General features: G+C 43.9%; 3 protein-coding genes across 7 annotated transcripts; 1 reads left to right on the forward strand and 2 right to left on the reverse strand.

Annotated features, from left to right (window-relative positions):
- Positions 1 to 28,317: 28,317 nt before the first annotated feature.
- Positions 28,318 to 62,748, reverse strand: LOC143282483 (cytosolic carboxypeptidase 1-like). 2 transcript variants are annotated; one of them, XM_076588142.1, is made up of 25 exons: positions 62,621 to 62,748; positions 60,838 to 61,194; positions 58,064 to 58,194; positions 55,857 to 55,924; positions 54,821 to 54,887; positions 54,217 to 54,366; positions 53,408 to 53,539; positions 52,671 to 52,802; positions 51,588 to 51,734; positions 50,148 to 50,384; positions 48,223 to 48,335; positions 46,615 to 46,716; positions 43,825 to 44,540; positions 42,329 to 42,475; positions 40,773 to 40,854; positions 39,854 to 40,010; positions 38,621 to 38,853; positions 36,651 to 36,804; positions 35,902 to 35,973; positions 34,627 to 34,735; positions 33,972 to 34,101; positions 31,070 to 31,207; positions 30,590 to 30,766; positions 29,377 to 29,510; positions 28,318 to 28,521 (listed from the first exon to the last, which is right to left on the reverse strand). In XM_076588142.1, the coding sequence occupies exons 2-25, from the start codon at positions 60,873 to 60,875 to the stop codon at positions 28,362 to 28,364; spliced, it is 3,726 nt and encodes a 1,241-aa protein (XP_076444257.1). In that variant the 5' UTR covers positions 60,876 to 61,194; positions 62,621 to 62,748; the 3' UTR covers positions 28,318 to 28,361. The 2 variants fall into 2 exon arrangements, with proteins under 2 accessions (XP_076444257.1, XP_076444258.1); XM_076588143.1 differs by having other exon boundaries at positions 62,626 to 62,737.
- Positions 62,749 to 66,274: 3,526 nt separating this feature from the next.
- Positions 66,275 to 77,498, reverse strand: LOC143282484 (uncharacterized). The gene is made up of 7 exons (XM_076588145.1): positions 77,405 to 77,498; positions 75,336 to 75,424; positions 73,746 to 73,818; positions 72,797 to 72,868; positions 69,668 to 70,851; positions 67,937 to 68,169; positions 66,275 to 66,962 (listed from the first exon to the last, which is right to left on the reverse strand). Exons 1-7 carry the CDS (start codon positions 77,495 to 77,497, stop codon positions 66,814 to 66,816), a joined length of 1,893 nt encoding a protein of 630 aa, XP_076444260.1. The 5' UTR covers position 77,498; the 3' UTR covers positions 66,275 to 66,813.
- Positions 77,499 to 85,894: 8,396 nt separating this feature from the next.
- On the forward strand, positions 85,895 to 118,762 carry LOC143282082 (tyrosine-protein kinase CSK-like). Of its 4 annotated transcripts, none has more exons than XM_076587546.1 (12): positions 85,895 to 86,004; positions 89,696 to 89,971; positions 91,906 to 92,025; positions 93,873 to 93,973; positions 94,806 to 95,028; positions 105,308 to 105,476; positions 108,789 to 108,891; positions 109,337 to 109,495; positions 110,968 to 111,067; positions 111,603 to 111,698; positions 112,477 to 112,563; positions 114,600 to 118,762. In XM_076587546.1, the coding sequence occupies exons 2-12, from the start codon at positions 89,951 to 89,953 to the stop codon at positions 114,774 to 114,776; spliced, it is 1,356 nt and encodes a 451-aa protein (XP_076443661.1). In that variant the 5' UTR covers positions 85,895 to 86,004; positions 89,696 to 89,950; the 3' UTR covers positions 114,777 to 118,762. The 4 variants fall into 4 exon arrangements, with proteins under 4 accessions (XP_076443661.1, XP_076443660.1, XP_076443663.1 ...); XM_076587545.1 differs by having other exon boundaries at positions 85,976 to 86,108; XM_076587548.1 differs by lacking the exon at positions 94,806 to 95,028 and adding an exon at positions 98,986 to 99,205 and having other exon boundaries at positions 85,976 to 86,108.
- Positions 118,763 to 135,000: the final 16,238 nt, after the last annotated feature.

Here is a 135,000-nt window from a genome sequence, read left to right on the forward strand (position 1 = left end):
TTACAAATAGGACACATTAAATCTGAATCATTGTCTCCTGGTAAAATGTGTCATGATCAGGTTTTCGTTGGACTGGTGTTTCTTAAAGGTGCACGTTTTTGTGCGTGCGTGCGTGCGTGCGTGCGTGCGTGCGTGTGTGTGTGTGTGTGTGTGTGTGTGTGTGTGTGTGTGTGTGCATGCGTGTATGTGTGTATGTATGTGTGTGTGTGTGCGTGTGTGTGTGTGTGTGTGTGTGTGTGTGTGTGTGTGTGTGTGTGTGTGCCCGCACAATCTTCCGTTCATTTGTTTTATACATCTATTTTTTTCTTTTCTTCTTCTCTCGTTTCGTGTGGGAATAATGTCCTCGTGGGTCTGGCTGTGGAATGATAGTGCCTGATATCATGCACAGCCCAGCAGTCAGTCAGGCAGTGCGACCACTCGTGCATCAGCACTTTGTCTGCGCGCAGAGAATGATGAGGACTTCTTGTTGTTGTTGTTGCTTTTGTTGTTGTTGCTGCTGTTGTTAACCCCACCACCATCACCATCACCATCACCATACACTCTCTCTCTCTCTCTCTCTCTCTCTCTCTCTCTCTTTCTGTGTGCAGAGAATGATTCACTTTCAGTTTACGGTTCAAAGACGTGTCGAAGGGTACAGACTGATCCTTATACGCTACAACACATTTGCTGCAAAAATAAAATCTTATAAAGGGCTGGGGGAGGGGGGAGGGAGCAGATGCCAGAACGTCGCCTAAACCCAACGCACTGGTCAGGCCATGGAAACCTACCCAAAGCTTGTGTAAAACGATTAGACGATGGGTGGTTGTTGTTGGTGGCGGTGTAGGTGGTGTGGGAGGGGTGGGGGTTGGAGTGTGGATGGGTGTGTGCGTTTTGATTATTAATTCCTTTCTTTTTTCTTTTTTTTCCTTTTTTTTAGCAGTCATTCAGCTGCTGTTTGACACCGAGAGGCTGGGTACACAGCGACCAGCACGGAACTTCTTCTTCACCTTTAATGAGGTACGGAAGAGTCAGGTGAGAACGACCTGTGTCTGTTATCATCCTCGCTGGTTTTTAGCAGAGGGACTTGGAGGGTAGTTAGAGGCTTTTACACCTGTATGTGTGTTGCCTGCAGAAAACGGTCTTCTCTGCCCAGTCTTCAGGAATGGAAGGAAGTGCTTGAGATCATGACGAATCGGAAATATTTATTTGTTGTCATCTGCTCCTGTGAATTATGTATCTCCGTTTGTTAGCTGAGCAGTAATTACAGGAAAAGGTTTGTGTGGACGGACACACACACACACACACACACACACACACACACACACACACACACACACACTTTTCAGAAAATAGACTTTTACATAACTGACTCAATCTGGCTCGAACGCGAGACTTTGACACAAAGAAACTGCTGAACATGACAACGACGCCGGTCGACAGAACGTGATCACAGCGAACATGTTGGCACGTTTTGTTCCATCCCAAGTGACAAAGGATTGGGTTTTCACATCAGCGGTAAGTTATGAGGTCACCACAGATAACACTGACAGATGTTCTTCACAAGTGCATTCAACCTTCTGTTTACGGTACTTTCTTCCCAAAGCATTCGGACGAAGCTGACAAATTAAACTTTTCACTTCCTGCGTTCACACATTACATTATTCTTATATCCCTTTAAAACAACAAAAAGATGGTCTGTTAATACTTTCCACGTGGGATCTGCATTGTCTGCTTGCAGACTAAAGATACGTTAAACAGGTATCTCTTGTCTAGGGGCATTGTTATTGTCCAAAACGTACTGCTTGAAAATTGGACAGCTATTTATTGCATTGTCCACAGGCCATTTTTCATACTCATTTTATTGATTTCTGCCCGCATTGTCTGGTCATCTATCTGCCTCTAATCATCTCTCTCTCTCTGGGGGTGAGCTGTTGTTACCTGTGCGAATCGGACGCGTTTCTCAATGCTCTGCAAATAATTAATGTTTTTTTGGTTAATTACGCTGTATTGCTTCAAGTACGATCGTTGATGATTGAAACGAAGCAACCCTGCCTTCAGCAACGCTTCGTTTCCGTGTTTGATGCGGTGGATTCGTCTCCGTGTTCATCAGTGTCATGGTGAAACGAGCAGAACAGAAAGCGGCCATGCAACTTCCTGCCCATACAGTGCGCACACGCCTGACGGTGTATTGCTTGGACTGGCCCTCACTGTGTTTTTTCTTCAGTCACCTCCTTTCACGGTGTGGCGATGTAGAGCTGAACCCTGGACCCAAGTCTGGCAGTACCATGAGGCAGGCACGGCTGACCAGTGAGGGTGCCGGACGTCGAGCCAGCACTGACTAGTCAACGGTTCCTGACCGTGACATGTCTTCCACAGTGGCTTCAGGTGAGAGATCGAACGCTGATCCTACAATGAGAGACATGATGGAGGTGTTGACACGCATGAAGTCTAAATTTGATGGAACGTCTGACGATCTAAAGAATGCGAAAGACTGTCAATAATCTTGAAAAAGAAGTGCATAATGTCAGAGAAACTATGAACGAACTGACCAAGGAGAATGAATGTCTGAAGGCAGAGAATGAAAGATTAAAAGAGAGACTTGACAAAGTAGAAAGAAAAACTGATGACTCGAAGGTCGCTCGAAAAGAAATAATCTGATTTTCTATGGCTTTTCAAGAAGAGACAGTGAAACAAAGAAAGACTGTGAAGATATGCTGCAGGACCTCATGACTGACAAATTAGAACTGTCAGGTGATGTAGAGTTTGGTCGTGTCCACCGTCTGAACAATAAACATGATTCCCCTGTTATTGCTAAGTGCACATTTTACAAAGACGAGGAACGAATTTTGAAAGCAAAAAACAAACTGAAACGGAGCACTATCTTTGTGTGGGAGAAGATTTCACTCAAAGAGTGCGTGATATCAGAAAGCCACTTAATCGCCATTTGAAACATGCCAGGGAAAGTGGAAAGCGAGCTACAATTGCATTTGATCATCTTCTGATCGATGGCAAGACATTTGTCCTCGATGAAAATGATCAACTGGAGGAAAGAAGCTAGGGATTTGGCCGGACCAGACACAAAGGTAATGTCACTATAAAAACCACCCTGACAGAGAATGCACGGGTATCGAAATTTAAAGTGACACCGCTTTCTAATTCGAGCCTTCAGAACACATGCACCACAAACGTTCAACCGGTTTCAGTGAGTCCTAAATCTCACGCTGATCTTGCAAGTAACAACATAGCCAATGCAGTGCAAGAAAATAAGATTGTGTGTGAAATTCCCATACAGTCAAACTGTAAATATGTACATAGAGAGAGTGAAGTTGGGAAATCAAACGATATCGCAGGTGAAAGCGTGAACGAGTGTGGGGCTGAGAATGTTGGATGTACTGACTCAGTTAATTCGGCTACAGGTAATAATCAATCTTTCTCCTTTCTGCATTGGAATGTCGGTGGTCTGTTAAACAAACATGGCGATAGACTGTTTATAAATTATATAGCTACATTTGATTTTTGTTTACCTTGTTGAAACATTTATGGATAACCTGGATTCCTCTTTGTTCCCCGACCACACGATATTTTGTAAAGCAGCAGTGAAGCTGTCTCATCATGGCAGGAGGTGTGGGGGAGTGGTTTGTTTGATGAAGAATGAGTTTGTACCATATGTTACTGAACTGAAATGTGATGAAGATAATATTTTATGCTTCTTGCTTGATAAAACATTGTTTAATTTTGAAAATAACGTAATTTATGTATGTACTTACGTACCACCTGTCAGTTCACCTTATTACTCAGTTACCGGTATTGACAACGGAATATCTTGTTTGGAATATGTATTAGCTGACAATCTCCTAATAAAAGATAATGTAGATACTTTGTTATGTGGTGACTTAAATGGCAGAACGTCAAATATTTTGCCAAATATTCAGGATCATTTGTACTCCTTCGTTTTTCATAAAACGAATTGTGAAATGCATTATGTCAGACAATCAGAAGACTCAGTTCTCAATTTTTATGGTAAAATGTTATTGAATTTACGTGTTGCTTTTGAATTGTATATATTAAACGGCGTATGTAATGATGACCTTCAGGGAAACCACATACGTTTCAGATTCAGGCAACAGCGTAAATGATTACTTTTTGCCTTCTGAATGTCTGTTCACCACAATGCAGGATTGTTGTCGATTGTATGTAGCAGAAAGGTTTGAATCTGACCATCAACTTCTTGAATTGCACTTTTATTCGAAAAATGTGGTTTCTTGTGATCATTCATTACAAAATGATCTTTCGTTTTTTGAAAAAATTATTTGGAATCCTGAACATGCACAACAATACTGTAACAATATGCAGTCTGTAGATACAAAGGAAACCCTGAACTATGCAGGTAGTTTGATAGATGTTGGTATTGACCAAGCACTACATGTATTTAATAGTTGTATAACACAACAAGCTGACTGTATGAAAAAGAGAATCAATATCGACAAGAAAAGGTTGAATGAATGGTATGATGTACAATGTGAAATGTTTAGACAAAATGTCAGAAGATTATTCAGAGTGTCTAAAAAAAATCAGCAAAGGAGGAAGATAATATAAACTTTTGTAAAGCTAGAAGAGAATGTAAACATCTATTGCAGAGAAAAAGAAAAGAATACAACCAAGTTATTTTGGATAAGCTGATTTTATCTGTTGATGACCAAAGAGATTTCTGGCGAAACATGCGCAACATTTCAAACAAAAAAGTTTATCAGTCGAATAATATTAACGTCCATGATTGGTTTGTTCACTTCAAGAATGTTCTTGAAAACGAATCTGGTGAATGTGAAACTTCGTGTCTAAATAATGATACAACCGATGACAATAATTATGACAATGAAGATGAAAATGACTATATTTTGAATAGACCTATTTCAAAAGAAGAAGTGTTAATTTCAGTTAAGAAATTAAATTATGGTAAGGCAGCAGGTCCTGATGGCATTATTGGCGAACTGTTTGTTAATGCTAAAGATGATGTAATTGACTTTCTTGTTAGATATTTCAACAAATTATTTGACACAGGTAAGTATCCTGAAAACTGGAAAGAATTTATCATTCTCCCCTTGTTTAAGAAAGGTAACATAAAAGAACCTAATAATTATAGAGGTATTTCCTTGTCAGACATTAGTAGTAACGCAAGACTGCAAGAATGGGTTAATATGAACAACATCACAGGGGAATACCAGGATGGCTTTAAACAGAATTATTCGACAGTTGATCACATGTTCACCTTACTTGCATTCATTCAAAAACAGTTTGCTTTTGGTAGAAAATTATATGTAGCATTCATTGATTTTGAAAAAGCATTTGACTCCATATCAAGAAAATTTCTGTGGCCTGTTTTGTTAAAAAATGGTATCAAAGGTAAACTATTTCGATGTGTTAAAAGTATGTATGACACTGTGAAAGCTAAAGTTCGATGCGGCACCCAGTTTACTGGATATATTAGTTGTACGAATGGTGTAAAACAGGGAGATGTTTGTAGTCCCATTCTCTTTACATTATTTATAAATGAACTTGCTTTAGAGATAATTGATAATGGCAGACATGGTGCAAATTTTAGTCTAGAGATGATTGAATTGTTTATTCTTTTGTTTGCAGATGATATAATTTTGTTATCAGAAACTGCAATTGGCTTGCAGACGCAGTTAAATAACCTTTGTAAAGCTGCAACCCAGTTACAGCTAAAAGTTAACATGGATAAAAGTAGTATTATAGTGTTTAGAAAAGGTGGATTTCTAGCTGCTTCGGAGAAATGGTTCTATGATAAATCTGAGATGTCTGTTGTTAATTCTTACCGATGTCTGGGGATATTATTTTCTACGAAATTAAGTTTTAGTCATGCATGTAATGATTTAGCAAGTACAGGAAAACGGGTTGCATTCAGCATTTTGTGTAAATTGTACAAACTTAACAATAACACAATTAAATTACTTTTGAAGCTATTTGATGCGCAGATCCAACCTATCCTAATGCATGGCGCAGAAATATGGGGTTTGGAAAATGCCGCATCAGTGGTAGTGTTCACTTGTTTGTATTTAAAAAAAGTATCTCGGTGTGGGTGTGAGAACACCAAATGATTTAGTTTATGGTGATCTATATAGATTCCCTTTGACTGTGAATTCTTCTGTTTGTTGCATTAGATACTGGTTAACGTTGACAAGAATGGACGAACAGAGATTACCTTTTAAGGCATATAACATGTTGTTGAGTTTAGCAAACAAAGGAAGAAACAATTGGGTTTCAAAGATTCGTGATACATTGTATACTTATGGTTTCATGTATGTATGGGAGAACCAAGGTGTGGGCTGTATAAGTTCTTTTTTGAAAATATTGAAACAAATACTTATCGATTGTAGATGGCAGAACTGGAATTTCCATGTTAACAACAGTGACAGGTTTTTCGAATATAGAAAATTTAAGTCATCTCACGAGTTAGAGCCTTACTTGATAATGGATATAAATAGATTTATTAGATACGCTCTCACAATATTTCGTTTTGGTACTTCTGCCCTAGCTGTGCATCATCTTCGTTATAAGAAGTATACTGTAAATACAATGAAATGTCCAATGTGCATGAATGCTACTGATGATGAAGTCCATTTCGTATTTGGTTGTCCTGCTTTTGAGGACTTGAGACACCAGTTCATACATCCTAAATATTATAGAAATCCTTCTGATTTTCGACTTAATAATCTTTTGGCTGCTAGAAGTGAACACACAATTCGAAATCTTGCTAATTACATATACAAAGCATTTAAGATAAGAGAAATTGCTGTATCTTGAATACATGCATGTTTGTTTATGTGTGCATGTGCATGCATTTGTGTACCAATGGTTGTGATTATTTCAGTGTATATGGGTTCCTGTATACGGGTATGCGAGTTTAGGTGTATACTTATATGTATGTGCAGATATATATATGTGTGTATGTATATGTATGTATGTATGTATAGTGTGTGTGTGTGTGTGTGTGTGTGTGTGTGTGTGTGTGTGTGTGTGTGTGTCTCGGTTGTTGTTGTTATTGTTGTTTTTTGTTTGTTGTTGTTGTTGTTTGCAGTTTCCCCATAACTCGAGTGTGTGTGCATATGGGAGATAAGATTTGCATATATTTATATTTTGCGATTTCTTTTTGTTGGAAAATATGGTGTACTTATTATAGTTCACAACCCCTTCAAATGGGTCTTTGGCCTTACTGAAGAAAATCCTGATTCTGATTCTGATTCTCTCTCTCTCTCTCTCTCTCTCTCTCTCTCTGTGTGTGTGTGTGTGTGTGTGTGTGTGTGTGTGGTAAAAAAAAGTGGTAAAAAGTATACCAATGGGAAGACTGGGAGTATTTGATATAAAAAATTAAAAAATTAAAAACAAAGGAAATGTGGAAGCCCTCAAGTTGGCTACGAAAGACCAGTTCATCAAATCATAATCAAAATTATCATGCAGTCCATATATAAAATAGATAAATTTTTTAAAAAACCCACAGATTCTTGACATATATGGCCCATGTCTACCAATCCATGATAATTTGAAATATTCTGGAACCATGTGTTCCTGTTGAAATTATTCTGGATTCGAGTGTTCCATGCAAGCTTTGTCACCACCTTGTTCTGTCAGATAGTAAAGAAGTAAAACGCCGAACCAATTTTTAAAGCAAAAGAAAATAGGAAATACAGTTTTCTATTAGAAAGAGTGGTTGTAAAGCAAATTATTGTTTTAAAAAAATATTTGGAAACTAATGTGTGCAAAAAATGAATGAATAGATAATTAGATAGATAAATGAATAAATAATAGTGAATGAATAAATGAATAAATAAATAAATATATGTATATAATATATATAGATATGTAAGAATACAAGAACATGAATTTATAAATATATAAAATCTGCGACGTAAACTTAATAAAGGTTCCAGATGAGAATGATATTCTACATACAATTATAGGGGAGAGGAGAAGGGGTTCATAATTGAAATAAAAGAAAAGGGATATAGACAATCCGCTCCTAGAAAGGTTACGATACATCTGCACTTCGTCAACAGACACCCGATTCTGTGTCAGGTTATGCTGACACTGGGAACACGATCTCCCAGGTCAACATATGTGCAGACCTGCTAGTGCCTGAACCCCCTTCCTGTGCACTACGCACGCAGAATATTAAATACGTACGTTAAAGATCCTGTAATCCATGTCAGCGTTCGGTGGGTTATGGAAACCAGAACATACCCAGCATGCACACCCCCGAAAACGGAGTATGTCTGCCTACATGGTGGGGTAAATAATAATAATAATAATAATAAACCGGTCAGACACGTAAAATGTTACATGTCTGTCTGACTGTGTATGTGTGCGTGCGTGAAATCTGATTGAATGACACAGGAAACGAATGATGAGTGCCCAATGGCAGCAGTCAGTCGGCTCTACCCAGGTAGGCAGCCTGTTGTGTAAATGACCCCGTGTTTGTAAAGAGCTTAGAGCTTGGTCTCCGACCGAGAATATGCGCTATATAAGTATCCATATCAATCAGTCAAGCACGAGACGAGGATTACAGGCAGACAGGTAGGGCTGGAAATGAGGAAAGGCAGGTGGGGCCGACCCACCTGGACACACGATAGGGACCACCTGGCTGGGTCCTACCGCCCACGTTGGTAGTCTGTCAGGTGGCGAATGATAACACTTACCCCGGCGGGGAGTGGGGAGGATTTTTTTTTTTAAATTAAGGATATTTCTGTTTATTAACATATACAAAAGAAAAACAAACAAACAGACCAACAAAAAGCAAATAAGTGAATAGAAAAAAAGACACATATCCATACAGACAATGAATGTTCCTCAAAGACTGTGGAACCGTTCAAAAGGATCTGCACTAATAGGTAAATTAATGAATAATTGATGAATAATCAATCCCTCCGTCTCGCGCCCCGGTCAACAAACTTAACACAGGCTGAACTTCACCCCATCAAGTCATGTCTATATAAAAGAAACCAGCACACTTTTTTCCTGAACTATTCAAATAGACAGCCAGAAACGAAGTATCTTCAATCATTCTATCATAAGTAAAGCTTGTATCGGCCAATAAAACCTTCGACGAAATAACAGAAAATGCTCTGGTTTTATCATTTTGTCACTTGAGAGTTGCACTGCTCGAGTTACTTCCCCTACCCCTCAATGCAGTTTTCCAGGAGTCGCCTTTGAGTCGCCGCAGAATCGTGTGGTTTCTCTAGCTGTTATTTACATGTGTCATGTTTACCCGCTTCAGAATACAATAAATACTCATTTGAAGAATCTTCGTTCAAAATACATTTTGGAATGTTCTCTAATGACTGCGCGATTGTCTTCTATCAAAATCGCTGATTATGGGATTTATAGTAATGATAAAATGATTTTATGATGATACCCAGCGACAGGAACAACACAGGAGCAGTTACGAGCTATAAGCTAGGACCGATTGGCGTAGGTCCAGGCGCTACGGGATGCCTTCGACAGTGGGAGGGACCATCGTAGTACCATTGGTCAGCTTCCACCCGCTCGAAGCTGGGCAGCCCCCAGCCAATAAGGTGCTGACCCGCCACAGTCTGCCTGCTTCAATGGGTGCTTGGAGCCAGGGAAAAGACAGACAAGCAGACTGAAACCCTGCACAAGGCAAAATCAGAAACAAAAAATTACCCATCTTGCGTCTAGCAAGCTGGAATGTCAGGACAATATGTCCTGGCCTTTCAAATGATCTACAACAAGTCGATGATTCCAGGAAAACAGCCATCATCGACCGTGAGCTCACAAGGCTCAACACTGACATTGCCGCACTACAGGAAACAAGACTTCCCTTAAGCGGCAGCCTCAGGGAACAGAACTACACGTTCTTCTGGCAGGGCAAGGAACTTGAAGAGTCAAGACTGCATGGCGTTGGATTCGCGGTGAGGAACTCTCTACTGTCCTCTGTGGAACCGCCATACAGTGGCACAACCCGCATCCTCACCCTCCGCCTGTCAACCTTCTCAGGCTCAGTGCACTTTCTGAGTGTCTATGTTCCCACACTCTGTTCTTCTGCGGAGACAAAGGACCAGTTCTATGAGGATCTTGATACCACCATCCGGGACATCCCTGCCACAGAACACCTGTACCTTCTTGGCGACTTCAGTGCATCGAGTTGGTTCTAACCACGACTCCTGACCCAGCTGCATTGGCCAGTTCGGTATTGACAAGCTGAACAAGAACGGGCAGAGAGCCTCCTAGAGTTTTGCTCCTACCACACCTCTGCATAACAAACACGTTCTTCTCCACCAAGCCACACCACCGAACTTCCTGGCGACACCCCAGATCCCGCCACTGGCACCAGCTGGACCTCATCATCACTCGAAGGCCCTCGCTGAACTGCGTACTCATCACATGTAGTTTTCACAGTGCTGGCTGCGACACCGACTACTCCTTGACTGGCTGCAAAGTGCGCCTCCAACCAAAACGGATTCACCACTCAATGCAGAAGGGTCGGCCTCGCATCAACTCTGCCAGAACAGCAATCCCAGACATGTGCACCCGCTTCGCCAACTCCATGGAGGATGCCCTCAAAGACTGCCCTGCCGGCAGTGCTGAAGAGAGATGGAACCACATCCGTGACGCTATCTGCAACCACGGATACCTTCGGCAAAAGAGGGAGGCAGAATCCAGATTGGTTCGAAGCCAGCATTGCCGTTCTGGAACCAGCAATAGAGACCAAAAGAGTGGCGCTCATCAACCACAAAGGAGAGCATTCTAAGAAGACACTCGCCACACTCAAGAAGGCCAGAAACGACACTAAACGGATCGCCAGACGCTGCGCCAGCGACTACTGGCCGAACCTCTGTCAGAAAATCCAACTTTCCGCTGACTGCGGCAACATCCATGGCATGTACAACGGCATGGAAAATGCCTTCGGCCCATGCGTAAAGAAGATCGCACCACTGAAATCAGCTTCCGGCACCATTATAACAGACCGGAGCAAGTAGGCAGAAGGTTCGATGTCCCTCCAAGCTCCTGAGAATGATCATGTCTTTTCATGAAGACATGCAGGGCACCATTCAGCACGATGGATCATCCTCTGACCCATTCCCAATCAAGAGCGGGGTGAAGCAAGGCTGTGTGCTGGCCCCAACCCTCTTCGGCGTCTTCTTCTCACTGCTGCTGTCCTGTGTCTTCAGTCAGTCGGAGGACGGAGTGTATCTCCACACTAAAAGCGATGGCAGTCTCTTCAACCTGGCCTGCCTTCGCGCTAAAACCAAAGTGCGACAGGCTCTCATACGCGAGATGCCTGCAAGTGTGTTTGTTTTCCTGTCGTGAACATTTCTATAGAATTTTGCCAGGGACAACCCTTAAGTTGCCGTCGGTTCTTTTACGTGCACTTGGTACATGCTGCACACGGTGACCTCGGTTTATCGTATCATCCGAATGACTAGCGTCCAGGCTACCACTTAAGGTCTAGCGGAGGGGGAGAGAATAGTGGCATTTGTGAGAATCGAACCAGTGGTCTAAGATTCTCTCGCTTCAAGACCACTAGGCCAATACACGTACTCTACTTATTCTGAAACAGACCATTGCTAAGTCTGTGGTGTCTTAGTTCATTCATTAATGCATGGTTCGGGTCCATGGGACTGCCACAAGGGTCTCCGCTCTCTCCTGTCCTCTACAATGTCTACACGAAGGGCCTTGCAGACTTAAACAACAATGGAATAGCTCGGGTGCTTACTCTTGCGGATGATGGCCTGATCTTCAAAACTTCGAAAGATGCTCAGGAAAGAACTAAAGCTGTCCAGAAACAACTAAACAATATTGCTCAATGGTGCAAAGACACAGGATCTTCCATCAATCCAGCGAAAGCCCAAACGTTGCTGTGCACCCTCAACAACAAAACCGCGAGCAAATCACCACCTTCTGTGTCATTCGATGGGATTCAAATCAAGAAAACTGAATGCCTACGCTACCTAGGAATACACTTCGACAGGATGCTGACCTTCAGAAAACATACGGAAAATACTGTTCTCAAATGCAAAAAGGGCCTTTCAGTCTTAAAAGCAATGGCAACCAAAGGTATTGAACAACGCCACCTCTTCCTGCTAAACCAATCACTCGTCCTCAGTGTGATCGACTACGGACTTGGGCTAACAACACCGTCTCAAAGCAACCTCCTAAAATTAGAAAGAGTACAAAATGAAGCTATGAGGCTGATCCTTGGAACAACAAAAGACACGCCCACAGAAACCATGCGATACCTGCTTGACCTTCCTTCAGTGCAGGCCAGAAACAAGTTAGAACAGGTCAAGACCTACTTCAAAGCATTAGAAAACCCTCAAAACCCACTGCATGACGCAGTCAAAAAACCAAAAGGCAGCCGTCTAGGACGAGGAAGATCATGGATGGGGCAAGCAGAAGACACAATCCAGCTAGTATGCCGACTACAAGACCTGAAAGAAACAAAAGAATGGGAGAAAAACCCCGAAAACCTCAACCATCTATTCAACACAGCCATTTCACCCACTCTAGAAAGATATTGTCGGGAATAGCCAGAGGGCAAAACTGATGCGGAAGTGAAGCTACTCATAGAAGAAAACAGTAAAGAAGAGGACATCATCATATACACAGATGGCTCAGTCACCAAAGACCAGTCTGGTTGGGGATTCACTGCGAAACAAAATGGAAAAACAATTTGGGAAGAGAATGCTGCCTACAAAGTCACAACTTCCAGCCTAACGATGGAAGTTGAAGCTGCGACACATGCCCTCCAGTGGCTATCGTCCATCCATACGCCCGGAAACCAACATGCCATGATTCTGACCGACTCAATGAACCTCATACAGAAAATTGAAAACGGAATGGGAAGCCCAGAGTGGCATAAGGCAATGCGCAACTTTCAGATTAAAAAACTCACATGGTCATACTGCCCGGGACATGCAGGTGTTAAGGGAAATGAGCGAGCTGACAGACTTGCTGGTAACGCAACACCAACGAGCGGCCTACATCTAGGAAAATCGGAAATCCTCAGAAAAGTCAAAGAATATCAAAAAGAACAGGTACAAGGCCATCACACCATCGATCGCCTCAAAGAAATAAAAGCAGAGAGAGGGAGCGGCCGCAAGTCTAACATGAAAGGTAGAGCACGATGCTTTGCAAATCAAACAAATATCGGCATCATTTCCAAACCAACATTGCGCAAATTTCTTCAAAACGGAACAGAGTCTCTGTGGGCCTTTCAAAATACAATAGACTGCGCAGCACACTAGACGCCACGTTCTTGGCATCAGAGATCTTTTCCCATCCCTCTTGCGGCCAATCAGTGGCAGCCTCTGTGCGTGTGTGTATGTGTGTGTATGTGTGGGTCTGTGCTTTTGAGTGCGTTTATGCATGCGAGAGAGTATAAGTGTACACAAGTGTCAGGAGAGTTCTGTGCATGTGCGTGCGTGCGTGTGTGTGTGTGTGAGTGAGTGGAGGTGGGGGTGCGGGGGGGGGGAGGGGGGGTAGAGGATGAGGTATGTGAGTGTATGCATGCCTACACTGGGAGCAACAGGATATTGGAACATATATATATATGTGTGTTGGGGGGGGGTTGGGGGGGGGGGAGATATGGGCGTATGTGTGTGTGCTTGTACAAGTAAGTGTTCATCTCTGTGAGTGTGTGTGTGTGTGTGTGTGTGTGTGTGTGCCGTGGAAGCTGCGATACGTAGACTAGAAATGAGTGTGTGGAGGAGGGGGATAGAGGAGGTGCAGGGTAATGTGTGTGGTGTGTGTGTGTGTTGGAGCTCATGTACGTTTATATGTATTTGACTGTGCTTTCATATCTGTGAAACTGCATGTTTGGTGCATATCTGTTATGCATGTGTGGGTGTATGTGTGAATGTGTCTTCATGTTTTACATTTATTTGCTTATTTATCATCATTGCTGTCTTTGTTTTTCTTGTCTTTTTTTTAATTATTATTATTATTATTACTACTACTACCTTTTTCTATATTATAATTATTATTTATTCATTCATTTATTTATTTATTTATTTAAGCTTATCTATTATTTATTCCCCCCTTTTTTTTTCTTCTTCTTTTTTTTTTCTTTTTTTTTTTCTCTCTCAAGGCCTGACTAAGCGCGTTGGGTTACGCTGCTGGTCAGGCATCTGCTTGGCAGATGTGGTGTAGCGTATATGGTTTTGACCGAACGCAGTGACGCCTCCTTGAGCTACTGAAACTGAAACTGAAACTGGGGTATGGAAAATGTAGCTGCACATCCCCGAATATATTCTTTCTACAAATAAATACACCCTTCCCTCACAAAGTGAAAACGCGTCATAATCACCCCCAAACAGATGTATTCGTCGTATGTAGAGGTGGAGAATAATATCAACATTTCCCTTCTGAAAATAGATAAAGACACGAATTTTTTTTCTTCCGAGTGACAGGAATGTCCATCCTGTGAAAGTTCACGAAGAGATTTCTTTTCCAGGAATAATCAGGGCCACAACACACATCGTGTATTCATTGGTGGAAAAGCGACTTTTTTTTCGCGTGATAAAATAGATCAGTGTAGTTTTCATGTCACAATCCTATCGTCTTTTTTTTTTTTTTCTTTTTTTTATGAAACTAATGTATTTTTACGTCATGAAAACTATCTGTTGCCTTGGTAGTGCAAGAGAATGTTGGTTCTTTGCTTGCGAGACAGAGCTTGTTAATAGAGGTTTCTAAAAATAATAATAATAAATAAATTTAAAAAAACTACTGACGGCAATAGCATTACTATCATAATTGTGTTTTGTTAACTGTTACTGCTGCAATTGATGTTGTATATGAGAAAAATCACACAAACACACAATCTCACATGAACACACAAGCACACACACACACACACACACACACACACAGACGCGCGCTCGCACTGAGAGAGAGAGAGTCAATGGAGTTCTGTTTTCCACCACGTGCGTTCAGACCCGTATTCACATAGCTGAAGTTCACAATAATAACACTCTCTGCACCAATCCTCTAAGACCCCAGAACCAAATGATTTAAGGACGGATACCAACATGACCCTTCACCAGCAACTTGAGGACAGATACAAACATGGCCCAGCATTGAACAACTTGAGGACCAAAAACAGGACCCAGAATTGAGAACTTAAGGACCGATACCCAGCACTGAACAACTTAAGAATCAATACCAACAGTACCCAGCACTGAACAGCTTAAGGACCAATACCAACAGGACCCAGCACTGAACAAATAAAGAACCAATACCAACAGACCCAGCACTGAACAACTTAAGGACCAATACCAACAGGACCCAGCACTGAACAACTTAAACACCAATACCAACAGGACCCAGCACTGAACAACTTAAGAACCAATACCAACAGGACCCAGCACTGAACAAGTTAAGGACCACCGATACCCAGCACTGAAAAACTTAAGGACCACCAATACCCAGCACCGAATGACTTAAGGACCATTGATACCCAGTACTGAACAACTTAAGGACCATTGATACCCAGCACTGAACAACTTAAGGACCAATACCAACAGGACCCAGCACTGAACAACTTAAGAACCAATACCAACAGGACCCAGCACTGAACAAGTTAAGGACCACCAATACCCAGCACCGAATGACTTAAGGACCATTGATACCCAGTACTGAACAACTTAAGGACCATTGATACCCAGCACTGAACAACTTAAGGACCAATACCAACAGGACCCAGCAGTGAACAACTTAAAGACCAATACCAACAGGACCCAGCAGTGAACAACTTAAAGACCAATACCAACAGGACCCAGCACTGAACAACTTAAAGACCAATACCAACAGGACCCAGCAGTGAACAACTTAAAGACCAATACCAACAGGACCCAGCAGTGAACAACTTAAAGACCAATACCAACAGGACGCAGCAGTGAACAACTTAAAGACCAATACCAACAGGACCCAACAGTGAACAACTTAAGAACCAATACCAACAGGACCCAGCAGTGAACAACTTAAAGACCAATACCAACAGGACCAAGCACTGAACAACTTAAAGACCAATACCAACAGGATCCAGCACTGAACAACTTAAAGACCAATACCTACAGGACCCAGCACTGAACAACTAAAGAACCAATACAACAGGACCCAGCACTGAACAACTTAAGAACCAATACCTACAGGACCCAGCACTGAACAACTTAAGAACCAATACCTACAGGACCCAGCACTGAACAAGTTAAGGACCAATACCAACAGGACCCAGCACTGAACAACCCAGCATCAAACACAAAAGATCCGATACCAACATCATCAAACAGCTCAAGGACCGATACCAGTCAACATTGTGTGACACAGGGTCAGCAGTCAGCATTGTGTAACACAGCTGTACGTAACATTGTGTCATATTTCGAATTACAGTTTTGACTCACTTGTGTAAACAAAGTGAGTCTTATGTTATGATTTGGCTTAAAAATATTTTTCCTACTATTTCTAAACCAAATTTGGTAGTCACGGACAAAGTATTTCAAGAGAAAATGGCAATGTTAAAGTTCAACACACACACACACACACACACACACACAACCGAACACCATGTTATAACATGGACTCACATTGTTTACACAAGTGAGTAAAAAATTAAAAAAAAACCAACTTCACAGCCACACCAATAATAGGTTGTAAGTCTCCCGAATTAAGCCGTGTTTCCCGTATCATTAACGGTTTATTTCGTTGAGGCTATTTCCGGGATTCCGAAAACAACATATATAACCTCATCTCAGTTGCAATAGCGTAGGCGATGCTTGATAAGTAGACGGCGCGACATCGTTTTACTTGTTCGCAAGTCAAAGAAAAGAATACAAATTCTGGACAGAACACATACAGTGACACAGACTACATCATCGACGTGTTTACTGTATTCGAATATGTTAAAGTGGATACTCAGTTTACAAGAGTGAACATGAAAAAGAAATTGAATCAACCGTGTCTTACTTTCCCAGCGAGTGTAACTTCTCCTTTCGTACCAGCCCGCCTTCATCAAGTTGACATCAAGTTGAAGATTCTGGCATAATACAAAGGTTCCGGTTTGCTGTTGGGTTTGTTTGTGTAGTCAGTGCCTACCTAAAGGGACTGGACAAGGGGGCTGGGGCCACCCACCCCTATTTCAGTCCTCCAAACAGTGTTGGTAGGCCGTACTTTGTTGTGGGTGGGAAGGAATTTGGGAGTTGTGGGAGGGGGGCGGCGGGGGAGGGGGTGCTGGGGTGGGGAGGGGAAGGGGGGGGGGGTAGAAGTAGGATTGGAGGCTCTCCACCGAGGCTGATATTGCCTCAGGCAGGAGCTTGTTGTACTCCCTGGTAGTGCGGGGAAAGACGGAAAATTTCCTGCTGTAGTCCCTGTACCAGGTTTCCGTGGTGTACTGTTGATCGTAGGAACGCCAGGTGTTGCGTTTGGGCTTTTGAAAAGTTGGTGCTCGCGTGGTGTCGATGATCATGTCTCCATGGTGGAACTTGTGCATCGTTATCAGGCGGGATCTCTTTCGCTGTTCTTCTAATGGTGCCCAACTTAGCTGGTGTAGCATTTCTTCCACGCTAGACGTTTGACGGTAACGATTTACCACCCAGCGGGCGGCCCTTCTTTGGACTTTCTCTAAGGTCTGTGTGTTGTTTATTCGGTACGGATCCCAGATCTGGCAGGCATATTCAAGCTGCGGTCGTACTAGGACCTTAAAAGCGCAGTCATTGATCGAGATGGCAATGGTCTTCAGATTTCGGGGAAGAAAGCCTAAGGTCTTGCTGGCTTTGTTTGCTACATTGTTGGTGTGTTTTTTTCCAGCTAAGGTCGGTGTAGATCGTGACACCGAGGTACTTGACTTCACTGGAGGATTTTAGTGGGTGATCACGCAGATGGTATGTTGTTTTCCATTTCTTGCCAAAGTGCAGGACTTCACATTTGTGTGGGTGAAATGACATCTTCCATTTCTCTTCCCATTTCGCATATTTGTCCAAATCACTGTGCAGAACCTGCTGATCGGCGGCGTTGTTGATTTCCTTGTGGCATGCTGTGTAATCTGCAAATAGCCGTGCGGTGGATGACAAGCCCTCTGGTAGGTCGTTGACATACAGCAGGAAGAGGCAGGGGCCTATCACGGAGCCCTGAGGTACTCCCGACCCTACAGGCGCAAACTTGGATGTAGCACCGTCGACGACAATTGCCTGCCTTCTATTAGATAGGAAGCTTTGGATCCAGTTGTTAAAGTGGTCGGTGATTCCGTAGTGCTGTAGTTTGTACGTCAGGAGTGAGTGGGACACCTTGTCGAAGGCTTTTGCAAAATCCATGACTAACATGTCAACCTGCTTTCCTTTTTCCCTGCTGAATGTGATTTCGTCCATAAGACCTATGAGCTGGCTGACACAGGATCGTTTCTTTCTGAATTCGTGCTGTTCTCTGCAGAAGATGTTGTTTTTCTCCACAAACGCCATGATAGTGTGCACGATGATGTGCTCCAGGAGTTTCCCAGGTATGCTTGTCAGCGAAATGAGTCTGTAGTTCTCTGGCCTGTAGCGTTCACCTTTTTTAAATATAAGTGAGACATGGGCTGTTCTCCAGTCTTTCAGGGCTACCCCTGAGTTCAGAGAGGACTGGAAGAGTAGCGTGAGGGACGGAGCGAGTTCGTCGGCCAGTTCCTTGAGGTTTCTGGGGATGATGCTCCTTTAGGAGCTTCTTGACGCCCTTCTCCGTGACGGTTAGATCGGTGCAGGTATGTCCATCAGGGTTTAGGCCGAGCCCGGTCCGCGTCTCGAATTCTTCCGGCGAGCAGGGCGAACTCTTACTCAATGCCGACTGAAACTGGTGTTCAGAGCTTCTGCCTATCCCTGGGCGTCCGTGATGAGCTGACCATCTACCTTCAAGGGAGAGATGTTGGTCGATTCCGTCCGTTTTGCTTTCACGTAGGCCTAGAAGTTCTAACTAAACTTGTATATCTATCTAGATCCAGAGAATGCTAAATGTTACAGTGTAATTGAGGCAACATCTCCTTTACCGCGGACTTTAAAGAATTCTGAAATGCCCAAGCTTCACCAAAATAACATGATTTTAACATCCTTATCACTTCGAATACCGCAATCGATTTAAAAAAGCATGCTTATAGATTAATTTTTGAACGTCATTGATAGATCCACAATCGTGCAGTGACTATGACAATTTCTTCCCACACGAACATGCTGGGTTCGAATCTAAGCCCAAGCCTTTTTTTCTTTCTTTCTTTTTAACCTGAAGCTAATACTGAACAGTTTGTTTGTTTTTTGTCTTTCTCTTGCATTTTTCCTTGCTTTTTTCAAGGAAACAAAATATCAGCAAAAGCTCCATGTTATGCTGACACAGATTATACCATGCCCTGTGAAAAACAAGCCTTCTAAATTACCAAATCCACACACCTCTTATTAGATTCTGTGTTGTTGTTTTTTAGTGTAATGAAAAAAAATAAACAACTTATTCCATCAACAGACGACATCAGATGCTCTGCTAGAAAGGGCAATGTATGGAGCAGCTGATGAAAGCCATGTGTTACTGGCTGTTTTTCTTCTTTACATACAGGTGGTTACACACACACACACACACACACACACGCACACACACACATGCACACACACATATGCACACACACACACATTACACAGAATCCAAGAACACCCATTTCAAATAATGTTATCTTTTCATAGTAAACCATTTCCATATGTGAAAAAAACAGCTATATTTCATAACATTTCACCCTTTCCCCTCTCCGTGTAAATATCAAAACCAGACATTGGTCAAACCCAGCTGTAATGCCACATGAGTAATAAACAGAAATATCATCAAGTGTTACACTTTGTTCTGGGATTAGTGACAAAGTCAACAATACAGTTATAAATATGATAGTTTCAACTGTTACCTTTATACAGTAATGTACAGCCCACACAATGTGTGTGTGTGTGTGTGGTGTGAAAGAGTATGTGTATGTGTTGTTAAGATGGACACACAATCCACCTTGAACATGATTATCCACACAGCAGTTGTATCAAATGAGCAGTATAAGCATCATAAACCACACAGCTTCTTTGTGTCTCTTCATACATTCTTCTACAAACTTAAAGAACAATATTTCTTTACCTTACAAAGCTCGTTGGGATATACTGGTCAGGCATCTGCCTGGCAGATGTGGTGTAGCGTACATGGATTTGTCCGAACGCAGTGACGCCTCCTTGAGAAACTGAAACTGAACGTCTTTACATTTCCTCTGTGTTATTAATACAACCGCCATATCTGGCTTCACAACACATTCTGTGGCTTCTAGACACATCTTAAAACTTGCTGCAATATGTTTTGTATAGCTTCTACACATCTGGTAAAACCTGCAGCAATAATAATTATGTTCTATCATTCTGCAAATCTCATAAAACCTGGAACCCCACATTTTGTATCTCCCATATGCTTCCTAAAATTTGCACTGACATATCCTTTGGTGTTCACATATCTCTTAAAACCTGCAGCAACATGTTCTATGTCTCTCAGAATCTGAAGACACATTCTGTGTCTTTTACAAATCTCTTCAAACCTGTAACTGTACATTCTATGGCCTTTACACACCTTAAAACCTGCTACAACATATTCTGTGGTTTTTTACACTTACTTAAAACCTGCCACTGCAAATTCTATGGCTTTCATATATTTCCTTTAAAGCTGCCATAACACATTATATGGCTTTTATACACCCTTAAAACCTACCACAACACATTCTATGGTTTTTATACACCCTTTAAAACCTGTCACAACACATATGACTTTTATACACCTCTTAAAACCTGTCACAACATATTCTATGCACGCTTAAAACCCACCACAACACAATCTTTGGATTTTGTACATCCTCAAAAACCTACCACAACACACTCTATGGCTTTGGTACACCCCTTCAAACATTTCACAACACATTCTATGGCTTTTATACACACCTAAAACCTGTCACAACATATTCTATGGCTTCTATACACACCTAAAACCTGTCGTAACACATTCTACGGCTTTTAAATATCTCATCTCACCTAGCAGCGAAACATTTCATGGTTTCAATAATGTTGAAAATCTGGCACCACATTCTGTGACCTCTCAATCTGTGTCTATCTGGTCAGGGTGGTAACACTGTGACTGACTTATACACAATATCCCTTGCAGAGACGATCCACCAGTGGACAACATTTTACAGCCACATTATAATAATACTGTACTTCCAGAGCAACCATCTGGAAATACATCACCACTAGATATGACCCGCTGTCCCACGATCAAACCTGCCGGGCACAATGACAGCCAATCAAACTGTGCATCGCTTAACAAAGTCACTCGTTCCTCCTCCTCCTACTATTTATCCACAGCATGGTGTTAAGCCAGATGGGCAGCAGGAAGAAAGGAGCTAACTGCTATGTTCTGACTTGTGGTGAATGATTGTTGGTCATGAACGTGTTGACCTGTGATGGACAACAGGAATGTATTGTCCCGTGGTGTGTGATCGTGGAATGTTAAACATGAATCAATTTCTTTTGTTCAACATGAATCAATTTGCACAGTGGTACAATTGTTCCTGATGGTTAATCAATGTGTACAGTGGTACACGCTCCTGACAGTGGATCGATTTGCCAGTGGTATTGTTCCTGACAAAGAATCCTTGTGCACAGTCATATATAGCTCGTGATGATGAATCACCGCCTTTAGTAACAATGATATGCTGTGCCACTTACACACATCTCTTCACAACCAGCAATATGTCACAAAAAAAGTGCAAAATATCCTGGTATCTGGAAACACAGTCTGTGCTTTAACAAATAGACACATCTCCCATCTTAGGTCTGATAACAAACCCTACACTTTATCAAATAACAATATATGTATTTCTACAGTCTGACAATACCTTCGATGCTTTATCAAATATATGTTTCGCTCACATCAGGTCTGAAAATGAACACATTCGATGCTTTTATCAAATATATAAGCATCTCTCATCTTTGGTCTGGAAAGAGATTCTTCGCTTTATTATAAACACATCTCCTTAAATCTGTCCAAGCACTGTGCACTTTTTTTTAGCAAGTCCTCTCACTGCCTCTCAACACACTGATTCCTGTACAGTCTGTGAAGCGCGCTTGGAATGGTTGGATTTTTCCGCCCAGCACTTTTTGATTGTACCTCGCCACACATTGTACAACATTGACAGTTCAGGTGACACACCCAGAGTTTGGCAGTCACTGATAATCACAGCATTTTAAAACAGTCATTTCTGTTATCAGATAAACAAATTATGACAAAAAATGTATTAAAAAAAACCCACTCCCATGAGTAATATTGTACATTCATACACAATGACAAATTACAGAGAAATCAGATCTGTGAGGATGTACAGGAAAACCACAGATATTTTGTACCAATAGTGAATGTATCAAAACAAGCAAAGCAATGGCAGATGTATCAACACAAACAAATTAATGACAAATGTATCAACACAAACAAATTAATGGCAGATGTATCAACACAAGCCAAGCACAAGTCACCCTCAAGGACACTCTGCTGTGTCCACATCATGCACGAAAACTTCCCTCAGGATATTTTTCATCCATTCCAGACAATTCCCATTCTACCAGGTCTTGATTTATTTCAAATCAGCTCTTCCACAAATCTGAATGTATCCATGGATGCATAAGCAGCACTGACTTGAAGTTGTAAGCATTGTGAATGGAAAGAGTTACCACTCTTTACTATTTGTTATCCATGGATGTATGTATCTCAGGACAGTTATACACACTGTCAGTATAACTGCATTCTGCCAAGACAAACATCCAAAATTGTTTTCCGATCAGCTGTTTCACAAAACTGAATTCCATAGTTGCAGGTCATGACTTAACACTCCTGACTCTGCCTGACCTTTGAGCCCATCACCACCACCCCCACACTCTCATCACCCCACACATACACACTCTTCATCACCACCCCCACACTCATCACAACATCCGCACAACAGATAGTTGGTTTGGAGGAGGAGGTTTCACGGAGTTGCTTCACTGACTTTGGAAAAGAAAGTCGACAACCCCAGCAAGATATCTCTTTTGCTGAGCAGTTCTCACCACAAATAAAGCACACCAATTTGTGGGTAGAGGGTATCAAGGATTGAGGATGACACTCATGGACTACTCATCAACAGCAGCAGAAGGGATCTCAATGAAACACCCTTTGTCTACTGATGTCATCTCCCTCCCTCTGCCTACTGATGTTATCTCCGTCATCCTCCCTCCCTCTGCCTACTGATGCCATCTCCCTCCCTCTGCCTACTGATGTCATCTCCCTCTGCCTACTGATGTCATCTCCCTCCCTCTGCCTACAGATGCCATCTCCCTCCCTCTGCCTACTGATGTCATCTCCCTCTGCCTACTGATGCCATCTCCCTCCCTCTGCCTACTGATGCCATCTCCCTCTGCCTACAGATGCCATCTCCCTCCCTCTGCCTACTGATGTCATCTCCCTCTGCCTACTGATGTCATCTCCCTCCCTCTGCCTACAGATGCCATCTCCCTCCCTCTGCCTACTGATGCCATCTCCCTCCCTCTGCCTACTGATGTCATCTCCCTCTGCCTACTGATGTCATCTCCCTCCCTCTGCCTACTGATGTCATCTCCCTCCCTCTGCCTACAGATGCCATCTCCCTCCCTCTGCCTACTGATGTCATCTCCCTCTGACTACTGATGTCATCTCCCTCCCTCTGACTACTGATGTCATCTCCCTCCCTCTGCCTACTGATGTCATCTTCCCTCCCTCTGCCTACTGATGTCATATCCTTCTGCCTACTGATGTCATCTCCCTCTGCCTACTGCCATCTCTCTCCCTCTGCCTACTGATGTCATCTCCCTCTGACTACTGATGTCATCTCCCTCCCTCTGCCTACTGATGTCATATCCCTCTGCCTACTGATGTCATCTCCCTCCCTCTGCCTACTTAGGTCATCTCCCTCTGCCTACTGATGTCATCTCCCTCCCTCTGCCTACTGATGTCATCTCCCTCTGCCTACTGATGCCATCTCTCTCCCTCTGCCTACTGATGTCATCTCCCTCTGACTACTGATGTCATCTCCCTCCCTCTGCCTACTGATGTCATCTCCCTCTGCCTACTGATGTCATCTTCCCTCCCTCTGCCTACTGATGTCATCTCCCTCCCTCTGCCTACTGATGTCATCTCTCTCCCTCTGCCTACTGATGTCATCTCCCTCCCTCTGCCTACTGATGTCATCTCCCTCTGCCTACTGATGTCATATCCCTCTGCCTACTGATGTCATCTCCCTCCCTCATCCTACTAATGTCATCTCCCTCTGCCTACTGATGTCATCTCCCTCTGCCTACTGATGTCATCTTCCCTCCCTCTGCCTACTGATGTCACATCCCTCTGCCTACTGATGTCATCTTCCCTCCCTCTGCCTACTGATGTCATATCCTTCTGCCTACTGATGTCATCTCCCTCCGCCTACTGATGTCATCTTCCCTCCCTCTGCCTACTGATGTCACATCCCTCTGCCTACTGATGTCATCTCCCTCTGACTACTGATGTCATCTCCCTCCCTCTGCCTACTGATGTCATCTCCCTCCCTCTGACTACTGATGTCATCTCCCTCCCTCTGCCTACTGATGTCATCTCCCTCCCTCTGACTACTGATGTCATCTCCCTCCCTCTGCCTACTGATGTCATCTCCCTCCCTCTGCCTACTGATGTCATCTCCCTCCCTCTGCCTACTGATGTCATCTCCCTCCCTCTGACTACTGATGTCATCTCCCTCCCTCTGCCTACTGATGTCATCTCCCTCCCTCTGCCTACTGATGTCATCTCCCTCCCTCTGCCTACTGATGTCATATCCTTCTGCCTACTGATGTCATCTCCCTCCGCCTACTGATGTCATCTTCCCTCCCTCCGCCTACTGATGTCATCTTCCCTCCCTCTGCCTACTGATGTCACATCCCTCTGCCTACTGATGTCATCTCCCTCTGACTACTGATGTCATCTCCCTCCCTCTGCCTACTGATGTCATCTCCCTCCCTCTGACTACTGATGTCATCTCCCTCCCTCTGCCTACTGATGTCATCTCCCTCCCTCTGCCTACTGATGTCATCTCCCTCCCTCTGCCTACTGATGTCATCTCCCTCCCTCTGACTACTGATGTCATCTCCCTCCCTCTGCCTACTGATGTCATCTCCCTCCCTCTGCCTACTGATGTCATCTCCCTCTGCCTACTGATGTCATCTCCCTCCCTCTGCCTACTGATGTCATCTCCCTCTGCCTACTGATGCCATCTCTCTCCCTCTGCCTACTGATGTCATCTCCCTCTGACTACTGATGTCCCTTCCCTCTGCCTACTCATGTCATCTCCCTCCCTCTGTCTACTGATGTCATATTTTTCTTGTCTCAAGCTGTTGTGAGAGTCTGACTGTAAATTATCAGACACATGCATATGACTTTAAAGTGCATGTACACAAACACAGTCTCATCAAATAACTGCATACATAAACATATTCAAATGTAAACGTTTAATATGAACACTTTCAGTACACACATATCTGAATCAAATCTTTAAAAATAAATAAAATAATACATCAATGTGTGACCATTCTGTAAATTAAAAAATACAACAGTATTAGCATTTCAGCTTAAGTATAAAAAAAAAAAATAATACTCTAGTGTAAGTGAACCAGTATCGTACCACAGATGAAGTAATGATGGTTACAAGATGTGTGACACACCTCTGGTGCCACCGCTGTTTCCATCACACCACACACCATGCAGACTGAACACACCCTGTCACCACCACCACCACACACACACATGCATGGAAGCACAGTTTTCTAGTTAAGAGTTTGGTTTTTTTATTCTTTTTTTTTTTTTTCTTTTCTTTGTTTCTTTGCTGCCCAACCATCTGGTGTTACCCCCAACACAGCTCATGAGCGACTGCTTCTTGTGCCCCTCAACAGACACATGCCCTGAGTTGATGTGAATCGTGTTGCTGCATTCAACCCATGAATGGTGCAGAGAATGGTGCTGTGATCCATTCCTCCCTTTGTCAACAACAAGGGCAGTGGAAACTCAGTGTTTTAGGGCCAGCACTGCAGCAGGAAAGGTGGTTGTTTGAATTTTTTTAGGGACTGGCCATGTCAAACTGGTCAAACTGGATCTGTTCGTCCAAAGAACTACGGTGACTGGCCGTGCCAAAATGGATCTGTTCATCCTGACCTTGGTTCTACAGGGACTGCCAAAATGGATCTGTTCATCCTGACCTTGGTTCTACAGGGACTGCCAAAATGGATCTGTTCATCCTGACCTTGGTTCTACAGGGACTGGCCATGCTAAAATGGATCTGTTCATCCTGACCAAAGTACTACGGTGACTGGCCATGCCAAAATGGATCTGTTCATCCTAAGTTCTACAGTGACTGCCAAAATGGATCTGTTCATCCTGACCAAAGTACTACAGTGACTGGCCATGCCAAAATAGCTCTGTTAATCCTGACATCGGTTCCACAGGGATTGGCAATGCCAAAACAGATCTGTTAATCCTGACCTAAGTTCTACCAGCACACCGCTGTTTCACATCATACAGGATGCATCACTCACTTGATGACAAGCTGTGATGATGTATCCATGACATGACATTACATTGACACCAAATGACACCCCTGATGCAACAATTAATTCATGACATCACTGACAAGTTAATAAATACTGACCTCATAGCACACCCCTGTTATGACATACACTGACATGGTTTTACATCACTGACAAGATATCACGTTACACGACTAGCCTGATGTAACGACTGACATCTCATTGCTCCAATGGCATGACATGCACTGACATCTCATTACATGACTGTTATGACAGACTGACATCACATTATACCAGACATGACACATTACACCAGACATGACACATATTTACACCACTGACACAACACATACTGACATGACACACATAAAAATGACATCACCAACCACACAAAACACAACAGTACAATCCTCACTGTCTACTACAATGTTTGTGGAAGTCCATACCCACCCACCACCCACCATCCACCACCACCCATCCCAAAGAAAAACCCTCTCCTCCTCCACCTTCTCTCCTCCTGAACAGTCAATGACAAATTAACATCCACCTGACTACACAACGAGACACATCACCCCCTCCCCTTCACACCATCACCTCCCCCCTTCCCCTCACTGTCGCACCATCACCACCCTCCCCATCACTGTCACACCATCACCACCCTCCCCCTCACACCAACGCTCCCCTCCCCCTCACTGTCACACCATCATCCCCCACCGTCACACCATCATCCCCCTGCCCCTCACTGTCACAACATCACCCCTCATCACACCATCACCCCCCTTCCCCCACCGTCACACCATCATCCCCCTCCCCTTCACTGTCACACCATCACCCCTCATCACACCATCACCCCCCTTCCCCCACCATCACACCATCATCCCCCTCCCCCTCACTGTCGCACCATCACCACCCTCCCCATCACTGTCACACCATCATCCCCCACCGTCACACCATCATCCCCCTGCCCCTCACTGTCACAACATCACCCCTCATCACACCATCACCCCCCTTCCCCCACCGTCACACCATCATCCCCCTCCCCTTCACTGTCACACCATCACCCCTCATCACACCATCACCCCCCTTCCCCCACCATCACACCATCATCCCCCTCCCCCTCACTGTCACACCATCACCCCCATTATACCATCACCCCCCTTCCCCCACCATCACACCATCATCCCCCTCCCCCTCACTGTCACACCATCACCACCCTCCCCATCACTGTCACACCATCACCACCCTCCCCCTCACACCAACGCTCCCCTCCCCCTCACTGTCACACCATCCCCCTCCCCCTCACTGTCACACCATCACCACCCTCCCCCTCACTGTCACACCATCATCCCCCTCCCCCTCACTGTCACACCATCACCACCCTCCCCCTCACTGTCACACCATCACCACCATCCCCCTCACTGTCACACCATCACCACCCTTCCCCTCACACCATCACCACCCTCCCCCTCACTGTCACACCATCACCACCATCCCCCTCACTGTCACACCATCACCACCATCCCCCTCACACCATCACTGCCCTCCCCCTCACCGTCACGCCATCACACCCCCTTCCCTACCTCGCTATCAAATCACACATCATGCCCTCTTCACCACACGGCCTGTTACATCACCTCCCCCCTCCTCCACCTCACTATCACATCACACATGTCCACCCTTCACAACCCCACCCCACCCCCTACCCTGGCCGTCACATCATCACAGGGACAGATCCTCCTCCCCATCATAGTTCTCCTCATCATCACCAGAGCCATCGTCGTCGCTGAGGGAGGCCATGTCCGGGTCGTCAAACATACAGGAGGCACCGGCCACCTTGGGGAACACATCCTGACTGCTGTCCTCCAGGCTGTCCAGGCCTCTGTTACACACATTGACACACATTAACACACACACATTAACACACACATTGACACACACATTCAAACACACATTAACACACATATTGACACACACATATTAACACACACATCAACACGTACATGAACACACACATTGACACACATATCAACACACACACTGACACACATTGAAACACACATTAACACACACATCAACACATACATTAACGCACATTAACACACACACACATATCAACATGCACACACACACACAATAACACACACACACATCAACAGACACACGCACATTAACAGACACACAAAATCAACAGACACACATTAACACACATATTGACACACACACACACATCAACACACACACACACATTGACACATCAACACAAATACATTGACACACACATTAACACACACATTAACACATCAACACATACACATCAGCACAACACACAAACATTAACACACACACACACACGCATTAACACACATTAACACACATACATTAACACATTCACATCAACACACACACATTAACGCACACACACACACACATCATCATCATCATCATCACTCACACACACATTAACACACACACATCAACACACATTAATACACACACAACACAATCAACACACATATTTACGCACACATTAGCACACACACATTCACACACACACATACATAAACACGTCAACACATTCACATACACACATGCACACACAAACATACACACACACACACACACATACAGTCACACACACACACACACACACACACACACACACACACCACCCCATCCCAACCCACCCCTACCCCCATACAAGTACAGACTTGATGGAGACAGGTGCGTGACATACCCAAAGTCAGCAACAGATGCACCGAAGTCTGGCAGTTGCTGGTCCAGACCAGTGCAGGTCTTGGCCAGTCTCAGCAAGCCTTCACACATCTTGTGGCCCATCTCCTCCAACATGCGACTGTTGATGTGCTGGTCCTGTACACAGGCACGGTGTGTAGTGTGAAGTGTGTGTGGTGTGTGTGTGTGTGTGTGTATGTGTGTGTGTGGGTGTGCCAGTCTCAGCAAGCCCTCACACATCTTGTGGCCCATCTCATCCACCATGCGACTGTTGATGCGCTGGTACACAGGCATGGTGTGTAGTGTGTGTGTGCTGTGCGTCTGTGCGTGATCAGAATGTGATGTGTGTGTGCTGTGTGTGTGTTTGCATATAATGTGTGTGTGATGTTGTGTGTGTGTGTGTGATGTGTGATGTATCTGTGTACATGTGTGTATGTGTGTGTAAATCTCTGTGTGTGTGTATGTGTGTGTGTGTGTGTTTGTGTTTGTAAGCCAGTCTCAGCAAGCCTTCACACATCTTGTGGCCCATCTCCTACAACATGTGACTGTTGATGTGCTGGTCCTGTACACAGGAATGGTGTATAGTGTGTAATGTGTAATGAGTAGTGTGTGTGTGTGTGGTGTGTGTGTGTGTGTGTGTGTGTGTGTGTGTGTGTGCGCGCAGGCACACGCGTGATCAGAGCGCCATATGTGCGTGCATGCGTGTGTGTGTGCACACGTGTGTGTGTGCGTGCTCATGTGTGTGTGTGTATGTGTGTGTGTGTGTGTGTGTGTGTGTGTGATGTGTGATGTGGGTGTGGGTGTGTGTGTGGGTGTGTGTGTGTGTGTGTGTGTGATGTATGACGTGTGATGTGTGTGGGTGTGTGTGTGTGTGTGTGTGTGTGTGTATGAGTGTTTATGAATCTCTGAATGTGTGCGTGTGCGTGTGTGTGTATGTATGTGTGTGTGTGTGTGTGTGTGTATGAGTGTTTATGAATCTCTGAATGTGTGAGAGTGTGTGTATGTGTGTGTGTGTAAGAGTGAATTTGTATGCATGTGTGTGTGTGTGAATCTCTGTGTGTGTGTGTGTGTGTGTGTGTGTGTGCATCTGTGTGTGAATCTCTATGTGTGCGCGTGATCAGTATGTAAAGCATGTGTGACCGTCATCAGTATGTGAAATGCGCATGAACACATAAACACACGTGAATGCACACAGACACACACAAGCGCGCCATTACCTTGTACTTGCCCTGGTCACAGCCGCAGTAGCTGCTCTCCATGGTGTAGCTGCGCACCACCCCGATCTGTCTCCACACCACCACACGGGCCGTTGCCTCCTTGGGCCGCTCCACCACAAAGCTGCAGTTCTGCAGGTAGAACAGCGGGCTGCTCAGGTGCAGGATGCGCGGCAGAGTCTGCAACACACACACACACACACACACCACCACCACCGTAGTGTAGGGACCATGGATCAAAGTAGCGGTAAATGACGGGCTGGAGCTGTGCCAGTCAGGGTTTATCCCCAGGGAACGCTTCGCTAGCTGGAGTGGTCTAGCCCAGATACTGCGAAATGAAGGTCCTTTTTATTTCTTATTCTTTTTTTTTTTTTTGGATTTAGTGCTTCTTCCTGCAGATCCCCCCCCATAGTGACAGACTAATCAGCAAATGACTGGTCACTCCATGGAAGGAGGGAAGGAACACTACACACACACACTGACCTTGAACCCGCTGTCCTCCAGCCGGTTGCCAGTGCTGGCAGGGTTCTGTGTGTCGTTGGGCATCCACGACATCTGTGGACTGCAGCCGTACATGAAGATGTTCTTCCTCCGCGAGTGGCCGTGGTAGTCACAGTACACCTGGAACATCACAACACCCTCACCTGTACACACCTCCCACCTGTCAGTGACTGTACACACCTCTCACCTGTCACTGACTGCACACACCACTCACCTGTCAATCACTGTACACACCTCCCACTTGTCAGTCACTATACACACCTCTCACCTGTCACTGACAGTACACACCTCTCATCTGTCACTGAATGTACACACCTCTCACCTGTCACTGAATGTACACACCTCTCACCTGTCACTGACAGTACACACCTCTCACCTGTCACTAACTGTACACACCTCTCACCTGTCACTGACAGTACACACCTCTCACCTGTCACTAACTGTACACACCACTCACCTGTCAATCACTGTACACACCTCCCACTTATCAGTCACTGTACACACCACTCACCTGTCACTGACTGCACACACCTCTCACCTGTCACTAACTGTACACACCTCCCACTTGTCAGTCACTGTACACACCTCTCACCTGTCACTGACCGCACACACCTCTCACCTGTCACTAACTGTACACACCTCCCACTTGTCACTAACTGTACACACCTCCCACTTGTCAGTCACTGTACACACCACTCACCTGTCACTGACTGCACACACCTCTCACCTGTCAATCACTGTACACACCTCCCACTTGTCAGTCACTGTACACACCACTCACCTGTCACTGACTGCACACACCTCTCACCTGTCACTAACTGTACACACCTCCCACTTGTCAGTCACTGTACACACCTCTCACCTGTCACTGACTGCACACACCTCTCACCTGTCACTGACAGTACACACCTCTCACCTGTCACTAACTGTACACACCTCCCACTTGTCAGTCACTGTACACACCTCTCACCTGTCACTAACTGTACACACCTCCCACTTGTCAGTCACTGTACACACCTCTCACCTGTCACTGACTGCACACACCTCTCACCTGTCACTAACTGTACACACCTCCCACTTGTCAGTCACTGTACACACCTCTCACCTGTCACTGACTGCACACACCTCTCACCTGTCACTAACTGTACACACATCCCACTTGTCAGTCACTGTACACACTACTCACCTGTCACTAACTGTACACACCTCCCACTTGTCAGTCACTGTACACACCACTCACCTGTCACTGACTGCACACACTACTCACCTGTCAACCACTGTACACACCTCCCACTTGTCAGTCACTGTACACACCTCTCACCTGTCACTGACTGCACACACCTCTCACCTGTCACTGACAGTACACACCTCTCACCTGTCACTGACTGTGCACACCACTCACCTGTCAATCACTGTTCACACCTCCCACTTGTCAGTCACTGTACACACCTCTCACCTATCACTGACTGTACACACCTCTCACCTGCCACTGACAATACACACCACTCACCTGTCACTGACTGTACACACCTCTCACCTGTCACTGACTGTACACACCTGTCAATCACTGTACACACCTCTCACCTGTCAATCACTGTACACACCTCTCACCTGTCAATGACTGTACACACCTGTCACCTGTCAATGACTGTACACACCTGTCACTGACTGTACACACCTCTCGCCTGTCAACGACTGTACACACCTCTCACCTGTCAGTAACAGTACACAGGTAAGATCAAACCAACTTCACCTGCCACTGACGCTAAAGGCGTGTTCACTGAGCAGTGGAATGGACGCTCTAAAAAATGTCCAGAAAGAACATGTAAAAGAGGGACGCTCTAAAAAAAATGTGCAGAAAGAACACATGAAAAACAGCGAAAATCCTTCAACACAGTTTCAGTATGATGATAGCGGCGTCGGTTACAAAGAAGAGCTTCTCTCCACCACTTCCTGGCCCAGATTATGATCAGAAGGTATGCCTTCCAAAACAAATTTGAAAACCCAACAGGCACTTGGGTGTGAGGAATGAGTGAATGAATGATACTCTTTATTGAGGGAAGTGGAATAAGCAAGGACATGCTTTTTTTTTTTCATCCACCCCTTAAAACAAAGAAATTAAACAAGCACACAAAAGAAAATAAAAATACAATGCTACTACTACTACTACTAATAGTAATACCAATAATGATAATGATAATAATAATAATAAAGAAGAAGAAGAAAATTTTGCCTGGTATTCTAACAGTTCTAGTTTAGGTAGAAAGGCATCATCCTTATGGTCCACTTAGCATATCTATTTGACTGCAGTCTTCCTCCTCCTACCCACTTTACCTTCTACTGAAATCGTCATCTACTATTGTGTGTAAGCCTGTGGATGGGTGTTTACTGTGTGTGTGCACTATGCGTGTATGCGCTTGTGCGTGTGTGTGTGTGTGTGTAGGGCATCTTTTGTTCAGTGTGTGTGTGTGTGTGTATGCGTGTATGTGTGTTTGTGTGTGTAAGTGATTGCTCATATCTGCAATTTATAGATTTGTCTTGGTGGATGTTGATACACATATATCTGTTGTTGTTTCATGTGCAGAGGTATGTTATTATGCACTGTTGTATTTGTACTGTTTCAGGTGAGGCGCTTAGAGCCCAATATATGGTGTGTTTGCATCATATAAGTACTATCTATTATCATTTATTATTTTATTATTACTATTATCAGTAGTAGTATGCCTGCTCTTGTACGTAGGTGTGCAGAGCTGTAGGTTTGATTAAAGTCTGGGACACCCAGGTAAGAGCCTCTTGGATCGCCCCCACCCCCACCCCCTCACCCCCTCATCCCCACCCCCTCCTAAAGGTGTGTCAGCCATCAGAGGGTGTGAGGGGTGTGTACCAGAGGTGACTTGTTGACGGCCGACAGGTACTGCAGCAGACCCTTGGTGTGGTAGATGGTGGGGTGGAGGCGGGGGCAGGGCTTCAGCCATCGACGATTCAGGTCCTCCGCCACCAGGGAACTGCGGTGACTGCAATGCCAAACACACCGCCACTGACTGCACCATTTTTTTTTTTTATCACTGTTGTACTCTTGTATACATTTACCCCGACCCCCTCGCACACACACACACAAAATTGCACCCTTATGCCCAGTTATACCCCCACATGCACACCTGCGCCCTATTACACCACCTACACATAATAAATGCACACTTGTGCCAAATAACGCACACATAACATACATAAACACGCAGCACACTTTTGCCCATAACTATCACAAAAACATGTGCACAGCTACACCCCTACAGTATACACAAACGAATACCCACAACCTTCACACACAATTAAGCACACACATAAACAAGCACAGTTGGAAATGTACTTGGGTACACTTATTCTCTCTTATGCACACACGCACGCACACACACACACTCACAAACACACATTCACACACACACACACACAAACACACATTCACACACACACACACACAAACACAAGCACATTCACACACACACACACACACACACACACACACACACACACACACTGACTTTCCATTGATGACGCCATCAGGGTTGAGCATGGGTACAATCTTGAAGATGTAGCGTTCCCTCAGCTGCTGAGCTGCTGGCTTGTTGCTCATCAGAAAGTCCACTGTGCCTGGTACACACACACACACACACACACTGTTATCTCCACTCTGCTGCTACTGCACTGTTATCTCTTTTGTCAGTTGTAAGGTGTTTTTCCTTTACTAATCAAACTGTCTGTTGGGTTAAATAAACTGTCGCTATGACAGTTTTCAGTAATACTCCTTGTTGGGTTAAACACACTGTTCCCATAATAGTTTTGACAGTTTTCAGGACACTCCATATTGGGTTAAACAGACTGCTCCTTTTACAGTTTTTAGGATACTCCATGTTGGGTCCAACAGACTTCCCATAATAGTTTTCAGGAAACTCCCTGTTGGGCAAAATAGATTTTTCCTATAAGTTTTTTTTATGTTACTTCATGTTGGGTTTAACTCACTTGGGACGAATAGTTTTTTCCTTTGTTTTTCCCTACAGACGACCCATTAGTTAGGGTTAGGAAAAAAATCACAAAAAATACAAAACATAAAGTAACTGAACGAAACTCGCTGTACCTGACACACCGACCCCTCTCCTCACATCATGTGTACGCCCACCACCCTCCCTCTTCACAGCTTTCAGAAGCTGAGTCACTGTCAGTACCTTCTTGCTGGCAGCTTTCTTCACTGCAGATACTTTATTCAAAGTCTTCATCATCCTCGTCAATGTCGAAACCTTCAGTATGAAGCATTTCAATCATTTCAGCAGCAGTAAAAGCCGCTGTCGTGAACTATTTTGCTCCAAAAATTTCCAGTTGTATCGCCTGCGACTCCATTTTTGGTATGTATGTGGATTAGCTTGTCATGTAGGGTGCTGAAGTCAAACTGTCACCGCAGAGTGTGTTGTTACAGAATCTCATGATGAAACTTTCCATTCGACCCTTGACACATTTGCAATGCCCGGTATAGCTGTGTTGTTATGCTACCCCATGAGAATAACATGGAAAAAATTTTAACTGTTCCGTCATCCGTAGTGAGTCGAACAGAAGGTTCCTTTAACAGTTTTTATGAAACTCCCTGTTGGGTAAAAAAACAACAACAAAGTATAGCCTTATCATCCGTGAAATACAGCATACCTTCAAGGTGATACGCATTGACCCTCTTAAATGTATTCTGGCCACAGTGGAACACCAGGAAGAGTTTCTGTGTGAACTATGTGAATGGAAGAGGGTGAAAGGAGGGCTGTACAGGCACTCACCTTTCATGACCCAGCTGGAGTTGCTCTCCCCCGGATGCACTCTCCCACTCAGGAAAATGTACGGCCTGCTCCCTGTTGCACACATGTTCAACACGGTCACCAACATCATCATAATCATCATCACTGCAACATTCACACCTCTATTCTCAACAAGAGTCATGTGAAAGATAACTTTTGGATTCAAATCACACACACACACACAAACACTCACACGTGCATGCACACACACACACACACACACACACACACACACAGAGGCATACCCACACATATCCATGTACATATGCATGTACGTATATGCACACACACACATACACCCCACACACACATGTGTGTGCGTGCTCACACACACACACACACTCAAACTCACGCATATACACACACATAAACACACACACTTACAAACACACCCACCCCTTGACACCTACCCCCACTCACACCCTCATCCATAAACACACACACACACACACACACACACACACACACACACCACACCACCCATCCACCAACCCAGACACACACGCACCCATCGACATCCCCCCACCCTCCCCCCACACACACACCTACCCACAAACACAAACTCACCCCCCCACATCCTCCCCCCACGCACACAAACACACACACCCACACCCATCCACATCCACACCCCTGCACCTGCACCTGCACCTACACCCACCCACACCCACCCCTCTCCCATGCCCCAACACCCACCGCCCCCCTCCACCCCACCCACACACACACAGACATACAGAGCTCCTCCACATGCTGTCGCTGTGACCCGCGGGGCTGTGCAGTGATGGTCAGCAGGGGCACAGCGTTGCTGGACAGCGTCTCACACAGCACCTGGTGCCGGAAAAACACCTGGCTCTGGTCCACCTGACCCTCCCACTGGTACAGGTGAGTCTGTACACATGTACACACATGTATCAATACACACATGTACGTACACACACACACACACAATGTATCAATACATGCATATACACATATAAACACACATACATGTATACTGCACACACATATGCATCACCACACACACACACACCAGCACCAGGCTTTCCCAAATGGCATGAGGCCCGGCTCGCTCAGCTTATATCAGACATTGGCATAAGCTTCAGTTGGGCCAACAGCAAAGCGAGAGCTGTATGATGATTGGGTCTCTATTGCAATAGGAATTCATTTACAGCTTAGTCTTTTGTGAAGGACTATGACTTTGCTACCTCATCATCTGCACCGTTTCAGTGGCATTACTCCCACGCCGCTCATTTAGATTCCCCCATACACGGCCACACCCGAGTTCGTCCGTCACAGTTCCAGCGTCGACAGTCCACAGGGAACCATTGATGTGAGATCGCCAGGAGGCCACACACCAGAGGAGACCCTGCACTGCTGGTGAGTCACTTTGATGGCGTTCAGTGGTGCCTGTTCTGATTTAACGTACTTAGGACACCACCTACTACGCCCCCTACTATGGACAATAATGGCTTAGTCGCGGAGCCAGACTGAGTGAGCGTCCCTCCCAGAGTGGAGACCGCCACCACGTCCCTCAAACAACAGCCCCCAATGAACCCGCCGACACTGATGACATTGACAGGACTCACCCCAAGCTCAGAAGTGGAGGGGTATCGAAACTGAGGTCACCATGAGAGCAGGGCATGAAAGGCCACAGACTTTGAGACTATTTTGTTTATACTGATGACAATGAAGGAGGAGGAGGATGACGATGATGATGACGATGTTGCTATGGAGGTCCACTTTGGTTTGGGACTGCGTGACAAGGCTGTACTCTATGCTTCCTGTCATAATATCCCGGCGTTAACCAGGCCTGAGAGATACAGACACTTGCAGTGTTGGTCAGGCAATTAGAGCAACACACCCAAAGACGCATCCTTAAGTGGATGACACTCGACTGTGTGGTCCCAGTCTCCCCATTTAAGCCCACAGCACACTCAACTCTGGGTAGGAGCCGGCCACGGGCCGAAAAAACCCACCTCCGCTGGGATTCGAACACGCGTCCTCCCAGCCGTCAGTCCGCCATGCTAACCACTTCGCCACGGCGGCTGGTTGAACTGGTTCTCTGTGCTGCAGCCTTTGGGGCAAGTTGGCCTTTGAAGGCCATCCCAAATGCTGACTGTCATAAAACCATCTTGGCAGAGAGAGGGGGGATGTAACTTGGACAAGAAACTCTCCCCTATAATCAAATTCTAGCCCAGATAGTCAAGACATCAACTGTCTCCATTGCTGTTCTGATGGTCATGGGTGGACACGACTGACTATCATATATGTGTTCACTGCAGACATTTTCAGAATGCCCCAGAGACCCACATCATGAGCATGCTGGGTGTCCTTTCCATTCTCAAAGCGACAGGGACGCAAACCCTTGTATAATCAGAAGCATTGGTGGGAACAATGTAACAGACAGAACACAGACATATGTAGGGTTGTAAGCCCATGATTTCTCACAATCCCACAATTTCTCTCACTCTGAGAGAAATCGTGGAATTGTGAGAAAGTGTGGTCGTTTCCTTGCCCACGTTTTCTCTCAGTTGTGAGAAATCGTGGGGGGCCCTTTATTTTCATCAAAAATATTTCATTTAACATCAGAGTTGGTTTCAAGTCTTTTCCCAAAGTGAGAGAAATTGTGGGACTGCGAGAAGGGCTTACAAGGGCTGACCCTGAGGGTGATGGTTAACACACACAATACAGACATAGGGCTGACCCTGAGGGTGGTGTAGGTGTAGGGGTAGTGGTAGGCCAGGTAGCAGACATCACAGTTGTGGGGGAACTGGATGGTGAAGGTGGTGGTGTAGTAGGCCTTGCCCTTCACCCCCCCAGTAGTCTGCGAGGAGCGCAGGAAGTGGTTGCGGTAATAGCAGATGTCCTTCCCCACCCGCATCCACCCCCCACGGCCTGCCATCGCCTCCGTCACCGACAGCATCAGCGGCTGCATGCCTGTGGACATCCGACATTCAGTCATGTTGCTTATAGTCCAGCCTGTGGACATCCCACATTCAGTCATGTTATTTACAGCCCTGTGGACATCCCACATTCAGTCATGTTGCTTATAGTCCTGCCTGTGGACATCTGACATTCAGTCATGTTGCTTATAGCCCTGCCTGTGGACATACCACATTCAGTCATGTTGCTTATAGCCCAGCCTGTGGACATCCCACATTCAGTCATGTTACTTATAGCCCTGTGGACATCCCACATTCAGTCATGTTGCTTATAGCCCAGCCTGTGGACATCCCACATTCAGTCATGTTGCTTATAGCCCTGCCTGTGGACATCCCACATTCAGTCATGTTACTTATAGCCCAGCCTGTGGACATCCCACATTCAGTCATGTTGCTTATAGCCCAGCCTGTGGACATCACACATTCAGTCATATTGCTTATAGCCCTGTGGGCATCCCACATTCAGTCATGTTACTTACAGCCCATCCTGTGGACATCAAACATTCAATCATGTTGCTTATAGCCCATCCTGTGGACATCCAACATTCAATCATGTTGCTTATAGCCCATCCTGTGGACATCCAACATTCAATCATGTTGCTTACTGCCCATCCTGTGGAATTCAGACATTCAATCATGTTGCTTACTGCCCATCCTGTGGACATCTGACAGACTGAATTATATTGCTAAAGGCAAATCAAGATCAAATAAGTATGTTAATGATCCTGTAATCCATGTCAGTGCTCAGCGACATGCAAGCATTTGAGTTTCTATACTTAGTCAATGAGCATAAGAACTGGAGAGCACATGGCAATTCACCTGCTCATTTGTTAAACATTTCTTTTCAAAATTTTCAAAGCTCTGCACAGTTATCTCTTAAATGTTTTATCTCACTGGTAACTGTGCACAATACTAGACTTTCCTCCTGAAGCGCCACATCACCGACGTTCATCACAGAACTACAGAATGAGGACAAGCAAAAGGCAGCCACTGACCAAAGTTGAACTGACTGTTGAGCTTTTCACAGTTGACAATGTTGAAGCGATAGTTCATGTTGGCCGCCATGTTGCTGACCTCAAAGTAGAACCACTGGTGATGATGGTTGGTGTTGATGTCAGGGTTCAGGATCAGGTCGTACTCAAACTCCCTCACCTGCAGTCACAGCACAACAACTACACAGTTACAGTATAACACACATCAACTACACAGTCACAGCACAGCACACATCAACTACACAGTCAAGGCACAACACACATTAACTACACAGTCACAGCACAACACACATTAATAAACGTCATCATATAACATAAAATAGATAACATATAACTCTCTTCAGTCTGCTTCATAAAATACACAACACATCACATACAACTCTCTTCTGTCTGCTTCATAAATTCTTTGACACAGACAATGATACAAAGACAAATCACACAATACAGCACATCACAGTCACATCACAGACTGCAACACATACACTTTGACAAATCACAGACTACAACACTAAGACACATCACAGACTACAACACTAAGACACATCACAGACTACAACACTAAGACACAGACTACAACACTAAGACACAGACAACAAGTACAACACTAAGGTACAGCACAGACTACAACATGGAACAGACTACAACACATCACAAACTATGACACAAGGTCACATCACAGACTGCAACACAAACTAGGACATATCACAGACTATGACACAGACCACAACACATCACAGACTATGACACAGACCACAACACATAACAAACTATGGCACTAGGTCACATCACAGACCGCAACACAAACTAGGACACATCACAGACATCACAGACTATGACACATCACAGACTATAACACAGACCACAACACATCACAGACTACCACCTGTCACAGCCGTGGCAAACTTCCACACAGCATTCTCACCTGAATGACTTTGCGTAGGTTACCACACTCAAACTGAGCGTTGAAGCGGAGAATGCCAAATGCCCCTTCCTGTCGACCCACCCTGTCAGAGACATGACAACACCTGCTGTTCAAGGCTCTGAGAAAACGCCCCCTTTACACTCATTTCATCATCATCATGCTGTTACTACTACTAGCAACAACAACAACAACAACAATAATACTACTAATAATAACAAGATTAAGAAGGAGAAAGAAAAGAAAATAGTACCAGTATCACATACATACACGCATGCTTGCACACACACACACACACACACACACACACACACACACACACACACACACAAACAAACCCACACACAAAGGTATACAAAAGACAGAAACATCAGCCTGTGAGACAGAATTAGAGGGCAACAGAAGAGAATAAAACCAAGTGTTAGGTATTTTCACCAACCGTCTGTGTCTCACACAGCCTACAAAACACTCCCAATGGTCTGTGTCACACACTGCCTATAAAACACTCTCAATAGTACACGTCTCAAACAACCTATAAAACACTCCCAATGTTGTGTGTCTCACATAGCCTATAAAACACTTCCAACAGTATATGTCTCAGACAGCCCACACAGCCTGTAAAACACTCCCAATAGTATACGTCTCACAGTCTATAAAACACTCCCAATGGTGTATCTCCCAGCCTGTAAAACGCTCACAATGGAGTGTCCCCTAAAGCCTTTAAAACACTCCCAGTAGTATATGCCTCCCACTGCCTATAAAACATTCCCAGTGGTATGTGTCTCACACAACCTCCGACAACTACAGTCCAATTCCTAGCCTTCCTGTGTGGCTTAGCTTCCTAACACTGTGGAGCTGTTCTTTGTGACAGGAGAAGGGCGAAGTTGGGTCACTGACACCTCAAAACAAGCTGCTACATCCTGATAACTGTGACTTGCAGCCCAAGAAGGCAGCACATCCTGGGGAAAGAGGACCCTCAAGGCAAATATCCAATTAGGACAGAAGGCGCTCTTCAAATGGCCCAGGAGAAGGTAGCAGGGACAAGAAAACCAGAAGGTTTAAGTCAGGGTTACAGAGCCACTACGTGCCCTCTGACCATCCAAGGTGCAATGCAAAACTTTCCAAATTGTCTGTCACTGTTTCCTCTCCATCCAACTTCTTTCTTTTCACATTTCTTCCTGGGGCTGGGGTTACATGTGGGGGATTCACTCCTCCCCCTCCCTGAGAAATGAGTGATGTACCTGGCGTGTGTGGCTTTTTCTGTTTTTTGTCTTTTGTCGAAAACCAGAATCAACCTTAACTGTCAAATAAATCTCAACAAGGTCCATTAGAAATAAAAAATTATAAATAAAACCAGTGTAAAATCAAATTAACAAAACAAAATATATTGAACTATTCATAGGGTGATGACGTTTCTGACCTTAGTTACCAACACTTGTTTCCAGACATGCTCACTGTTTTGTCTTATAGTATGTTTGTCTGTTTGTTTGTTCTTGTTTTTGTTTCTCTTTTTTTTTCTTTTTTTTTTCTTGGGGGTGGGGGGGTTGTTTTTAAGGTACCTGAGTTCATCGCGATTGCTGAGGTTGGAGTTTTCAAAGGTGTAGGCAGAGCCAGCATTGGCCACGATACTATCCAGGTCATAGACCACATGATCATAGACCGTGTCTGGGTGAATCATGCGGTCAATGTCCTCAAACACCTTGCTCCTGAAACACACATCACGCAAGAAAGATGGATTCTTTTCCTTCCTCTTCCTCCTCCCTTGCATGCATGCATGCACAAATACATGCCCGCACACATACAGATGCATACATACATGCACATGTGCACATGTGCACACACACACACACACACACACACACACACGAGTACCAAAGACAGTCTTGTCCAGACATTCATGTTTGTCACAAAATATGAACCATGAACCCAAACAAGGATACACTGATCCATGTGATAACACTACCGTTTCCAGCAATCTGTTGATAACCCGATGAACCATGTGATACCAACCGCTGCTGTGGCCAAGTGGTCAGCATCGAAGACTGACAGCTGGGAGGACGTGGGTTTGATTCCCAGTGGAGACCGGGTTTTTTGGTCTATGGCCAGCTCCTACCCAGAGTTGAGCGTGCTACTGATGGGTAGACGAGGACCACACAGTTGAGTATCATCCACTTTACGGATGCATCTTTGGGTGTGTTGCTCAAACTTCCTGACCAACACAGTATCTCTCAGGTCTGGTTAACGCCAGGATATCATTATGAAAGGAAGCAATGAGTACAGCCTTGTCATGTAGTCCCAAACCTAAATAGACCTCTGTAGCAATATCATCAGCATCGTCATCATCAGCATCTTCCACCTTCATCATCAATAAGAAAAAATGCCTCAAATTCTGTGGCCTCTCATGCCCTGCTCTAATGGTGATCCCGGTTTCAATCCCCTTCCTCCTCCATAATTAGAGCGAATCCTGTCAAGGTCTTTGTTATCGGTAGGTCCCTGGGGGACTGTTGTTGGAGGGACATGGTGGTGATCTGCACTCCAGAGGGGGCGCTCAGTCTGGCTCCGTGACTGAGCCTGTAGGGGGCTAAAAACAGGCACTACTGAACACCACTGAAGTGATTCAGCAACAGTGTAGGGTCTCCTCTGGTGTGTGGCCTGGCGACCTAAAATCAATGGTTCCCTTTGGACTGCCGACACTGACCCTGACAGACAAATCCGGGTGTGGCTGTGTATGTGGATGAGAAATGAGCAGGGTGGAAGTAATGCCACTAAAATTGGAGCAGATGATGGGACAGCAAAAAAAAAAAAAAAAAGTGATACCCCTACAGTATCCAGCAATCCTTTGAAGAACTGATCTACATTCAGCTCAGAACCACATAATCTGATCTAAACCCTGAAAAACAACAAACACACATGCACGCATGCAAGGACACAAGCATGCGCACACACACGCAAACATGCACACCCCACCTTATCCATCCCCACACACACATACACACACACCCCAACCCCAAACACCTCACACACACACACACACACCCCACCCCCAACTCCTTACCTCTGCACCCCAAACTTCCTGTTGTAGAGGGGCTCCAGGTCAGAGGCCCCACCAACGCCGTTGAGGTCTGGGTAGGCCAGCTTCTCAAAGCGGTAGACGCTGCGGGTCTGGGAAGCCATCTGACTGTACACACGGGGGTCGTGCACAGGCTCCCACCCCTCCTCATCCAGCTCGTCACTGCTTGAGTTGCCTCCCTCAAAGTCCTCCATGTCAGCCCGCGAGGTCACCAGGGGCGTGATGCACAGGGCGTCCGTGATCTCCTCCACCCCCTTCAGCGATGATGTCTTCTTTACCTTCCTGTCCCTCACCCCCCCTCCTCCCCCACCACCACCACCGTTCTTCTTCACCGCTTTGCTCTTCTTCCACACCTTGGAGTATGACGATGATGATGACTTGGACCCTGAGGAAGCAATGCTGGCTTTGCGGGAGGAGGAGGAGGAGGAGCAGGCGGGGATGTCCAGCGACACCACACTGGCGCCTGTCTTCATGTTGACGGCAGTGACGGGCTCCGGGGGCATACTGACACCTCCAGACTGTGCACTGCCCAGCGACAGCTCCTCACAGTCCTGCTGGCGGAGGGAGTAGTCACCCCTCCTGCCACTGCCGTTGCCTGCTCCTCTCAGCTGCTGGTCCAGGCCCAGCATGGAGCGCTCCCGCTCTCGCACATTGAGGCGGTCCCCGCAGTCGTCCTGGTCTGGATCCATGGTCAGGTATTGCTGCACACAGCATCAGGCCAGCTACACATACTGCCAGATATTGCTGCACACAGCATCAGACATTGCTACACACACCGCCAGATATTGCTGCACACACCGCCAGATATTGCTGCACACAGCATCAGATATTGCTGCACTGCACACAGCATCAGATATTGCTGCACTGCACACAGCATCAGATATTGCTGCACACAGCATCAGATATTGCTGCACACACTGGCAGATACTGCTGCACAAAGCATCAGATATTGCTGCACACAGCATCAGACATTGCTACACTCACTGCCAGATATTGCTGTACACACCGCCAGACATTGCTGCACACAGCATCAGATATTGCTGCACACAGCATCAGAAATTGCTGCACACAGCATCAGATATTGCTGCACATGCTGTCAGATATTGATACACACACTGTCAGATATTGCTGCACCAGCATCAGATATTGTTGCACACAGCAAGAGACATTGCTGCACACGCTGTCAGATATTGCTGCACACGCTGCCAGATATTGCTGCACACTGTCAGACATTGCTGCACACAGCATCAGACATTGCTGCACACACTGCCAGACACTGCTGCACACACTACCAGATATTGCTGCACATGCTGTCAGATACTGCTACACACACTGCCAGATATTGCTGCACACAGCATCAGACATTGCTGCACACACTGCCAGACACTGCTGCACATGCTGTCAGGTACTGCTACACACACTGTCAGATATTGCTGCACACTGTCAGATATTGCTGCACACATTGCAGCGCAGAGCATCAGATATTGCTGCACACACTGTCAGCTATTGCTATGCACAGCATCAGATATTGCTGTACACACTGTCAGACATTGCTACACACAGCATCAGATGTCGCTACACACACTGTCAGACACTGCTGCACACACTGTCAGACATTGCTACACACAGCATCAGATGTCGCTACACACACTGTCAGATATTGCTGCACACACTGTCAGACATTGCTACACACAGCATCAGATGTCGCTACACACACTGTCAGACACTGCTGCACACAGCATCAGACATTGCTGCACACACAGTCAGACATTGCTGCACACCAGATACATCTGCTGCAGTAACGATGCCAGAATTCTACAGGAAACTATCAAAGTTAAGTCACCAGGAGGCCACATACCAGAGGAAACCCAGCACTGCTGCTGAGTCACTTCCATTGTGTTCAGTAGTGCCTGTGCTGATTCAATGTAGGACACCACCTACACAGCCCCTTACTGACAAGAACTTCTTAGTCACAGAACCAGACTGAGTAGGCATCCCTACCAGAGTGGAGACCACCACAACCCTCCAATTGACAGTCCCCTGAGAACCTGCCGACACCAAAAGCCTTGACAGGAACTCATGCCAAGCATGGGAGTGGAGAGGGATTGAAATACACTCTTCAAACTTACACTGCACAAACTCTAGAGAAGACAGCAGTGCTGAATCTTTCAAGGTTTATCAGTCACTGTACACGATGACCCAAAGAATATTGGGCAGGCGTTTCACTCAGAAATCAAGGAAACAAGATCCAAAATCCATGATTTATCTCGTGCCTGAAACCCAGTTGGGGTGTGGAGGATTTCAGCATCACCTCATTCAGCTCAACAACAATTATTTGAAGGTAATAAATAACACCATATGATGTGAGCCATTTCATCAGAAAAAGGAACTCACATCTCCAGCACTGTTCCAGTCACACTGGACATACAAGATGTTCTTGAGCTAACTCATTAACAGGACCAGTTTCAACTGGTAAAGTTTATTATTGCTTATAAAGTTGATTCATAACATTCACTTTCCATGGCACAGTATAATGACACTGGAAACTGCACACACACCTAAAAACTAGATATATATGCACACAAATATTTAGATAGATATATAGATATATATATGTATATATATATATATGTACAAGCAAGATTCTGTTAACACTCACAAAAATGTAAGCATTTGTGTGCATGTGTTTTGTTTGTGGCATAAAATGTGTATGTGTGAACATATTATTACAAAACAAGCACACCGACACCTGCTTCAAGAGCAAAACGCACTTACATCAAATTCGAAGACCTCAGGGAAAAATTTATCATACATGCGTAGTTCATCCATGGTCCTGACCTCTGCCGGTTCAAGGCCATCACCTTGATCATCTTCTGACTGCAACATCACAGGTCATTTGACATATCATTAACATACAATACATATAATCATATGTGCATATCATATAATCTACAACAACAGACAGAGTGGGGAAAAACAAGAGTCATTTGACATGTCATTAATGTAGGATATCTACAACACCACAGAGCAGGGGAAAACAAAAGTGTCATTTGACATGTCACTACCATATAACAACATCTACAACAACATGACAGAGTTGGGGAAAACAAGTGTCATTTGACATGTCACTACCATATAACAACATCTACAACATGACAGAGTTGGGGAAAACAAGTGTCATTTGACATGTCACTACCATATAACAACATCTACAACAACATGACAGAGTTGGGGAAAACAAGTGTCATTTGACATGTCACTACCATATAACAACATCTACAACAACATGATAGAGTGAGAGAAAACAAGTGTCATTTGACATGTCACTACCATATAACAACATCTACAACAACATGATAGAGTGAGAGAAAACAAGTGTCATTTGACATGTCACTACCATATAACAACATCTACAACAACATGACAGAGTTGGGGGAAACAAGTGTCATTTGACATGTCACTACCATATAACAACATCTACAACAACATGACAGAGTTGGGGGAAACAAGTGTCATTTGACATGTCACTACCATATAACAACATCTACAACAACATGATAGAGTTGGGGAAAACAAGTGTCATTTGACATGTCACTACCATATAACAACATCTACAACAACATGATAGAGTGAGAGAAAACAAGTGTCATTTGACATGTCACTACCATATAACAACATCTACAACAACATGATAGAGTTGGGGAAAACAAGTGCCATTTGACATGTCACTACCATATAACAACATCTACAACAACATGATAGAGTTGGGGAAAACAAGTGTCATTTGACATGTCACTACCATATAACAACATCTACAACAACATGATAGAGTGAGAGAAAACAAGTGTCATTTGACATGTCACTACCATATAACAACATCTACAACAACATGATAGAGTTGGGGAAAACAAGTGCCATTTGACATGTCACTACCATATAACAACATCTACAACAACATGATAGAGTTGGGGAAAACAAGTGTCATTTGACATGTCACTGCCATTTTACAACATCTACAACATGACAGAGTTGGGGAAAACAAGTGTCATTTGACATGTCACTGCCATTTTACAACATCTACAACATGACAGAGTTGGGGAAAACAAGTGTCATTTGACATGTCACTACCATATAACAACATCTACAACAACATGATAGAGTTGGGGAAAACAAGTGTCATTTGACATGTCACTACCATATAACAACATCTACAACAACATGATAAGAGTTGGGGGAAACAAGTGTCATTTGACATGTCACTGCCATATAACAACATCTACAACAACATGACAGAGTGGGAGAAAACAAGTGCAGGCAAACAAATGTTCCTTAATCATAAAAAGACAACTTTACAAAGAAACTATACGTATACATAAGGGATACCTCATCTGGATGGTCAGAGCGGAAACGTTCATCATCGCTGTCAATGTCGTCATCCTCATCCATGGAGCTGTGGTCACTGTCTTCCTGCTGGTTGGGGGCCATGGACAAGGTGGCTGAAACACACACACATGGTGGCTGAAACACACACACATGGTGGCTGAAACATACACACACATGGTGGCTGAAACATACACACACACACAGGGTGGCTGAAACATACACAGAAACACACACACATGGTGGCTGAAACACACACACATGGTGGCTGAAAAACACACACATGGTGGCTGAAACATACACACACACGGTGGCTGAAACATACACACACACACAGGGTGGCTGAAACACACACACACATGGTGGCTGAAACATACACACACACAGGGTGGCTGAAACACACACAGGGTGGCTGAAACACACACACATAGTGGCTGAAACACACACACATAGTGGCTGAAACACACACACACGGTGGCTGAAACACACACACATGGTGACTGAAACACACACACATGGTGGCTGAAACACACACACATGTTGGCTGAAACTCACACACATGGTGACTGAAACACACACAAATGGTGGCTGAAACACACACACATGGTGGCTGAAACACACACACATGGTGGCTGAAACACACATACATGGTGGCTGAAACACACACACATGGTGGCTGAAACACACATACATGGTGGCTGAAACACACATACATGGTGGCTGAAACACACACACATGGTGGCTGAAACACACATACATGGTGGCTGAAACACACACACATGGTGGCTGAAACACACACACATGGTGGCTGAAACACACACATGGTGGCTGAAACACACAAACATGGTGGCTGAAACACACACTTGGTGGCTGAAACACACAAACATGGTGACTGAAATACACGCACAGGGCTGCTGAAACACACACGCATGGTGGCTGAAACACACACATGGTGGCTGAAACACACATACATGGTGGCTGAAAAAACACACACATGGTGGCTGAAACACACACATGATGGCTGAAACACACACACGCGGTGACTGAAACACACACATGAACACGGTGGCTGAAACACACACATGAACACGGTGGCTGAAACACACACACACATGGTGGCTGAAACTCACACACATGGTGGCTGAAATACACACACACACACACACACACACACATGGTGGCTGAAAAACACAAATGGTAGCTGAAACACACACACATGGTGGCTGAAACACACACACACACACACACACACACACACACACACACACACACACACACACACACACACACTAAGGGTCTAGTGGAGAGGGAGACAATACTGGTGACTGTGGGATTTGAACCAGTGCGCTCAGATTCTCTCGCTTCCTTGGCGGACACATCACCACAAGGCCAACACTCCACATGATGACAGTACCTTGTAATTCAGGCAAAGTGTAGCTCTGATCCAAGTTCTATTGGACAATGAAAAAAATCCAAAATACCTAACACAACAACAGTACCTTGGAACACAGACAGAGTGTAGCACTGGTCCAAAGTTCACAGGACAATGAAAACAATCCTAATACCCAACATGAAAACAGTACCTTGGAACTCGGGCAGAATGTAGAGCTGATCCAAAGTCCAAAAGTACAATGAAAACAATCCTAAATACTCAACAACAAAAAACAGTACATTGGAACACAGGCAGAGTGTAGCACTGGTCCAAAGTTCACAGGACAATGAAAACAATCCTAAATACCCAACATGAAAACAGTACCTTGGAACTCGGGCAGAGTGTAGCACTGGTCCAAATTTCACAGGACAATGAAAACAATCCTAAATACCCAACAAAAAAACAGTACCTTGGAACACAGGCAGAGTGTAGCACTGGTCCAAAGTCCAAAAGACAATGAAAACAATTCTAAATACCCAACAAAAAAAACCAGTACCTTGGAACTCGGGCAGAGTGTAGCACTCGGGCACGTGCTGGTCCGAGTGTGGCAGGGGGAAGGTGACGGCGCTGAGAACATTGTCCAGGGGCAGACGATTGCGGGGGCAGCACTTGCGCATGATGAGGGAGGCCAGCATGATGAGGCTCTCCACCTCCCGCGAGTCACTCACCTCCTGCGCACTGTTGTACAGCAGGCGGATCCCGTCAGACTCCACAAAGGCCTGCCGCCCCGACTCTGCACACACACAAGCACACAACACACACACAACACACACACACACACACACACACACACACACACACACACACACAAATGTACTTCTTTCTTTCTTTCTCTCCTCCTACTCCTTGCTTCTGTTCCTTTTTCTTCTTCTTTGTTCATGGGCTGCGACTTCCATGTTTACTTTTACATAAAAGTGGGCATTATGTTTATGACCATTTTTATCCTGCCATGTAGGCAGTCATGCTCCATGACTGACAAGAGGTGAACAAGGTACTGCACTGTACTGTACTGTACTGTACTGTACTGTACTGTACTGCACTGCCTTGTCTTGTCTTGTCTTGTATAGTATTGCATTGTATTGTATTGTATTGTAGTTTTGTGGAGTGCATTGGAGTGGAGTGGTGTATACTGTAGTGCATTACTTTTTGTCACAACAGATTTCTCTGTGTGAAATTCCAGCTGTTCTCCCTGGGGAGATGCATCATCTCAGTGCTTCATACCTTTATATTTCCCAATCTTTTTTTTTTCAGCCTGCGGGTATTCATTTTACTATTAAAGAGGACTTTTCTAAAGAATTTTGCCATGGGCAACTGTTTTGTTGCTGCGGGTTCTTTTGTGTGTTCAAAGCGCATACTGCACATGGGACCTCAGTTTATCATATCAGTGGAATGACAAAGAACAGTAGCAGGTAGGACATGCTTTGTGAAGGTGCATCAGTGAGGGAGAACTACGCCAACTTTTTGTTTCAAACAAACTTTATTCAAAGAAACACCAATGCAGCTATTCAACAGATAATTAAAGCACAATAAGCTATGCTCACAACTGTGCTCTGTTTTTAAATGAGGTTATAACCGAGTGGTAATGCATCTGCCCAGGATGCAAGAGAATCTGAGTGCACAGGATCGACTCCCACACTTAGCAGCATTTTCTCCCCCTCCACTAGACCTTGAGTGGTGGTTTGGCACTAAGCATTCGAATAAGCCATGTGCACTTGAAAGCAGAAAAAAGAAAGAGGATGGCACTACGCTGTTGTGACGCACCCTCTCTGGGAAGAGCAGCCTGAATTTCACACAGATATCAGTTGTGACAAAGAGTGATATACAATATCATACAATGAAATGCAATGCAATACATCACAGTACAACACAACGCACGGAACACAACACAACACAACATAGCACAACACAGCACAGCACAGCGCAATGAAGTACTCACTGAGGTTGGTGATGTTCTTCAGGGTGTTGAGGATGGCTTTCCGCAGGCTGACATTGCGGTTCTTCCCGTCCGCCTGGTGCCAGTCCCAATGATGCGTCAACAGCAAGGGGACACCACCCATGCCAACCAGGCGGGCCGAGTTGCTCTCTGCCCATCAAGATCACAAAGTGTCAACAAAGCCAGGTCATTGACAATACTGCTGGGGTGTGGGGGAGAGGAGTTAAACCAGGTCAGTGCTGGCAACACTGCTGGGGTGTAGGAGGGAAGGAGTGAAACCAGGTCACTACTGGCAACACTGGTGGGGTGTAGGGGAGAGGAGTTAAACCAGGTCACTGCTGGTAACACTGGTGGGGTGTAGGGGAGAGGAGTTAAACCAGGTCACTACTGGCAACACTGGTGGGGTGTAGGGGAGAGGAGTTAAACCAGGTCACTGCTGGCAACACTGCTGGGGTGTAGGAGGGAAGGAGTGAAACCAGGTCACTACTGGCAACACTGGTGGGGTGTGGGGGAGAGGAGTTAAACCAGGTCACTACTGGCAACACTGCTGGGGTGTAGGGGAGAGGAGTTAAACCAGGTCACTACTGGCAACACTGCTGGGGTGTGGGGGAGAGGAGTTAAACCAGGTCACTACTGGCAACACTGGTGGGGTGTAGGGGAGAGGAGTTAAACCAGGTCACTACTGGCAACACTGCTGGGGTGTAGGGGAGAGGAGTTAAACCAGGTCACTACTGGCAACACTGTTTAACATGTGGGTAAACTATTTTCTCACACTGGTCAACAGAAATGATGATATTTAACACAAATGCCATCAGCCCAGACTGAGGGCAAACAGAGAGCGACGTACAGGTTATGGTATAGTGGGTTGGGGAAAATGTGTTTTCTCACACTCTTCAGCTAAAATCAAATGTGGGTTGGGGAAAACATTTCTTCACAATCTTCAGCAAAAATCAAATCAGAATCAGACTGAGGGCAAGCAGAGAGACACGTACTGGACATAGTATAGTGAGTTGGGGTAATATTTTCTCACACACTTCAGCTAAAATCAAATCATGATCAGACTGGGGTGAGTGGAGTGAGACGTACTGGACTTGGTCATGTTGGTGAGGCTCTCCAGGGCCAACTTGCAACACACCACATGCTTACGGCCGCAGGCAGTGATGACACGAAACATGATGCTGATGGCGTTGTGCTTGCCCAGGTAGGAGGCGTTCACACCTGTCACACATCCACCATCACAGTCATACTGATTAAATGTATTAAAACATGATGGGGATGGCACTGTGCTTGCCCAAGTAGGAGGCATTCACACCTGTGACACTTTCACCAACACAGTCATGCTGTATGAAATTTGTAAACAAAACATACATATATACCTTTCAGTATCACTTTCAAGGTGACACCCAAGCTTGCAGACTGACCCATACGTGCTATGCCATATCAGCGTCATTTCTAAACATTTTCTATACAGGAGCAGACACCTGACCTATACATAAACCCGACATGTTAACAGCCTACCATAAGTATGTATAAAACATTAGCCCAAAATGAAACAAAGATAAATAAACAAAACAAACAGATAATACCAAATATATCAAATAATAATACCAAACTATGACAAAAATACAAACTTCACAGAATGCAAATGATTGAAACAAACTGAAAACAAAAATAATCCACACTCAGTGAACTTTTGCTCACTCACACATGCATGCATATCCACATAAGCATGCATACAATGATATGCATGCATGCACATAATTACATGTGCGCGCATACACACACACACACACACGCACACGCACACGCACACACACACTCACTGTTGGCAGTGTACAGTTTTAACACTTGAAGGAAAGGCTGCAGAAAACGGAAATGACTGATGTTGTTTTTGACTAAGTTCAAGGTCAACAGCAGCGTGCGGTGCAGACGAGCCTTTAAGCCAAACTTGCGATCTGCACACACATGGAGAATGCAAATGGAAATTTAACATCCAACAGTCTTATACAGGATGTACCCATACTGTACATCAAAATTGAAATTACCTTTTTAGTTCAGATGATTTGTGTGGGTCATGAAACTACCCTGATAAAGTTGGTTTATTAATGTGAATGAAATCACCATTCAGTTGGTATGACTGTGTATCATGGTCTGGTTAATGAAATTACCTGGATTTAGATGGGATGAAAAATGGTCATGTTACTTTTCAGACATCTAGTACAAGTGACTGATAGGTATGTCTATTGTCAAAGGCAGTTTTGCTTCAAATTGCATTCTTAAAAAGTTTAACATAATTATATGTTTTGCGGTGCAATGCTTAAATCATATTCTGAAAAAGTATAACATAATCATATGTTGTGCTATGCATGCGTGTATATGTGTGTGTGTGTGTGTGTGTGTACGTTTGTGAGTGTGCCTGTGTGTTTGTAAGAATGCTTGCATGAGTAGCATGTGTGAGTGCATGCATGCATGTGTGCATGCATGCCTGAGTTTCCTTGTGAATCATACGTCAATCAAAAACCACACTCCATGGAGTTCCTTTACTCGTAAGAACGCATGAGAAGCAAGCAAAACTTAAAACAGCACATCCAAGAACCACCAAGAAAAAGAAAGTAATTAAAGCAGGCTTTACCTTTATGTGCCACTTTGGCTAGCACACTGTGGCAGAGATGAAGGATTTCATCAGAGAGGGTGAGGTCCTGGCAGGCCACCTGCTTGAGGAGACCTAGCAACACCACCGTCAGCCCATGGTTCACCAGCAGCAGGCACCGTTTCCCTGACTCTGGGTCACACAGCACAGTGCACACTTCAACGGTGAGTTTGGTTGGGTTTGGTTGGGTTGGGTTGGGTTGGGTTGTGCCCTGCTGTGCTGTGCTTGCTGTGCTGTGCTGTGCTGTTGTATTGTAATGTAATGTAATGTATTGCACTCCGCTGCACTACATTGCGTTGCGTTGCCTTGCGTTGCGTTGCCTTGCCTTGCATTGCCTTGCCTTGCCTTGCGTTGCCTTGCGTTGTGTTGTGTTGTGTTGTGTTGTGTTGCATTGTGTTTTGTTGCCTAGTGATGTATTGCATTGTGATGTACTGTGTTGTGTTGCATTGTATTGTATTGCACTGAATTGAATTGCATTGCACTGTACTGTATTGTAGACAGACAGTGAGAAATACAGAGAACAAAGCTACACACATAGACAACAGAAAAACGGACAGTGAGAAAGACACACTGAGAGAGGACTTACGTGCTCGTCCCACCAGTTCACTGAAGATGCTGACAGTGTTGTTCAGGGCTTGCTCATCCGTCACTTGCTGCAACAGCACAGCACAACACACACATCTTTATTTATTTATGTATTCATCTATTCATTCACTCATTCATTTCTTTATTCATTTTTTATCTATCTATCTATCCATTTATCGACTGATCTATTTAGCGTTGTTGCTTTCAGCCCAGCCAACCACAACAAACCACATCAGGGCTGAAAAAATGTAAATATAAATCCTGCAGAACATCAAAAAACAAATTAAAAAAAAAACAAAAAAGCACCTGGAAAAAAAAAAACAGGCACAAGTACAGTCATATCAATGCACCTAAACCTAAGCCGTGCAATCTGATGTTGACCATTCCTTCAATTTTTCACCAGAGGATCAAAAACAGAACTTTCATTAACCAGACCATGATACACAAAATACTTCCAATGAAAAGTTCATTGTATTTTCTGTTTCATTGTAGGAAATTATTTGATTCCCCTCAATCAATGACTTCACCTAGGAGGCCTTTTCTGGAGTAACCACGGTTACCAGACAACCACAATGGTCACTATCTTCAAGCATTAACTGGAAGTCTTTGAACCAGTTTAAAACTGTTGTTCTGCATGGAGATTGTTTGACAAAGCAATGTGACAAACTTAAAAATCCTTCATTACACAATTTTCTCTGACAGAAGTCGTCATGGATGGAAGCTCAAAAATCACCACGCTTTCTGCAAGAGAGCCACAACTGTTACCCCACATATTGCCTACCTGAGCGGAACAGGTTTTCAGGAATGGAATTATTTTCTAAATTAAAGCTTGGGCGTCGTTGCTCTATTGTGTGATATGTATTGTGATTCTGTTGTTCATGTAGCTTTTCTCTGTTTAATAATATGGACAGATGTAGTTAACAAGCATGTGTATAATTTGCTAACACTACTCACGCTTACACACACACACACACACACACACAAAGGAGTGGAGAGGAGAGGAGGGAAGCAAGAAATTCAGACTGAAGATGACTGACCTGAAGCACACTGATCAGGATGTCCAACAACCCTGGCTGCTTGAAGACCAGGTCTCTGTGCAACTTGTCTGCAATACACAGCACCACACACACGTTTACACAACTTGTCTGCAATACACAGCACCACACACACGTTTACACAACTTGTCTGCAATACACAGCACCACACACACGTTTACACAACTTGTCTGCAATACACAGCACCACAAATGTGTGTACAACTTGTCAGATGTCTGCAATACACAGCAACACGAATGTGTGTACAACCTGTCTGCAATACACAGCGCCACATGTGTATACAACTTGTCAGCAATACACAGCAGTACACATGTATACAACTTGTCTGCAATATACAGCACCACACATGTATACAACTTGTCTGCAATACACAGCAGTATGAATGTACACAACTTGTCTGCAATATACAGCAACACATGTGTATACAACTTGTCTGCAATACGCAGCACCACACATGTAATGTATACAACTTGTCTGCAATACACAGCAGTACATATGTGCACAACTTGTCTGCAATATACAGCACCACACGTGCATGCAACTTGTCTGCAATGCACAGCATGTTTTCAGCCTCTCACCTAAAGAACAGAAGGCCAACCTGCGCATCAATGGACAAACTCTGCTTGCTGAGAACAACCCCATGTACCTGGGAGTCACTTTTAAGCTGAGAACAACCCCATGTACCTGGGAGTCACTTTTGACAAACGCCTGACGTGGAAGAAGCAAGCAGAGAAAGCAGAATCAAGAGCAAAAGTACGACTTGCCCTCATGAAGAAGTTAGCAGGAACAACATGGGGCGCAGACAACACAACCCTCAGGAGGCTGTACACTGGTAGAGTCAGGCCAGTGGTGGAGTATGGCATGACTGCATGGGGCACTACGGCCAAGTCCCACTTTGAACGGATCAGCAAGGTTCAGAATCAAGCTACCCATATCATCACAGGGGCCATGAGGTCTATGCCAATTCAGGAGCTTGAAACCATCACAGAGCTCCAGCCCCTTGAGGACCGCAGAGACGCCAAACTCCTGACCCAGGCTGCCAAGTTCAAGAGGTCGCAAGGCCAGCCCATGAAGGACAGACTATCCCAGCCAACAAAAGGACGGCTGAAGAGAGGGAGCTTCATACACCAGAGCAGGATCCTAGAATGGCAACATCAGGATATCCTTGACCATGTCCCCAAAGTGATACCCCGGTGTCTTGCCGTCCCTGCCTGGAGCGAAGGAACCCCTCCCCTCATCCAGTGCAGCATCCCTGGTGTTGGCCCCAAAGATTCCCAAAGCGGCCCTGAAAGAAAGTCCCTCACCCTTGAACACCACACCCAGTTCCCCAAAGAGTTCTGGACTCATGTCTACACTGACGGCTCTGCGGCAGATGCCATTCAGAATGGAAGGGCAGGAGTCTATGTTCAGTATCCAGGAGGCAGAGAAGAAAAGATCTGCCTCACTACCAGCCTGTACTCCACCAATTACAGAGCCGAAGCCTTGAAAACAGCAGCAGCCCACATTGAGGTCAGCCCCTACGCCAGCCACAACGTTGTCTTCCTAACCGACGCCCTGTCCATTTTGCAGGCCCTTTGGTCCAACAGAGATCCAGAACTCAACAATATGTCCTCCTCTCTCGCCTCCCTCTGCACAACGTGCTTGGCAACGAGACTGCTGACTCCCTGGCAAAGGAAGGCACTACAAAAGAGCAGATGGACAGGTCTACCAGCTACTCTGAATCCAGGACCATCCTTAAGGCCAAGCTGCAGAACAAGTGGAAGCAGCAGTATCCAAGCCATAACAGAGCAGACCCATACTACCTGCTGACTCATCAAGAGCAGGTAGCCATTTTCAGGTTCAGGGACAGGCCACAACCGCCTGAAACACCACCTATACACGAAACTCTGTATCAGCGACACTGAGCAATGCCCCTGCAAAACAGGCAGCCAGACAACAGAACATCTGCTGCAGTCCTGCGTGCTCCACCAAACGCTCCGAGAGAAAACATGGCCCGATCCAATCCCAGCGACCCAGAAGCTCTACGGAGAACTGGAGGACCTGCAACGTACTGCTACCTTATTTGAGGAGATGGGGGAATCCATCTGATAAATGAGAAACGAGACAACAACAACACACACACACACACACACACACATCGACTCCACACACACCATGCACTCTCCTCAGGCAGAAAGCAAAGCACAAACCTTGTGCAGACAGTATCTGCAGCAATTTGGAGGAAGCATAGCGGATCTGCTGAAGGTCTTCTGGTGTTGATTTCTTTCCCATGCGACTCAGAGACTTGTCAATCAACTGGAATAAGTTGTTCAGCCTTGTCCTACAGCACAAGAAATTTTGTCAGTTCATTTCCACCTTTATTTCATGTCATTCTCTCCATTCTCTATCAAGACTGCCTGTCATATGGACTCTTTTTTCTAACATATGCATACCAGCTGTGCTTTTATCCCTCAAAGATGACCTTGCAGCTTTCTGACTGAAAGCAGCCTGTCAGTCTATACCTGCCAGCCTACCGGCACTGACCTGTCCAAAAATGTCTACCTGTCTACTCAGCCTATGCACTGACCTATCCAAAATGTCTAGCTGTCTGCTCAGGCTTCTTGCACTGACCTATCCAGAATATCTACCTGTCTACTCAGCCTATATGTACTGACATGTCCAGATTGACATGTCTGTCTGCTCAGCCCATATGTACTGACCTGTCCAGAATACCTACCTGTCTACACAGCGTATTGTACTAACATGTCCAGACTGACATGCCTACCTGTCTGCTCAGCCCATATGTACTGACCTGTCCAGAATATCTACCTGTCTACACAGCATATTGTACTGACCTGTCCAGATTGACATGTCTACCTATCTGCTCAACCTATATGTACTGACATGTCCAGACATGTCTACCTATCTGTTCAGCCTATATGCACCGACCTGTCCAGAATGTCTACCTATCTGTTCAGCCTATATACACCAACCTGTCCAGAATGTCTACCTATCTGTTCAGCCTATATGTACTGACCTGTCCAGAATGTCAACCTATCTGTTCAGCCTATATGCACCGACCTGTCCAGAATGTCTAACTATCTGTTCAGCCTATATGCACCGACCTGTCGAGAATGTCTACCTATCTGTTCGGCTTATATGTAGTGACCTGTCCAGAATGTCTACCTATCTGTTTAGCCTTTTTGCACCAACCTGTCCAGAATGTCTACCTACTGTTCAGCTTATATGTACCGTAAAGTTCGGTCTATAAGCCGCGACTTTTTACTCCAGCTTCAACCTCTGCGACTTATACAATGATGCGACTTATTTGAGGATTTTAACGATCCAGGGAGTTTCACGTTCTCGTCTATTCTTAGCTGCCCTTCAACTCACCAAAATCATGATTTCTGTCCATGAATTTTTGGATGAGCTTCAGGATAGTGTGCTAACTGTTCACGTTTTATAAATCAAATCTGCACACATTAAAGCCTTCCGATCAGCATTCAGTTCTACTCTGCTCAAGCGTACACTCTCATCATGCCGAAAACACAATGTTATACCTATGATGCAGCCTTCAAATTGAAGGCATCGACCTAGCAGACGACAGTGCAAGCGACGAACCAGCAGCGACCTCCACCTTCATGTTCATGAAGTGAAAGCGAGGCTGAAGTCAGTGACAAGATAGCGGAGGAAGCTGTGCTGGTTCTCTTCAACTCGGACACTGAAGACGAAGATTTCAGTGGATTCAGTGAGCAGGATGACGTTGAATAAATGTGACTATCCCTAAATTATGGATCTTATTTTCATTGTGTTTATCTATTATTTTTTTCTGGCACTAGAAGTATTTTCGCTTGCTTTCCTTTGTGTTATTCCCACTTCTGTTTCTTTTATAACCTACGGTATTGACAGCTTTTCTGTAGTATCAGTATGTGTTCCAGTACCGGAAATAAGTGCGGCTTATAAGCCAATGCAGCTTAGGTATGTATATTTTCCAAAATTTAGTGGGTGCGGCTTATATACCAGTGAGCTCAATAGACCAAACTTTACGATAGTGACCTGTCCAGAATATCTACCTATCTGTTCAGCCAATATGCACTGACCTGTCAAGAATGTCTACCTATCTGTTCAGCCTATATGTACTGACCTGTCCAGAATGTCTACCTATCTGTTCAGCTTATATGTAGTGAGCTGTCCAGAATGTCTACCTATCTGTTCAGCCTATATACACCGACCTGTCCAGAATGTCTACCTATCTGTTCAGCTTATATGTAGTGACCTGTCCAGAATGTCTACCTGTCTGTTCAGCCTATATGCACTGACCTGTCAAGAATGTCTACCTATCTGTTCAGCCTATATGCACCAACCTGTCCAGAATGTCTACCTATCTGTTCAGCCTATATGCACCAACCTATCCAGAATGTCTACCTATCTGTTCAGCCTATATGCACCGACCTCCCCAGAATGTCTACCTATCATTTCAGCCTATATGCGACGGGCGCAATAGCCGAGTGGTTAAAGCGTTGGACTGTCAATCTGAGGGTCCCGGGTTCGAATCACGGTGACGGTGCCTGGTGGGTAAAGGGTGGAGATTTTTACGATCTCCCAGGTCAACATATGTGCAGACCTGCTAGTGCCTGAACCCCCTTCGTGTGTATATGCAAGCAGAAGATCAAATACGCACGTTAAAGATCCTGTAATCCATGTCAGCGTTCGGTGGGTTATGGAAACAAGAACATACCCAGCATGCACACCCCCGAAAACGGAGTATGACTGCCTACATGGCGGGGTAAAAACGGTCATACACGTTAAGGCCCACTCGTGTACATACGAGTGAACGTGGGAGTTGCAGCCCACGAACGTAGAAGAAGAAGAAGAAGAAGCCTATATGTACTGACCTGTCCTGAATTTCTAACTATCTGCTCAGCCTACCTACACTGACCTGTCCAGACATGTCTACCTGGCTGCTCAGCCTCTATGTACTGACCTGTCCGCTGTTTTTTCAAAGTCAGGGGCCTGCGCCATCTTGACTCCAGCCTCCTGTTCACTCCTCCTCTGTCGAGGATCTCACCAATGCTGCTGCCTTAAAACGATGATGGGGCTGGAGGCTGTGGCAATGACACCAGTGGTGATGCTGAGGCTTGCTGTGGCTGGAGCACTGAGGAGGTCTGCTGTGGCAGACCTGTGGCAGTGGTGATGGTGGAGGTGGTGGTGACAGTGGTGCTGGCAGGCAGTGAGGAAGAATGAGATGTGAACAATGATGATGTGTTCCTCCAGACTGCAGGAACTGTGCATATCACCACAGCTTGCACTTCCCCACTGATGTCAGTGCTCACCTCCGACCCTGATACACATGCACACACACCAAAATTGATAACCATGCGTTCCAGCATATTTTTCTATGATATAAATAATTTATATATAACAGACAGAGAGAGAGAGAGAGAGAGAGAGAGAATCAGCTTGTATTGAAAGATCTCAAAGAGAGAGAGAGAAAAAGAGAGAGAGAGAGAGAGAGAGAGAGAGAGAGAGAGAGAGAATCATAGTTTTGAAAGATCTCCATCTACAGATGGTACATTTTAAAAAGTTAAATGAGGCAGTTGTGACAAAACCTTCACATTTAACACTGTCAGCAGTGAAGATAAATTATAAAAAAATTTAAAATCTCAAGTTGGGCCTCTTTTCTACTTCTCTTTTTTCTTCTTCTTCTTCTTCTTCTCCTCCTTCTTCTTTTTTTTTTTTTCTTTTTTCCTTTTTTTCTTTTTCTTTTTTTTCATCAAGCTAAGCTCGGTCTTTTCTTACTACACAGAGAAGAAGGCAGGACTATATAAATATTGCTATACCTAAGTTCTCTATGGCTATGCAAGTATATCTTAGATTTCCATTAGACATTTCTTTTGTGTGTGTGTGTGTGTGTGTGTGTGTGTGTTTTGGCAGAAAAAGTGGACTGGGACTGGGAGAGCATGACTTCAGCAGCAGATCAGTGTGTGGCAAAAAAGAAAAGTCCACTGGGGTTCAGATGACAGAAGACAGTGCTATAGTGTAAAAGAACAAAAAGCCAACATAATTTGATCAGCTCCTTTCAGTTCAGCAGTTTAGACAGCAATATCATTGGGGATATCATTATAAATTCTGTATCAACCATCAGTGGCCGATACTTTGCAGTGGCTGCAGGAGATGGTCAGTCACATTAGCAGATGGATAGCACCATGGCAGTGACAAAACATGATTTTCCAAAAGAGGGAGTTTGTTACTATGACTTGAGGATTCACAGTGGGTTTAGGATTGTATACATGGTAATTAGTATACACATCAAGATCATCATTATACTAGTGTTATCAACAGTGGCAGGCTGACTTCAAGACCTATGATATATTTTTCAACAATAATTTGCAGCAAAGAAGGGAAATCATCAAATACTGCTAATATCTATAATTGTTTGGACGTGAAATCCAATGTCCCAAGCGTCGATAAAATGTGCTTGAAACTGAAATAAGCACAAACAGTAACAGTTTTAATACTGTTGCAAATATCGCGCACATTTACAGACACATTATATCTACTTATACATTGTATAAAACACCCGTCACTCCACCCCAGGAAGTAGACTGACAGTCCTGTCGCTTACAATCTAGTACTTTTTGTAAAGAATTTTTTTTTTTACGAAACAAATAAGAAATAAAGTGAAACAAACTGCAACAGCAAGTTATAATATACGGATTCCTTTTCCCACCGCTTCCTATTTTCCCACAAAAGGGTAAGAAATACACCTGACAGTGCATGCAAATCGTGGATTTGTCTAAATGGCCAGTCGTGGAGACAACGTCGGATCTATACAGGTTTGCATAGAGTATCCAACAAAGTTGTGCAGAAAGACGCCATGTTTGTTGCCGTTCGCCACATCGTCAACAGGGAGCGTAACACTGTCACCATAGGCGAGTAAACTCCCTTGACTTGTCAATATCGAAAGTAAATTTAAAAAAAAAAATTTTAAGTGAATATGTGTATGTGTGTGTGTGTGTGTGCGTGTGTGTGTGTGTGTGTGCGTGCGTGTGTGTGTGTGTGTATGTGTTGACAACTCTATGTTCCCTGCCCATGATAAATAAACGGTTTTGGGAGGCTTACTCAGCTACATTGTTAGAGATGTTTATTTCATTATCTTAGAGGGCATTACTTCGCTATTTCAAAGGAATTTATATTCCTACGTTTTGAGGGGTTAGTTTGTGTCTACGTTTATGGTTTTACTTCACTACAGTTTGGAGGGGTTTGCTCTTCCACGTTTAGATATTACATTTCTGCTTGTAGATCGGTCACTTCGCAATTTTTAGAGGTTTTGGTATGCTTCATTTTTTTATGGCGATTTACAGAGCTGTTGTTTAGAGGTGTTCATTTTCCGTATTAGTACTGTTTACTCCGCTACGTTTTAATGGGATTCACTTTACAATGGGTTAGGGAGGGTTATGTTGCTAAGCCGGTTTTAGAGATGCTTACTTCATTATGTTTAGGTGGCTTTACATTGAGAAGCGTACTTGGCTACGTTTGTAGGGCTTTATTTCTTTACCTTTAGAGGGTTTGCTTACTTCTGCGTTGAGGGTGGTTTACTTCATTACGGTTAAGATGGGCTTATTTTTCTGCGTTCAGGGGAGATAACATTTCTACCTTGAGATGGGTTTTCATAGCAAAGTTTTTTTGGGTTAGTTTCGGGCGGCTTTCTTCTACGTTTAAGGTGGTTAACTGTATTATGGATTGGAGAGGTTTATTTTCTAGGTTTGACAAAAGTTCATGTTTCAGATGACCCTACTTTGCCACGGTTAAAGAAGACTTATATCGTTTCGTTTTAGATATGTTTCATTACGTTTGCTGGGCTTGGTACGACTACATTTCAGTTGAGGGCGTTATCTTGCTACTTTTATGGGGTTTCATTTTCCAACGTTTAGAGTTGTTGGTTGACTTAAACTTTCAGTGTGGCTTACTACTCTACAGTTTAAAGGGGTTTACTTTTGTACATTTCGAGGGGATTACATTTCTGCGTTTTGAGGGGTTTATTTCATTACTTGTAGTGGGGATGGTTTATGTCCACGTGTTTGGCGGTATTAAGTGCTGTGTTTTTAGGGGGTTATTTTCTGGGATTAGAAAAAGAAATCCACTAAGTTTTAGTACAGTTTACTTCACAACGTTTTAGAAGGCTTTAGTTTGCTACGGTTTGCATGTATAGGGAGCTAGTTGGCTACGTTTGTAAGACTATTTTACCTACCTTTAGAGCTGAGATTGGTTTACTTCAATACAGTTTAGAGGGGCTTACTCTTCTTCGTTTAGAGGAGATTACATTTCTACCTTTAGATGGGTTTACTTCGCTACGGTTAGAGAGGTCCGTTTATTTCCATGTTTAGGGTAGTTAACAGTGCAACATGTGAGAATGATTTATTTTCTAAGTTTAGACAGGTTTGCCCTACTGTGTTTTGATACGAGTTACTCCACTATTTTTTGGACTGAAGGCTTCAGCTTGCTGCGGATTTGGTTGGATTACATCGCTACCTGTTTGGAGACTTTTGCTTCTTCTTATTTGTCCATGTCTAGAAAGGCTGGTCTACTTCAACGTTTATGGCATTTTACTTACTTTAAGGGTGGTTACTTTTTTACGTTTACAGGTGATCATCTCTACGTTTAGAGCGGCTACTTCGCTGCGTCTAGACGGTTTGTTTCACAACAGTACAGAGGGGTTTGTTTGTTTTGTTTTGTTTTTTTACGTTCAGAGATCGCATTTCAACGCATAGAGCGGTTTGCTTCGCTACGGTCAGAGGAGTTGCTTTACTTCTACGTTTTGGGTATTCCACTTTCACACGGGGTATAGGGGACTCAGTTTTTAACGTTTTCAGCTTTTGCTGAAAGAAGAGAGAGTCGAGCAGATGTACCCACGGCCCTTGGGGCATGCCAGGGATGGAGATCGCGCTTCGTTTACGTTATCTGTGCGTGCGCGCACGTGTGTGTGTGTGTGTGTGTGACACACACAGACACATATATGTACACTGACAGGTGTGATGGACAAAGTAAAAACTCAGTCACAAATTTTGGGTACGTGGGGTGGCCCCAATGGGGCAAGTAGTGGTTTTTCCTGACCTATCATGTTTGTAAATGACCTGCTGATTTTGTGGTGAATCGGTCAAATGACCCATGGTGTCCTGAACGAAACTTAAACTCTGTGCTATCCCCATACTAAATTAAAAACTTTTTTTTTTTGTTTGTTGTCATTGCTTTGTTTTTATGAAACAGTGACATAAGTCTCATCTGAAACAGTGACGTAAGTGGAGTGGATGGCCTAGAGTAACGCGTCCGCCTTGGAAGCAAGAGAATCTGAGCGTGCTGGTTAGAATCACGGCTCAGCCGCCTTCACTAGACCTTGAGTTGTGGTCTAGACGCTAGTTATTTGGATTAGACAATAAACCAAGGTCCCATGTATAGCATGTACTTAGCGCACGTAAAAGAACCCACGGCAACAAAAGGGTTGTTCCTGGCAAAATTCTGTCGAAAAATCCATTTCGATAGGAAAAACAAATAAAACTGCATGCAGGAAAAAATACAAAAAAAAAAAAAAGGGGTGGCATTGTAGTGTAGCGACGTACTCTCCCTGGGGAGAGCAGCCAAAATTCCACACAGAGAAATCTGTGGTGGTAAAAAATACAAATCTGTGGGCTGAGACTGGCCCAGTGTGTAGCTGGTTCAATCTTTCTGTATCTGTAATATATTCAGGTCAGCCAGAGTGCATCATGGCTCAGCACATATATGTGTCCGATTTAATCTTTCTGTATCTGTAATATTTACGTAACTCAGAATATCTCAAAGCAGAGGAAACAGAATTGTGTGAATATTGTTGTCACAGTAAAGGTATAAAGTTCACCAATATGGTGAGTCAGCATGGATAGTAGTTTACAGCAAATTTGTTGATTTATTAACTTCGTTGATTTATTATTTCTTAACTTTGTTTTTAAAAATTGTTGATTCATTTACTTGGTATTTTACTTTTCTGGTCTCAACTCTAAAGTGAGAAAGAGAGTCTTTTTTAACTAGTGTCAAAAGTGTGCTAAATGTTGTGAGATGTATATTTAATATAAGATTTTTATTTTACTGTATTTTTTAAAAAACCTTTACATTCATATTGTATGTCTTTTGCCAATTTCACTTATTTTGTTCATGTAATCATTTGAATGTTCTGACCAATATGAACCATGATGTTAAATGTTTTTCAATGTGCTAAAATGAAAATCAAAATTAAAAAAGGGAATTACAAAGGCTTAAACCCCAGTTGAACAGGCTCAGAGATTTGTATATTTTGCTCTGTTTGCTTCCATTTCTGACATGCATTCATTCACATTCACAATCTTTTGTATCATTGGCACATGAAAAAAAAGGAACTCAAGAAGTGATATCAACAACCATTTTATTAAGTGGCACAGCACAATCATTGCTGATTTTTTTTTTAAAACTGATTTCAACTGTATCATCCAGCACAACACAATCACCATTTTGCCACACAAGTTTTTGACATTTTTCTCCTCTTCGGGAGTCACAGGAGAAAGAAAACTTAAAATGGAATCAGCTGCCACATGGATCAGATTTATTCTGTGGGAAGGAGCATGAACAAGTATCGACATATAATACACAGATTAATCAACCACATTCTCCTCCAACTGATCATCTCTTAAATTCACTTTCTTCATTACCTATCATTCACTGATTCATCTCCCTCGTTCACCCACAATCTCTTATCACCCTAACTTTTCTTTCTTCAACAATTCTTCATTTATTAATTTGTACAAAAACATTGTTTTTCTCTTCTCTGTCTCCCAACTAATTCCTCTCTTTCTCTCTTCAATCTGATCACCATTCTTCTCCATTTATTCATTTATTCATCATTCACTAGTGAATCCATCCCTTTCCTATCTTTCTGTCCTCCTCCCCTCTTTCTCTAGTCATCATCAAATTTAATGTGTTTGCCACTGAAGGAGGCCGTTTGTTCCAACATCTTCCGCTTTCTGCTGGCATCCCAGGAGGGGTGGGAGGTCGGGTCCTCAACTTTGGGGCCGCTGTCCCCTCCTCTCTTCTTCCCACGTGACCCTGTCACACATTGATTGATTCACTGATTAACTGATATCATATAGTGCATATACTTGGTCAGAGACCAAGCTCTAACTCGTCTGAGTGCTTTATAAACAAAGTCATTTGTGTCGTCTGACTGCCTACCTTGGAAGAGCAGACTGACAGCTGTCTTTTGGTGCTCTTCATTCATTTCCTGTGTCATTCAGTTAGGCTTCAGTCACTCACACATGCACACACGCACATGTATACACACACACATGAATTATCGTGGATTTTATACATCAACAACCTTCACCAGTCAGGTCACTGTTGTGCTTCTGAACCACAGTAACCCAGTGCATCTTCTTCATCCACCGTTTGGTAATTAACAGTCAATCCCAAAATCTTTTGTACTTCTGTCCCAACTGATTGACAAGGGTCTTAAGAAAAAACAACAACAAATCAACGTGAGACACAACACAAGCTGTTTTGTATGACTATGATCTGATTAAACACACATCACTCCATGATAACTAGATACAACAGTCTTCATACTCATCACAAAATTTCTTGTCATCATCATATCCATCAACGAATATCTTCATACAATATCAGCACAGTTCACGTTACCATCATATTGATCACTCTCACATTTCATTATTTTCATTATTTCAGTTATCACCATGAACTTTCAGCGATCATCCACATGAACATTTTCATCCACTGACATTACACAGCCAATTGAAAAAAACAAACAAATTTTCACGGTTATACCTGACAGACAAAAAATTGTCATGAAATACACATGGGAGTAGCAGCTTACAGAAGTAGACAGAGAATATCATACCCTTGATCTTAGAAACAGGCAATTATTTTGTCTGATGATTATCAAAATCATGCTTCTGAGTCAGGGAAATGATAGATACACAGCAATCAGATTTGAGGGGAAAAAAACATGAAACAGAATGACTGCAGCTGGTATCTGAGATTACAGATGTAAATTGTGAACTTACCATGCTCTAAGGACGATTTCTCTTTATGGCCATGACCACTGAAATTGTCTCTACGACCTTGACCTCTGAAGGGTTTGGGGCCGCTGCCCTCACTTCTACGGCTTTTGTCATGGCCCTGTGAACCTCGACCTCTGCCTCTAAAAGCACCACCTTGATCTTGATCTCTGCGACCTCTGGAAGAACCTCCCCTGGCTGAAAATGTCCCTCTGCCTCGTAGACCATCTCTGTGCCCCCTGCAATCAGACGTCCATCAGTTTCACTTTCAAAGAGGAGTCCAAGCACACAGACTGACTGGTGATCTAAATACATAACACCACATCTGCTAAAAAGAAATAATAAAAATGTTTAAAACAGGAAGACCTGTGCACAGACCCAATGCACTGGCCAAGCCTTGACAAGTTACCATTTTCTAAAATTATATACATGTGTATAATGAAACGAACTGAAATGAATACAGCCAAACATGTCCTCAACTATACAGAAATTAGTATGAATATGAATTAGCTGTTCAGTTTTTGTGGGGTTTTTAATAAATAAAAATAATGTATTTTTATAAATCAGCATATATCTAATAAAATCAAGTCCAGTTCTTCTGAAGTTCTGTCTAGTGACAGAACAATGAATGACTGAAGAAATGACTAAGAAATAAGTAATGAAACTTAAGACCTTTACATCAATCCATTAATGGATGCTAACAAATCAGCCATGAAACCTGTGTTAACAAAAAGAAAACAACAGAACAAAAACTGCTACAACACAAACATTTAAAAGTGAATTAAGACGTAATCTGTCTTAATCACTGTAACTATCCTTTCATTAAAAAACAAACAAAAAAAAAACAAAAACAAAAAAAAACAAACAAACAAATACAGCAAATTAGAGACTCTCTCCACACACATACACACACACATACACAGATTGCATATTACACATTCAATGTCAAAGGTTGCTGGCATGTAGAACAAAATACCATACAGAAAAAGACAAGAGAAAAACCATGTATTCTTGATCCTTACTTTCGTAAAGAAAAAAAAAAGCCCAACAGACAACCCTAAAATTTACCTGCCCTTCCTCTGTCAAAAACACACACTGGACAACGCCAAAAGTTACCTGCCCCTTCCTCTCAAAAAGAACAACGGACAACCCCAAAACTTACCTGCCTCTTCCTCGGTCAAAAAAGCACAACAGACAGCCCTAAAACTTACCTGCCCCTTCCTCTGTCAAAAAGCACAACAGACAACCCTAAAACATACCTGCCCCTTCCTCTGTCAAAAAACAACTGTCAACCCTAAAAATGACTGGCCTCTTCCTCTGTCAAAAAGAACAACAGACAGCCTTAAAACTTACCTGCCTCTTCCTCTGTCAAAAAGCCCAACAGACAACCCTAAAACTTACCTGCCCCTTCCTCTGTCAAAAAGCCCAACAGACAACCCTAAAACTTACCTGCCCCTTCCTCTGTCAAAAAGCCCAACAGACAACACTAAAACTTACCTGCCCTTCCTCTGTCAAAAAGAACAACAGACAACCCTAAAACTTACCTGCCTCTTCCTCTGTCAAAAAGCCCAACAGACAACCCTAAAATGTACCAGCCCCTTCCTCTGTCAAAAAACCCAAAAGACAACCATAAAACTGACCTGCCTCTTCCTCTTTCAAAAAGAACAACACACAGCCCTAAAACTTACCTGCTCCTTCCTCTGTCAAAAAGCCCAACAGACAAACTTAAAAACTTACCTGCCCCTTCCTCTGCCCCTTTCTCTGTGATCTCCATCACCCCTCAGCCATCGGTCATCCTCATCCTGCCCCTCTGGATGCGTCCACGAGTGTCCTCCCTTGCCTCTCCAGGCCTGGGAGTGGCCTCCCCTGCCTCTCCCCGCCCGTGAGTAGCCTCCCCTGAACTCTGAATAGGACCCCATTCTCTCAACAGTCTCTTGCTCAATCCAATGATGGGGTTGGTCAGCATCGTCCGCTGGGTCCCCCATGAAGAACGGGTCCTCCACCAGAGAAGAGGTGGGGGGGGCTTTCGTCAGCAGCGACAACGCTTTGGACCCACTGGTCAACTTGTCACTGTCGTCTCCATCATCGCTACTGTCTCTGTCATTGTCACCGTCACTCTCATTTTGTGCATCGTCATCTGCGCTGTCACTGTCAGTGTCTGAGTCTTCTTCGTTATCGCTGTCATGTTTGTCGGTTTTGTCTTCACTGTCATCATCTGTGTCATCATCATTGCTGTTTTTATCACTATCATCATCTTCAGCTTGGCTGTCTGTTTCCACAGCATCATCATCACTGTCTCGCTCTGTCTTGCTCACATCATCATCACCACGGTCACGGTCTAAGTCAGCACCCTGACTGTTTGTGCTGCTGTGTGCATTAATGGCCACATCAGAATCACCGTCACCGTCACGAGTGTTCAACGCATCATTGTCACTACTGCTGTCCACGTCTGCATCATCGTTTTCCTGTGACGAGTCAGCCGAGTCATCAGTAAGCGCGCCATCGCTTCCCCCATGCAGTGATGTGGTTCTGGCATCCTTGTGTTTGTCAGTCCTTTCACTGCTGTGCTCTGTCTCTCCTCTTCCCTGCTTCTTGCTGGTCCCTGCACTGGCCTGTCCACTGTCTCTGTCAGTCAGCGTGCTGGCAGTGTCCTGTCCATGGGTCAACGCTGACCCAGGCTTGTCCTGACCCGCCGCCTGTCCTGCCGTTCCATCCAGAGGATACACAAACTTGCTCCCCTTCCTGGAAGCCCTCTCCTTCTGCTCTCTGGTGCGGAAGCGGCGGCCCGTCTGTTTGGTGGTCAGGTAGGCTGCCAGCTCCTCCCAGTCGTCATGTGCTATGCGAAAGGCCTTGACCTTGTTTGCCAGGAGCTGGTGCTCGGACAGACGCAGTAGGCTGCGGGCTTCGGCGCTGACAGAGGGCTGAGCGTGAAACAGAATAAAAAGTATTATGAATCCTTTTTAAATTTTTTTTTCTCGCAAAAACATTCACTTTTCTGTCATACATGTAAGTCATGTTTAACACCTTCAGTGCTAGGGGGAAAACAGTAGAAAGTGGTGTTTCAAGTCATAAAACAATATCCAAAGCAATAAGCCTAAAACTGAGAAAATGGTCTGGTGATATACCACTCTAGATAAACTGTATGAATTTTCAGCCTTCCAGAGTTATTTCCCTTTTTCTGAAGGTGTCATCAGTGAAAAAAGCAAAGAGTACAAAACGAAATCACACATACACACTTTCACATACATAAAAAACAACAACAATAAATCCTAATTCAAAAATCGTTTCCACTGCACCAACTTCTCTTCAACCCAGAGAAAAACAAGCGTTCACAGTTAGGGAGTTCTTATGTGTTGTCGTCCTCTTTGACAGAATTCAGCAAAAATGTTACAGTCCTCTTCAATAGTGTTCAGCATTGTATTACAGTTCTATTCAATAGTGTTCAGCATTGCATTACAGTTCTATTCATTAGTATTCAACAATATGTTACAGTTCTATTCATTAATGTTCAACAATATGTTACAGTTCTATTCATCAGTGTTCAGCAATATGTTCAACAATATATTACAGTTCTATTCATTAGTATTCAGCAATATGTTACAGTTCTATTCATTAGTGTTCAGCAATATGTTACAGTTCTATTCATTAGTGTTCAGCAATATGTTACAGTTCTCTTCATTAGTGTTCAGCAGTATGTTACAGTTCTCTTTATTAGTGTTCCACAGTATGTTTCAATTTTCTTCATAAGTGTTCAACAATATGTTACAGATCTCTTCTTAAGTGTTCAATAATATGTTACAGTTCCCTTCATGTGTGTTCAACAATATGCTACAGTTCTCTTCATTAGTGCTCAACAGTTGTTACAATTTTCTTCATAACTCATTAACTGTTCAACTGTTACAGTTCTCTTCATTAATGTTCAACAATATGTTACAGTTCTCTTCATTAGAGTTCAAAAATATGTTATAGTTCCCTTAAATAGTGCTAAAAAAATATGTTACAGTTCTCTTCAATGGTGCTCAACAATATGTTACAATTTTCTTCATAAGTGTTCAATTGTGACAGTTCTCTCCATCAGTGTTCAACAGTATGTTTCAGTTCTCTTCATTAGTGTTCAACAATATGTTACAATTCATAAATGTTCAACAGTATGTTACAGTTCTGTCCACTAGTGTTCAACAGTATGTTACAGTTCATAAATGTTCAACAGTATGTTACAGTTCATGAATGTCCAACAGTATGTTACTGTTCATAAATGTTCAACAATATGTTACAGTTCATAATGTTCAACAGTATGTTACAGTTCTCTCATTTGTGTTCAACAATATGTTACACTTCTCCTCATTAATGACAGGGGCAAAGGAAAAGGTTGGAGGCCTATGCTGAAGCTGAGGAAGACACAGCACTGAAGCGATCAAGGGATGAAGATTCCACAAGCTGAACATTGTGTGCGGTACATAACACATATGCAATCATCCATTTCCTAAGGTAAAAACAAAAGGAGACGAAAAAAAGAACAAACAAAGAAAACAATCACATTTTTCCGGTATTCAATGCTGAAAAGCTTGCTTATGCACTCTAATCAATGGATCAGAGAATACAAAGGATATCAAATTTTTTTTTTTTAAACAATGCCGTTGTGTTTAATATTTGTAAAAATATTAAGTGGGATGACAAAGAGAGACAACAGAGACAGACATACTAAATGACCCAGTCTGAATCAGTTGTATGTGCTCATTGGCCATACTGCACATATTCGTGAATGAAAAAAAGTATAAACGTTAAGACTCCCATCACCTTCACCTTGTGGTGAACAGAAAATAAACCACAAAGAAGAAGAGACAGACTGATAGAGAGTGGACAGACCTGTTTACAAACATCATCAAAGGTGGTTTTGTTGGCCAGGGCAAACTTGGTGACACTGTCTGCATTAAGTTCCTGCAGGACACACACACACACAGGAACATTACCACTCCGCCCGGTGCTGCTCTCTCACTCTCCATCACCTCTGTTATTGAGTTAATATGCATGTGTGTGGGTGTGTGCATGAGTGAGAGTGTGTACATGCATGTTTGCTTATGTGCATGTATGTACATGTGTTTGTACTATGTGAGTATGTAAGTCTTTGTAATTGTAGTGTGATTCACTGTGGTGTGTGAGGGAGAGGTTTTGTGGGGGGACGAGAGGAGCTTGTGTATACAAGCATTTCATGATGTGTGTGTGTGTGTGTGTGTGTGTGTGTGTGTGTGTGTGTGTGTGACTGTATGAGTGTGTATGAATGCGTTTGTGTGAGCGTGCATGTCAGCATGTGAGTTACGAAAGTTTGAGGGTGTGTGTGTGTGACTGTGAGGTAAAACATCATTCCAACAAACAAAAGAGAAAAGTCACTGATGAATACAAGTACAGCAGGACAACTTGTGAATGCATATAACCAATTCTGATTGGGCAAGTGCGAATACCCATTCACACCTAATGTGAATCAGTCATATGCACATACTAGCTGTACTGCATACTGATGCAATCATGAGTGCATGCACAAACACACACTCATGCAACTATAGATAGCACACACACACGCTCATGTACATGGCAAGATTCCATCACCAACAAAAACATGATCTTGTAGGTCAGAAATCATTAAACATTCTCATTTGTACAGATAATTTCTTCATCTCAAGTAAGTGATGCTAGTTTTTCAGGAAAGATTTACTTTTAGTTTTATCTCTCTCATTCACTGCATTTGTAGCTTATGATCAACATGGCAACAGAGGGAGGCAGAGAAAGACATAGACACAGATGGAGACAAAAATCTTACCTTGATGGCAAAGATTTCATCCAGCATCCTCTGGGCTTTGCGGAGGTTTTTCTCTTTTTGTTGCTCTGTGCCTCTGCAACAGTCAAACTTCATCAGTAGGTGAGTATCTCAATGCCAGTTCCAGTTTATCATAGGTGAGTATCTCAATGCCAGTTCCAGTTTATCAACAGAGGTGTATGTCAGAGTGTCTTGTTTTAGTCACAAGTGGCTTGTTTTAGTCAACAGCCTTTGTGGATTTTTATCTAATTTTAATATCTCTTCATGGTGTTCATGATATATCCCATGTTTGTGTTCATAATAAGCCTGCAATTGCACAAGTTAATTTTCATGCAGATTAATAAAGTATTTTTGATTTGATTTGAGGTATAAAAGATATCAGTTCCACTTTCTCAACAGGTGAATACTTCTCTAATAATACTGACTATAATATTACTAGATATCAGTTTCATTTGTTTAACAGTAAAATAATAGTGATAAGAAACTCTAGTGAGAGCTGGACAACACAAGGTCTTCAGATTAAGAAGCCCCCCTCAGTAAAGTGTTTCAGCCCTAAACTCCATACACTCTAAGGGGGCCGGGTCATGACTCCTGGATGCCCTTGTATTGCCGCATTTTAATTTTAGTATCAACAGAATTACCTCCGTACAAGTTCAACTATACAGACCCTCATGGAGTCAGTCCATTTATAACCCAATTCATTTGCAGCAATAATAACACAGTAACAGTAACAATTAACTTTCACATTACCTCAGTACCAGCTTCACCTTACTTTATAAAAATGTTATATCTTGACAATATGTTTCATCATGACACACAGCAAAACAAAGCATCTGCGTGTTAACAAACAGCAGTCACAAGTAACTGTAAACAAATATCAATGACTTAGCTGTCACATTCAAATTTCAACTGTAAATACATGGCATAACCTCAGTGCTGTAAAACGTAATTAACTTTTTAGCATTTTCCTAAGCCAACACTTATTCCACAGACTTAGGAAAATGCTTTTAACACCAACTGACCAAGCATGTAAAGATCACACATGCAACCCAGCCCTGGTCATAACTAACACCCATTTTATTTGTAACACTAAAAGTCAGGCTTTCTGAACTGGTCAACAAATGCTACAATAGTTGTATGCCATCTGTACTATCAACACTTTTGTTTTCATTCACCCCTGAAGATTTCCATACAGTCAACACTTTGTTTTCATTCATCCCTCACCCCTAGAGCTTTCTCTACTGTCAGCATTTTGTTTTCATACACCCTGAAAGCTTTCCTGTCAACACATTGTTTGCACTCATCCCTAGAGTTTTCCCTACTCTCAACACTTTGTTTTTGTCATTTTAACAAATGTTTCAATTATAAATCAAATGATAACTGATGAGATTTGACAAATCAAATTTGTATTTTTTAATGAGACTGCAATGTAATTTCCCAGACCATGAAGTAATATATTTCAACTCTGTCATTACTGTTTTGCTGAATCTGTACATAATGACATAGATCTATAAGCAACCAGTATGATGCCTGCATTTGTGTGCCACTGTAGGGTGTTAACTGCACCACATTAATGCAAAGAGTGAAACTTACTTCTTGGTTTTCAGTTTCTGGATCATCCTAGACAACTTGTGGATGACTTGTACCTTGGCAGCTTTCACCACACTCCTCATGTTGACCACCTGTAACACACCCATCTGCCTTTAGTTTACCTACTCTTTACCACTAGATGAACATTTCCATCATTGGAATACAAAGAGAATATGGTATGTAGTATTACAATATAAATTACGCTCATAAAATAAAATGAACGAAATGAATCTGATGGCCTGAAATGGAACGACCATGTCACACACACCACCTTGGCTAAAGCTCCCTGCAATGGATTCTATACCACTGTCCCATGCATTGCAAAAGAACAGCATGCATCACCCTTGTCAGATCCATCACTGAGCATGGGGCAACTGTATCAATGTATGGTTCACATACCATCAAAACGACATTGACTAACTAGAATGTGTCCAACATCATCCTGCCCGCTTCATAGCAGGGGACTACTGCTCATGAGAAAGGGACAGTATGACAACCATACTGCAGGGCCTCCAGCTCCAGAGCCTCCAAGACAGATGTCCAGACCTAAGGCTGACCTATACTCAAGTGGCTGAGGGGTCAGTGGCAGCACTGCCACCAGAGAGGTATTTAAAACTAGCATTGTGCACAGCCTTCTGTTTTATCCTACTCTCACCCTTTCTCCCAAGTTTGACTGGAAAATTAGACTAAGTGTCTAGCCATTCAAAAGAGATGATAAACCAAGGTCCAATGTGCAGCACACACTTGAAGCACTAAAATAGAACCCATAGCAACAAGTGTTGTTCTCTGGCAAAATTTTGTAGGAGAAATCCACTCTGATACATGCACAAATATATTACTTTATATATACATATGCACTCAAGGCCTAAGATAAGATAAGATAAAATAAGATAAGATAAGAATGACTTTATTATCTCATTCAGAGAAATGACAACAGGTGTGGCAAATCAAATATATATAGAGTGATAGACAATATGACTTATAAGAATCAATAACACATAATACATTAATATAAAAACTATTGCATATAATCACTTAATTAAAAATGTTGCAATTAATCATTATGCAAACACAGAAATACATCAAGGCTAAAACTGTATGTATTACATTGCGCATTCATTAAGATGAGATAAGAAACTTTATTATTACATATTAATTATCAGTATAAGTACATCAAAAGACATGTACATTGCACAATTTCCTATTGCACATTCATCCTGCACACTGTCACACACATCTGAGTAAATGATTATCTAAGAAATTTAAACAAAGCGCAATCTATCATGCATGCACTTTCACAAGTACCCGCATGCAAGCGCAGGCAGGCAGGCAGGCAGGCAGGCACATACACATACACACACACACAATACATACACACACATATTATGACATACACACGTACATAGTTCTCAGGAATTTAAAAGATGAATTGAACGTGGTATAAAGGTCTTCTGAGCCCTGGATTTTATTAAAGGTAAAACGCCAAAATGCACTGGGTTATGCTGCTGGTCAGGCATCTGCCTAGCAGATGTGGTGTAGTGTATGGATTTGTCCGAATGCAGTGAGGCCTGCTTGAGAAACTGAAACTGTACAGCCTAAATTAGTAAATCAAAATGCTGCAGTGACTGTATCACATGAGACATCAGGATCAGGACAAATACATTGCTGGGGCCAATTTGTAATCTTGAATCAAATGATCAGCAATTAACAATAGCTGTTGTTTTGTGGTGCCACCATCCAGTACTGAGCAATATATATAGGAACTTAGTTTTTTAAATAAGAACAGTGGAGTGGAACAATCTATCTGACGACTTTAAATCATCACCACTGGTTCTACTCCTGTGCGCAACCCCCGCCCCCTCTCCCCAGATGCAGTTATAGTCAATCTTGGCTTCAGCAATATACTAATCGAAATCCAGATCCAGAGAAAAAAAAAAGTTTGGTTAGGACTTTTCTATCACGTGCCGTCGGTGTCACTGCACTTCCAAACAGTCAAAGATATTCAAGATCGGTTAAGTTTTCAATGAAACGAATGTGGCAGAAAAGGAATAAATGGAAACTAGTATTGTTACCGTATTGTTCAATGCAACGAGGTCTATAGTTGCTTCTTTCGCAGTGTCAAGTTTCCTCAGCTGTTTTTCCATGTTGACAGCCATTTTGCCCATGTGCGTTGCCATAAACCCAATTCAATGCTGTTTACGACGTTCAAGTAAATCATCAATGTACTGAAAAAAAATTTTTGAAGTAAAAAAACTTCATCACTGACTTTTGTATCTAAATCATTACAGTGAAAGTATATTCTCGGACACAAACACATTAAGGGTTTGTTACGACAATGCAAAATACCACAGAATGATCATGAAAGCTATATACACAACAGACATGCAATTGTCCAACGACCTTATCTGGCAATCATTGGATACATGTCTGAAATTGGTCAGGTTTGTTGCTGGTTTCGTGGGTTGTAGAAATATTGTAATAGTCAGGATAGACACAATTGTCGGATGCTATTCGTACACAATGGAAAATACTAATTTGTAGTCAGCAACAACTTTGACTGTTTACTTACGCACATTATAGCCAACAACGCGCCGTATATATGTGTTATTTTTTCATGTGCAGAGGTGTGTATAGATCTATGCACTAGTGTATATGTATTGTTTCATGTGGGGCGCTTAGAGCCCATTATATGGGGAGTTTGCGCTACATAACCGCCATATATTACACACACACACACACACACACACACACACACACACACACACACACACTCACACACACACACACACACACACACACACACACACACACATATATATATATATATATATCATTTATATATTCTTAGCTTGTAATATTTTATATTTTCTTCGTGAAGGTTTTTTTTTTTAAGAGGCAGCAGAGGTAAAGTGGATTTGTGGAATGATCATCAAAAATTGGTTTGCTTCCAGCTGAGAGCGGATTCAGTGCAATATGATGCAGGGTCGGGCTTCAGTCGCGCTTGCTGGCTAGGTTTCAACTCGACAGTGTAACTCTGCCTTTACTCTGATGACTGCATTTCCAAACCAATTAAGCTTGAATGCCGCTGAAGGCTAGGATCACTGACTTTCAACCAGACCTCCACACACCAGCATTATGATCTCGCTGCATGTGGATTAATTCTAAAAGCTCTTTATTTTCGTTGTGAAAACGGAGGCCCTGTTGCATTTTATTAGCAATGTATTAACATGCTCACTGAAAGTAAATTTCTGATGTAAGTTACAGTCCCTATTTGTAATATTATGCAGAAGGACACAATATCATTCATGGAGGCCAGCACTGAAGTGTTCCACTGAGTCGATCTGTGTAAGCCATAATTATTTATTGTCTTGTCTATAATTCTGTGGTAATCCCTATACAGGGCAACAATCCACAATAGGGGGGTACGCTCTAGATGACTGATATCTGTGTACGACCGTTAAGCCAGGGGAGCCCGGGCCCTACACAGTTATACTGAGCCTGAAGCTCGCAGCCAGGCCTCAGTCCTGGTCTTGAATGACTGAGGGGAAATGGCTGAGATAATATGGTCTGGAATCTGGTTCCACAGGCGGGCAGCTGAAGGGAAGAAGGAGTGCCTGTGGGAGTCAGTGCGAGAGAAGGGTACTTGTAGTTTCTCTGGGTGGCCTCGGACAGTTCTAATTGTCCGCACTAAAGTACCTTCCCGGGGTGCCACCTCAACCAAACCACCCATGATCCTGTACATTATGGTGGCCTTGGCTGCAGCGCAGCGCAGTTTGAGGGGGTCGAGTTCCAGCCTGGTGATAAGCTCGGTTGCACTGGTGGTGGGGCAGAAGTCATGCATAATTCGCAGACGGAGCTGATCTGCGTTATACCATCTCCAGGTTGGTTGTGAGATACTGTTGCGGGGGGTCCCAGACTGCTGCAGCATATGCTAAGATAGGCCTCACAAGCCCCTTGTAGCATGTTGTCTGGGTGGTGTAAGGGCATCCTCTCAGGTTCCTATACATGAAGGCACTGGTTTTGTCTGCCTTTGCTGTTGTGGCCTGGATGTGTGCTCCCCAGTTAAGGTCTTTAGACAACTCTACGCCCATGTATTTGGCTTTTTCCACCTCCTGGAGTTCCTCATAATGCAGAAAGTAGGTGGTAGGGAAGGGCATTTTCTTTCTTGTCACTGAGATGATATGACATTTGCTGGCATTGAATGACATTTGCCAGATCTTCTCCCAACGCTCAAGTTCGTTCAGATCTTCTTGGATAGCGTTGGTATCTGCTTGGGACCTGATCTGCCGGTATAGGATAATGTCATCGGCAAACAGACGGATCGTGGATCTGATGTTTTTGTTGATGTCATTAATGTGGATGACAAACAGAGTCGGGCCAAGAACAGATCCCTGAGGCCCAGAGGTCACTTGGCTGATGGTGGAGATCTGTCTTTCAACGTTCACTTGCTGGGTTCTGTTGGTGAGGAACTCTTCAATTCAGCGAAGTGTTTGTCCACGGATTCCGTAGTGACAGAGTTTGAGAAGGAGGCAGCAGTGAGGCACCATGTCAAAGGCCTTCGAGAAGTCCAGCAAGATGGTATCCGTTTGTCCTCCTTCGTCAAGCGCTGCTGCCAGGTCATCCACTGTGAGGATCAGTTGTGATTCGCAGGATCTTCTTTTGCGAAATCCATGCTGGGCATCGACAATGATCTTGAGCTTGTCAAGGTGTGATGCGAAGGCACTTCGAATAATGTGTTCCATCAGTTTGCCACAGACGGATGTCAGAGAGATGGGACGGTAGTTTGCTGGGGAGCTACGATCTCCTTTCTTGTATGCTGGATGGACTGTAGCATGTCGCCAGACTTCATGTATTTTTCCAGTGGCGAGGGAAAGTCTGAAGAGGTGGGCAAGTGCAGGGGCCAGTTCCTGACCTACTGTAACCAGGAGGCGACAGGGAACGTTGTCTGGACCAGCTGCCTTTCGAGGGTTTAGGTTCCTCAGTGGTCATCTTCCTTGCTCGATTTTTCCTTCTTGAAAGTCTCTTGATAGTGTTGTTGAACCGGGGTTGGTGCACTTTGGTGGAGCAAGTCTTCTTTGGGGCGTGGTCGTTTAGGGCCTTGGTGAGGGCAGAATGGATGTTGTCCCACATTTCGTGGACTGTAGTTTTCTCTGGGCCAGTGCAGAGCAGCTGCTCAGTGAGGGCTAACTTGAAACGGATCAGCCCGAGTTGTTTCCCTTATGTCGTCGTCAATACATACAAAGCACAACGAATGCTTCCATCACACTGCAAGTCCTCCTTTTGTGTGGGGTTTACTCATTTCCATCTAGATACGCGATTAACTATTTATGATGAGTGTAACAACTTCTTTTGGGTGAGTCTGTTCACTTCTCGGTCTCTTCTTCTACCTTAATTGTTGAATTCAATGTGTTGTTACAAAACAACATACTTCGAAATGTTCAGACACAAAATCATCTTTTCTGGTAACAAGAACAACTACAACTCATAACATTAAACATATAATCATGATGGTGATAAATTTGGCACTTGCATAAGTTATACTCGTGACATTAGACTTGATCAGCATACTGTGAAGTGCTCAAAAGCAAAATTTTCCTTTTCAGTTTTCAATTTCTCAGTCAAGGAGACGTCACTGCGTTCGGACAAATCCATATACGCTACACTACATCTGCTCAGCAGCATAACCCATCGCACTTAGTCAGGCCTTGAGTGCATACATTTATGCTTATATAAATACCAGAGTGGATATCTTCTTCATAATAATTATTTTGCTTGAGGACAACTAACACTTTTGTTGCCATTGGTTCTTTTTTTTTAGAGCGCCAGGTGCGTGCTGCACACGGGACCTCGTTTTATCTTCTGATCCAGATGACTAGACACTCAGGTTGATTTTTCAGTCAAACATGGGAGAAAGGGCGAGACCGGGATTCTAACCAAAACATGGGTCCACTCAGTTAATTTGATATCATGGACACCGTATTGACAGAGAAGCGTCTCAACCATTCTGCCAACTTCCTCCAGAAGCAAACTATTATATAACATACAAGCATGAAAATGTCGATGATGAACAAACGTTAAGTTCTATACACCGGTATGATTATGGATGTGTGCCTGTGCTGCCGGTTCAGTTTTCTGCACTTCCTAATACATTGTTTTCCCAAGGTTGGTGAGCCACAGGGGCCTCTCTGAGGCCTGTCTGTGTGCACATCTGTACTTCCTATTACTCTTTTACCAAGGAGGATAAGCCATAAGGACCTTTCTAAGATCTGTACACTTTCTCAGATTCAGCTTCACAGGTTTGTTACCTAGTCTGCTTATTCTGGTGCGTGGTTGGCCTGGTGTTGGTAATTAATTCAACGTCTGTTCACTGAAGTGGTTTTAGATGGAGATAAGTGTGCAGTGTATGTGCGTATGTGAATACGGGTGACTGCCGGTTCTTCAGATATGGCGCAAGAGTAGATGTGGGCGTGACATGCAGTGCGGACGTCTCAGTACTGTCTGGGCAATGTGGGGATCTGTAGAGGCGATCATAGTGGCGTAGGAACCCGATTATATGGCGTTCCCAGCGGTGATGGCTACCTGCAGTACGTGTAACTGCAGTTTGAGGGGCTTCGCCAGGCATGGTATCCACAGAGTGTGACCTGATGCGACGAATCATGTGATGGGACCCTGTGCTGTCAGTTTCCACAATGAAGGAATGTGGATTTGGGTGTTCCGCCACAATGCATGCATCATATTTCAAATTTCAAATTATCTATTTCCACATGTGTTTTGTCCGTTTTTCCTGTTGCACATTTTTTTTTTGGGGGGGGAGGGGGGAGAGGAATGGTGTGTGTGTGTCTGTGTGTGTGTGTCTGTGTGTGTGTGCGTGCGTGCGTGCGTGCGTGCGTGTGCATCGCGGCGTGCGTGCATGCGTGCGTGCGTGCGTGCGCGTGTGTGTGTGTTTGTTTTAATACAGTGAAATTGTTATATTTGTTTTGGGGATAAATGCCCACATGTATGCACTCACTTCTAATATGTATACATTGCATTTAATGCCGTATCTCTTGTATACTTGTTTATATTCTTTCCTTTTCTTTATCAAAAAATGTATGTCTTAACCAGACAGTTCGGTTCAGTTCAGTTCAGTTCAGTTTTGCCGGGGGACGTTTATATGCCTTTCGGCTATTCTGTTTTCTTTTTTTTCTTCTTTTTTGTTGTTGTTGTCCTAGTCTAACTAAAAAATATTGATTTGAATTTGCCAGTGCACATGCTCAGGAGTAATAGTAGTAGTAAAAAAAATCAAAAAAAAAAATCATTCATCATAAATGATTTTTAACTTGCTGATACTATTTAAATACCTGTTCTAGGAGATTTTTAAAAGTGTTAACATTGTTAGCCATGCTGAGGTAATGTATTCCAATAAGGTGCAATTCTGTTACTAAAACAACTTTTTCGAATGTTAGTTCTTGAATACTTAATAAATAGTTTGTCAGTGGCATTCCTTGTTATATCCGTGAAAGTTTATTTTATTTTATTTTTTAAAATTTTTTTTAAAGGTCTCTTTGTCTGGTTTAACAATATTATTGAGTACTTTATATGTTTGTATTAGATCCCCTCTAATTCTACGAAATTTCAAAGATGATAAATTAAGTAATTTAAGTCTTTCTTCATATGTTTTATTCTGCAATGCACTAACAAACCTTGTTGCCCTTCTTTGAACTTTTTCAACTGTAACAGACTGCTTTTTGTATAGCGGGTACCAAATAATATTTCCATATTCGAGGTGTGGTCTTACTAGTTTCTCAAATAATATAACAAAAGTGTCACTGTCCATATATTAGAAAGTCCTTTTTATAAACCCGAATACTCTGTTTGCCTTTAATATCACATAATGGATGTGTCTATCAAATTTTAAATCATCATCAAAGATAACTCCCATGTCTTTTTCTTCTGAACATTTACTTAAAGACTCTTCTGTCCATCTGTGAGTCTCATAATGTAATCATTCTGGGGGTTGTTCTTCCCAACATATATTTTGCACCTGTCTGCATTAAAATATAGGTTCCATGTGTTTGTCCATTCTATTAACATATCTATATCTGTCTGTAACGTATATTTATGGCTGCTCAGGTTATAAATTTTCGTGTAATCCGCAAAGATTTTGCATGTGCTAATAACTATGTCTGGTAGGTCATTAATAAATGTTGTAAATAGAATGGAGCCAAGTACACTTCCCTAGGGGATATCGCTTAAAACTTTGGTTTCTGAGGAGTAAGTATTCCCAACTCTAACGCTTTGGGTTCTGTCTTTCAGGAAATTTGACACCCATGCTAATACACCTCCGGTTATTCCATATGATTGCATCTTTGCAATGAGACGCTTATGTGGAACAGAGTCAAAAGCCTTCCTGAAGTCCATATATACAACATCAAATGTTTCACCACTGTCTTAACATTTCTGTAAAATCATTCACCACATCTAATAACTGTGTCACACAAGAACGTCCTGGTCTAAAGCCATGTTGGCTTTTAGAAAATAAGTCATTCAAGTTGTTCGTCATATGGTCTACAGTGGTATCTCTAATCAATGACTAAACGTTTGCATAGAACACATGTAACGCTAACTGGTCTGTAATTTCCTGCTTAAGATTTATCATAGTTCCCTTTTTTATATATGACAGTTACATTTGCTTTTTTTCAGTCCAATCTTGAGGTAACCTGCCTTTCTCTAATGATTTATTAAATAAAACAGATAATGGAACTGATAATCCTTTATGAGCTTCTTTCAAAACTCTTGGTGAAATACCATCAAGGTCCACCTGCCTTATTAGGGTTAAGATTCTTAAGCTTATTTTCAACTGCTTTTGGAGTCATAATAATATCATTTTTAATGTAATACCATCTGATCTTGAGGCAGATTCTAAGTGGGGAACATTATCTGTGTCTTCCCTTGCGAAAACACTAGAAACAAATTTGTTAAGAACATCGAGTGCTTTTTCCTTGTCAGTCTCTGCCATACTCCCATCTTCTCTCCCCAGGGAGATAATGCCTGTGGTCATGTTCAATTTTCCTCTAACATAATTTCAAAAACACTTTGGGTTGCTTTTACAATTTTGAGCTATTTTCTTTTCGTGTTCCCGTTTAGCTTTCCTTATCTTCTTTGTACACTGATTGCGTAGTAAAAATGATAATCTGTACCATCTTGAGTGGTTAAAAATCTTTCATAAGCATTGTGTTTCTTTATTATCATTATTAATATTATTATTATTATTATTATCTTTTTCAACAATGAAATTGGCCATTGTTAAAAAAATAAATTAAAAGAGAGAGAGAGAGAGAGCACAATATACCATATGTGATTAATATTTGTATTAGTTACACAAAGATCCAGCAGGACATAAACAAGCTACAAGAATGATCAGATGCATCGAACCTGTACTTTAATGTAGCGAAATGTAAGGTGATGCACATTGGCAAAAAGAATGAACAGTTTGAATATACTATGATTGTGAATGATGAAATGAAGAACATAAATACATGTGATGAAGAAAAAGATCTGGGAGTTACCTTTGATAAAGACTTATTCTTTTATCCTTACATCCGGAGAGTTGTGAACAAAGCAAATCAGATGATGGGACTCATCAAGAGAACGTTTACCTTTCTAGAAAAGGAGACATTTATCAAGTTACATAAAGCATTTGTTAGGCCCCATCTTGAATACGCTAATGTGATTTGGAGTCCTCATCTCAAGAGACAGTCAAAAATGATAGAAAATGTACAAAGACGACCTACTAAAATCCTGAGAGAGTGCAAAAACTTAAACTCGGAAAGATGACATAATCTCTAATTACACTCACTCAAAGGGAGGAGGATCAGAGGAGACATGATTCATTAAAAAAAAAAAAAAAAAAAAAAATCCATAATTATGATGATATTAATGTGCATGCTCTTTTCAAATTCTCAGAAGTTGATTACACTAGAAATAATGAAGGCAAAATTTTTTCAATATTTTTTTATTTTTTTATCAGGCATTGCTATACTAACAAACGGAAGTTAAGTTTTGCTTTCAGAATTGCTAATTTTTGGAAATCGCTGTCTACTAACACAAAATATGCACCAGATATCAACAGCTAAAAAACAACAAAAAAACACCTCCTAGATGAAGACCCTATATTGAAAGACCTTTTCTTGAATGTAGATTGAATATAATGCTATTTTTTATAAGACTGGCATGCAATCAGACCCAAACAAAGTTGACAAATCAAGAGGGGACACAAATAGGCCGCGAGGCCTAAGGCCAAAAAAGCCAGTCCCTATTAGGCCTACTACTACTACTACTATGAAATTTGCAACAATTCCATGTGTCGCAGGGACGCGGGTTTTTCTGAAATAAACACGTCTTGTCTTGTTTTGTCTTGACTTGACACCACCACCCCTAATTTTTTTGAGCAGAAGTGGTGTAATGTATTAATATATCAGTCCATACGCTTTGAAGATTCCTTGAAACTGAAAATGAAACTGTAACTTTTATGTCATGCTTTCCCCATCGATTCCGTAGTAGTGAAAACTTCTGTGTGTATAGAGACATAAACAGCCACAGTGCGAGGGCTACTTTTTTTAGCCAGAGGGCGCTTTCAGCAAAGCATGGAACTCGTAATTGGCTTCCTGTTCGGCTGTTTTCGAGTGGAGAGGTACGGATGTTACTCATTGTTTTAAGTACCTACACACCATACCACCCGTCTCCTGAACACGGAAGTTGAAGTTGATTTGCGTCATCCTCGTCTCTGTGGATTGAGTAAGACCTTTCCTGTTACAGTCCTATTTCATTCCGATCCGATCTGTCGCGCGAGCCCAGTTGGAAGTCTGATCATTTTGCGCTCGCTCTCTCGTTTCCCTGTTCTGCCTTCAGACTGTCAGCGTGTATTATTAATATTACTACACTGTTTCCATGGGAAGAATGACAGGCGCGATTTGCATGTGTAGGCTGTTTTTAACCAGATGCTTTTGTATTATAGATATCGTTTTTCGAGAAGTAAATACTGAAAGCACTGTCATTGTTTTCCGACTTTTCGTCTGCTACTGGTTTTCTGACCATCGTGTTGCATGGGGCGTAGCCAGCAGAGGCAGAACTGTCTTACTGAATTGTCTTGACACTGACCATTGATTTTATCTCGCATCGGGGCACATTAGAATGTCTCCATGATTCATCAGTAATTTGGTGGGAGGGGATATAAAATTACTGATTGAAAGTATTCAAGATTGCTATCCGTGTCTGCATTTTCTTCTATAGTATTTTTTTTTTTCATCAACAAATCTGCACCCCCTCCATCCACCCCACACCAAAACCACCATTTCCTGTTCTGTGTGTTTTTTTTTTTTTTAATTTTTTGATTGTGGTTGAGAGAGAGGGAAAGTAAGTTTGTAATGATAAATTTAGATAAAACCCATGGAGCATAAATCAATGATGGTTCTTCAAATAAACACATACTTTAACAGTTTTAAACACAAGACACTGAATCTGTCCTCTATTTTGTTTTGAACTTGGGCAGACCTTTAGGAAAAAAAGGTCTTTGTTGGACAATGCAAGGTTTGATTTATAAAACTGGATAGTGGATATGTCAAACCATATCTCTCACCATTTCCAAACGAGTGGGTTTGATGTACCATGAAAATTGAAGGTACTCATTTGAATTAAATGAAAAAATGTAAACACTTTGATGGGATTACTTGAACATGATAGACAATGTCAATTAAGCGTACACATCACTCATGATGACAATTAATTCAGGAAAGAAAAATGAACATGTACTTAACATCTGAAAGGAAATAAAAGAAGGCAGGGTGTGCACATTATGTGCCTATCCCACTCAGTTATCTACCTGCCCCCTCATTTAGATCACACCTCAGTCTTCAGCTTGTTATCTCTGCATTGTGATGGGACTCTCCTGAATGTCACTGCACCACATGTTAATTGTTATCATGTATAACAGTGTTGTGGTGAAACTTGATAGCCACTGCTTGACAGACCAAATCTTAATTAAAAAAAGGAGAAAAGGAGAAGGATTTACAATGTACTTGTGTTTAGCTTGACGAAAAGAACAGGAATGACAGTGGATTTTAGGTAAAATTGACTTCTTTATTTTTTCTGTGGTGAACAAAGACTATCCCAAGAGGAGCGTGTGGTAGTTGAAAATGAAGTGGAAACAAAACAGTCAAACCCAGCTTCATTGAGTCTAATACCTGAGTGGGCTTGAATCTGGTGAGGAGAGAACATTGACTGTCAAGGAAAATACTCTTTCAGTTTCACACTCCAGGTACTAGTTGGTATGCTGCTGATCTTGTTTTGATTTATGTGGATCAGTTACTAATTGATGAAATTTGAATGGTAATAAAAGTTTATTTCTGTGTGTTGTGTAATTTGTGACTTCTCTGCAAGTTTTTGAAATGGCTATGTGGAATGTAGTATGTGTTGTATACTATACGTGCATATACATGTATGATGAATGCATGTATGCACGTGTTATCCATAACAAAGCAGCTAGTGTAAAAAGGTTTTGCAGTCTTGAAACTATGCTGCAGGCATTTTGTATTTGTATTTTGTATTTGTATTTCTTTTTATCACAACAGATTGCTCTGTGTGAAATTCCGGCTGCTCTCCCCAGGGAGAGTGCGTCGCTATAATACAGCGCCACCCATTTAAAAAAAATTTTTCCTACGTGCAGTTTCATTTATTTTCCCTATCGAAGTAGATTTTCTATAGAATTTTGCCAGGAACAACCCTCTTGTTGCCGTGGGTTCTTTTACGTGCGCTAAGTGCATGCTGCACACGGGACCTCGGTTTATCGTCTCATCCAAATGACTAGCATCGAGACCACCACTCAAGGTCTAGTGGAGGGGCCGAGCCGTGAATCGAACCAGCGTCTCAGATTTTCTCGCTTCCTAGACGGATGTGTTACCTCTAGGCCATCACTCCACTAGGAGGAACTAGGATGTAGTTTACAGAGCACTAGAAAAGGTGTAAGGTTCAAGTTAAGTTAAAAGTTAATTTCTTCTTTTTTTTCCTTTTCTTTTTGTTTTTGTTTGTTTTTGTTCCTTTTTTTTTCTTTTTTTAATTTTTACTTGTGGATATTTGTTTATTTCTGTAAAGAGCATCAGTTATATATTTTTTCTGCCTTTTATTTTTCCTGTGATTCTTATTTCTGTACCCATTTTGCCTAGTTTCCAGAGGATGGTGTCAGACCAATACTATACAGTATCATTATTGATCCACTATAAACAGTCATTCATAGGTTTTCGCAATCCAGTGATGCTGCTTTAGGTTTTCAATACAGTTACACTGAAAGATTAAAAGTGGCAAGAAGTGATGTGTGCCTAAACTTGTCCATTAGTCAATCATTAGACAGTAGATGTGCAGTTTTTGCCGGTGATGTCAATCCTGACTCAGTGATGAGTCAGTTCATCAGACCCATTCATGTGTCGTGATTAGACACGCCTGTGAAGGTTTTGTTGTTTTGTTTCATTCTTTTGCAGAGAACCCCACCTAAATCTGATTTCTTCTTTTCTTTTCTGTTTTCATTTGTGGTTTTTATTTTCAAAAACCAAAAACAAAAAACACATTTTTTTTTCTTAAGGAATGTTTTGTCTGCAGCAAGGGAAATACTTGACATTCTTGGAATACCTTTCCACAGTGAAACAGATGTACATCATAATTGAGTGAGGAGGGTGTGGTGTGTGTGTGTGTGTGCGCGCGCGCGCACGCTTAATTTTAGGGGGGAGAGACAGGGAGCAGAAAAAGTATTGATCATGAGCAAAATGATGAGAAAGAAGAAGCATCTTAACATGAAACAAATTATTATATACAAGCAAGTATCTTATGAGACTGTAAGAACCCTCTGTATGACCTTTAGAAACTTGAGGATTCAGAGAAAGTGTAATAATGATAATAATGTACATTTATATAGCGCCCTTTCTCTCTAAGAGCTCAGGGCGCTTTACTTGAAAGAAAAATATTACAAGTTAATAAAAAATTATGACCACTCTTTCTCAAAAAGCCCTCCCCCCTCCCCCCCCCACCCCTCCCCACCCCCATCCCTCCCCTGCCCCCCTCACACACACACTCTCCATTTCTCACTCTACTTACATCCAAAGTGAGCTGACATGGGTGGTGTTGGAGAACAAGGAAGCTGAGAGTGCTTATAGGAACCAGCATATTTTGAGGTGTCTGTGAAAGTGAAACTGTGTTGGGGAGGGGGGGCGAGGGGGGCGGGGGCAGAGAGAGATTGATGGAAAAGTGTACATTTGCAAGTCTTGTGTATTACAGTGTGAGTAAACCACGGCAGAAGGAAGCGTATTATATTCCAAGTATTGTGTGTTCACTTTCAGTGAGAGAAAACCAAGGCAGGAGGTGGTGTGTACGTTGTAAGCAGCACAGGAGAGCTGGACAACACGGCACACTTCAGTACACGCGTCAGCAGGACTCTGAGTTGGTCTGAGAGCATTGCAGCAGGGATTGTGGAGTGTGTTGTGATGAAGGTTGTATAAAGAGAGGACACCAAGTAAAGAACACATGGTCAACAGCCCTCAGTGACGACAGGACAGTGACGTCACCGTTGACAGGAGCAGTGCTGCTGTAAGAAGATGCCAATGGACCAGCAACAGGTACTGTTTCATATTCTGTTGGGTGGGCTTGAAAATGCTTTGATTCACTGATGATTGGATGGGCGCAACAGCTGAGTTGGACTTTCAACCTTGTGGTCCTGGGTTTGGATCCCAGTTATGGTACCTTACAGGTTAAGAGTGGGGATTATTCAGATCTTCCAGGTCAACAGATATGTAGACTTGCTCTTGCTGTAAGCCCTTGATATACACATGTAGAAAATCAAATAAATTGAATATCCTGTAGTCCATGTCAGCGTTCAGCTGTTTATGGAAACACCAGCAGGTAACATGCCCAGCATGCGCCTTCCCTAAACAAGCATGGTTGCCCGCATGGGGGGGTTAAAATGGTCATATAAAAGCCCACTCATACACACGAAAATATGGTCATTTATATAAAACCCCACTCATACACATGAAAAAATGTTATAATACATGTTAAAACAGTACTCACACACATGCAATTAAAGGTCATATGTTTAAAAGCCCATTCATACACTCTTGTACATACAGTAAAACCCCACTGATATACATGTATACGCACGACAAAACCTCACTCATACACGTGTATACACACACACACACACACACACACAAAACCCACACGTGTTTTTATACACTAAAACCCCACTTGCACACATAAGTGTACATACAGTAACACCTCACTCATACACATATATACCAGTGAATGAGGGAGTTGCAGGCCATTTATGCAGAAGAAGACTGATGATCAGAAAAAATTGTTTCCTGGTTCTGTCAGAGAAAAGAAGCTGAGATGGAATTGATACTGTTGATAACTGGTGAGAATTTCCACAATGGCCCAGCAGGAGACTGGTTTTCATTTAACTTTACCACTGTTACTGATATGATATTAGCTGTTAGATAAAATCTAAAATCTAATTGTGGAGCGTTTTGTTTCTTTGATACTGGAATGATAGTGGCTATCTTCCATGTGTGTGGCTCAACATGGCAGTTTATAACAGTGTAAATCTACTTGCTGTCCACCCGAAGACGCTTGGTTTGAACCTGCTCTTAATTCCTGCCCTCCCAGGCCCCCTTAAAAGTTTTATGATATTGACTACAGATCACTTTTTGATGATTTTACAAATTTATTTTTATTTCATTTTATTTTCCCCCTGAAGTTTTACGATATTCAAACTATAGAAGCAGATCACTCTTTATCGATTTTAAAATTTCATCTTATTTTATTATCCCCCCCCCCCCCACCACCACCACCAAACTTTATGGTAATTACCGGTAGATACAGATAATTTTTTTACTGATTTAAAGATTCATTTCAATTAATTTTTTTGAAGTGTGTGTCACAAGTGAGTCTTGAAAGCCTTGCTTCTCTTGTTTATGTATTTGGTTGTTGTTGTTTTATAGATTTTACCTGACCAGTATTGGTTGTGTTTTCAGCTCTGACTGGGCTCTGTGTGATCTGCTGGGCTTTTAGCAACACTGATAGTTTCAGTTTTAGTTTCAAGGAGGCGTCGTTGCATTCAGACAAATCCATATATGCTACACTACATCTGCTAGGTAGATGTTAGACAGCAGCATAACCCAGCGCGCTTGTCAGGCCTTGAGTGATTGCTTATATGTTTGTGTACTTATAGTGGATTTCTTTTTACATAATTTTGCCAGAGGACAACACTCTTGTTGCCTTGGGTTCTTTTTCAGTGGATCAAGTGCATGCTGCACATGGGACCTCGGTTTATCATCTCATCCAAAAGACTAGACGCTCAGTTTAATTTTCAAGTCAAACTTGGGAGAAAGGGCGAGAGCAGGAACCCACACCCTCGTGGTCTCCCTGTATTGGCAGCTGAGCGTCTTAACCTTTGTTAACACTGATAAAGTGAGTCAGTGATAGTTGTGTGGTGTGGTGTATGATAAAGTGAGTCAGTGACAGCGGCATGGTGTGGTGTGTAATGTTTCAGCCCAGTGACCAGTGGGGAGTGGGGACGGAGGTGATAGCTCAGTATAACTTCAACGGCCGCTCAGCAGAGGACTTGCCCTTCCTGAAAGGAGACTTGCTAGTCATACAACGTATTACCTCAGTGAGTGTCACCTTGACTGTTAGTTATTATGCCTGTAAATGTCATACAATCAGTGTATTACCTCGGTGAGTGAGGAGTCAAATGCCTGTAATGTCATCAAACGTGTTACCTTGGTGAATGTCTAGCGTCATCCTTGACTGTCAAATGCCTGTCAGTGTTATGCAACTTATTTCAGAGAGTGTCACCTTGTCTGTCAAATGCTGGTAAATGTCATACAATATATTACTTTAGTGAGTATCACCTTAATTGTCAAATGCCTGTAAATATCATACATCATATTACTTAAATGAGTGTTGAATGTCATAGAATATATTACCTCAGTGGATTGTGTTGTATAGCAGCAGAGCAGTGGATGAATGTTGAGACTGGGATTAATGTATATTGTGTTGTAGTAGAGCAGTGGGATGAATTTTTATTTTTATTATTATATTTATATAGCGCTGAAACTTGGGCAGAGACAAATCAAAGCGCTTTCGCACCAGTCATTCAAAAACATGCATAACTCTAAAACTGGAAAAAAAAACCTGAAGATAAGGAAGAGGCAGGGAAGGCAGGCTATTTTGGGAAGAGGTGGGTTTAAAGGCCAGACTTGAAAGAGCTGAGTGTGGAGACCTGACGAAGCGAAAGAGGAATTTCATTCCAATTACAAGGTCCAGAGACATTGTAACTATGTAAGGCATAAACAGTAACAGCACGCTTGTGTTGCAGCATGGACAATTAGATTGTATGTAAGCTCTTATTATGATTATTTTAAATATTATCACTTTATCTACCGAGCAGTCATTGAAAGCGTGTTAACCTTCATTATTACTGTTTGGTACGGAAACAGTTCCAAGGCAGAAGTTGCAGCCCTAAACAGAATTGTAAAAACTGCCACCAAGATTACCGGGGCTGATCTTCCTTTTCTAGACGACATATTATAAGCGGCTACTCAAAAAAGCAAAATCAATCAGCCAGGATGAATCACATCCATCTTTTGGGATTTTTGAGATGCTCCCCTCTGGTCATATGTACGGAAGTATAAGGACAAAAACCAATCGCTTCGCCAGTAGTTTTTTCCCCAAAGCAGTCAATGTCCTGTCTCTAGAACAAATCCAATATGATTAAAGAGTTGTGCAATCAACAACCACTTACCTGAAGATCTAGCCATCAGCTCCATCCATATGTGATATGCAGCTTATGTTTAAATGTGTGTGCGTGTGCGTGTGTGCGCGCATACAAGTTCTCATATTGATAGGCACATGTATGTGTCCTGAATTCTACTATATCTGTGTTTGTGTATGATTTTCTATTTATGTTTGTACCTTATGTTTGTACCTTTTATGTACTATCTCCCCCAATATTCCTTGTGACCCTGGTACACCTAAAGACATATTCTATTCTATTCTTAAGAAATAGATGTATTTTATAAGCCATGAGTCATAACAGAATGAAGAGGTTTGTTCAACATGATTATTGAAGTAATGTGTATAAAAAATTGATGTGATTGCTGTGGTTTGCAAAACCAAAATATCATTTAATTGATCATCATCTGTTGTTCTGAGATAATATTGTCTCTGAACAGAACTTTTGATATATCTGTTTTTATAAGTGTTGTCTCCAAGGATTCTTTCACGGATAGCAACTGTCTACAAATGTTACATGTGATTGCTGTGGTGTCCGTAAATGATGCATATGATGGAGTGGTGTCCATAGATAATGCATGATATTGCATTGGTTGAAAAAAAAGAAGAAAAAAGATTGCACTGGTGCCATAAATGATATATGTTACTGCATTGGTGACCATCAGTGATGCGTATAATTGCAGTGGCCAGTGTGCATACACATTGCCTGATGCTGTATTTCAGGATCGTAACTGGTACCGAGCCTGTGACTCCAATGGCCGGGAAGGCATGATACCAGCCAACTATGTCCAGCCCCGCAAAGTGGTCATGCTTCACGCCATGCCGTGAGTGTCCCTCCCCTCTACCCCATTTGATTCACCTGTGTCCGGTGTCTTTGCTCTTTCTCCACCTCTCTTGGTGTCTAGGTCTCTTTTCTCCTGTTTCTGACTTTTTTTTTTTCTCATTTTTGTGAGTCACTTTTATGAGAGAAAAAAAAAAACCCACCTGCAAGCTAGCATTTAATTACATCATGAGTAGAGCTGCATAATGAAACAGATTTGTTGTTTGTCTGAGTTGTGTCTAACCAGGTTTTTGGTCTCTACTAGCTTGCAGTTTACATTTGTAGTTCTTCTGTGCTTATAAAGAATCCAGAATCTAATTTATAGTTCTATAAAGCATTTATGTGTGTGTGTGTGTGTGTGTGTGTGTGTGCAGTGTGAGGGACAAAAGAAGGGCAAAGGAGAGGAGAGAGAGAAGTGTTTATGGTTGTCATTCAGATTTTATTCCATCTTTTAAATGATGTGAAAGGTAATTTCTCAAGAAAATGCTGAAGAGAAGACATGGCTTTGAAATTAAAATGTTATGTATAGTTTATATCGGAAAATAGTTATGTACTGAAAGATGTTTAATTTACATCACTTGTCATTGTGTAAATTTTGTCTTTTTCAGAAGGGTAATATGCCAGGGTTGTTAGTTGATTAGGTGACAGCTGGTGTCCTTGTCATTTAATTTACATCACTTTTCATTGTTTAAAGTTTGTCTTTTTCAGAAGGGTGATATTCCAGGGTTGTTAGTTGATTAGATGACAGCAGGGGTATTGGTTTTCTCACAGAAGGGTGTTATGCTAAGGATGTCAGTTGATGAGAAGGTGACGTCAGGGGTGCTGGTTTTCTTCAGATGGTACCACGGGCGTATTTCCCGTGAGGACACCGAGAACCTGCTGCGTTGTTGTGAGGATGGAGTGTTCTTAGTGCGTGACAGCATTCACTTCCAAGGGGACTACACTCTGTCAGTGGCCATCCAGGGCCGCATCGACCACTACCGCATCCTGCGGCGTGACTGTTACCTGGAGGTGGACGGGGGGGACTGCAGCTTTCCCTCACTGATTGATCTTGTGCAGGTATCCGGGGCTGATGACCCGTTCCCCTGGATCATGTGAACCGCATCTGTGTGTGTGTGTGTGTGTGTGTTCGCAAGCCTCTGTTGTATTTGCTGACTGACAGGGTTCCTGCAGGTTCTACACATCTTTCAGAATTCGTAAAATGAAAAAAAGCCATCCCAGAAAGTCTTTGAAAATGTGACCTAGGTCTGTAATTGTTTTTGATTTAATATCTTAAAAAGAATTAACCAGGTCCATTACAGTTTTTAATGTTGTGTCTGTGTATTACTCAAACAAAGATTTGTACATTGTTTCTGTCACTGGTAAAGCACTGCAGCAAAATGTTCCAGCTGATATGATAATGGGGGAAAAAACCCAGACCCTGGAAGTTTTTTTTTCTAACTGAATTCGCTGTTCTCATCCATGCAGCAGACAACTATTCATGCAAGGGGCATAAGTCATCACTCAGAATTCTGTACCATTCTGGATCCTGACATGATAGCTTTATGTCTTTGGCCATTTGTGTTTTAAAGATTTTAAAAAAATGAAAAACCCGTATGAACCCTGAAATGTGATTGTTGTTGGCATCGTGATCTTCTGTGTGGAATGGCGGGGTGTGAGTGCTGCTTTCATAACCAGTTTTTTTTCTCTCTTCCAGAATTAACAGTCTGCAGGAATCATGCTACAAGTGTCACTCCCACCCCCTCTCTCCCCTGAATGGACTGGTTGTGTGGAGGCATCATCTCAGTGTTGCTAAACATGGCATGTTTTCAGGTGGTTGATATACCCTGGTGACTGATGTGTTGCTTTAACACGCACAAAATAAAGGCATGTTTATGTTTTCAGAGGGTGTAAGAGTTGTAGTCGTTGACTGATTGTTGTTGCTGACAAACGGCATGTTTGCAGATTGCCTTAAGAACTGTTCATTGCTAACGGTGTTATTAACAGAAAGATGGCATGATGGTCAAGGTGGTGAAGATGGATCGTGTCAAGTGCTTTTTTGATGTCGGTGTCTCCCCCAAACCGTCTTTATACAGCATGATAAATATTGTGACCAGAACGTTTCTAACAGAACTGAGGTGCGTGTGTGTTTGTGAGCCAAGCTGACAAATCAGTGTGTGAATATCCCTTAAAAGTACATCTGTCTTGGGGTGGGGTAGGGGAGAGGTGGAAGGGCAACAGGCTGTGTTTATTAAGCAGTTTACAGAGAGATTTTGAGATGTATGAGACTTGAGTGAGCATGGTGTATGCATGAGACAGAGAGCTTGGTGTTTGCATGAGACAGAGAGCTTGGTATATGCATGAGACAGAGAGCATGGTGTATATATGGAAGAGAGCACAATGTCAGGATGCATGCTTGAGACTGAAGGTTCGGTGTGTGCAGGAGACTGAGAGAGCATGGTGTATGCATGGGATAGCATGGTGTGTGTATGAGACACCAGTGTATGCATGAGACAGAGAGCTTGGTGTATGCTTGAGACACAGAGCAGGTTTATGCATGAGACAGAGAGCTTGGCGTATGCTTGAGACAGAGAGCAGGTTTATGCATGAGACAGAGAGCTTGGTGTATGCATGAGACAGAGAGAGCTTGATGTATGCATGAGACAGAGAGCATGGTGTATGCATGTGACAGAGAGCTTGGTGTATGCATGAGACAGAGAGAGCTTGATGTATGCATGAGACAGAGAGCATGGTGTATGCATGTGACAGAGAGAGCATGGTGTTTGCATGAGACAGAGAGCATGGTGTATGCATGAGACAGAGAGCATGGTGTATGCATGAGACAGAGAGCATGGTGTATGCATGTGACAAAGAGAGCATGGTGTTTGCATGAGACAGAGAGCATGGTGTATGCATGAGACAGAGAGCATGGTGTATGCATGTGACAGAGAGAGCATGGTGTTTGCATGTGACAGAGAGAGCATGGTGTATGCATGAGACCGAGAGCATGGTGTATGCATGAGACAGAGAGCATGGTGTATGCATGTGACAGAGAGAGCGTGGTGTTTGCATGAGACAGAGAGCATGGTGATTGCATGAGACAGAGAGAGCATGGTGTTTGCATGCGACAGAGAGCATGGTGTATGCATGAGACAGAGAGCATGGTGTTTGCATTAGACAGAGAGCATGGTATGTGTATGAGACAGACAGCATAAGTTGTGCTCTACCATCACAGCCTGACCCAGCCCTCTGTGCCCTTAAGTGACACAGGATGTGAGGCAGAGAGTGTTCGAACAAATGACACCCGTCTCCTCACCCTCCTCCCAGAACCTGTGCGATGGTAGCTGGGTACATAGTTACTCTCGGGGCTTTTACAGGGACACCCACCTCAGCTGATAAGGCTGACGGGGATAACTATCCCAGGATTGTAGGCACTAAGTAGGGCTACGCTGACACCACCAGAACACCACCGCATGAAGATGAACTATCTAACACTACGCTGACACCACCAGAACACGACCGCATTATGATGTGGAACTATCTAACACTACACTCATACCACCAGAACACCACCACATTATGATGTGGAACTAACACCACACTGACACCACCAGAACACCACCGCATTATGATGTGGAACTAACACTACAATGACACCACCAGAACACCACCACATTATGATGTGGAACTATCTAATACCACACTGACACCGCCAGAACACCACATTATGATGTGGAACTATTTAACACTACACTGACACCACCAGAACACCACTACATTATGATGTGGAACTATTTAACACTACAGACACCACCAGAACACCACTACATTATGATGTGGAACTATCTAACACCACACTTGCACCACCAGAACACCACATTATGATGTGGAACTAACACCACACTGACACCACCAGAACACCACCACATTATGATGTGGAACTATCTAACACCACCAGAACACCACCACATTATGATGTGGAACTAACACCACATTTACACCACCAGAACACCACATTATGATGTGGAACTATCACCACACTGACACCACCAGAACACCACCACATTATGATCTGCAGCAAAATGACAGTTTATATCAGGTGTAACAGGAACTCGGGATGTGGACAGCAAGTTCTGCTTGCTGCTTGCAGACAGAGCAAATCAAACCCCCATGGGATGGCATAAACTGTGGGCTGTTCTGTAGACTGACCTCTTCCTGCCCTGTCTTTACACTCTGCTCTGACACCCACCCACAGTGGGAGATGGGGTGGGGTGGGGGGGAGCTGAAGAAGACTTTCCACTGTGAATTGTTAACATTAAACAGCTAGTGAAGTACTCATGGTGCTCACGTTTTTGCCTCAGTGCCTGAATTCAGGCCGATTAATGGTTTAGGCAAGCGGAGTAAGTGGTTGTATGTGTTTATATTAGCTTGTGTCCATCACTAGCTGAAAAACCTGTTCGGACCCTGTACCCAGCTATGCATATTTTGTAAAAATAGATATCTTTTTGTCCCTGAATGACTCTGTGTGTGTGTATGTGTGTGTGTGTGTGAGAGAGAGAGAGAGAGAGAGCAACATTTGTGAAAACTAAAATACTAAGATTGACTCTTTGATTTATTGTGTGTTCTACATGCCAATGTATCACTGTACCATTTGTTCACTTTGTTGTTGACATGGTGCACAAGTTAAAGCCTTATTGATAGTTCACTTGTTGTTGACATGTTTTACAAGCTAATGGATTGCCGCACTGATCCAGAACGGCTTCTGCTGAACCCGTAGCAGAAGTAGCAGTAGTGGAACTGATTGTTTACTTGCTGTTGACGCGGTACACAAGTTAATAGATTGCTGTACTGATCCAGGACCACTGCTGTTCGTGTAGCAGACCTAGCAGTAGTGGAAGGTGGTGGAGTGGTTGTGGGTGTGGGCATGTGCATGAGACCACTGCAGGGGGTGTGCTGTGCGTGCAGTAGATGGTTTCATGGTAAGATCACACGCTGTGCATGTGGCCAGTGCAGGGGGGTGTGTTGTGTGTGTTGTAGATGGTTTCATGGTAAGATCACACGTCAGGAAGCCGAGGAGCTGCTGAAGCCTCGGGAGGACGGCCTCTTCCTGATTCGGGAAAGCAGTAACTACCCGGGGGACTACACGCTGTGCGTGTGCCACATGGACAAGGTGGAGCACTATCGTATTCTCTACCGGGAAAACCAGCTGACCATCGACGAAGAGGGCTTCTTTAGGACCCTGGATGACCTGGTGAAGGTAACCCCTGACCTCTTTGTCACCCTCCTTTCTTCTCTGTTCTAGATGGTTGCATGTTCAGATTTCCCGCGAGGAAACGGAGCAGCTTCTGCAGCCTCCCATGGATGGCTTGTTCCTGATCCGGCAAAGCACACGTCACCCTGGCGACTACACCCTGTCGATGAGCTACAGGGGCGGGGTGGAGCACTACCGTATCAAACACAGGGACAACCGCTTCACAATCGATGATGACATTTTCTTTGCCAATCTGGAAGAGCTGGTGCAGGTAACCTGTGCTCTGTTGGCCCGCTGAGCCGTGCTTTGCGCTGTCACCGCACTCTGCTGCCGGTGTTGCTGCCGCTGTTTCTGTCACTTTTTCTCTTCTTCTGCCGTTGTTTCTCTGTCCAGCCAACAGTCGTTCTGTTCCATTGCTTCCCAGTTTGACTTGATGTTTCCGTCCTGTTCCGCCCATCTCTGCTGTCTTTTGTCACGTGCCACATTTTTCTTTCTGTCCTGCAGCGTTGTTGTGGATAGGGTCACGGGGCCTGATGGTTTCTTATCATTCCTCTGCCAAGGATGCTGGTCATCAGTCAGCTTTTTTGTGGACACACATCTGCTTTGAAACTTTTTTTGTTTTTGAACACAATGCCATCTACATGTTCTTTTTAGGTTTTTGGTGGATATGGATATGCTTTACGCCTTTTGTTTGTGGACACAGACTTGTTTTATCTTGAAGGCTTTCGTCAGCAACATATTGGTTGTCTGTCACTATTTATATTTTCTGTCAGTGGCCTTTTGTTGGCTCATGTGTGTTCACACACAATGCAGGTTTATGTAATAATCCTGTGTTTATTTTGTCTGTGTATACATGTATGTGTGTGTGCTGGTGGTAAACTTAAACAAATTCATTTTCTCTGGAAATAATCTGTTGAAACCAAATTTGGTTGATTATGTGAAAAAATCAGCTCTTTCCACGCCTTTGAATTACAATGAGGATGCACTTCTGGCAAGGCCAGAAAATACTATAAATAAGTCGAACTGTTTCCACATTCAGGTTACTGTTACATTTTTATTTTTTATTCACAAAACTTAGCACTTTATCTAACATACTGACACACTGATTAATGGCAGCTTCATCATTTTTATTTCAAATAGGAACTTCTTCTGCTAAGCATGGAAGTTACATACAGGTGCCATGAGCAGCAAACTTCTGCCAAGTAATTGGACATCAGTCTGAATATACTAAGGGGAGTAATTGTTCCAAATGGATCTCACTCATCTAAAACATAAGGTAAGACTCAAGGCATTGAAAGGCTCTTGTGCTTTGTACTGTACATTCACCCATGTGGTGTTTTTTCCACTGTCAATTTCCGTTTGAGGCAAACTTAGCAATCATTTTGAGTGATCATTTGCAGTTTCCATTTTCACAGAATCTGACAATGAGCTGCCATTTTTTTGGCTTTCTTGCTGAAGATGTAGTGCTAAAAGAGGTTCGAAAATGCTTGAAATTACAGTCAGTGACTTTATTCCTGTACACACCTCAGGTCATCCTGACTTGAGTCACGGAAAAGACATCATGACTGTAATGTTCACAGAAGTATAACACGTTCGATCAGCCAGACATTATTTGTCACAAGAACTGGACTTGAAAGATTATCGTGTACATTATGCCCAAGGATATGTCTGGTGATTTTGTTATGATCTTTCAAAACCGGAAAGTCATAATGAAGACTGGAAAAGTTTGAAACTTTGACAGATCTATATTATGATCATAAAGCAGAAAACTGATGATCGATGTGGGCTGCTTAACATAGAAAATTTTTGTTCTGTTTCCAGCACACAACTTTCAGCTGGACAAGCACTCCTTTCTGATGTTGAGCTAAAATATTATTAGGATCAGTTATTTAACTGCTAGTAACTGCCTCCTCCTACCCGTGTCTGCTCCACACCACCCAACATTTTCTGTTGTTGTTCATCAGGAACGAGCCACATATGAGCCATGAAGGCTTTGCCTCTTGATGTGATGCAGTGGTCTGTCACCCCTTGTCTGTGAACACAGGGGTGGTCACTGTGCTTTTGTCTCGCCCCTCTCCCCTTCAACCCCCTGTCTGTGTGGATTGTGAAGTTGTCTGGCACTGCATTTCTTTGGTGGGGATGGGAGTTGTGCTTTGCAGCTGTCCTGTCCTGTCAGCCATGTCACATGCTTCAGTCGTCTCTGTTGTTGTGTCCGTCACCACATGTAACGTGATTCTGGCACCGCTGTCTGAGTACTTCATTCCATGACACCCTCAGAACGTTGTTTCATTCAGTCAAATCATCAAAATGCTGAACACTGATCATGGATGTTTGATTCAGTGAAACTACCTGACTGCTGGATGTCAGGATGCCATAGTTCACAGTGGACAGGGTGCTTTGGTTCACATTGATATGGTTCACAGTGAACAGGATGCTGTGGTTCACAGTGGACAGGTTGCTGTGGTCAACTTCACAATGTACAAGATGCTATAGTTCAGAATGGCTGTGATGCTGTGGTTCACATTGATATGGTTCACAGTAGACAGAATGCTGTGGTTCACAGTGGACAGGTTGCTGTGATTCACTTTACAGAGGACAGAATGCTGTGGTTCAGAATGGCTGTGATGCTATGGTTCACAGTGGACAGAATGTTCACAGTAGACAGGATACTTTGGTTCAGGCTGACCTTGATGCTATGGTTCACGATGCTATGGTTCACAGTATACAGGATGCTTTGGTTCAGAATGGTTGTGATGTTATGGTTGACATTGATATGATTCACAGTGGACAGGGTGCTGTGGTTACCAGTGGACAGGATGCTTGGTTCACTCTGTACAAGGTTCTGCGTTTCGCAATCAGCAGGCTGCTGTGGTTCACAGTGGACATGATGCTATGATTCACAGTGGACAGGATGCTTTGGTTCACTGTGTACATGGTTGTATGTTGCACAATCAGCAGGCTGCTATGATTCACAGTGGACAGGATGCTATGATTCACAGTGGACAGGGTGCTGTGGTTACCAATGGACAGGATGCTTGGTTCACTCTGTACAAGGTTCTGTGTTTCACAATCAGCAGGCTGCTGTGGTTCACAGTGGACATGATGCTATGATTCACAGTGGACAGGATGCTATGATTCACAGTGGACAGGATGCTGTGGTTCACTGTGTACATGGTTGTATGTTGCACAATCAACAGGCTGCTGTGGTTCACAGTGGACTGGGTGTAGAAGACATGTTTGGGGTTGTGCTCAGCTTGACCACTGGGCAAGTGTTGTTGTGAATAAAAAACAAAAAAACAACAACAAAAAAAACAAACATTATCATTAACTGAAAAAAACTATGCATCTGTAAATGTGTGCATCACATAACTGTGCATTTGTAAATGTATGCATCATGGTTTTCTTTGAAATGTGGCGTGTGACTGTGATTATTAGTATTGGTGTTTGAGTCAAGTGGAGAACATGTTCAGTTGGATGTGACACAAATGACTTGTGCAGTTCTCTTGTGTGTGTGTGTGTGTGTGTGTGTGTGTGTGTGATAGGCTTTAAAGGTCTGACCAGTACATAGGATCAGTGCATTGGCCAGGCATCTTTCATAAATTCATAAAAAAGAAGAAAAAAAAGCATACATGGTGTAGTGTATTTGGATAAGTCTGCATGCTTTGAAGCCTCCTTGAAACTTGAATTGATATGTGCATCATTGTGAAAAAATTGATTTGTATTGCAGTGATGCTTTATTCAGTCTGAGACAGATGATTTGGGCAGTTGACCAGGCATTTATTGTGATTTTTAGATTTTTTTTTTTTTTTTTTTAAGATTCATATCTTCTGTAGGTATAATAGAGCATGAAAAGTGAATGTGAAAGCATCATGATGCAGTTATGTTTGATGCATGTTCTTTTTTTTATGTTACTCATGACAATAGGGCATGGGTTACACACTTTGTGGCATGGTCTCTGTGATCATGACAGTAGGGCATGGGTTACACACTTTGTGGCATGGTCTCTGTGATCATGACAATAGGGCATGGGTTACACACTTTGTGGCATGGTCTCTGTGATCATGACAGTAGGGCATGGGTTGCACACTTTGTGGCATGGTCTCTGTGATCATGACAATAGGGCATGGGTTGCACACTTGTAGTTGTAGTGGAATGGTCTTCGTGATGATGACAGTAGGGCATGGGTTAGGCCTTTGGTGTGGCATGGTCCTTGCCTCTGATCAGCAGTGATAAAAGGAACCTGGCCCACACTGCTTAGAGCAACCTTCAAAGATCAAAAACTCTTCATGCTGAATTTTGAAATTCAAAAAGCAAAACGCAAACTGGCTAAGCAAAACATGGAACATGATTCAGTTTTTACAGAAACAAAGGGAAGGGAAGATACATGCTTTTAATTTTTTCCAGAAACTCTGGAGTCGAATGAACATATGACTGACTTGATACTTTGTTACATTGCAAGAAGCTTGAGGTGGAGGGAAGTTGTGTCAGCAATGTTGTGTCACAATCTGGGTTCACCTTTTAATATTCTAAATTCACAGGTATTTTTCAGCAGCAACACCAGTTTGTTAAGTGAGTATACACTGCAGTTTGTCCTCAGAAGTGAATAATTTTGAGAGTCTTTGCTAGTTAATCTCAGGTACATGTATGGTAATCCCTGGAACTGGCTGAAGTTGTGGCACTGGTTTACCACTGTAGGACTTTAACTTTCAGGGTACTCTCATCTCTTTGGGGCAGGGGGGAAAGGCAGAAGAAGAGAAAATAATGATGCTGTTTGATATTTTGAAATGAAACCAAACAATATTACAGTGGACAAAAGTAGGTGCAGGTGAGCAACACTTCTTTCATAAAATGACTGTAAAGATTCTTCGTAATAAGAAATAGAAATTAAAAAAAAAAAAAAAGAAAAAAAAAAGAAAGGGGAAGGGTAGCTGATGTGTGTGCTTTTAGATATATATATATTTTTATTTTTTTAATATTTATAATTATTATTATTATTGACTCACTTGTGTAAACAAAGTGAGTCTATGTTTTAACCCGGTGTTCGGTTGTCTGTGTGTGTGTCTGTGTGTCCGTGGTAAACTTTAACATTTTCTCTGCAACTACTTTGTCAGTTGACACCAAATTTGGCATAAAAATAGGAAAAATTCAGTTCTTTCCAGTCATCTTGTTTAAAACAATATTGCACCTCTGGGATGGGCACAAAAAAATAAAGAACGAAGCCTAATTATATGCAAACTGCATTTACTGTTATATTTATATTTTTTGTATTCTCTAAACTTGGCACTTTGATCTGATATTCTGACCCAACAACTAGAGCAGTCATTATTATCATTTTTTGTTCAAACAGGAACTTCTTTTGCTAAGCATGGAAGTTTTATTTATTTTGCAAACGTTTTGGTGCAGATAGTAAAAAAGGGAAATTACTCTGTAATTAATGCTAGGGGAGTTAATTTGCTTTAAACTGATCTTTCTCATCTTAAACATTACATTTTGAAATTATACTCAATACATAAAAAGCTTGGATTTTTTTTAAAGTGTATCACAAGTGAGTCTTGAAGGCCTTGCCTCTCTTGTTTTTTTTATAGTAACCTAGGTTATAGAGAGTGCAGGGCATACAGCAAGTTGTAGTGACATATGCCCCCTCCCCACACACACACCCTCCCACACTCCCCCACTGCCCGGCAGACATGGAAGGGGAGTTCATGTTTTGTTAAGTTAGGTAAATATGGAGAGAGTGCAGTGTTTAAGCTGCTGATAGCTATGTCTCATGTGCAGTATTAATTTTAGGTGTGTGTGAGTGTAAAATTTATTGTTTAGTGTGTAACTTGCTCTCAGTTTGTGAATGTGTGAGTGACATTGTTTCCCTCAGATTCACTCTGCATTTTTCTTAATCATGTATTAAGTATGAATATAGAATATACATGTATATGCTTATGTGTCTCTCAAAACAATGGCCTATACATAAGTTGGCCAGTGTGCTTATATTTCCAATTTTGGGAAATGAAAATGAATGAATGAATGAATTCATTCTCCACACTTCTAACTGTGAGGGGCAGATAGGGAGGGTGAGTTAACGTTTTCACCTGACCATACACCTGTCTGTTCCAGCACTACCTGGCAGACGCGGATGGCCTGTGCACCCAGCTGACACGGCCGGTGACCAAGAAGGGGGGCAGCTTTGGCACGGTCAGCCTGCAGGAGTTCAAGTCTGGTGGCTGGGTCATCCCCAGACAGGACCTGGCAGTGGGGGAACCCATCGGCAAGGGGGACTTTGGGGGTGAGCGCTCTGGGACTGCAGGGGTGGCCTTGTGGTAGTCAGTCTGCCTAGGAAGCGAGAGAATGTGAGGGTGCAGGATCGAATCCCACACTTGCCAGTATTTTCTCCCCATCCACTACACCTCGAGTGGTGGCCTGGACACTACTCATTTGGATGGGTCGATGAACGGAGCTCCCATTTGTTGCATGCAGTTAGTGCATGTTAAAGAATCCAAGTTGACAGTAGAGTCAACCCTGGGAAAACTCTGTAGAAAAATCCACTTTGATAATAAAACAAATACACTTGTATGAAGGGAAAAAAAAGGTGTGCGCTCATTGTCTTTGATAGTAAAACAAATACACTTGTATGAAGGGGGAAAAGTTGTGCGCTCATTGTCTTTGATAGTAAAACAAAAATACACTTGTGTGAAGGGGAAAAAAGTTGTGCACTCACTGTAGTGCTCCCATGGGAGAGCAGCCCCAATTTCACATAGAGAAATCTGTTGCGGCAAAGAGTAAAAGAGTAATACAGTTCAGCACAATACAGCACAATAGAATGCAGAACAATAGAGTGCAAGACAATACACATTGGGGATTGGGGCCTCCTGTGATTGTTGGCTGCAACTTTAACATCTACTTGTTATGTATGAGTGGTCTTTTTTTTTTTCTTGCAAAGTTTTTATTCTTTTTCAGTCAATACAAACGAGTGGTGTTTTATATGCATGACCATTTTTACCCCACCATTGAGGCAGCCATACTCTGTTTTCACGAGTGTGCATGCTGCGTTTGTTTACGCTTCCATAACATACAGAAAACTGACATGGATCACGGGATATTTTTTCGTGCATATTATTTGCAGCATGTGCAGACACAGGAAGTAGGCTCAGACGTTAAAGCAGGTCTGCACATCTAATGACATGGGGGATGGGAATAATTTCTATCCTTCACCCACCAGTCTACACGACCAGGACTCGAACCCAGTATTCAAATGCATTAACCACTTAGTTGTTGTGCCCGTTGGGGCATGTTGAGGAAGGGGGTTGGGGAAGAATTTAGGATGTGTGAATTCAGGGGTTGCATTAAGTGGATACAGAAGGGTCCAAATGAAAGGGAACATAGAAGGAAAAGGGGAACAGGGAATGAAAAGGGGACATAGAAGGGGAACATTCCACAGGGAAGGGGAACATGGAAAGAAAAGGGGGCAGGGGAAGGGAAAGAGGGGAGAAAAGGGGGCAGTCAATAGGGAGCATGGAATAGGGTGGTGGGACAGGGAATGAAAAGGGAACAATGAATAGAGGACAGTGAAAAGGGGGGGTGGGACAGGGAAAGAAAAGAGACAGTGGAAAGGGGGGTGGGACAGGGAAAGAAAAGGGACAGTGAAAAGGGGGGGGGGCAGGGAAAGAAAGGGGACAGTGGAAAGGGGGTGGGGGACAGGGAAAGAAAGGGGACAGTGGAAAGGGGGGGACAGGGAAAGAAAGGGGACAGTGAAAAAGGGACAGGGAAAGAAAAGGGACAGTGAAAACGGGGGTGGGACTGGGAAAGAAAAGGGACAGTGGAAAGGGGACAGGGAAAGAAAAGGGACAGTGAAAAGGGGGGTGGGACAGGGAAAGAAAGGGGACAGTGAAAAGGGGGGTGGGACAGGGAAAGAAAAGGGACAGTGAAAAGAAAAGGGACAGTGAAAAGAAAAGGGACAGTGAAAAGGGGGGTGGGACAGGGAAAGAAAGGGGACAGTGAAAAGGGGGGTGGGACAGGGGAAAGAAAAGGGACAGTGAAAAGGGGGGGGGGACAGGGAAATAAAAGGGACAATGAAAAGGGGGGTGGGACAGGGAAAGAAAAGGGACAGTGAAAAGGGGGGTGGGACAGGGAAAGAAAGGGGACAGTGAAAAGGGGGGTGGGACAGGGAAAGAAAAGGGACAGTGAAAAGGGGGGTGGGACAGGGGAAAGAAAGGGGACAGTGAAAAGGGGGGGGGGACAGGGAAAGAAAAGGGACAGTGAAAAGGGGGGGGGGCAGGGAAAGAAAAGGGACAGTGAAAAGGGGGGGTGGGACAGGGAAAGAAAAGGGGACAGTGAAAAGGGTGGGACAGGGAAAGAAAAGGGACAGTGAAAACGGAGTTGGGACAGGGAAAGAAAAGGGACAGTGAAAAGGGGGGTGGGACAGGGAAAGAAAAGGGACAGTGAAAAGGGGGGTGGGACAGAGAAAGAAAAGGGACAGTGAAAAGGGTGGGACAGGGAAAGAAAAGGGACAGTGAAAAGGGGTGGGGGACAGGGAAAGAAAGGGGACAGTGAAAAGGGGGGGGGACAGGGAAAGAAAAGGGACAGTGAAAACGGGGGTGGGACTGGGAAAGGAAAGGGACAGTGAAAAGGGGACAGGGAAAGAAAAGGGACAGTGAAAAGAAAAGGGACAGTGAAAAGGGGGGTGGGAAGGGAAAGAAAAGGGACAGTGAAAAGGGGGGGGGGGTGGGACAGGGAAAGAAAAGGGACAGTGAAATGGGGGGTGGGACAGTGAAAAGAAAAGGGACAGTGAAAACGGGGGTGGGACTGGGAAAGGAAAGGGACAGTGAAAAGGGGACAGGGAAAGAAAAGGGACAGTGAAAAGAAAAGGGACAGTGAAAAGGGGGGTGGGAAGGGAAAGAAAAGGGACAGTGAAATGGGGGGTGGGACAGGGAAAGAAAAGGGACAGTGAAGAAAAGGGATCAGTGAATAGGGGACAGTTTGGGGGGGGGGGGGGCTGAGACAGGGAAAGAAAGGGGACAGTGTATAGGGGGGGGTGGGACAGAGAGAAAGAAAGGGGACAGTGAGTAGGGGGCAGTGTAATGGGGGGGTGTGGGGGTGGACAGGGAAAGAAAGGGGACGGTGTATAGGGGGGTGGGACAGAGAAAGAAAGGGGACAGTGAGTATGGGGGGGTGGGACAGAGAAAGAAAGGGGACAGTGAGTATGGGGCAGTGTATGGGTGGGGTGGGGGGGGGACAGGGAAAGAAAGCGGACAGTGAAAAGGGGGGTGGGACATGGAAAGAAAAGGGGACAGTGAGTAGGGGACAGGGAAAGAAAGGGGACAGTGAATAGGGGACAAAGGGCACACAGGAGTCAGGAGATAGTGAAGAGTGGGGGTCAGCTTGTATATGAATGAACAAATACTTAAATAAGTAGATAAATGAATAAAGAAATTTGTTGCAATATCAGTATATGTGTATTGCATCTTTTGGGAATGCCATCAGTGTCTTTGAGATGTGCAGAAAGCAGTGTACAAAGGACAGCCAGTCACTGTCATTTATGTAATGAAATGTACAGTGGATGTTGTGAGAATGTCACCAGTGATGTGTGATTGACTTTCAGATGTGTACAAAGGAATGTACAAAGGACAGCCGGTGGCCATCAAACAGTTGAAAGACAAAGACAGGGGAGAGCAGTCCTTTCTGCAAGAGGCTTCTGTCATGACGTAGGTGTTCACACTCTCTGCACATGTTTGTGGTTTCATTTGTGCTTCAGTTATATGTCTCTTCAAAGGATGTGCAAAGGATATGTGTGTATGTGTATGTTTGCATGCGAGCAAAAACAAGTATATCCTTTGTTTGGGTTCTTTTACCCAGTTGCTCCGTACATCAGTTTGTTTTATTTCATTAAGTACAAAGTGTAGGGGGACACAAACCCAGGCCCCAGTGTTTTGTGTGTGACCATGGAGTGGTGGTAGCCTTGTGGCCTGCACATCTAGTCAGCAAGGAAGAGGTCCCAGCTTTGGTACAGGCAAGGACCAGCGCTGTGTTGCAATGGGTAACACAGTTTTACTCTGAGTTGTATTGCACTGATTGATATTTACCTTTTCTCTGCAGTATGTTGCTCTGTAAAACCAGTTTCAGTTTAATGATTGTATGTGTGGGGGTCAGGTCACTACGTCATGACAACCTGGTGCGTCTGATCGGCGTGGTGTTGGGGGAGACCATCTTCCTGGTGACAGAGTTCATGGGCAAGGGCAACCTGGTGGAGTACCTGCGCTCCCGGGGCCGTAGTGTCATCACCAAGAGAGACCAGATCAACTTTGCCACGTTAGTGTCCTCTGTGTGTGTGTGTGTGTGTGTGTGTGTGGAGTGGAGGTGTAGTGTCATCACCAAGAGAGACCAGATCAACTTTGCCACATTAGTGTCCTCTGTGTGTGTGTGTGTGTGTGTGTGTGTGTGTGGAGTGGAGGTGTAGTGTCATCACCAAGAGAGACCTGATCAACTTTATCACATTGGTGTCCTCTGTGTGTGTGTGTGTGTGTGTGTGTGTGGAAGGGAGGCATAGTGTCATCACCAAGAGAGACCAGATCAACTTTGCCACATTAGTGTCCTCTGTGTGTGTGTGTGTGTGTGTGTGTGGAGTGGAGGTGTAGTGTCATCACCAAGAGAGACCTGATCAACTTTATCACATTGCTGTCCTCTGTGTGTGTGAGTGAGTGAGTGTGTGTGTGTGTGTGTGTGTGTGTGTGTGTGTGTGTGGAAGGGAGGTGTAGTGTCATCATCAAGAGAGACCAGATCAACTTTGCCATGTAAATGTCCGGTGTGTGTGGGTGTGTTTGGAAGGGAGGCGTAGTGTCATCACCAAGAGAGACCGGATCAGTGTTGCTACGTTAGTGTCCTCAGTGTGTGTGACTGTGTGTTTGTGTGTTGAGGGAGAGTGTAGTGCCATCACCAAGAGAGACCAGATCAACTTGGCAACGTTAGTGTCCTCTGTGCGTGTGTGTGTGTGTGCGGAGGAGGGGCTGGGGTGTAGTGTCATCACCAAGCGAGACCAGATCACTCTTGCCGCGGTATCCTGTGTGTGTGTGTGTGTGTGAGAGGCTTCAGTCACACACACACACACACACTTTCTCTCTCTCTCTCACTCACATACATGTATTGTTGTGATAAAAAGAAGGTGCAGAGAGCAGGGTGTGTAGTGACTGTGTGTCATGAAAGGGTCACATGTGTAGTGACTGTAGTGACTGGAATACGTGTGTAGTGATTGTGTATGTTAGATGTGGTGATAGGGACACATATGTGTAGTGACTGTGTGTGTTGGATGTGGTAACAGGAATATGTGTAGTGACTGTGTGTTGTATGTGGGGACAGGAATACGTGTGTCGTGATTGTGTGTGTTGGATGTGGTGACAGGGACACATGTGTAGTGACTGTAGTGACAGGAACGTGTGTGTTGTGAATGTGTGTGTTGGATGTGGTGACAGGGACACATGTGTAGTGGCTGTAGTGACAGGAACATGTGTGTTGTGATTGTGTGTTGGATGTGGTAACAGGAACATGTGTGTAATGACTGTGTGTTGGATGTAAGGACAGGGACACATGCATAGTAACTGTGTGTTGGATGTGGTGACAGAGACACGTGTAGTAACTGTGTGTTGGATGTGGTGACAGGGACACATGTATAGTAACTGTGTGTTGGATGTGGGGAAAGGGACACGTGTATAGTAACTGTGTGTGGTGACAGGGACATATGTATAGGGGGACAGGGACACATCTATAATAACTGTATGTGGGGACAGGGACACGTGTGCGGCGATGGAATACCTGGAGAGTAAGAACCTTGTGCACAGAGATCTGGCTGCCCGCAACGTTCTGGTGCACGACGATGGCAAGGCCAAGGTCACTGACTTCCTTTCCCTCTTTTATGATAATGATAATAATCATGTATTAATGATAATGATAATACTTTAATAGTAATGAAAATAATAATAACAAGAATAATAATAATGATAATGATAATAATAATGATGAAAGAAAATGCAGGTATATAATGCTTACTTTGTGGCTCAAAGTACATTAAACAATGTATGTGGCAGTGAATAAGTTACAGAAATATAAAAAAAAAGATGATACAAACTTGATGAAAATATTATTTTAAAACAGTGCTCACAACACACTCCTCTCTCTCCTCACCCTTTTCACACACTGACGCATGCCCACCAGCTGCAACATATCTTTGCAGAAACGTATCTTTTGTTTTCTGCCACACTGTTGTTGGCGTTTCAGTGGCATGACCATGTACCCACATGCTGATCATACTGAGCACACAGCCTCACTCAGCCGGTAGTGTGCATGCCAGTGTGTGTGTGTGTGTGTGTGTGCGCACGCGTGCGCTCAGTGAGCAGGTGTCATAGTGTGGTGCTGTGTTGTGCAGGTGTCGGACTTTGGCCTGGCCAAGTTTGGTGACTTCAGTCTGACCGGCACCAAGTTCCCCATCAAGTGGACCGCTCCTGAGGCCTTGAGAGAGAATGTGAGACTGGAACCTGGTGTGGGGTGGGGGTAGGTAGGGTACAGAGTGGTGTGGGATGGGGTGGGGGATAGGTAGGGTGCAGGGTGGTGTGGGGTGGGGGTAGATAGGGTGCATGGTGGTGTGGGATGGGGGGGGTAGATAGGGTGCAGAAAGGAGTGGAGGGGTAGATAGGGTGCAGGTTCGGGTAGGGTGGAGTGGAGGGGTAGATAGGGTGCAGGGTGGTGTGGCATGAGTGGAGGGGTAGATAGGGTGCAGGGTGGTGTGGGATGGAGTGGAGGGGTAGATAGGGTGCAGGGTGGTGTGGAATGGAGTGGAGGGGTAGATAGGGTGCAGGGTGGTGTGGGATGGAGTGGAGGGGTAGATAGGGTGCAGGGTGGTGTGGTATGGAGTGGAGGGGTAGATAGGGTGCAGGGTGGTGTGGGATGGAGTGGAGGGGTAGATAGGGTGCAGGGTGGTGTGGGATGGGGGGGAGGGGTAGATAGGGTGCAGGGTGGTGTGGGATGGAGTGGAGGGGTAGATAGAGTGCAGGGTGGTGTGGGATGGGGGGACGGGTAGATAGGGTGTAGGGTGGTTTGGATGGTCATTGAGCTGCACTCGCATAGAGAGAGCTGTGCTGTACAAAAGGGGACAGTGTGGCAAAGTGATCCATACTGTTGTTGTGTGTGAGTGTGTTGGGGGAGGGGGGGTGGATGTGTGGAGCAGCATGGCATGATCAGTGTGGTGTGAACTGATACAGTGCAGAAAGCATCTGATGGCTAATACTAGCTGTCTTTTTCAGAAATTCACCAGCAAGTCAGACATGTGGAGTTTTGGAATCTTGTTATGGGAAATCTACTCCTTCGGGCGGGTGCCCTACCCTAGGATTGTGAGTATCCTGTTAGATGCGTGTGGAGTAATAAAGTGCACGTTTCCCTCTGTCAGTGTTGTGTGAGTTGTTGTCAGTATGGTTTGTGAGATGTGATGATGATGGCTATATGTGTGTGACAGCTCCTGACAGATGTGATGATGATGGTTATATGTGTGTGACAGCCCCTGACGGATGTGATGATGGCTATATGTGTGTGACAGCCCCTGATGGATGTGATGATGGCTATATGTGTGTGACAGCCCCTGACGGATGTGATGATGATGGCTATATGTGTGTGACAGCCCCTGACGGATGTGATGATGGCTATATGTGTGTGACAGCCCCTGACGGATGTGATGATGATGGCTATATGTGTGTGACAGCCCCTGACGGATGTGATGATGGCTATATGTGTGTGACAGCCCCTGACGGATGTGATGATGGCTATATGTGTGTGACAGCCCCTGACAGATGTTATGATGGCTATATGTGTGTGACAGCCCCTGACAGATGTGATGATGATGGCTATATGTGTGTGACAGCCCCTGACGGATGTGATGATGATGGCTATATGTGTGTGACAGCCCCTGACGGATGTGATGATGGCTATATGTGTGTGACAGCCCCTGACAGATGTGATGATGATGGCTATATGTGTGTGACAGCCCCTGACGGATGTGATGATGGCTATATGTGTGTGACAGCCCCTGACGGATGTGATGATGGCTATATGTGTGTGACAGCCCCTGACAGATGTGATGATGATGATGGCTATATGTGTGTGACAGCCCCTGACGGATGTGATGATGGCTATATGTGTGTGACAGCCCCTGACGGATGTGATGATGATGGCTATATGTGTGTGACAGCCCCTGACAGATGTTATGATGGCTATATGTGTGTGACAGCCCCTGACGGATGTGATGATGGCTATATGTGTGTGACAGCCCCTGACGGATGTGATGATGGCTATATGTGTGTGACAGCCCCTAATGGATGTGGTGATGGCTATATGTGTGTGACAGCCCCTAATGGATGTGGTGATGGCTATATGTGTGTGACAGCCCCTGACAGATGTGATGATGATGGCTATATGTGTGTGACAGCCCCTAACGGATGTGGTGATGGCTATATGTGTGTGACAGCCCCTGACGGATGTGATGATGGCTATATGTGTGTGACAGCCCCTGACGGATGTGATGATGGCTATATGTGTGTGACAGCCCCTGACGGATGTGGTGATGCATGTGTGTGTGTGACAGCCCCTAATGGATGTGGTGATGGCTATATGTGTGTGACAGCCCCTGACAGATGTGATGATGGCTATATGTGTGTGACAGCCCCTAACGGATGTGGTGATGGCTATATGTGTGTGACAGCCCCTAACGGATGTGGTGATGGCTATATGTGTGTGACAGCCCCTAACGGATGTGGTGATGGCTATATGTGTGTGACAGCCCCTAACGGATGTGGTGATGGCTATATGTGTGTGACAGCCCCTGACGGATGTGATGATGGCTATATATGTGTGACAGCCCCTGACAGATGTGATGATGATGGCTATATGTGTGTGACAGCCCCTGACGGATGTGATGATGGCTATATGTGTGTGACAGCCCCTGACGGATGTGATGATGGCTATATATGTGTGACAGCCCCTGACGGATGTGATGATGGCTATATATGTGTGACAGCCCCTGACGGATGTGATGATGGCTATATGTGTGTGAAAGCCCCTGACGGATGTGATGATGGTTATATGTGTGTGACAGCCCCTGACGGATGTGATGATGGTTATATGTGTGTGACAGCCCCTGACAGATGTGATGATGGCTATATGTGTGTGACAGCCCCTGACAGATGTGATGATGATGGCTATATGTGTGTGACAGCCCCTGACGGGTGTGATGATGATGGCTATATGTGTGTGACAGCCCCTAATGGATGTGGTGATGGCTATATGTGTGTGACAGCCCCTGACAGATGTGATGATGATGGCTATATGTGTGTGACAGCCCCTGACGGATGTGATGATGGCTATATGTGTGTGACAGCCCCTGACGGATGTGGTGATGCATGTGGAGCGTGGGTACCGCATGGAGTCGCCGGAGGGCTGTCCCCCGGAGATCTACACCATCATGAAGCAGTCGTGGGAGCTGAAGCCTGAGGCCCGCCCCACCTTCAAGTCTGTGCTGGCCCGACTCAACAACCAACGGGCCGTCACTGTCTAGCCTTCCTCCCCCCTCCCCCCAAACCTCCCTTCACCTACTGCCTTGACGCCATGTCTGTGGTGCAGCCCTCTTCCACTCCTCCATCCCCCACAGTGCGGGAGGGAGTGATGTCCCCTGTGTACAGCCATCTCTTCATTGTCCGCCTTGGTTTGTCTTCGTTGGACACATAGATTGACTGAACTCTGTGTGTGTGTGTTTCTTTGATTGACTGAGGTCTGTGTGTGTGTGTGTGTGTGTTTCTTTGTTGGACAAATGGATTGATTGACTGAGCTGTTTGTGTGTGTGTGTGTGTGTGTGTCTGTTTGTCTGTCTGTCTTCATTGGACAGATGGATTTATTGACTGAGGTCTGTGTGTGTTTTTGTGTTTTTTTTCATTGAACACATGGATTGACTGAGTTGTGCATGTGTGTGTGTCTTTGTTAGACACATGGATTGACTTAGGGTCTGTGTGTGCATTTCTTCGTTGGACACATGGATTGACTGAGTTGCCTGCCTCCACGATCATCGCCAGCAGTCATTCATCCAGAACTGAAGTCTGCTGCTGTGTTTATACTCACAGTCTTGTATTCTTCTTCATCAGAGAGTGGACTGTATTGTCATTGGGGTTTTGTATGTGTGTATTCATTACTGATGAGTGTACGAACAGTCATGCAGCTGTCGTTTGTGTATCACTGCTAACCGTGTCATCAGTTAAAAGTGGTGTGACTGTAAGTGCACTGTACGCAGTCGTGATGCAAGAGACTGTGATGAGCGTCATTATCAGGCCGTGCTTTCTTCATCAGAGCGGAATGTGGAAAGAGACTTGCAGTGGCAATGTGTGTGAGTGTGTGATTTGCTGACGCCTATACACTGATTATTATATCATCACCTACTTCTGCACTGTGTGAGATGGGACTGAATGATGCATGGTTTGTGCAGCAGTGGTGTGTACACAGATGTCTGCCAGTGTCATCCTGTCTGGTGTCTTTTTTCATCATCAGAATGATGACAAAGTTAGCAGCATAGCAGTCAAGTTGCCTCCTGTCTGATAAGTGTGGATGGGGGTGGAGGGTGAGTTATAGGTGTGAAGGTTTGACAGACTGAACTGTTCTGTTCTGTCTTACCCCCCTTGCCCTCCTTGTGCTGTTTATTGTCTGTTGACATCAGTTACGGGGCAAGTTCTGGACTGGTGGTAAACCCACCCCATTTTTCAGTTTGTGTGTGGGCACACGTAATGTGAAGAGAGAGTGTGTGTGTGTGCACAGGCCTCTGTGTTATGTGTGTGCATGCATGCGTTTTTAATGTGAAGAGCGTGTGAGAGAATTCATGATTTTTTGTGTGTGTGTGTGTGTGTGTGTGTGTGTGTGTGTGAATTTATTCAAAGCCTGTGTTTGTAGGACTGTACTATGGACACCAAACTGTAAAAAAAAATTCGGTTTTTTTTTTTGTTTGTTTGTTTTTATTTTGGTGCGAACTGTGGGTTCTGGTAAGTTTTTTCTGCTACCATACTCTTCACACCAGCTTCTTGAAAGGGAAGGTTGTGAATGCAACCCTTAAATAGGTCTCCACCCACACTTCACTTCTGAATGAATGGCAGCCCATGTGTTGAGTACATGCTTGTCTGGTATTCATTTACACAAGTGACAGTAATTTTTTTTTCAGGATGTGTGTGTGTCAGTATATAAGTGTGAGCTTGCACATGTTTGTGTATGCAGGTGTGTGTTGATGATTTAATGTTGATATAATTACATAATCAATACAGGTGTGATGTCTGTAAAGAATGAAACAATGTTATGAAGTCCAATGATTCATTTCAGAAGCAGGTGTGCTAACTTGTCCAGTAGGGTGGTAGAGAAAGCTGTGATGATTGTGGAACACAGCACAGAAGCCTAGTTTGCCTTGTCACTGGCATTGTAAGGTTGGTGAGAAATTAGTTTGGTAATGATTTTTCAACTTGTGTGGTTTATAAGCAATTGCAAGTTTGGTGGTGTTGCTTCGCTGTGTATAAATGTGTGCTTGTGAGGGTTACATGTTTGGGGACATTGCTTAACTTTGTGTGGTACATGAGATTGACCAGTAAAGTAGTCTGGTTGTGTGTTAAATCTGAGTTGTGTGTGGCCCACTCTCATGGCATCAGTGAGTTTGATCTATGAATGTTTGGTGGCATTTATTATGACTGTGCCTAAGTGTTGAGGAGTTTTTAAGTCTGATGGTGTTGTTGGTGATCAGGAGTTGTTCTTCAGATCTCCTGAAGAGGTCTGTTGATTGATGCTGATTTTCATTTTGTTTTAAAACTGTTTGCTTTCAGCATGGCAAATCAAGCTTTCATATCTACACAGGTGTTTGTTAAGAGGCAGTAGGAATGTTGTGGTTTTTACTTTGTTGGAGTGGGGGAAGGTGTGTAATTTTCCTGTCTGTCAGTTGTAGATTTGTGTTTGGGGGCCTGTGTGTGTGTGTGTGTGTGTGTGTGTGTGTGTGTGTGTGTGTATGTGAAGGATTCAGGTGGTTTGTGGTAACCAACATACTGTTGTCAGCACTGGCGCCAAAGGGACAGAATTACCAAGGTTTTCTTAACATGACACAGTTATGGGGCTTACAGCATCTCTGTTGGTTAGTTGGCTAAGACACAGAGGAGGAAAACTACAAAAAAAAACCCATTGTTGGGATCTGTATTACAAGGTTTGAATGCCCAGTCAGAACAAAGTCAGTGTGACAAAGATAAGATACATTAAAGAAAGGCTAGGTACTTTTTTGCTGTTGTCTTTCTCAGTGAGATGACATGACGCTGATGCTGTCAGTTGTCATGTGATATGTATTGAAGAACAAGGAAGGTGTCTCCTGTCGTCTCAAACAAAGTACTGTGGATAAAACATGTCCTGTTGTGGCTTTCACTGTATCTTGTAAATTTGTGTGACTTCTTCAGTTTGTGAATAGAGTGAAAAGTTTGGGTCTGAGCTGCCATCTTGACCGCAGCGCCACTCTTTTTCTGTCTGCAAACTGTGTATTTTTCTAGATATCAGAGTGGCTTTTGTGACTGGATTTTTGCCAGGGACAACCCCTTGCCCTTTGTTGCCATTGTTTTTTTTTTTACATGAGCTAAGTGCATGCTGCACATGGGACCTCGGTTTATCATCTCATCAGAAAGACTAGCACCCAGACCACCAGTCAAGGTATTGTGGAGTGGATAGAAACAATGCTGGTGGGTGCAGGACTTGAACCTGTGAACACTCACTTCCCAATCAGGCTAGGCAACTGCTCCACCCTGTTTCCTTTAGTCTGATGTGATTTGTGCGCAGCGGTGAGGGAAAGGAACCTCTGTTCCTGTTCTTCCCAATCCCTGTCAGCACAGCATGGGCCTTCTGTCCTCCAGGGGGGGTGTCAGTGTTTGCAGTGTGTGAGTGTTAGTGAAGTGTGTGTGTGTGGTGTGTGTGTGGATTATACATGTATGGTGTGTGTGAATGTTTGCAGTGTGCGAGTGCTAGTGAAGTGTGTGTGTGTGGAGCATACATGTGTGGTGTGTGGGGATTGTTTGTGAGGTATACATGTGAAACGATGATATGTGCAGATGGCCACCATGATAGTTTTGAGATAGCGTTCAGGTTTTCCCATGAAAATGGAGTCAGTGGTAGAAGCCCATCTGTGGCTAAACATAATCTTCAGCTGTTTGTCTTACCATTGTGTGTATAACCTGCACTCTGTGATCTTCGCCCTTCCTGTCACCTTCCTGTTCAGCCATGTGACCACAGCTTGTCCTGATCGCTTGCAAATGACCTGTTCAGTTTGGATCGCACCGTTCTGCTGTCTGTTCATGCCACGTCACCAGAGAGGGTGTGGAATACTGTCTGGGTGGTGTCTGTTCATGCCATGTCACCAGAGAGGGTGTGGAATACTGTCTGGGTGGTGTGTAGTCAGAACTGTGGGAGTTGTCACTTGAACCTTCTTTTTGGATTGACTTCAAGCCAGCTTGATGCTTTGGTTCACGTTTATGGTGAGCTGTTAGTGTGTTAGTCCTGCTTGCAGCAAAGGAGTGAGTGGTCTGTGACTGGTCATCAGTACTTCAGTCCTGCTCCCTCACCCCCCCCACTCCCACCCTCTTCATCCCCTCCTCCTCTACTGTTGTTCAAAACACTTCACAGTACAATCACTTTGGAAACTTTTCTAACTGATGTGTCACACCACATGGTTGTCACAAAGTCAGGGTTGTTCAGAATGTTTGTGTGTTTAGTGTATGAATGAATATGCACTGTTCAACTGAAATAGATTTTGTGTCCGTATATTTAGTATATCAGTGAGTATCCACTGCTCATCTGATTTGGTTTTGTGTTAGTGTGTGTCCTTTTGAACCAATATGGAGAAAAAGCACTTCCACTATTACAGTTCATATTCAGATATCAACTTTTTTTTCAGAGTGGTTATGAGAATGTGAATCTCCTCATTGCTGTTTATTTCCACCATGATGGGAACATGTCAACAACCAGTCACTCACTCATGTCATGACCCATGGGGCCAGGAGACCGTGACTGGACATGGGAAGGTTGTGTTCACTGGCATTTGGCTCATTGTCATCAGAGCAGAGAGCTAGATTCAGTGCTTCCTCATTCACTTTCCTCCTTCCTTTTTCTTTGTTTTTTTTTAAAATAACTTTTATAAGTGTTTAACAATGTTTTCTGCTGCCCCACCATCTGCCCTGTTTCATCGGCATTACGTCCACACCACCCATTCTTCATTCCGCCCCCCCTCCTCCCCTCCCCCACACACAGTTATGCACTAATCTGCCGATGTACACAGGAAGCTAACACTGTTAGGTCACTCGAAAGCCTCATACAAGAGGAGACTCTGCACTGCTACTGAGTCACTTTGGTGGTGTAGAGCAGTGCCTGTTGCCTGCCTTTAAACCTGATGACCCCCACCCACCCCATCCCCCTCTGCCCCTTCTTCCCTCCCTTATTATCCATTTAAGGGTCCTGAAGGTAGTATTTTCTGAACTCTTAAATTAGAAGCAGCACTGTATGTACATGTGTGTTTAGGGCAACCAGGGTGTGGTCCAGTAAGGAGAGGGGAGGTGCAGGAAGGGCAGGTGGGTACAAACCACCCTCTGCATTGGGACAGTTACCCTGGGTACATCTTTACAGGGACAGTTACCCTAGGGACAGTTACCCTAGGTACGTCTTCACAGGGACACTCACCCTAGGGACAGTTACCCTGGGTACATCTTCATGGGGGCAGTTACCCTAGAGGCATTTACCCTGGGTACATCTTCACAGGGACAGTTACCCTAGAGGCATTTACCCTGGGTACATCTTCACAGGGACAGTTACCCTGGGTATCTATTGACCGGGGCAGTTACCCTGGTTGCCTGTTGACAGGGGCATTTACCCTGGATACATGTTGACAGATACTCTGGGTACATCTTGACGGGGACAGTTACCCTGGATACCTGTTGACAGATACTCTGGGTACATCTTGACAGGGATAGTTACCCTGGTTACATCTTGACAGGGATAGGTACCCTGGATACCTGTTGACAGATACCCTGGGTACTTCACCTTCAGGCAGTGGGTCACTCTTGTTCCAGAGCTCTTGATAACCACTGCATCCAGCACTGATAACTGGTTGATCGTTGTCTGGACAGCAGCATAGTTCATCTTGTATTCTGTGGATGTCATTTCACAAAATGCGTCTAAGTCTATATCATGGATGTCATTTTACATAATGCATCTAATTCTATACAGTGGTTGTCATTTAAACATAGTGCATATAATAATTCTGTACTGTGGATGTCATTTGAACATACTGCATATTACTCTGTACCTTGGATGTCATTTCAACATAGTGCATCTTATTCTATACAGTGGATGTCATTTCAACATAGTGCATCTTACTGAGTTATTCTATACCGTGGCTTTCATTTTGTTCTGTGCATGATATTGGTGGCGTCCTGTGGACTTGTGTCAGTGTAGTGTTGGTGCCTGGAGTCGGTCAGCACCAGCCTGTGAAGGATGCATCAGCTGAGTGAGGATTGCTAGTGCTCACTGGTGACTCGTTTTTGTTTTTTTTATTAGGATTATATATATATCTGCGAATGTCTTTGATGATGATTGGTAGTGTTGACTCTTGTTATCAGCGTATATCATTGATGGTGGAGTTGATGACAAAGTTGGTGTTAACGAAATCAGTAAATGTCATCGAAATGTAATGGTGGTCTTTATGGTGTTCTCTGTGTGTGTGATTTGGGGGGTGGGTGTGCATTGTATGTGTGAGAGACAGTTGTGACATTAAAGTGCACACACACACATACATGATTGTAGGACATGAATGAATCAGAGGGGAAGTAAAAGACTAGTGGATGATTACATGACTGATTGAATGGAGATTTTATGATTGAAGTGACAAGAAGCTACATGACTGAGGTGAAAGTGACATGATTAGAGAGAGCAGCATCACAGCGAAAAAACAATGTGCACAACTAAACACATTTTCTCCCACGTTGTAAGACATTATGTTAACTTTACAAAAGTGACGAAAAGAAGAAACCAGAATATACAGTGAGCTACACAACACATCTCACATCTGAGGAGTCAACAAAGTGATTTTCCAACAATTTTAATCCTCCATGATGGAGATTTTTGGCAAAACTGTACACAATCTGTCATGTATACCACACACTCATCCATACACACACAGACACACACATACTGATATAAATATATAATACATCCATTCATACTGGGAAAATATTTATAACAAATATACTTTGGTGCAGATAATCACTGACATACTGCAACAAAATAACTGAAAGGAAGAATTCCAAGGAAGACAAGTCATGTGTGATGGTAAGGGGAAAGAATCAAAATCCACAGCAACAAGTGAGAAATCATTACAACTGCTTTACAAATACATAAATAAATAGAACAGGACAGAGAAGAGGTGGGGAGGGGGAGGTAGTATGGTTGTGTGAATTGGAGGAAAGAGTATGGATTATATGTCGTGTCTGAGTTACCAAATATATAGACCTAATCCACAGTGTTTGAAGACCAAACTTCCAAGATCATAAATGGAGAAGTGTAAGTTTACAGATGTTATAGTTTGTAATATGATGCAAATTAACTTCTTGGAAAAAAAAAAAAAGGTTGAAATCAAACTGTGCAGTCATGCGTGAGACAGAGAAAGAAGTGAGGACAAAATTGTGAAGGGAAAAAATCAACACAGTCCATGTAAATGGACATAAAATGTAATCTACACACTTGAATGTGCATTGTTTAATTATGTCATCTATAATGTGCAATCACAAAACTGGTGAATATCAGACCAACAGGCATATGCTCAGTGGATAATGTTATAATACCATGAGTTTCAGTTTCAAGGAGGCATCGAAGTGTGTGGACGAATCAATACATGCTACACCACACTGACAAGACAGAAGACACAGAAGCAAATGCCTGACTTGCACATAGGACATGCTGGTCTGGCCTTGGGAACAAGGAAAGCAGATACTGTGAACGGAAGATTCAAACCCATCATTGTAATGGCCAGTGTGGGGTGGCTGAAATGCAGTGACCACTGCGTTCACAAGGTGATGGCGGCCATGTTGGTGGTATCACTGTTGCCTGTACTGCTCACAGGAATCTCACTTTGCTGTCTCAGGAGACTCATAGACCTGCTAGTTATACAAACAGCCTACCCTTTTGTGGAATATGTTGTGATTGTTTTATATACATAGTTGTAGTGTACTGACAATGCTCAGTGACACATGTGTGTTATATACACTGTAGCTGAAATTAGTGGTACTACTTACTGTTATACACTGCAGTTTGTGATTCTACTTATTGTTATACACTGAGGCTAGTACTTATTAAACAATCACTGTGTTGGTAACACTGCTTATGCTATATGTATTGCTATACACTGTAGTTGGCGAACCTACTTATTGTTATACACTGTAGTTGTTGATACTAATTATTGTAATAAACTGAAGTTGGCAATACAACTTATTGTTGTGCACTGTAGCTGGTAATACTTATTATTTTCATACACTTTAATTGGTAGCAGTCACACACACATATCATACAATCACATAATTGTTGGTAATACCTTGTAATAATATTCTACATGTTTTTTAATACACATTACAGCAATATATGGTAATACCATGCTGTAATGCAGGTTGCAGCAGTGTCACTCTGCCTTGTTATATGTAACATTGTGAGAGGTGCAGTTCTGTAATACTGTTTGTGTTAATGGGTAAAATACATTGTAATTTTAGCCAATTGCAGCAGGAGTAAAGAGTATTATGCAGTGGACGCATGAACAATAGATACTGCAGTAGGTGTGTTCTGCGCAGTAGAGGTGTATTTACACCAGTAGAGGCGTATATATGCACCAGTTGAGGTGAATTTACACCAGTAGAGGTGTATTTATGCACCAGTAGAGGTTTACTTATGCACCAGCAGAGGTGTATTTACACAAGTGGAGGTGTATTTATGAACCAGTAGAGGTGCATTTACCCAAGCCGAGGTATTTACACCAGTAGAGGCGTATTTATAAACAAGTAGGTATGTAATTACATCAGTAAAGGTGTGATTACACTGGTGGAGGTGTATTTATACACCACGGTCCAGTAGAGGTGTATTTAAATAACACCAGTGAAGGTGTATTCATACCAACAGAAATGTATTTACAGGTTTGTATTTTCACCAGCAGAGGTATATTAACATATGTATTTACACCAGTCAGTCACTGGACAGAGTAAGGTCTATCATCATTATCTGCTGATTGTATTGTCCTAAGTGCAGACAAAGTGTCGAAATGTGATATGCTGAGAGTGAAGTACCTCGCTGATATGAAAAAGCATATGCTTTTGAAAAATTTTGAACAAATGCTACAAAATGAAAGCATTTAATCAAATTAAATTGAAAAGGCAGTACAATGACCTCTCCTTTTCACCCTAACCTATCTAATAAGCAATTTACGTAAGTTTATGGCTTGAAGATAAAAATGGCTGGATCTGTAACAAGGATGGCTCACGTGCACATGAACGTATACAAGAAGGCCTCCCGACAACACAGATGATGCAAATCAACCCAACAGCCACATGGTTTGGTTTCTACACAAAGGGAAAACTTGACCCCACTGAGTGTGTGAGAGAATCATGAATCGATGCTGTGTAGAGAGCATGTCAATGTACCCACAGGTCTACGTTCTCCCAGGTCTATGTTCCAACAGATCTATGCTCCCCCAGGTCTAAGTTCCCGAGGTCTAAGCCCCCCTGCTGTGACAAAAGAGTAATACAATATGATACAAAACAATATAATATGATACGATATGATATGAGACAATGTAATGTGGCGATGCGATGCGATACAATATGATACAATACAACAAATGCAGAGGGAAACAGGCCAAATGGGACAATGGTAGAAACAGCCGGCAAGTGCCCCCAGTGTCTAACATTGATGTGGACGCTAGATGCAGCTGAGGCTTCATGAGGTGCGGACAATACAACACAATACAATACAATACAAAACAAACAATGAAGAACACAAAGAGGACGTAACTCTACATATGGAAAGAGACAACAGGAGCAGCCATGTTGTGGGTGTGGGTGTGTGGTGGTTCAGGCCGGGGAAGGGCGACAGCCGACACAGCACGCCTCCCTGTAGTACGCGTGGGCACACAGCCGGGCCTGCACCACCAGCCGACAGTTCCAGAACGTGTCCTGGCATTTCTCTGCGAGGGGGGGAGACACACCACACCACACTGTCATGTCTTTGTGTATTATACATTCTCTCTATGAGATGAAAGACATTATACATCATTCACAATGTCATGTCCAAGTGTATTATACATTCTCTCTGCCAGGGGAAAGACAATAAACTACACTGTAATGTCCAAGTGTATAATACATTCTTTCTGTGAGAGAAAGACGCACCATACCACACCGTCACGTCCAAGTGAATCATACATTCTTTCTGTGAGATGAAAGACATAATACATCATTCAAACTGTCATGTCTTGTGTATTATACATTCTTCATGTGAGGGGAAAGACACAATAAACCACACTGTCATGTCTTGTGTATTATACAGTCTTCATGTGAGGGGAAAGACACAATAAACCACACTGTCATGTCTTGTGTATTATACAGTCTTCATGTGAGGGGAAAGACACAATAAACAACACTGTCATGTCCTTGTGTATCATACATTCTCTCTGTGAGGGGGACGACATAATACATCATTCACATTGTCATGTCCTTGTGTATCATACATTCTCTCTGTGAGGGGGAAGACATAATACATCATTCACATTGTCATGTCCAAATGTATCAACATACATTCTCTCTGTGAGGGGGAAGACATAATACATCATTCACATTGTCATGTCCTTGTGTATCATACATTCTCTCTGTGAGGGGGAAGACATAATACATCATTCACATTGTCATGTCCTTGTGTATCATACATTCTCCCTGTGAGGGGGAAGACATAATACATCATTCACATTGTCATGTCCTTGTGTATCATACATTCTCCCTGTGAGGGGGAAGACATAATACATCATTCACATTGTCATGTCCTTGTGTATCATACATTCTCCCTGTGAGGGGGAAGACATAATACACCATTCACATTGTCATGTCCAAATGTGTCAATATACATTCTCCCTGTGATGGGGAAGACACACCACACCACACTATCATGTCTTTGTGTATTGTATACATTCGCTCTGCAAGCAGAAAGACATAATAAACTACACTGTCTTGTCCAAGTGTATTATACATTCACTCTGTGATGGGAAAGATGTGATGCATCATTCATACTGTCATGTCCAAATGTATAATACATTCTTTCTGTGACAGAAAAGACACAATAAACAACACTGTCATGTCCAATTGTATAATACATTCATTCTGTGAGGGAAAAGACATAATACATCATTCACACTGTCATGTCAAAGTGTATAATACATTCTCTCTGTGACAGGAAAGACACAATACGCTGTGCAGTCTTTTGGGGCTTGGAGTTGAGGGGGGATAGGATGTGCATACGCAAAAGCTCTATTTGTCTCTGTCTCTGTCTGGCTGTCTGGATATCTGTCTATGGCAGTCTGTCTGTCTCTCACGCCCCACTTGTGTGTGTGTGTGTGTGTGTGTGTGTCTGTCCGTATGTCTGTGTCTGACACACTGAGTTAGAAAGTGATCTAGCGTATACAAACAGTAACTACGTCAAAGGCTGCTGATGCTGCACACACACACACACACACACACACACAGAGCGACACACCGCTACACCCTCGCCCTCTCCTCCCCACTCCCCCCCCACACACACAACCGTAACACACACACACACACACACACACAAAGAACGTATATTTACGGGAAGGTTTAGATGGCGGGGCCGAGTCCTCCTGCTCCTTGTCATCGTCTGACCGCCTGTCTTCCTGTGTCGCCTGCACGTGCTGCCCGCGTGCCCTGGTCTGCTTGCGGGCCACGTCACGGCCGGTGTGTGCCACGTCACGGGCGTTGTTTGCCACGTTACGATTGCGTATTATGTAACGGCTGTTGCTGTTGTACGCGCCCGCTTCCGGCGGTTCAATGAAGACAGAGCCGGTGAACTCTGCAGGCGGCGACACCAGATCTGCCGATGGAGTGATGAAGTCCGAGGGAATCCGTTATAGAGCTTCAGAACACGCCCCCCCCGACCCCCCCCCCCCCCCTCCACGGCATCGCATTCACACCGCACCATCCCGGCCCTTGCCCAACCCCCTTCTCATTCCCTCCCAAACCACCACACACTTACATGGGGAGTCATAATTTCTCTTCACCTCTGGCCCCTCAACGCATTCTGATGAATTACCTGGGGCCTTAATTATAGAATTATACACTGTATAGACTTGGAAAACATACATATACACACACACCGCTGACACTGGCACACACACACAAACACCGTGATGGGGACACACACACACACACACACTGACACGGACACACACACATACACACACTCTCACGGACACACACACACACACGCGTGCGCACACACACTGACACGGACACACACACACACAAACTGACACGGTCACACTCACACTGACACACACACACACACACAGACTGACACGGACACACACACACACACACACACACCCCTTCCTCACCATTACCAGACAGGGAGTTCCGCCTCACGCCGGGGGGTCTCTCCGCGCAGGGTGACAACTGGCAGCCGTCCCTGTCTTTGGGGGCACGTGACTGGTCACATGACCTGGAGGGCCGCTGGTTCTGGTCCAGGCAGCGCACCTGACGCGTCTTGAAGCCTGGGCCGCACGTCACTGAGCACTGCACACCACACACACACACACACACACACAAAAATACGTCACACAGCACGTCACAGAGAACTGCACACCACACATACACGTCACCGAGCACTGCACACCAGACATACACGTCAATGAGCACTGCACACTACACATACACGTCACTGAGCAATGCACACCACACATACACGTCATCGAGCAATGCACACCACACATACACATCACCGAGCACTGTACACCACACATCACTGAGCACTGCACACCAGACATACACGTCAATGAGCACTGCACACCACACATACACGTCACCGAGCACTGTACACCACACATCACTGAGCACTGCACACCACACATACACGTCATCGAGCACTGTACACCACACATCACTGAGCACTGCACACCAGACATACACGTCAATGAGCAATGCACACCACACATACACGTCAATGAGCAATGCACACCACACATACACGTCAATGAGCAATGCACACCAGACATACACGTCAATGAGCAATGCACACCACACATACACGTCATCGAGCACTGGACACCACACACACACATCACCGAGCACTGTACACCACACATCACTGAGCACTGCACACCACACATACACATCACCGAGCACTGCACACCACACATACACGTCACTGAGCACTGCACACCACACATACACGTCATCGAGCAATGCACACCACACATACACATCACCGAGCACTGCACACCACACATACACGTCATCGAGCAATGCACACCACGCATACACATCACCGAGCACTGCACACCACACATACACGTCATTAAGCAATGCACATCACACATACACGTCACCGAGCACTGCACACCACAAACACACAGCACGTCACAGAGCACTGCATACCACGCATACACGTCACCCAACACTGCACACCACACACACACGTCATCCAGCACTGCACACCACACATACACGTCACCGAGCACTGCACACCACACATACACATCACCGAGCACTGCACACCACACATACACGTCACAGAGCACTGCATACCACGCATACACGTCACCGAGCACTGCACACCACACACACACACGTCATCCAGCACTGGACATCACACATACACGTCACCGAGCACTGCACACCACACATACACGTCACCGAGCACTGCACACCACACACACACGCCATCCAGCACTGGACATCACAAACACATCACACAGCACGTCACCGAGCACTGCACACCACAAACACACCACACATACACGTCATCGAGCACTGCACACCACACATACACGTCACCGAGCACTGCACACCACACATACACGTCACCGAGCACTGCACACCACACATACACGTCACCGAGCACTGCACACCACACATACACGTCACCGAGCACTGCACACCACAAACACACCACACATACACGTCACAGAGTACTGCACACCACACATACACGTCATCGAGCACTGCACACCACACATACACGTCACAGAGCACTGCACACCACACATACACATCATCGAGCACTGCACACCACAAACACACCACACATACACACAGACACCGACACGTCACCGAGCACTGTACACCACACATACACGTCACCGAGCACTGCACACCACACATACACATCATCGAGCACTGCACACCACACATACACGTCACCGAGCACTGCACACCACAACACGTCCCACAACACTGCACACCACAACACGTCCCCCAACACTGCACACCACAAACACGTCCCACAGCACGTCATCGAGCACTACACACACACACGTCACTGAGCATTGCACACCACAGGTACAAGTCACACAGCATTGCACACCACAAATACAAGTCACACAGCATTGCACACCACAAGTACAAGTCACACAGCACTACACATCATAAACACACGTCAAAGAAGTATGCACGCCACGCATGCATGCACATACATGCACCTGCACCTGCACAACCACATCCCCTTGCACACACACACACACACACACACACACACCACACACCACACACACAGTTACCTGTGACCATGGAGTCATGTAGTAGCGGGGGCCGCACTCCCCCCTCTGACACTCCTCCTCGCCCCGTGGTTTGCCGGCCTGGGGGCACAGAGAGGGAGGTGCCGCCCTCCACGTCCCCTCCTTCTTCTGCATGCACACCACCTGCCTGCTCCTCAAGCCCCGCCCACAGCTGCCTGAACACTGGTGGGGAGCACGTGTGCACGCGCACAGACATGATTCACGCACAGACACACACACACACACACACACAAACACGCACGCACGCATGCACATAAACACACACACACACACACACACACACACACGTGCAAACATTCACGCACAGACACAGACATACACACACACACACAAACACGCACGCACGCATGCACATAAACACACACACATCAAACTTGAAGTTTTGTTTGTGTAAGCCGTTACAGCGATGATAATATAGCAGATGATTTTAACCAAAGTCAGTATTCAACACATGCTGTAAGTTGTTGAAATACATTACAAATGCAGATGGAAAAATACCTACGTGACATACACTGGTAACAATAAATAACATTTACTGACTTGCAGATATCACTGAAGTCAATGATAAATCTTTTATCTATATTGTAAAGTTGTGAATCTCTTTCAGATGACTGTGTTACATAGAACGTTGATAGTTCGTCTATGAAGTGAAACATCTCAGGCTTTGACTGTAAGTGGTATGATATATTTTAGACCATTTTGACACGTCAAAAAGCTATCTTGATGATAACCTGGTTCTGAAATGTATAACCACTGTATCGTTATTTTATAATAAAACTGATGAAACTTAGTAGCGATTAAAGACTGTGCAGCTGCTAAAAAAAAACTCTACAAAGGAAAATTCACACGTTGAGTCAAAGTATGAATGACGTAACTGCGTTTTAATGACGTCAAAAAAGCATGAACAGAAGACGGCATGGCTCAGCAAGTGGATGTCAGACTGTTGGGGGAATCCAGGTGTCAAAATTTGCTCCATCATAAGGCCACCCACTTCAAGTAAATACACAACAGCCGGGCAGTTCTGAAGTGCTGGACTGTCAATATGAATGTCCGGGGTTCGAATCCTGACCGCGGCGCCTGGTGGGTAAAGGTTGGAGATTTTTCCGATCTTCCAGGTCAACAGATTTTGCAGACCTGAAGTGCCTGAACCTCCTGTGTGTGTACACACATGCAGGATATCAAATACGCACGTTGAAGATCCTGTAATCCACGTCAGCGTCCGTCGGGTTTTGGAAACAAAACAAAAAAAACAACTACCCAGAAACAGGAACATGCCCAGCATGCACATCCATGTAAACGGAGTGTGGATGTCTACACGGCGATGTGAAAACAGCCGTACAAAGCCCACTTGTACCTAAGAGTGAACATCGGAGATACTGCCAACTAACACAAAAGAAGGAGGAGGAGGTGAAGAATGGAAAGAAGAGGAAAAAAAAGCAGGAGGAGGAGGAAGAAGAAACAGGAGGAGGAGGATGGAAAGAAGGAGAAGAAGAAGCAGCAGGAGGAGGAGGATGGAAAGAAGGAGAAGAAGAAACAGGAGGAGGAGGAGTATGGAAAGAAGGAGAAGAAGAAGCAGGAGGAGGTGGATGAGGATGGAAAGGAGAAGAAGAAGGAGAAGAAGGAAGAAAAAGAAGCAGAAGGAAAAGAAAAAGAGGAAGAAGAAGGGGGAAGAGAAGAAGAAGGAGATGGCTCAAAGCGAACAGAAGAAGGAGATGGCTCAAAGCGAACAGAAGGCGATGGCTCAAAGCGAACAGAAGAAGGAGATGGCTCAAAGCGAACAGAAGGAGATGGCCCATTGCGAACAGGAGATGGCTCAAAGCGAACAGAAGAAGAAGGAGATGGCTCAAAGCGAACAGGAGATGGCTCAAAGCGAACAGAAGAAGGAGATGTCTAAAAGCGAACAGAAGAAGAAGGAGATGGCTCAAAACAAACAGAAGAAGGAGATGGCTCATTGCGAACAGAAGGAGATGGCTCAAAGCGAACAGAAGAAGGAGATGGCTCAAAGCGAACAGGAGAAGGAGATGTCTAAAAGCGAACAGAAGAAGAAGGAGATGGCTCAAAGCGAACAGAAGAAGGAGATGGCTCATTGCGAACAGAAGGAGATGGCTCAAAGCGAACAGAAGAAGGAGATGGCTCAAAGTGAACAGAAGGAGATGGCTCAAAGCGAACAGAAGAAGAAGGAGATGGCTCAAAGCGAACAGAAGGAGATGGCTCAAAGGGAACAGACGGACGACAGACAGACCAGTACCTGACTCCAGGGCCCAGTGAACCACACGCCCCCGCACACCACCTTGCTGTCACAGCTCTTGTGCTCACGTGGTCGCTCCGCGCTCTCACAGGACGACTCGTCCATTGGCCGACCTTTGCGGTCAGCGCACAGCACGTGACGTGACGTCATTCCTGTCCCGCACGTGGCGGAGCACTGAGGAGCACAAACAGGGACAGATACAGACAGGGTATTACCAAGAAGTCGAGCGGAAGCCAAACGGTTAGAGCACTAGCCTTCTAATCGTAGGGTCCTGAGTTCGAACCTGGCTGATTCTGATGGGTAGAGGGGGTGATATGTTTCTGATTTCCTAGCCAGGTCACAATATATACAGAGAGTGCCTGGAACCCTTTCTCAGGACACTTATGATGGTCAGTTGTGTCCAGCTGGAACCACCAGGACAGCAGAGGAGGCAACTGCTGTCCCGACTGTTTTGGACAGATTTTGATTGTAGTGGGGAGTATGTTGCCCAGGTTTCATCCCCACTCTCTCGGCCAGGAGGGTTTTAGGACAGTCGGGGTTGGGATGGTTCCCAAAGACCGACTAGCCCCAAGGCTGCAGCACGAAGAGCCTGTGCAATTTGCCTCCTAGTTAGGAAGTTATAGTCCTTCACAAAAGACTAAGATGTAAACGAATTCCCATTGCACTGGAGAAACCACTGATCATACATCTCTACTCTGTTTTATGCATATACAAAACATCTGAACACACGCGTTCAAGATCACAAAGATTCCATCACCATCAAAATCATTCGCCAACATCATCACCTGGTCAGATCTGTGGCTGTGCCACCAACACCACCACCATCGTCATCATCAGGAGCATCATTATCATCATCACCACCACCTTCAACATCATCACCACCTGGTCAAACTAGCGGCTGTATCATCATCCCCATCATATGTTATTATAATCATCACCACCGTCACCATCATCATCGCCATGACCTGGTCAGAACTGTGGCTATGCCTTCATCATCGTCACAACAATCATCATTACCGTCAATCATCACCACCATCACCATCATTACCGTCAATCATCACCACCATCACCATCATTACCGTCAATCATCACCACCATCACCATCATTACCGTCAATCATCACCACCATCACCATCTTTACTGTCACCATCTTCATTACCTGGTCAGACCAGTGCCATTACCATCCCCATCACCATCCTCATCACGAAAATTACCACTATCCTCATCACCCATCACCACTATCCTCATCACCATCCTCATCATCACCGTCCTCATCACCACCATCACCATTCTCATCACCACCATCCTCATCATCACCATTACCACCATCCCCATCACCACCATCCTCATCACCACCATTACCACCATCCTCATCACCACCATTACCACCACCATTACCACCATCCTCATCACCACCATCCTCATCATCACCATCACCACCATCCTCATCACCACCATCCTCATCATCACCATCACCACCATCCTCATCACCACCATCCTCATCATCACCATAAACATCATCATCACCACCACCATCCCCATCACCACCATCCCCATCACCACCATCCTCATCACCACCATTACCACCATCCTCATCACCACCATTACCTGGTCAGACCAGTGACTGAGCCATCACCACCATCATCACCATCCTCATCACCATCCTCATCACCACCATCACAACCATCATCACCATCACCATCCCCACCACCACCACTACCACCACTACCACCACCACCACCATCACAATCACCACCACCATCACCACCACCATCCTCACCTGGTCAGACCAGTGGCTGTGCCACCAGGTGGTGTGACAGGGCTGCAGGTTGCACCGTTCCTCCACTGGCGGTTTCTCCTCCGCGGGGCAAAAGGAAGTGGGGATTTGAACCCCCTGCCCGTCCACACAGTCCACCGATCGCTGTCGCTCCCCCCCGCCACACTCGGCGGAGCACTGCCAACATGGCGATAATAATAACGGTAACAGAGAGAGAGAGAGAAAAAAAGGGTAACAGGCAAAAAATGATATAATATCTATTCAGCTTTTCCTGAAGATCTCATGGCGCTTTACAGTAGCAAGTCAGTCAGATACAAAGCTCACAAGAACACACACACACACACACACACGCACGCACGCACGCACACACACACAGACTGCGCGCGCACGCAAGTGTGAATTTGTTTTGAACTGAACTGAAAAGAGAGTGGGAAATATTATTCAAGGCCATACTTTGAATCCCTTGACTCCTATAGTAGCCAGCAGTACTTACGTCAATGATGACATCTTTGATGACATCATCAAATGAAGGGAAATAATTCTGGAAGGCTGAAAATTCACAAAAAATTTGATCCAGAGTGACATGGCTCCAGAAACTGTTCTCAGTTTTGGGGCTGATTGTTCTGGGTATTGTTTTATGACTCGGAACACCATAATAATAATAACAATGATATTAAAAAAAAAAAAGATAAATACATAAAGTACCACTACTACTACTACTAATATTTAAAAGGCGCAAATTTTTGATTAAGTCAACTCAGGCGCGCGCGCACACGCACACACACACACACACACACACACACACAAGAAATAAATAAGCGAATAAATGTAAAACATGCAGACACACGTTCACACATACACGCACACACACATGCATAGCAGATATGCAACAAACATACAGTTTCACAGATATGAAAGCACGATCAAATACACATAAAACGTACATGAGCACCAACACGCACACACACACACACACACACACACACACTACCCTGCTACCCAACAGGAACAAAGACGACCTTCACCAATCAAGCATCTCCGACTTGATTGAAACCTCAAATGTCCCACTCTCCAACATTGCCGACAAACAGCAAGACTGACTATGCAGCACAACAAACTAAACATACTCTCCCTGAAGAAGAATCACATCCTACCACCGCTGTGACAACACTGAGCCCACCCAGACCAACTGTCCCAGATCTGTTGCAGGACAGTACAGACAGGCATGATTCCTTCCAGGAACGATTAGGGGCTGGAATGCCCTGCCCCAGACAACTGAGAAGGCTAATACTTCTGGCACATTTGTGTCAAGACTCGCAGTGGCTGCCAGATGCTAACAACCGACTTTTTAAAAAATTTTTTTAATGGAACTACCTAAGAAAAGATGAGTTAGATAATATCTTAAATTCTTCACATAGGGATCATGGATTAAAAGAAGCGGTAAATGACAGGCTGGAGCTGTGACGGACAGTGTTTATCCCCGGGGAGCCCTTCGCTAGCCGGAGCGGTCTAGCCCAGATACTACGATAAAAGATCTTACAGGGGGTGGGAGGGTGGTTTGGGGTAGAATTAGTGCTTCTACCTGCAGATACCCCCCATTAGTGACAGAATAACCAACAAATGACTGTGTTCACTCCATAGAAAAAAGGAAGGAAGGAAGAAAGGAATGAAAGGAGGTAGGAAGGAAGGAAGGAAGGGAGGTAGGAAGGAAGGGAGGTAGGAAGGAAAGAAGGGAGGAATGGATGTAGGAAGGAAGGAAGGGAGGTAGGTAGGAAGGAAGGTAGGAAGGAAGGAAGGGAGGTAGGAATGAAGGTAGGAACGAAGGAAGGGAGGTTGGAAGGAATGGAGGTAGGAAGGAAAGAAGGAAGGAATGGAGGTAGGAA

The sequence above is a fragment of the Babylonia areolata genome, chromosome 5 (assembly GCF_041734735.1).
Source record: "Babylonia areolata isolate BAREFJ2019XMU chromosome 5, ASM4173473v1, whole genome shotgun sequence".
Classification (NCBI taxonomy): domain Eukaryota; kingdom Metazoa; phylum Mollusca; class Gastropoda; order Neogastropoda; family Buccinidae; genus Babylonia; species Babylonia areolata.

What these genes read in the sequence shown, in the direction of transcription:
- LOC143282483 (XM_076588142.1), bottom strand. Translation starts at nt 60,875, where the DNA reads ATGGCGCAGGCCCCTGACTTTGAAAAAACAGCGGACAG. An exon ending in GATGGCGTCATCAATGGAAA is followed by an intron (nt 34,102 to 34,626) that starts GTCAGTGTGTGT and finishes TTGGCATTGCAG; the next exon opens with TCACCGCAGTTCCCTGGTGG. An exon ending in GCATCTGTTGCTGACTTTGG is followed by an intron (nt 28,522 to 29,376) that starts GTATGTCACGCA and finishes TGTGTGTAACAG; the next exon opens with AGGCCTGGACAGCCTGGAGG.
- LOC143282484 (XM_076588145.1), bottom strand. Translation starts at nt 77,497, where the DNA reads ATGGGCAAAATGGCTGTCAACATGGAAAAACAGCTGAGGAAACTTGAC. An exon ending in ATGAAATCTTTGCCATCAAG is followed by an intron (nt 72,869 to 73,745) that starts GTAAGATTTTTG and finishes TGTGTCCTGCAG; the next exon opens with GAACTTAATGCAGACAGTGT. An exon ending in AGGGGCAGAGGAAGGGGCAG is followed by an intron (nt 68,170 to 69,667) that starts GTAAGTTTTTAA and finishes GTCTGATTGCAG; the next exon opens with GGGGCACAGAGATGGTCTAC.
- LOC143282082 (XM_076587546.1), top strand. Translation starts at nt 89,951, where the DNA reads ATGCCAATGGACCAGCAACAG. An exon ending in CGGCAAGGGGGACTTTGGGG is followed by an intron (nt 105,477 to 108,788) that starts GTGAGCGCTCTG and finishes ATTGACTTTCAG; the next exon opens with ATGTGTACAAAGGAATGTAC. An exon ending in ACGACGATGGCAAGGCCAAG is followed by an intron (nt 111,068 to 111,602) that starts GTCACTGACTTC and finishes TGTGTTGTGCAG; the next exon opens with GTGTCGGACTTTGGCCTGGC.